The 121896-nt window shown below is 41.0% G+C and overlaps 4 protein-coding genes across 8 annotated transcripts; 2 read left to right on the top strand and 2 right to left on the bottom strand.

Moving 5' to 3' along the window:
• The first annotated feature begins 4559 nt into the window (after window positions 1-4559).
• lmnb1 (lamin B1) lies at window positions 4560-20088 on the top strand. 3 transcript variants are annotated; one of them, XM_067258083.1, is made up of 12 exons: window positions 4560-4574; window positions 4874-5263; window positions 10492-10648; window positions 11070-11195; window positions 12279-12449; window positions 12869-12994; window positions 14013-14233; window positions 14544-14772; window positions 16544-16648; window positions 16756-16875; window positions 17645-17755; window positions 18565-20088. In XM_067258083.1, the coding sequence occupies exons 2-12, from the start codon at window positions 4899-4901 to the stop codon at window positions 18604-18606; spliced, it is 1773 nt and encodes a 590-aa protein (XP_067114184.1). In that variant the 5' UTR covers window positions 4560-4574; window positions 4874-4898; the 3' UTR covers window positions 18607-20088. The 3 variants fall into 3 exon arrangements, with proteins under 3 accessions (XP_067114184.1, XP_067114182.1, XP_067114183.1); XM_067258081.1 differs by lacking the exon at window positions 4560-4574 and adding an exon at window positions 4603-4731; XM_067258082.1 differs by lacking the exon at window positions 4560-4574 and adding an exon at window positions 4648-4699.
• A 136-nt stretch (window positions 20089-20224) lies between these two features.
• On the bottom strand, window positions 20225-38190 carry LOC136964130 (E3 ubiquitin-protein ligase MARCHF3-like). Of its 2 annotated transcripts, XM_067258103.1 has the most exons (6): window positions 38003-38190; window positions 32188-32303; window positions 31451-31761; window positions 25027-25231; window positions 22436-22645; window positions 20225-21623 (listed from the first exon to the last, which is right to left on the bottom strand). In XM_067258103.1, the coding sequence occupies exons 3-6, from the start codon at window positions 31702-31704 to the stop codon at window positions 21465-21467; spliced, it is 828 nt and encodes a 275-aa protein (XP_067114204.1). In that variant the 5' UTR covers window positions 31705-31761; window positions 32188-32303; window positions 38003-38190; the 3' UTR covers window positions 20225-21464. The 2 variants fall into 2 exon arrangements, with proteins under 2 accessions (XP_067114204.1, XP_067114203.1); XM_067258102.1 differs by lacking the exon at window positions 32188-32303.
• Window positions 38191-38330: 140 nt separating this feature from the next.
• c20h5orf63 (chromosome 20 C5orf63 homolog) lies at window positions 38331-40123 on the bottom strand. Of its 2 annotated transcripts, XM_067258106.1 has the most exons (4): window positions 40062-40123; window positions 39049-39157; window positions 38850-38906; window positions 38331-38741 (listed from the first exon to the last, which is right to left on the bottom strand). In XM_067258106.1, exons 2-4 carry the CDS (start codon window positions 39148-39150, stop codon window positions 38556-38558), a joined length of 345 nt encoding a protein of 114 aa, XP_067114207.1. In that variant the 5' UTR covers window positions 39151-39157; window positions 40062-40123; the 3' UTR covers window positions 38331-38555. The 2 variants fall into 2 exon arrangements, with proteins under 2 accessions (XP_067114207.1, XP_067114205.1); XM_067258104.1 differs by lacking the exon at window positions 40062-40123 and having other exon boundaries at window positions 39049-40041.
• Window positions 40124-47575: 7452 nt separating this feature from the next.
• Window positions 47576-98891, top strand: megf10 (multiple EGF-like-domains 10). Its single transcript, XM_067258279.1, has 25 exons — window positions 47576-47610; window positions 64427-64562; window positions 65967-66068; window positions 66227-66327; window positions 67724-67816; window positions 73077-73323; window positions 73440-73560; window positions 73767-73903; window positions 81495-81707; window positions 82473-82647; window positions 83119-83239; window positions 83464-83627; window positions 84696-84798; window positions 90641-90787; window positions 91149-91283; window positions 91433-91561; window positions 92599-92727; window positions 94115-94243; window positions 94464-94592; window positions 94956-95183; window positions 95395-95510; window positions 95762-95885; window positions 96177-96221; window positions 96324-96530; window positions 96725-98891. Exons 2-25 carry the CDS (start codon window positions 64444-64446, stop codon window positions 96889-96891), a joined length of 3381 nt encoding a protein of 1126 aa, XP_067114380.1. The 5' UTR covers window positions 47576-47610; window positions 64427-64443; the 3' UTR covers window positions 96892-98891.
• The last annotated feature ends 23005 nt before the right edge of the window (window positions 98892-121896 follow it).

Below are 121896 nucleotides of genomic sequence, written 5' to 3'. Positions count from 1 at the left end.
ATGCCAATGTGACACAAAATCTAGTTTGTTAGAATAAGCATTCATCAGCATGTATTTTTGTTTTTTAGATGTGTAATGAGGCTAGCCTGGTCCTAACCGGACTCTTGTACATTTCATTTGTACAGAGAGTCTGGCCTCGCTCCATTGACAAGCGTTGACTTCCTTGTAGACAAGTAGTCTGTTTAAGTTTAAAACTATTGGATCTGCCCAGAGCCACTCTGATCTGCCATAACCAATCGCTAGCGTTCGCCTTAGCCAATTCCTTCACCACTACTGTAACAGAGGTAGCTGCCGTAGCAGGAAAATCAAACTGTTCCCGAACCCGTGGGGAGGAGGGCCACAACATGATGGCCACCAACAAAACTCAGCAAAACTTGTTCTTGCTCTGGCTTTAGCTTATGGATATTCGGCAGCGTTGCCACAACGGACCCAATGGCTTTGCTCGCATCTTTCTCCGCCGCCATTACGGAACTACAACACAAACTAGCGCACGACAGCCACTCCCTCTGTTCGCTGATTGGCCGGTAGAAAATTAACCGGAGATCTGACTTACTTACCTCATGGCCAGACCTAGCACAGAAGCAAAATCAAAATTGAGCGGAAGTAGGAGGGCAGAGCCAGGCTATAATGAGGCACCATATTCATGTATTTAATCAAACTCACAATTAGATTTACATAAATATCTTGAGTATTCATTTCAATAATAATACAAAAGTATACAATAACAATAAGAACAGACACAATTAAACTAACAATTAAAAAGGTAAGTTTTAGGCCCATTTTTTTAATGGCCAAGCGAAGGAGCATTTTTGATGGAAACAGGTAGGTAGTGAGTATCACTCCTTAGGAGCATTGCATGAGAAAGCCCTTCCACCCATGGTTTTTTATTTACAGAGGCTGGTACAGAGTGATAGAGTCAGCTGTTGTTGTGCTTATGTGCTGAGGTTTTTGTCTGTTCCCACACTGTACTCCTCTAGGAGCATTGTCTGGGTGTTGCCTTTTTCTCTCCTCCTCTCTCCTCATGTTATGCTGTAACTTTCTAGTTGGTGCCGAAATTGGCTGCCTAGGTAGGCTCTCCTGCCAAAGTAAATTCCTTGTCTGTGCAAACTTTCATGGCGAATAAAAACCCATTCTGATTCTGATTCTGACCGAAAAGGGAGGGAGTATGAGGTGTATCCAGATCACAAATATAAACTGGGTCCAGCCCATGCACTGCTTTGAAAGTTCACGTCATCATTTTTTAAATCAATTTGAGATTAGACTGGCAGACAGTGTAATTTAGAGATAACAGGGGTAATGTACTGATGTGAAGATGAGTGGGTCAGGATGCAAGCAGCTGAATTCTGTGTGTACTGTAGTTGGCCGGCAGACCTACAAAAAGGGAATTACAATAATCAAGCCTGGATTAAATTAAGGCGTGAATTAGCCTTTCAGGCAGAGAGAGAAAAGGCCTGACACAGGTAAAATTTCTGAGATGGAAAGATTTTACTTTGGTAATGTTTTCTAAATTGGCAAAACAGAGTTGTGCATCATAGAGTACACAGAGGTTCCGCCCTTGGTTCGCAGGAGTAATTGGGCAGTCATCCACAGACAACGTTTCAAGTTATTACATTTGTTGACAGCAGTCGGAGTGCCAATTAAAACAGTTCCCGTTCCACATGATTCCTCCAGGTTTTGATTTCCAGCAAACAAGCAGAGAGTGTTGAGGATGCTAGTGAACAGTCCGGCAGAGTGCTGATATAAATCTGGGAATCATCAGCATAACTATTATAACCTAGCCCAAACCTCTGAATAATCTGTCCAAGAGGCAACATATAGATACTGAACGGGGTAGGACCCAGGACTGACCCCTGCAGAACACCCTGACGCATTTGAACAGTCTGGGATAATGAGGAATAAATGTATTGTTTAAACATAGCTAGGTCAGGAGGTCATCTCAGATATCTGTCATTCATCTCCCTGTCATCAGATTTGAAACCCAAGCTCAAATTTGACCATAACCTGTTCCACTGTAGCAAATACCAGTTGAGTATCATGGGAAAAACAATTAATCATTGGGATGAGACCAAGGTGAGAGAGGTTTGTTGTCATAAGTATGGGTGTTAAACTGTAAAACAAGCAACTTCAGGAAGGATAAATGCATTGTGATCCCATGCTAAGAAGGAAGTATACGTAACAACCAACTTCTTATGGAACACCAATTCTTAAGCCAATTACTGGTCCCAAAGGCAATGGTACCAGACACTCATCCGTTTTAATGCACTCTCAAACATGGCCATCTAGTGACAACTGCCTGTAACTGTTTCAAAGCATAACCTCCACATGTCAACATGACAATGGGCCTATAGAGACACTCCTGGGTAATATTTTTGTATATATAATTAGGTGTGCCCACATGTTTAGGGCAAACATTAAGTCAGATTATGTTAATGTTTAATCATACAATTGTATTACTGTATGTGCAAATATCTTACATATTTACACTGCTCATGCGCAGCAATTGCAATCTATGAAAACACATTTTACATTTAGCAGACGCTCTTATCCAGAGCGACTTACAGGTACAGGGACATTCCCCCCGAAGCATGTAGGGTGAAGTGCCTTGCCCAAAGACACAACATCATTTGGTTGGCATAGTTGGGAATCGAACTAGCAACCTTCTGATTACTAGCCCGATTCCCTAACCACTCAGCCATCTGACTCCCATACAAAAAGAACCCAAACAATTATCTCAGTCATATCTCTTTTATATATTCTGATTAACTTTTGTATTGTATTAATGTGCCTCTCATGCCTAGTTAACATCAACCTTTCAATGGCCTTAATGTTCAACTCAAAAACACTTTCAACTCTCAGTCATAAAGATCCAACAGATACTGGTAGAGGTAATGGCAATGTTAAAAAGAGAGTAACTTCAATTGTATTCATTATAATTAAATTATTTTACTTACTTACTTTCACTATTTACATATTACACATTTGGTTACATTTAAATTACATAGTTACATTACAATATTATCTTACCCTAATCACTTCAGTTAAATTCAACAGTAATGTTAACAGGCTCCCAGCACCAGGCTCCACCTGTGAATTCAACCCACAAACATTTAAGTGCTTGGAACTCATCTCAGAATAGATTTGACGGCAGAATTACATGGTGTATGGTATTCCCCTGATAGTAGTTCATGGTAATTATAGCGTAAGCTGCACCAGAGTGCCAGAATGGTGGGTTTAGGAGAACATGATGGCTTATCTGCAAATCACAAACTCCAAAGTGCAAGCTGACAGAACTGAGGTATTTGATTGTCAGACATGCTTAGCTGGCAAGTTGTAGCATTGATAGGATCACAGCCATAGTCAGAATTAATGGCTGCTACACATTTATTGTTGTTTATGAGTAAAGAATACACAGACATTTGTGAGCATTTGTTCCCTTTTTTTATTTATATTTTTATAACTTGGTTTGACTAAAAGTGACTGTAGAACTCCAACTCAACTCTTCCAAACAAGTAAATAAGGAGTCAACAAACAACAAGCAAACATTGCTTATAGGTGTAATGTGTAATTTATCTTTAACTCCTGTGTGAAAATCTGGTTGTCAGAAACACAAAGAAGAAAAAATAGCTTTGTGTGTAAATATCAGTTCTGTTCACAAGATAATTAGGGATTCAAGTTACTGTATGACCTCATGATGGTACTTGATAGATTGATGGTTGAGTGCTCTGTACAGCTTTAGCTTGAGGGCTAAGTAAACCAATAATGAAGTCACACTTAATAATATGTTTGTTTATCTGTTTTAGCTAATGTCGGTTTCTTTTACTTGTGGAAAACAGGTTTGACTGAATACCAGTGAGTTTGTACCTTTGCACTGGACAAAATGGAATGTACTGGAGCCTACTTATTCCTGGCAACAACCAGAATTCTTAACTACCGAGTACTGACAGGTATTTAACCCAACTTCAAATTTAGGGAAGACCCAAAGGGGGTTTGTCTTAGCATATACAGAAAACAAATAACCTCAAACTGAGATGTCTGAAATGTTCAGAGATATTCATGCATTTAAACAATATTGAAGAAATTCGTAAACCTCATGTCACAGATAAGTGATCACACGGCACCAACTTGGACATGTTACAGAAAAATTGGTGTGTTTGGTAATGTAAACAAAGCGTTTGAATCTTCTTTTCTACATTTCAATTTAATTTAAAAGCGTTTGAGATCGTTTCACTAAGTGTGGTCTATTCCATACCAAAATAATGTATATTTTTTCTTAACTAGCCTATTTATAGTATTACTGTCAATTTAAGATGACATCGGCTGTAAACAACGTAAACAAGACAGACTTAAACGTGCAAATGAAATTATAGGCATTGTCTATTGTAGCCTACCACATGTGGTTATTTGGCGCATCACAGAAAACGCATTCCAACTATTTTGAATTTTGTCTCGAATGCGAAAGTTGAAAGGACGTATTGCGTTGCAGCTCGCCATTGGTTTGGTCTGGTCACGTTGCTTATACATATTAATTAGCGGCCATATTAGTCAACCCCTCTCTTTCATTCGGTTGAGACAAAGTAAGATACATGCATGCGCTTTGTAGCTTTATTGCCTTTTTATCCTATTCCACTGCTTGGCATAATATTATTTTATGTTTACTTGCGCCTGTTGGAGACAGGCAGCTTTTGTAACCTCTGTCTAGGTTAGCTGAATCCTGATACGTGTATTTCACATGTAGGCTATCTTTCAGCTAACCAAATTTGGCGCATGTGTCGGTCATTTTTCGCACGTAAAAGGCCTATATATGCATTTTACAGGTTACCCGATTCTGTATATCATTTTAACCTCTATCTAAATTGTCCATTTGTTTTTCCAGTTTTAATTAGCCTTTCTGCTTTACAATGGCGACCGTAACTTCAACTCCGGCCGGCCAGAGAATAAGCACCCGCTCTACTGCCGGTAGCACTCCGTTGAGCCCCACGAGGATATCCAGGTTGCAAGAGAAAGAGGAATTATGCAATTTGAACGACCGTCTTGCAGTCTACATCGATAAAGTCCGGAGTCTCGAGTCAGAAAACAGTGTTCTTCACCTCCAAGTTTCTGAGAAGGAAGAAGTAAGAAGCAGGGAGCTTACTGGGTTAAAATCACTGTATGAAACCGAGCTCGCAGACGCCAGAAGATCTCTTGATGACACCGCTAAAGAACGCGCGAGGCTTCAGATTGAATTGGGAAAGATCAAATCCGAACATGAGCAGTTACTGCATAAGTAAGTCACTGCATAATTTATTTTAAAACACGTGTATTTGCCAGTTGATATTAGTGCCTTGATATAGGAATTGCAATATTTGTATCCGATTGATGCAACTTCGGAGTGACGGCGGTGTCGAATTGTATGTGATTAAATTGTAGTTTTTCGCGCAAGTCCAGTGACTAGTAACATTGTAAACGACCAAAGCGCCAAATCAAGTGTGTGGAGCAGAACATATATACATAGTAAATGTACAAAGAATGTTGGGATCTAGATGGGTTTTCGAGACATGTACTTTTTTCAAGTACATGTCAACTCTTCCATGTACATTTCAATTTAAATATTTAGATTCGGTCACAGAGTTGTTTATAGGTAGCGAAATAAAAGCTTTCGTGAGACTGACTTTTCCAAGAGCCACACCTATTTTGATAGTATGGGGGAGGGGCGCCCACCTTAATTCTTGACCGTTGAATGGATTTTATAACGTCACTGCAAGTTGAGCTAGTTTGAGTAGTAGACTCATCCATTGCTCATAGTCACTACTTTTATGCATAGCCGTTCTCATTCCAACTTTAGATTGTGCTTTCGATTAAAACATTTATAATTTAAGCAATATAAGAAATGGTAGTGATTACCAACCTCATGAGTTTTTTCTTTACAATGCGTTCTTTTTGTTTGAGGTAGCGCAATGTATTTGGGCTTGGTCAGTTAACTCCAAATTTCCTGTAAGTAAGTCAAGGAATTCTGTTTTTACTCGGCCCCAGAGCTGTCAAATATTTCAGTCATAGTCGGCAGCGGAAGACTGGAATGAAGTTAAGTTTATAAATGCTCTGCCGTTCCTAAAAGCCACTTACTAATCCCAAACTTTAGGACTCACTCTACCCTCCGACTCTTTATGTTTCAAATCAGAGATGGGTAGATTAATTGAATGAAACATTAGGTTTATGAAAGACTGCACTCAAGCTTCATTTAGCATTTTTACTTGAATTATACAATACAGATAAGGTGTTCATGGGACATCACCAAGCAGATGAATGGACTGTTTTAACTTCATTTTAGGTACATATTGTATTGGCCATTCACATGTCTTTTTCTGATTTAGATTTTAGCAGTAGTATCCATACATTTCTATCCTCATGTAGTGTCTGATACATACATGGTCAATAACATATTTTGAAGTTAAGTCTGTTTCTCGGCCAATGCCTCCTGCCTGCTTCAGATTTAAAGTTTCTAGTTGTATATATTAGTAGGCTGGTGAATGTTTACCAGTCATCGTGTAAAATGAACAGTTTTTTTACCTTTTGTCACCAAGATGTACGCAGTTGTTTCACACACAAAAGCACAAGGACAGAACATCTTGGTCTAATGGTGTCTCAAAACATCTGTTAAGTGGAATGATTTGCTCACATGCAAGTGATCTAGTGGCTTTGCACAGCTATGCATATGTTTATCTTTGGGACATGGAGTACTTCTAACTTTGAACTTACTTTAGGGTAACCACTTTCCTTGTGAGTTTCCTACATATTGGTAACTTACAAACATTTTCAATTGGCGTAGGTGAATGTTTTCTAATGGACCAGTTTATTTCCCCCCTCTACATGTTGCGGGCTAGTCTGTGAATAGTGGATTAGTGGATATTGCCTCTAATGTGAAGTACCTAACTTGACCAACATGATTGAGGAAGATTGTAGTAAGCAGTTTGATTGACTAAAGCACACACTCTACACCTGTTGTGAGATTCAACCAAACAGGTGGCTTTTTATTTGGAACTACTCCAGCCATTACCAAAACATGTGCTCCACTGACCCTAAATGGTTTCTTGTCGGACGACTAACTACTTCTAAGTCAATATTTTGGAGGCGGTTTTCTTAACAGATAGGAAAACCTCTTGAATGGCAGAATGCTTAAAACGATGAAAATTTGGGAAACCTGTTTGTTTGAATGAAATGTGAATGTAGAGTTGTTTACGAACCTCAGTAAATTGTAGGTCCATCATGGAATCTTTGAGTGACTCAGATACACCATTCTTTTTCAGTTCTTGTTAAGCAAGTTGACATGGGTGTTAATGCAATTGTTGCACATAGTTCAAGTGATATGGTGCTGCTAGGTTTGATATTGCTTGCTAGGCTGCCCTACTATGTTCACAGAAGAGTATCATGTATAGATTGATGAGTTGGGGACAGTTAGTAAGGCAAGTGGGAGTTGGGACGACCTGAAGCAAAGAGGCTTTTCACAGCAGAGTTACAAGGCAGCTGCAAGATGTCACTGTTGTGTACAGTTTTCTCAAGATGAGGCAGCTGTTCAACCAGTTTCCAACAGAAAATGGTCTTTTGTCTACAATGGGAGTTCGGCTAGTAGCTGCATGTGCCTAAAAACCTGTTGCATTGGTCGCCTTCTTTCTATACCGATTCCTTTTTGTTTGTCACTTTTTTCCTGGTGTTACATGATTCTCACCATCGGTATGTTTTGACTGTGACATAGTTTGAAATACTCTGCTAAGTAATTTAGATTCACCAAGGAAGTGAAGGTTGTGAAATATGTTACCATCCGAGTGTGCTTACAAGTAGGGCTGCAACTAACGATTATTTTAATAATCGATTAATCTGTCAATTCATTTTTCGATTAATAGATGAATCGGATAATTAAACAAAAAAGCATTAATTTCCAACCCTTTATTCAAAAGCAGAACGGAGAGTGCAAATTCACAGTGCAAAAAATCTTCAGAATGTGCACAAACAGGCACACAATTTTGAAAAAGTTATTAATATTAGCGTGGATTTAATGCTATTTTCCAAGATGAGCAATTTATTTGAGTTTTGTTTAAAATGTAATTGAAAGGTTGTGGATGTAGGCCAGACTTATTAGAATAATCTGGTGTATATTTAAGACTTTTTGACACAATTTTGAAAAAAGTTAAGATTTGCGAGGATTAAGCTATTTTCAAAGATTAGTGATTTTCTATCATTTTATTTGAAACTTCATTGAAAAAGTAAAGGCTGTGGAAGTATACCAGACATTGTTAAGATACTCTGGTGTCTGTTTGAGGTTTTATATTCCAAATGTTTTTTTTCAAAATTGTATGGGTTTTCACCCGGTCCCTAACGCGATGCTGCAAAGTAGCGTGTTCCGAATGTGAGACGAATGTCGAACATGAAACTAACTTCACCTCGGTCAATTAACACACTGTTTCGATGTATTTAGTGTGAAATGCTCCCACACCTTGGATGACTTGGGTCGTACTGATTTCTCTGCCTCCGCCATGTGTTTCAGAACAACGTTACTCAACAACGTCTCTCCGATGGCCTTTCCTCTACCTCCGCTCCGCGCTCAACGAAACTTTTTTTTTTTATACTCAAACATCTCCGCGACATATTGAGTGGCGTAATAATTGCGCGACACAACGAATCGATAATGAAATTCGTTGCCAACGCTTTTAATAATCGATTTTAATCGATTCGTTGTTGCAGCCCTACTTACAAGGAAACATGTTCTTGACACAGTATGATTTTCAACTCATGAAACTGAAAAGGTTGTCATTTTTTCCCATCATTAGAATTCTTGGACATGGCAGCTTGCAGGTTCAATACCTTTTCCTTCCCCCATGTTTCTTGCAACTGTGTGTGAAATAGAAGACATTCTCTATGCATTCCACACATACTGTGCTCGCCCTAGGCACCACTACAACTCAACCATACCTCGTGCTCCCAAGCAAATCTGAGGAGTCAGATGGCTGAGCGGTGAGGGAGTCGGGCTAGTAATCCGAAGGTTGCCAGTTCGATTCCCGGTCATGCCAACTGACGTTGTGTCCTTGGGCAAGGCACTTCACCCTACTTGCCTCGGGGGAATGTCCCTGTACTTACTGTAAGTCGCTCTGGATAAGAGTGTCTGCTAAATGACTAAATGTACAAATGTACATGTACAAATCTGGAAAAAAGTATTTGCTTTGCAGTCAAGAAGGGGCATCCCAATGAAGAACTTAAAAGCTATTCATTTCAAAAGCAGCGGCGGTGTACGTAAAGTTAACACAAAGTTGTGCAACATATATTAAAGTATTACTGTTCAGAGTGTGGTTGAAAATCAGGTGCGCTACTATATGAAATGAAGATACACTTGTAAAAAGTAAACTTTGTATATCTCCCAACACCAGCTATGTTACCAATGGTAACATTTTGCTCGCTCCATATGATGAGAACCACTGTTTTCAATTGCTCAATCATGCTTTCAGTCTTTTTGCACAGTTCCCATAACATAATATGCAGACATGCATGTATGATTGAACACGAACAAACTGAAATGGACACAGACCATACCAAGGCCATACCGGTTGACCCCCTGACCTGGCAGCATGAAAACACATTCTCACACAAATAAATTTATGATGAACTTTGACAGTTGCGGGAACCAGTTGTCTTTCATAAATATGCATTCAAATATGAATATATTATCTTAATTTCAATGTTCGTTGACTGATGAAATTAAACCTATAATTGCCACCTAAACCTTCTGAATGCACTCATTTTAATTGCATTGACAATGTTCACGCTTTTACTCTTCCTAGCCAGGGAAACGTATGGCATCACTGTGTTCTGTGTCGGCCATGGTACAGAGGAAAGTCTCATCTGGACCCTCACCAGGGATGAGCCTCTTCAAAACACCCAACAAAAAAGTCATATCCTGTTTCCCCCCCATACCCCACAGAGCAGTGACTTGAATTTATGGGAAATGCAGACTAATGACACTAGCTGTTAAATTATTACAGGGAATGTCCAGATGTTTAAAAGGACTTATGGTTGGTGATGTTGTTTTTTTTAAACTATGTATTGAAGGGATGTTAAACTTCTGGTCGGATTTTAGGTCTAAAAGCCAGTGGGAGGCATTTTTAAACAAACTATTACAATGTACATACTGAAAATAATTAGTTCTGTGGCATTACATCTTTACCATGTTACCAACAATGGCACAAACTTCACAAGTATGCATAAATGTTCCTTATTTGACTGGACTTCCTTTGTATAATAGTGTAGATCAGATATGATATCACTACACAAACACCCCCCTCCTACAAGTAGCAGGTGACTTCTCAGACGTTCACAACAGGCACCCCCACCACCCTTTAAAACCCCTTAAATCTCCAACCTAAGCCTTACCACCACCACCACCACATTCTACATCATAAATACACATATAAACAGCATGGCTTCTACAGTCAGTACCAAGTCCTGTTCCTTTGCCTCCTCTCCCTGTAGCTATGCAAAAAAGGACTCTGAGGCGGCTGGAGCCCAGGCCAGGCTGAAGGACCTGGAGGCCCAGGTCAACACCAAGGAGGCCGTGCTGGCCACTGCTCTTTCCGAGAAGAGGGCCCTGGAGGCCAGCCTGGCCGACCTGCAGGGACACATCCAGGAGGTGAGAATGGCAACATTATTGGACTGGCAGTTATCACCCGAGGCGCAGACTTTTAAAGACTTAATGACTGCTTAGAAAATATGTTGATCTGGGTGTTATGTGATTCCCATGCAGTAATGCTTAAAGATGTTTTCAGATTGTGTTGTGAAAAGCACATTTTCGAGCATGCATAGGTTTTGAGTTACCAGTAGAGGGCAATCTAGCTTCATCCATCCATTCACTAACTACATTCATATCTAAATCCTTAAATGATCATCTGTCTAAGGAGATGAAAATATGAAGATATTATAATATTGACTCACCGGTAGATTCATCTTCATAATAATCCAGATTAAAATAAACAAATGCTACCGTACCTTGGCTTCATCATGTAAAACCAGGGCTACGCATCTTCTGAGCTTGCCTTGTTTTGGTTCCACAGCTGGATGCTGGTCTGACCTCAGCAAAGAAGCAGCTGGGCGATGAGACGCTGCTCCGCGTGGACCTGGAGAACCGCTGCCAGAGCATGTCTGAGGAGCTTGAGTTCCGCAAGAATATGTTCCAGGAGGTACATTTCCCCGACCTTCACAAATTCACTTTGATTACTGTGATGTCAACGCAAACTAGTTTAATTCAGCCAGTCTAGCTTGTCATTTAGTATACTGTATAATATCAGTCAGTTGCGTAATACTACAAACATAATGTAGTGTTATTTACCTCAGCTAGTCCTTGCATGGCTCAGTACATCGGTAGCCCTCTAGTGTGTAAGGCTTACGATAGACTGGACAGATGCATCACCTTTTAGGTCCAGGACCTTCTCATGCTGACATTTACAGACTTCAGATTATGGGCTGCCTCCGTTGATATGATGGTGATGGGGTGACCTGTGCCCCTCCCCCGGGGGCAGACTCCCATTGTTCGTAGGGTAGCTTATCTGATTATGTCTATTGATGGGTGCCCTGACTGAATGACTGCACTTGCTGACCTGAAACCATCACCACCACAGTAGACTGTCTCGCTTCCTCCATCATGCTGTGACACTTGTCTGGCTGTGAGCCATTTGTTGTTGGGTCGTGTGACATTCCCATGCCAATAAGTCACATTTGTTGTTTTTGTGCAAGGTTGTGTGTTGTGATTGTATTCGATTTTTAGCTGTGACTAGCAGCTCTCTATTGCTCGGTTGATTGATTGGTCCACAATAATTGTATGCGTGAACGCAGTCACAACTATTGCGAATGTTAAGTATTTTCCAAATTATTAGGTCATTGTTATGTGAACATTTTATAAAGGGACTTACATCAAATCAGCTGAATTATTTATGATTTATTTGGCTAGGCCAAAAGTTGCCTTGGTGATGGTAAAACACACTTCCTGTGGTGTAGTCTGTAGACGCTGCCTTCATCACACAACTTAAATCCTAGCTAAAAGAAGTGTGTCGTTTCTGAAATGTGCACCTCATTCTCCAATAAATGTTTTGCCTTTTGTTCCGTCCTAAGCATGCATGCATCCTCATCAAATCACCTCCGTTCAACAGTGGACGTTCGTATTCAGGGATTTATACACCTTGCCATACGTTCTTTGTTCCAGTTCCTCAACTTTGTACCACTAGTGAGTGGTTTAACCCCAGACCCTTCTGTCTGCTGTGCTCCAGGAGATCAAGGACACGCGGCGTAGGCATGAGACTCGTCTGGTGGAGGTGGACTCCGGGCGCCAGATGGAGTTCGAGTTCAAGCTATCCCAGGCCCTCACCGAGATGAGAGCCCAACATGACGAGCAGGTCAAGCTCTACAAGGACGAGATGGAGAGCACCTACGTAGCCAAGGTGAGGGGACCGATGTTATCAAAACCGCACACCCAAGCTGTGAAAAGCCTGTGCACGTATACATGCAGCTTGAACAAACAAGTGCAGACGCCTGTCATTTTAAGTGTGGTAGACTGTTCTCTTTAGAAGTAACTTTAAGCCAACATTGAGTGGAAGAATTAACTTGACACTGTTGTCAATGGTTGCATTCATTGTGTGTGTGTATAGATTTGAGCAACTTAACAAAATGTTCAGCAAAAAATGAAGGAAGGCAATGTACAAACACTGTCTTTGAAGACTTCTCCTTTGTCTGGCCAGAAGCCGCCCTTCACCCATCAGAATCACTTCCTCATCGAAAGGTGTCGAAAATATCTTGTTTGACCCTGGTTTATATCTCTCCCAACTCCACCCATCTTTGTTTTTCTGTCTAAATGGATCAGTTGGAGAACGTGCGCCTGTCATCGGAGATGAACAGCTCGTCGGCCAGCATGGCCCGTGAGGAGCTGAGGGAGTCGTCCCTGCGCATGGAGAGCCTGGCTGCGCAGCTGGCTAGCCTGCAGAAAGAGGTAATGGCCTGCCGACATACACCACTGGGTAAATGTAGACACAAGTTTGGTAAAATGGTGACAATGACGGGGTTAGGAAATAAATTATGGTTTTCAAAGAATTCTGTATGAAGTCATGTGGAGCAGATATTCTCATTTGTGTGGTCACTGCTTTGAATGTTTCAGACTAATGTGTGTCAACCACAATGGGGGAGCTATTCCATGCTGATTGTCAGGAAAGTCAATCAAAACTGAGATTGGGGGCATTGCTTTGTAGCCTGTAATGGCATAATAACTAATGATACTACTAGGCCAGTTTGTCCGCGGATCCTTAGTCTTAAATTCCGTAATGTAAAAAAGTCCTTGCCTTAAAAATGCAACTGAGACGAATATTTTCACTCATTTCTTTTTTGAAATCGTCTTCTCAGGCTCTTTTGCAGAGATCGAGCCTTTTATGCACCCTTTTCGTAAGTCCACATTGCACAGCGTTGTGACGTGGGTTCCGGTGTAAACTTAGTTCCGAGTTTTACAATTTTCTTACAATGGGGATCAAAGCTTTCAGTGCAGTCACTGCCTAATGTTTAGTCAGCTACTCAGACTTGTATACAAAAATACATTTTCAAAATGGTCTTAAATTTCACTGCATGGTATTAAAGTCTTAAATCCAACTGTCCTAAACCTGCAGATACCCTGTAGACATTATACACGTTATTTTTATAGTTAACCATTTGTTAGCACCGTGTCACATTAACCAAAACGATATTATTTAAAATAATGGTTAATGTAATAACAGAACTGACTAGGTACTATTTACAAGTTGTGAGTGTCGTAAGTGGTCACCAGCAAGTTCTGACTTGCCCCAGGAGAGATACTAATGGGAAAGTAAAAAGAGTTCTTAGATGAATATACATTTGGATCAAAAGCAAATGCATATCTTCAAACTGTGTAGTTCTTTAGCATCAAAACATCCCATCCCAGTTCTAGAAGGAAGATTTAGAAGGCTGACGTCCCTCCCCCCCCCCCCAATCCTTTTTTATAGACACGTGGCTGGCAGGATCGCATTGGGGAGCTGGAGGCGGCGCTTGCTCAGGAGAAGGACGCTGGTCGCCGCATGCTGGGCGAGAAGGAACGGGAGATCGCAGAGATCCGCGCCAAGATGCAGCAGCAGCTGGATGACTACGAGCAGCTCCTGGATGTCAAGCTAGCGCTGGACATGGAGATAAACGCCTACCGCAAGCTATTGGAGGGCGAGGAGGAGAGGTGAGGAGATTGAACACACCCCACACGGGCCAATGCATATAGGAAGCAACTGGAGCAGGCGTGGATGGGAGGGAAATAAGACATGCACAATGCGTAGAAGAGGCTGCTTACGAAAGGTTGGAGTTTGTAGAGGCAGGAGCAGGCACATAGACATAACCCATTGCCTACAGGAAGTTACAGAGTAGGGATGGAGGCACTGTGGACAGACTTGGAAACACGCACACACAACTTTGCAGAGTGACTGATTGAGAACATCCCAATGTGTATCTAACATCCACTTGACCTTCACCACCCCCTCCCAACTCCCCAGACTGCAGTTGTCCCCCAGCCCATCGTCCCGGGTGACCGTCTCCCGGGCATCCTCCAGCAGCCGCAGCATACGCACGGCACGGGGCAAGAGAAAGCGTGTGGACGTGGAGGAGCGCGAGGCAAGCAGCTCAGTTTCCATCTCCCACTCAGCCTCTGCCACTGGGGCTGTGTGTGTGGACGAGCTAGACACTGATGGGAAGTTCATCAGGCTGCATAACACCGGCGATGAGGTGAGGCACACCAGGGCACTTGTGAGGGGTCTGGCTTGGGCGTAACTGTCGATTGGCAGTGGCCAAATGTCTGGGTTGAGTTTTTAGTGTATCTTGTACAGATTGTGTTGTACATGAGCATGTTGTGCTTACGTGACTTTTTTTTGTACTGTCGAACGATCGTGTGGGGACTCGAGGGCGCTGACCAGGGTGCTGATCCCCCGCAATTCTATCTATATATAGATGTATATATTGTTACGCCTCGCTACGCCACCCAACTCACGCCCGGGGTCTCACGAATTTGCATAGGCTACGTGTGCGGAGAACACACGCTTGGCTACGAGTTAGTCGGAGGCTCCCTCTTGGGAAGGAATCTCCGCACCCAACCAAACCACGATGTCAGACGTTCACCGGGCCTCCAAACACAACCTCGAGATCTTTTTTAGCAGCAAATGTTTATAGGCCCTTTTTTGGGCAACACATCATAGTTTATCGATCACTTATTCCTTGGCTACGTTTCCCTCCCGGTTAACGCCCTTCCCACCCGATAACAAAAAAACGTTCAAGGGCTCTCGCCCGCCCTTATTCCCCCCGTTAGTTTATCTGTGAGACGCAACACTGCACCTATTGAGAGAGTATATGTGTCTGAACAGACGAACACTTCAAGACCCTGTTTTGCGTAAACACCAGCTGGGTAGTATCCATGCCTAAATGACTGGTCGCGATTCCCGGGGAACTCACCTTAGTCTAGGCGTGGGGCGCTGAGTGGATCTCTTGGTCTCGAGCGAGGGGCGCACAAATGGGCGGTAGGGCAACGACTGTCTTTTCAAATTTTTATTGGAACAGAAACAAAAGTGTAAAAATAAAATAAAAAAGGAAGCTAACCTCCCTTACTAAGGCCGACAAAGAAAATAAGAAAACACGGACCCTGGGTCACTAGTAAAACAGCAAGTAACAGATGGTCAGTACAACTGACAAAAAGAAGCTCTTTGCTAAATCAGGCACAGGTGGACACAACAAAAAAAACAGGCTCAGAAAAAACCTTGACTGCTCGACTCAAGAAGTACAGAGAAAGTATTTTCACCCCCAACTTTCATTCTTATATCTTTCAATACGGGATGGCCCTGTCTAGACTTTGGGCCATACATGACGCAGGTATCTGTCTATTACACACGTTTCCTGTATTCTCCAAAAGGTCAAATGTGGTTTTATCTATGCAAGCATTTCCTAACTACATCCTCTGCATCTGTCATACTGAAACATTCTGCCTTAAACTTCTACACATTAGCAATTCCACATATCCATTTTAAGATGCACATCTACAATGTATTTAAAATTCAAAAAAGGTTAAAAAAAAGGTTCCAAAACATTTGCAAGCTATTTCTTAATATTCTTTAAAACATCATGCAAGCACTTTCTTAAAAAACATTTGCCAATGCATATTCTTTCTAATAAAACACATGCGTATGCTAGAGATCAAAACTTCTCTTAAACACCAATCTTGGTATATGTATGCACGGAAAAATGCTAAACCTTTATATATGTATGCAAGCATCTACAACTTTTTAATGCACAACTTGGATATACGTATGCACAAAGTCAAACACATTTGCCAAATGCACACTTCATTAATAAGCATTATTCTTATTTATTTTTTTCTCTAAAAATTGTTTCTCCAAAGTCCATCAAAACGAAGGCTCCTTTAGGGGCGTTCGACAGTACTTAGTTGCTAAAATAATGATGCATGATGTATATACTGTTCCTATAATACCATGTACTGTTTTCTTTCCAGGACCAAGCCATGGCGGGTTATGAGTTGACCAGGACCATTGGAGAGGCCTCTGCCACCTACAAGTTCACCCCGAAATATGTTTTGAAGGCTGGCCTGAAAGTCACGGTGAGACTACATGCAATGTACAAGGCACAATATTGTGTCACAATTGTCTTTTCCCATTTTGCTCAAATAGTTTTTCCTAACACTTGTCTCCTTTGGCCTTGTCTCAGCTGTGGGCATCCAATGCCGGGGTGAGCTCTAGCCCCCCCTCAGACCTGGTGTGGAAGGCCCAGCCGTCCTGGGGGACTGGGGAGGATGTCCAGGTGGTGCTGATCAACCCTCAGGGAGAGGTAGGAGCCTCAACACACAGAACCTCTTCCTACTTGCATACATAGTCTTACACACACCGCAGAAACCTAAACTATCAATTGGCTGGTTGATATTTTGCCTATTCACCAATGTATGACCTTTTGAATGAAACCCTGATATTTAAGGTTATGCATAGAAATGGGGAAACCCCTTCAAAGCTGATGCCAAGACTATTACAAAAGTGTGACAGATGCACAGTGACAATCACACAGTCAGAGAGTGGGCACCATGTTGCTAGGTTGGGGCTGCTACTAAAAGTACAGTAGTTCACTGACTGGGAGAGGGGAAAAAAGCTGCAGTGTCTTCCATGAGGCACCAGAGGGTGTCTGGGTTCTACTTTTCATACCTCCTGAACTCTCATAAACTGAGCATCTCAACTACATTTCACATCAGTGATTGTGAAGGAATGGAACACCTTAACCCTTGTGTTATCTTCGGGTCATTCTGACCCATCAGTCATTGTGACCCACCGTCGTATTGCGACAACTTTACCGCATACAAAAACAAAGTGAAGCATTTTCTTTTAACCGTTGGGCTGTCTCAGACCCCCCACATTGCGAAGGTTAAAATAAAATTATTTTTATTTGTTTTTGTATTGGGTAAACACAACGATGGTTTGTTATGAACCTTTGGGTCATGTGACCCGAAGGCAGCACAAGGGTTAAGAGAGCTTGAGGTTCAATTAAAGAGCTCCAGCAAGTTTGTAGAAGTAATATAATCCACCAACACAGCATATTGTACTATCCACAGGAAGTAGCTAGGAGAAGCACCACATACAACACAGCTATGGAGGAAGAGCCGGGCGAGGAAGAGGATGACGAGGGAGTGGAGGTCATTGAGGAAGACCTCTTCCATCAGCAGGTAAGCGGGCCAGGGAGGACAACCTGCTGCAAACTGCATTGATTTCTCAAAGCGATAAGCTAGAGTTGGTGAACCAGTAGAACCTTGCTCCATACAGCTAGCTCCAAGTTAGCTTTGCTTGCTGTGACGGACAACTCATCCGCACAGTGATACACTTTCCTGTTGCTTGTTTCCTTGTTACAGTTTTACCCATGTTAACATCCAGTTGCACCTTACACATTTCTTCATGTTATAACATTACAAATGACATGTACTCTTGTTTTATCATAACACATAACATTGCTTTATTAACTTTGGATTTCAGCAGTAGTTCTACCCTAGTTACCTAGGTTTTTATTTATAGGAAATGTCTTTTGAGAGGTGAATTCCTGACGCATTGTTATTCAGTGTTACATTATTGGATAATAGAAAAGTAGTTGAAGTGTTAAAATAATGTTCTTTTTTGGTATGGGGTGGTGTTGTGACGCCTCCTGTTTGCAGAGTGGGCTAGGTCAGCCATATCTGTTTGGGGGGGGGGAGCAGTTTCAGACATCCTAGTAGGTTGACATGCTGATGAGACTTAGGACTGTCTGTGCTTTGTTTCCTTTTTTTACTTTGTCTTTATCATTATGTTGAGTACTAAATCCTTATCTGCGCATCCTGCCTGAGTTGTCATCGTGCCTCCTTGGTTATCCCTTACAATTGGCCAACAAACCAATGAGAATGGAAAAAAGTTATTGTTGTATTTGTACAAGTGGCAGGCCAGTTGTAAACTAAATGTGTTGCTGTATCCCATAATAAATCTCAACTGTGTTGATTCCTGTTTTCAGGGAGACCCGCGTGCCACCAAGAGGGGCTGCTCCATCATGTAATCACACACCAGCAACACACTCAGCCAGCTTCCCACTCCTTCTAAACCAGTTCTAGCTGCCAACAAAACTACCACAGTACTATTTTTGTACCTTTTTAGTGTATTATAAGAACCGTAAGAATCTTTTTTTCTGATCTTAGTTTTTATGACTCCAAGATTGTAAAACTGCTTTTTTGGTACATTTTATTTTTGTGACATCACAATGTCATGATTTGCTTTTTTCGAAACCAAATTGTTTTACAGTCTAGAATGTTTTTTTGTTTTTGGCTTAACTTTTTACAGCTCTGTGAAGAAAGGCAGCTCGCAAAATAGTCTTTTCCTCAAGGTGCTGTGACTGTTTGTTTTACATGTGTACTCTTTTTAAAGATGAAACATTTTAAAAGCCTCTTTATAGGATGTACCGTTTTTAATATTGTAGTGTCTTGTCTCATGTAGTTACAGTCAATTTGCTCAAATTGTTGTGGTTTACTCTTCATATTGTGGGGGTATCAGTATTCAACTGAGAACTAGTTGCCATGTGCCTACATTTGTGTTTCCTTACAAGATGAAGGTTCAATTCATTGATTCAATAGTTCCGATACCTCCCCGCCTCCACACACAGAGAACAGTAATTTCTAACCTCTTGATTACCACTTTCTGGTCAGTACACCATGGCCATTCACTATTGCTAGTGCATTGTCTTGATTTGTCAAGATAAGGAATGTAATAAAACACTCAATTGAGACTAAACCAAGATGGCTTTTTGCTTAAATCTATTAAAACTCATTGGCTCCGATAACTTTTCTGAAAGAGTACAAACTATTTTGGTGGATACTTTTGTCTCAATTGGAAACAAATTCAAAGTGGACTTCGAGGAACTCAACATAAATAAATGTGTTTTCATGCTGGGTAAATACCAAGTACCTCTGCAGAAACAATACTCCATTGAACCTTTTTGTAGTCATTGGTGTTGGTCATAAGCATAGATTACTTAATTTCTTCAGATCATGGTTTTGAAAATTACCATTATTTACATATGGTAAAGGTGGCATGCATGCATTTTCTTCTGTAACCTCAATATTTTAATGACAAAATAAACAACAAATGTTGTTCTTTTGAGGTTTTAGAGTTTCAATGCTGTATTTTGTCTTCAACTTACTGACAGTACTGGTGGCACTTATTTCTCAGACTTGTGCCAAGGCCCATCTCTGAAGTTCACAAAATCAGAGATCATCTGCTATTGGAACTGGGAAGATGACAGACCATTTATAATCATAAAGTGGTTGGCACTGCCCTCTACACTGCTATAACATGAAAATAAGAGAGTAATTGGGTAGAAATAATTTCTGTTTAAGCCATGGTGTGTGTCCTGAGTTAAGTCTGGCAAAAATGTTGTGGACTTAAGACTTGTAATTGTAAAAAATATAACACGAGGCAATGTTAGGGTTTGGAAGTGTTTGATGATATTGCTTATACGATAGCCGTACAATAATTGAAGAGGTAGAAGGAAGGGATAATCACCAAAACTTTAATCAAACTGTCAAAAAAGTAATATTTAAACAAAATATGGTGAAAAACATAAATATGAATTGTCTTAAGTGCTCCAACAGTCATAAAATAAAAACAAAAAAATCTGAGTTATAGAGATCTGGTAGAATACAATTTCTTGAATTTGGTTGCTTCAACAGTAACAGTGTGTCTTTACATTTACATTTAGTCATTTAGCAGACGCTCTTATCCAGAGCGACTTACCTTAGTACAGGGACATTCCCCTGAGGCAAGTAGGGTGAAGTTCCTTGCCCAAGGACACAACGTCTTTTTGACACGTCTTTTTTTTCGGCAACCTTCTGATTACTAGCCTGATTCCCTAACCGCTCAGCCACCTGACTTTAAAAGGTAGTAGAAGCTAAGTTACAGTAGTTTGGCCCGTTATGAACATTGTCTGAAGAGTTTGCTAAGCTACACAATGACCTTTTCTAGAACAAAACAAATGAAGTGCACATCCACTCTGTAAAGCAGTAAGTATTCAGTCCATGAACAAAGAGACTACACGCAACAACAGACAAATTAGAAGACTGTCATGTCAAGACAACTATAATGCTTATTTGTGATTACATTTATGATGTACCTTTGTTGGTCATCATAAATTGATTGAAAATGTGTTAATGCATTTTCCGAACTATTAAACGCTTTCTTAACTTTGCTTTAAAATCCAACTGTTAGTGTACATCTGCCTATCCATGCAGCAACCGCAGGGGCCCTTTTTTCAAACTAGTTTGAGGCACAAAGACCCACATAAATGTTTGGTTTAGGTAAGAGTGCAAAATATTTCAAAGTACCGGAGCAAAGGGCTTTATATCAAATGTTTAAACACTTCAAGTACAATGTGTTTTTATTTAATCTGTTATGAATTATCGAGTACGTAATAATTAAATGCCCTTTTAACATTGAGAACAACAATGTTGATATCATGGATGTCTGAAGATGTCACAATAACAGGACTAACTGTTCTGCACATTGCAGGAATCGAGAGTTACAGCACTTGATCGCACTAGCATTCATATTTCAGTCCAAATGATCACTGTAAGGAAAGTTGTCCACCTCCTTGGTTTGGTGATTCTAAGATGGGTTGCAACCTAGAAAAGCGAATGAATCTTGGGGGTGAGGGGGTTCTTCAAAATAAACAGAAAACAGTCGGATCCATAGGTGTGCTACTGAAATTATCAGTTCTTCATGGCTCAATGCCAATTAGACAGGAAATGTGGCACATTTCATTGTGGCACTTTTTGAAGTATGCCCTCTTCTAGGGTGAAAGGAACCAACATCTTTCCATACAGTTTCTCCATTAACTTTTCTGAGGAGACAGAATGTTGGGGACCATCAGACTATTGTCTCTTTAGATGGACGTTTCTCACGGGGCGGGCCCCGTAAAGACAGCGGGGCCATGGCTTCACCGTTCGACTTAGGGAGGAGGAGGACAACACGTTGATTGGTCTGTCGCCACTCGTTATACAGCCGACAGTGATACCTGAGAGACACCTGTGAGAGACGGGATGAGAGGTTTGAAGCAATGACTCTATTTATCTGTGGATTTATTTCAAAATCCAAATATTTTGAGGTATTCAGGTTTACTTTTCACAATGACTCACTCACCAATAAACACAAACAGGAAACATGAACAATATATCTGAACAAACTACAAAACCAAGGGACACCCTCTGGTTCTATCAGCCAGTACCTTCTACATTTAGTCATTTAGCTGACATTTAGTCATTTAGCAGATGCTCTTACCCAGAGCGACTTACAGTAAGTACAGGGACATTCTCCCCGAGGCAAGTAGGGTGAAGGGTACCTTCTCATAGTAGAAAAGTGTAGAGAGAGAAGCCAGTCTTGATTCACCTAGTTCCAGAAGAGGTCAATGGTAAACGGGGTTTACCTTACCCGCCTCTATCACTCCCTCTCTACATTCCTCCTTTCATCAGTTTCCAGAGAAAATACTTTTTGAGTATTGCTTCCTTTCCTTCCCTCTACCTTACCATTGTCATCCCTCCTTCCATCCAACCGTCATCTTTGTCCCATACATTTTTCTCCTCCACTTAACGAGAGGTCAATAGTAAAAGAGCTATCACCTCCACCTTCGCTCCATTTTTCTCTCAATCCCTTTCACTTCCAACACCCCACTCCAGATGGTGAAGAGACAACAGCCATCTCTACTCACCCCTGAACCATCCATCCGACCCCACTTTCTTTTCTCCACTCCACGATCCATCCATGTAAATGGTGACCAGGACCACCTTGCCTCTTTCACTCTATTCTCTCTATCAACCCCCTCCCTCATGTCCTATACTCACCAGTGTCCAGAATAGGTAAATTGTGAAAAGGGCCACAGTGAGAGCAATGAGACCCACGGCCTCTAGGCGGCTGGCAAAGTGCAGGTGATCCACTGCTCCCCGCAGACACAGCCAGCCAGAGATGGTGGCCAGGGGTGTGATGAGCAGGAAGCACACCATATCCCCAAAGAGGGTCCGTTTCTCCTGACGTAGGCCTGGGTTACGCATCCACTACAGTGGAAAAGAGCCAATGAGAGGAAGGGAAGTGTGAGTTCAGGGGATAAAGTACAAGGAGGATGGAAGGGAAATAGGGAACACAGGAATGCAAATTTCAAAAGAAATGTACAAATAAGGTCCTCTTTGTAACAATGAGAGAAGGCGGGTCAACTTGGTCATTTTAGCTGGAGGAATTAGGTTTGGCAAGCAGACACGCCAGTTATGTAAACAGTAACTTATTTTAACAGATGTTTTAGGTTTTGCTTCAAGTTTAACAGGATATTACCTCTCTCTGAACAGGGACTCACCTGTTGCAGACGGACCATTTCCCTATTTGGTCTGTGTAAGTTCACAAAATGTTTATTTGTGTGTGCAAAACACAATCATTGAGAACATGAAGTTGAGGTGAAAAATATATATATATAATGTGAGCATAAAATGTATAATGCTGAAAGAAGATTTCATTTTAATAGACTGGTGATAGCATTTGGAGATATATAGTCCATAAACGGGTTAGACTTCAAACAGGATTTTGTCTGTGGGGAGCTCAAGTTCCAGACAATCAAATTACCACCCAGTCAGCTATGTTGCTAGACAGCTGTTAGATTTCACCAGAACATTACAGTATGTCTTATAATGGCTCTGTACAGATCCAAATGTTGTTGAACACAGAAAGATTTTTTTTAGATGGCATAAAAGTTCAATACATATAGACTACTTATACATCAATCCCTTTTTGGCAAATATCCTAATATTTATGGTGTTGGCAAAGCATGTGATGCATGTTACATAAAGGCAAACAATATTCTTCGATAAAGTACAAAGAAAAACTATACTTCATTCATCATTTACAGATATATTTACAGATACAAAAACCATCTTAATAAACTGTTCATAAACTAGCCTGTTCAAAAAGGCAACAAATAACTATTACATTTTTTTAATGTTAGCTATTAAAAAGTTACAACAGTGACTCAGCACACATCGTTTTGGTACCATCCCGTGAACACTTCCTGCAAATACAATGTATTGTGCTGTCTGTGGCAGTTCTGTGACACATGAGCAAACAAGTGGATGCAAGCAGGGTGAATTTTTTTTACTATATTGGTTTGGAGGACTCATTTTGTGGACGGTGAATTTCAGGACATTAAATGTTGTGGTCTGGTAGATTTATGTGGTGATTTCTATGCTTTAGCATGTCAATTCCCCAATAGCTTTGTCATAATTAGTCTCATAAACTCCACTCCATTTATTTTAGTGGAAACCAATTATTTCTCTCATCACCAAAAAGGTATTTATGTTTTAAAAGGGGGATGGTTAGTGACGAGTAAGAGGATATAAAGACCATGTTAGGGTTGGGGTTGAATATTGATTAGTGACTATGTAATAACCTATTTGAAGTTCAGTATGTATTGACGAAGGAGTGCTTGCTGTGTGTGATTTAAAATGTGTTTTCCTTACATACTGCCCTTGAACTTGTTTTCTGCATAAGGGGCATGGAGGCACAGGACATTGTTGTTACATGTGTCGCTGTGGGACCCATTTTCTTCTTTACTTTCTGAGGGGTGGTTCTCTGCAAATGATGCACATGTGTTCATAAGTGAGTCATTTTGTATCATTTTGTATTTATTTTTAGGGTACAGAAAGCCAACTTCTGTTCTCCAGTCTGCTGGAATGCAATACACATCCAATCAACATAGTGACTCCTTAATCGGACTGCTAGGCTGTGAAGTTTAAGAGGAACCAAAGTGTGAGAGAACAGTTATGGAATGTCTTTAGCCGCAGCCTAAAGTGTCTTCAGCTCCCTTCAACCCCCATCACATTCCATCTGTGCATATAGGCCAGCCGTCACACACACAAAAACACACACATGCAGCTGCCTACTAGGTCCAGTACTGTACAAGAGTGATTTGCTAAAAGATATTAAAGACCAAACATGTTTTGATGTTACATGCCAGGGCAGACACGTCAAAGCTCTGATTTTAAGCCAAGGCTGGATAAACATATGTGTTATTGGGGATTAAGTGGACAGATGGGGTGTGATGTGGTGGACAATGCAGATGTCTGCAACCCTGTGTCCAGTGTAAACATATTTGATTGCATATTGATATCATGTATCAATACAATATAGTGTTCAATTAAAACATTATTATTCATGTTTAGGTGAATGTTAATATTCACAGTTTTTTTTAATCTATACAATCATAAAAAAATCAAGAAGGCATGTGTTGTGAGTTCTAAATGTAAGTTTAGGACTGGGAGAGTGTGATCTTGTACCCCCTTTATTGTGTTTTCTTATGTGTGGACATTTACAATATGCTTGCCTGTGATTGTAAGTCTGCATGTCTCATAGTCCATACATTTGTTTGTGTGTGTGCATCGGGCATATCTGGTACCTCCAGCAGTGGCCGAGACTTCCTCTGGACATTGAACTGGTAGTGGCAGAGCTCACAGAAGCTGGTGCCGGAGGACGAGAGCCAGTGCTCCAGGCAGCTCCGGTGGATCGTCCCCAGGGTGCCTGAACACTCGCAGGGGGAGATCAGCTCTTCCTGGCCCCCTCCGTCATGGCAGATACGACACATGGGCCTCTCAGAGAGAAGACTGGTGGGAGAGAGGAAGGAAGAAAAGGGTGGAAAGGCCAGACAGAAAAGGGGAAAGGGAAGGGTGGTGTAGATGTAACCAGTTGGAAATTGCAGGAGGGAAACATACATGAAGCAGTGGATAGAAGTAAGGGCAGAGAAAGTAAGTATTAGAGAAGAATGTAGGTGTGAAGACAGGGAGGTAGATCAGGATGAAAGAAGCAGGAGAGTGCAAACAAAAATAGGAAACCATTAGAAAACTATTTTAAAGGAATGTTTTTTTTGAACACACATATCTCTAAGCCATCTCTTACTCTAGGACAGCACAATTCAACTCATCCTCACACCCACCGTTATTCATTTAGTTTTTTTCAACTGCTTACACACATTTTTTTAAATGGTCATTTACTCACATTTTTCAAAACTTAACACACAAATCCAAGAATTTCACACACAAAATGCCTCGCTTCTCTTGCAAAATGAAGCACTGCATTCAAAATATCACAAACACGTCCCAAAAGCAATCATTTGTCTCATGTTGCAAACACTTTTACCTTTATATTACATTTTTGGATATATCATTTACACACAGTTATTCAAAACCTAAAGCTCTTCTTTCATGAGCTCCTATGCACATTTCTGTACAAGATTGAAAGTAAATGGCAGAGATGATTAAAGATTCATGGTAAACACGAAAACAAGATTGAAACCAAACTTATTTTTTTACTATAAGCATTTGTGGTTGTGAATACAGTATTACACAGTGACAGTACGAAAGAAAGAGTTTAGTAGGACAGAAACCAAACCTAATTTTGAAAAAGGTGATTAGGGAATGGTGTGTGTGTGTGCCATGAGCTGTAGAATACAATAATATATACTATTTTCTATAGTATCTATCAATGTTGTCAGAATATCTTCTTGCAGTCACTGTACTGTTGCAGAGTATGATACAGTAATCCACCAGACTGTGACCAATCATGAAGTGCACTGCAGTCAATGGATGCATGGGTGCTAAAATATACAGTACAGTACCAGTCAAAAGTTTGGACACAGTACCAGTCAAGAGTTTTTTTCCCATGTGTCCAAACTTTTGACTGGTACTGTATGTTTGTGTATAGTATACCATGTGTTGTGCTGAAACAGCTATTATGTGTACATTAGAACATGTGTACATTACAGTAGATTGTTACATACCTGTTGTCATTTCTACAGTAAAGGTTCAAATTATACCCACCACTGTAAATCGACTCAAATTAGGCTATTTATAGGCCTATTCTAAAGCCATGATTGGTTGGTGTTGAGTAAAGCAATGAGTGTTTGCACATGTGAGGAGTTAGTGTGAGGCACTGATGAATTAGTGTGCCATTGTGATTGGTTGTGTTTGAAAAAGGAAATCAAGATGCTTCCTGTTAGAATTTTGTGTGTTACGTGGAGAATTATGTGTTGTGTTTTGCAAAAAGTGTTTTATGAAATTGAAAATGGAGTCAAAGGCCCAAAATGTGCGTATGGTTTTGCAGATTTGAGGTGTGGTTCTGGTGTTTGAGTGTCAGGTTTCAGAAATTGTGTGAAAAGTAAGGAATTTGTGTGTAAGCATTTGAAAAAAACTGTAATGGAATTACAGAATAAACAATAGCTCAGCAAAACTAAATTCTGGGTCAGCTGCAAGGCTACAGTTTACTGCCAAGAACATTTGGTCAGTCTATACTTTACATCAGGGTTCTCCAATCCTGGTCCTCGAGGGCCGCTGTCCTGCATGTTTTAGATGTTTCCCTGCTCCAGCACACCTGATTCAAATGAATGGTTATTACCCGGCTTCCACAGAGCTTGATAACAACCCATTCATTTGGATCAGGTGTGCTGGAGCAGGGAAACATCTAAAACATGCAGGACAGAGGCCCTCGAGGACCAGGATTGGAGAACCCTGCTTTCCATTATCCATATCAAGGCCATCACAAAATATTAGTCTGGATACAACGGTAATACATTATTCATGGTCTAACAGCGCACTGAGTATCCTAACTCAGCATTCAACTGACTTATTCCTAAGGGAATCTAGAAATAAAAAACGTACAGTTTCTGCAGCAATGATGGTCATTTGCCATTACCTGTAGTTTGTGCCAGTTAGACTATTCAAAATAGGATACAAATGTATATACAGTACACTGTTAAGACAAAACATGATGACCACCTGCCTAACATTCTGTTGGTCAAAGTTAGAGTCACATTTATCTATAAAGCATATTCCAAAACAACACAGTTGACCAAATTGCTATACAATCAAAATAGCAAAAGCCATAAAACAACACAATACAAAAACAAAGACCAGTGTCAACAGACAATAAGACAAATAAAGGCAACTCTCATACTAAGTTAAAAGCCCAGGAATTTAGATGTGTTTTACTGGATTAAAAAAACAAGCAGTATAGTGGTCAGTCTAAGATGCAATAGCTCCTAAATTTGGGGGCTACAACTGCAAAGGCACAATCACCCCTTAATCTTTGGGCTTCAACGTTGATCTTGGGCCAACCAGAAGCAACTGGTCAGTGGACCGGAGTGACCTGGATGGGAGGTGTGGTAGTAAAAGATCATAGAGATAGGTTGGAGCTAGCCCATAAATGTATTTGTGTGCAAACAATGAAACGTGTCCTCTGTGTGCCAGGTTCTACAGGATTTGAAGGATGTGCTGTTAATTGTTTTGGTCCATGATCCCACAGGACACCTCTGAGGGTCTTGTAGAATCCATGCCTCGGTGGCTCAGTGCTGTTTTGGAGGCACACGGAGTACCAACATCATATTAGGCAGGTGGTCATAATGCTTTGGCTCATCGGTGTATGCACATTGAAGACTTAATTTAGATATAATTTATATATTATTACAGAATCATTTACTGTAGGCATGTACAATAGGTCATGCAGATTATAAACAAAATGTCAAAATGTGCTTGCTTTTAACAGGTTAGCATCCATGATAGCTGCAGGCATCCATGGCATTCTTATTCGTATTTTAGAGTTTCTCTTCCCTGGAACAGATTTCATGTTCCAACCGAGGGGGCCTGGCGCTATCTTAGTGTCTAGGGCTGCATCAAATACCCTTTTTGGTCTGCTAAATTGCTGCACTAGTCCACACTTGACTGGTGGGGACCTCGTTCTCATATTACTGTAACTGTTAGTTGCTCCTTGCATTCTCTAATTCCTGTTCTCCTCTCTCTGTCCCCCCTCCACACCTCCCTTTGGTGTGGGGGGTTTGAGCTGTCAGCATCTGCGTTGTCGTCGGTCTGCCAACGCTGGACCTGGTCGCCAGTGGACATCGATCTGTGATAGTCTGCCAAAACTGGATCTAGTCGCCAAGTGGACATCGGTCTCCCTGACAGACAACAGCGAGTTCCCGGTCCCTTTCCTCATCCCCCTGCCTGTGATGCTACGCCGATCACAGTCCCCAGCCCAAAATGCAAAAAGGGCAAATTCTGCACAATTTGCACAACCTTCACTTCATGTACCAATCGCTCAACCCAATTTGGCACTACTTCACACTCTCTTATCTGCATTAGACTCTGACTTTCCTTCTTTACACTCTGATGTCAATTACACATCACCTTGTTTTCAAAACACTACACACAAGGTTCAGTTGTTGCACACACTTCTCAAATAAAATGTCAAAGCATCAACCTACGACACACAAATATTCAAATCTCTACACTTTCAGGTCTGTTCAGCAATTTGCAATCAGGACTGCAGCATAAAAGTGCCTTGAGCCTCTGTTTTGTTTGGTGAACAATGGAGAACTTTGAAGAGATCGACAACCAGTGAAGGAGAGGGGTGAGAGTGAGAGGAGGAAGAGGAGGACAAGAAGGAGCTTGACAAGGGGGAGGAGGAGTAGCAGGTAGAGGAGTAGGAGGACAGAGAGAAGGAAGAGGAGGAGGAAGAGTAGGAGGAAGAGGACAAGGAGGAAGAGGAGGACAAGAAGGAGAAGAAGAAGGTGGAGGAAGAGAAAGAAGGAGAACCGTCGTCTCTAATGAGATTCGGGCCATCGTGGTTGACCATGTGCTCAACCATGGTTTGAGCATGAGGGAGGCTGGCCAGAGGGTCCAACCAAATCTCGTCCGCTTCACAGTTGCTGCAATCATTGGAACCTTCAGGATGGAGAACAGGTACGAAATCTATTTGCCTTGTGTACACTAATACTGCATATCAATAGAATACAGTGTGCTCACAGTATTTGAATTTTGAAGGACTGAAAGGGAACCACACCGTGGAGGAAGAACACACACTTTCACAGTCGAATAGGAGACTGAAATTGTAAATATGGTTTGTGAGAACAACGCTATCACACTCCGACAAAAATACAAACTAGGATCCTGGCTGACCATGCTACATTCAGGAACGTCCAGACCGTCAGCCTCTCTACATTGGACCGTATTCTTTGCAGGAATGCCATGCGGATAAAACAGGTGTACAGGGTCCCATTCAACCGGAACACAGACCGCATCAAGGAGTGTGGATGAGGCCCGCTGGCCAGACAGGAACCAGAGGCATGATGCCTAATTCATTTTTGTGAAGGGGGGGGGGGGTTGAGCAGGCTGGTTTACAGTACTGTACTGTTCTCTGTGTGTACCGAAATAAAACTTTTTTTGCTGCATATTTGTGTGCTGTTTTATTTTTGACTATGAAAAAAAATTGTCCTACACTGAGACATTTTACAAAAGGAGAAATGGCTCATTCTCCAGAGTCATTGTCATTCATATGGTGTGTTCCATTTCTATAATTGTGTTTTCAATTTTGCACTTCAGTGTGCTGTAAATGCTTGGTAGTGTGCAGACAAATGCTTAGTTGTGTGTACTCAATGAATGGTATGTGTGTGTCATTTGAAAATATGTCTGTGTGTACCAAATGAAAACAAGAGTTCCATTTTGTGAACAGTTACAGTAAGAGATTTGATGGCAAAGAGTCATCTTGCAAAGGGAGTGTCAGGTTTGTCATTTTGGGTGTGAGGTTTTCAGTTTTGGGTGTGCAGTTTTGAGAAAGCCGTTATTGTTTTGAGAAACGTGTGTCAACAATTGTGAAAAACTGTAAACTGACATTTACCAACTCTGACCCAAGTTGAACACTGGATTTTGGTGTTTCAACACCCATGGACACTTCCCTGCTGTATAACTATGTTTAGCCTGTGTTCTGCACCTCTCTTTCACCAACCGTCTCTGGAGGAGGGGATCCCTCACTGAATTGCTCCTCCCAAGGTTTCTTCCATTTTTTCTACTCTAGTGAGTTTGTCCTGGAGTTTTTCCTTGTCTTCCTTGAGGGTATAGGTTGGTTGAGGGGCAGTTCTGTGGGCATATGTGAAGCCCTCTGTGACATTGCTTGTAAAAAGGGCTATACAAATAAATGTTGATTTGATCCATGCTACTGGCAGGTGACTCGGGCTGGCCGTGGTATGGCTAACAGTTGTGCCCCAGTCTGCATGATTGCAGCTGTGGCAGCTGCTCCTGCTAAAGCCCTCTTTTGTTTCTGTGAATGTTTTGTGTGTGTGTCACTGTGTGTATTTGTTAATCATTGTGTAGATGTGGGCATGTGTGTATTTTGAGTGTCAGTGTCTGTGAGTGTTTTGGGAGTTGTTGTAGGTGTATTTTTATGTGTCCATGTGTGGATTTGATCGAAATGGGTGGCCAGAGATGTTGTCTGGACTTTGATACACAGGATCAGTCTGGCATGTGTGTGACTGAGACCAAACATCCTGTCACACATACTGCACATACTAACTGAGGTACTAAAATTAGACTTTCCATAACCGCTTGGTCTAAAACGGCACGTTTGCTGTGTCTCAAACGTACGGGCTAGGTACATTTTAGTGATATGTGTGTCTCGTATTGTATTGTGGACTTCCAGTTCTTTATCCCGATTAACTTTAATTAAAAAACGACACAAATTAAGTTTGTTAGCATTGAAATATCTTCTTAGTTTGAGGCTTTTTCCATAACCCCTTGGCCAATGACACACTAATAACTAATGATTTATTTTACAGTGTTTTATCATGGTAATTCTAACCTACTAACTAACAACAATAATAATAATAATAATAGATTTTATTTCTAACGCACTTTACATTTGAAAACAAATCTCAAAGTGCTACAGTTAAGATTATAAAACAAGGTAAAACATCAATTTAAAATACAATTAGATAATTTAAACTCATAAGATCTGCAAAAATTAAATGTTTTTAGACGACAACAGCCCCAACCCAAGAGTACCTCTGTTTGGCGAATACCTCCACTACAGGTGGGAGCAGCTGACCATCCTTGGCAGGCACTTGCATGTAATACTCCGGCTGTCTGATTGCTGGACTGCTCATTTCCTCCATTGCTTTTCCTGGTAGGGTGGGCTCTACTAAGAAATCCAAATCACACATTGGATTACAGTCCTTGTCATGCAAGTATCCTGAGGGGCCACTGTCCAAGTGCTCCTGTAGCACCTCCGGCAACAAAGAGCAGCGGCTGGTTGTCATGGTAGCAGACAGTTGTCTCTGAGGCAAAGGCCTATGATCTCACTGAGGATTTCCCATCTGGAGGGAGGGGGGAGGGGGGGGGGAGAGAGAGATACATAAGCTAGCCAAATTAGAATTGTGTATAATGATGCAAGATCCAATGATCCAATTCAGTATTGAATAAAGTCACAGCCAGTGTTTGACCTTATATGCTGGGCCTCCCTGCTGTATTCCCGTTTAAATAACTCAGAAGGTCAACTCTCATGTGGGTCTGGAGATCAATGTCGGAATGAGCCGATAACAAACAGCATACACTACAGTATGTATTTTCCTAATGTGGGTAATTGTGAAAACAGATCATTCTGTTTATAATTACTCAAGCTCACTCTGAGAGAAAGCATGAAGTCAGAGACCACACAGTTCGGGAAAGCTCGGAGGATCATGGGAATTGAATACTATTTAACATGATTAAAATGTGTTATCCTCTGCCGCTTTTGTTTTTACCTCTTGAATGAATCGTGGCCATGGGGGATGAATCTCCATTCCAACTGCCATAAACTGAACACAGATGTCTAGCCCGCCGTCATTGTCATGGTTCAACTATGCCATACTGTGTGGTTCTGAACGAAAGGGGAAGGGAAAACACAGAGTGGGCGTCGAAGACAACACAAACTAAGCTGTCAACATAACAGTAATTTCCCGCAGTGTGGCTAAGGAATACGTCTGTATTCGGTGTAAACATTCTGTCAATGTTTGTTGTACTGATTTCGGTGACCTATCGAAAACTGTGACCAGGGGGGTTGCTGTTCTAATGACTGGCCACACTGTTCAGCAAATGTTCGAGCCCTAACACTAACACTTACCCTAACTCCAAAATTGTCCGGCTTTCAAAACAAAGATGGTCTAATTGAGGGATGATGCAAATTTTAGCTCACAACATTTGTCGTTAGCTAGCTCTGTAAACAGATCCCCCAAATGACCACAGCATAGAAATTCATTGATACGAAACAAGACAATAACAGTACAAGGGTTTAATTGTGGACTAGCACACTGACACTCTTGTCTTCAGATTTTTAACAGTACAAGCCCTTCAGCTAGTTTACGCGAGAGCTCTAGGGAAAAATAGATTTTACTAGCTGCTTTGTTTCCCATCCACAGAGGACTTTCAGAAAGAGATCTTTGGCGGTGCCCTATGGCCCTGGAAAGTCCCCTTACAAGTGCAGCTAAGTTAAGGCTAGAATCCACCAAAAGAGCTCTCACAGTATGGTAGGCCTATATTGCAGCCATGCCAATTAACTACTCACAACACACCATGGTGTGAAAAGGGTTGTTGGCTCATTGACAATGCAATATTGGGTTTCATGGCGCGCTGTGGTGTAAAATATTACAGGTGAGGGAAATTGTGTAAGAGAAACATTTTAAGTTGAAAGGCGGAGGGAACCGTCACCCACGTTCACCCTTCACCGCATGCTTGGATTTGAGAGGAAGCGGAACCTCCTCCTAGTGCGCCGAGGATGGAACGCTGTATTTGTTCATCAGTTTGAGAAATGTCAAACCACTTCCTCTTTCTGTGTTTTTGCAACGAGCCTATGAGATCATGATATGGGCTGAGTGTCTGGGGAAGGAGCTCATGTGTGGAAAATGTCTACGCTTTTGAGTAGGTGTAGATCTAAACGAGTGGTGGTTATGACGTTACTGTATACAGCTGTAAACTTAAAAAACGTAGTCGTTTTCTGGGTTTGTGGTTCCCACTGATCTGGCTTCAGTTGTAACAAAACACAGAGCTAGAGAATGTGCACTCACATATACAAACTCAATCTCACTCACACATGCACTCGTCCTTGATACTACAATCCATACCAATCCATCATCTCTTTTCATTAATGTGACCTTATTGTTAGTGCTGAATCCCAGTACCTTGGTCTCACTTGTCTGCTGACTCAAGAAGCACATACCATCCAGGGCCACCCACAGTTGCCTCCACTAGTGCAATAAAGCACAGAATGTGCCTAGTGTGAAGGTGGGTAACAACATTACACTGTTGACAAAAGAGAGACATGTGCCAAGCTATGACCCCCAAGGACACCACAGTGAAGCACTTTAAATGCCATGTTGATTTGAGACATTTCACAGCAATACGCATAGTAGCAGCCATCTCTTTTGAACCTTGAATACTTGTGTGTAAAAAGTCTTAAGTTTGATGTGATGTCAAATGGCCTGACATGCATGCTTAAAGAAAGCTTTGAATGTGACTTGACCCTAATCAGAGTACAAATACAGTCGAGGAGTAGAATTCTAAGACTGCTCTGACCTGATAAGCCCTTCAGAATGCCTGTGAGGAGATTCTACAGAACTTTAGTAAGTCTTAAACCTAGTTTTCCACAACTATTGTCTATTTACTGATCAACTTTACATTTGAAAATATTTTGTTAATAAACCTTTCACTGGATGCGTTTAATTGATGTTTAAATCCAGAAGGGAAGACAAAGTGAAGCCAAGTGACCCTAACTGTTATAACATAGAATAGTGTGAGAAAACCACATCCTGTGTTCAGTTTTCAGAGAAAGGCTCTAGTTTTCTTATTATCTGGAATGTTTGATATTACAGAGGTAAATAAAGGTGACTCACATTTAGATTACCCTATAATATAGTGGAAGCATTTAACGACACAGTTAAAAATATTGTTCCATTCTAATCAAAAAAACATATTTTGACTATGACCACAATGAGAGGTAAACCATCTTATCTTGACACCTAAAAAGCCACGGATCATCATCATTTTTGTGTTAACGCTTTTGTCAGTTTGCACATTCAGCGAACTACAGCTTAAAAAACATATCTCTTTCAAGATAAGCTAACCGTGTTATTTACAGTGGGTGGTCAGAGAGTGAAATGAGATTTAGGATCTTGAGTGTTGAGTGTGCCAACTAAGCATTCGGACAGAATTTGACCGACACCATCAAATGACAAGTTGTTCAGGGATGCCTCTCCTGCCTTCTAGTCACAGCTGTGCTTCTGTGACAGTTGACATAGTAGTCCCTTCTGCTCAGCTCAACCCGCTAGTCGAACATGTCTCTCTGATCAGCACTTTACAAGTAAAGTTGTATTTGCAGTGTGACCTTTTGAACTTTAGTTTGAATTAGTATTTAATCAAATGTTTTTGAGGTACAACTTCAACGTGTAAAAGTTGTAGTAAGCATTCTGTGTTAAAATGTCTGTCCATAAAGTTTACTATTGGCGGTCTATTGCTACCTCCCCTAAATGGTTGTCAGTTGTCGCTAGTTTATTTTCTATGTATACTCAAGTATAATCAAGTTGTGGTTCCCTACCATAAGGCTTGATTCCATTATCTCCATGCCATTACAAAAACATCCACATGTTGGATCCCCCAGAAAACTGAAATAAAGTCAGTAAGGATTTTATGCAAACTACCAAAATGCTCTGGATAAGAGCGTCTGCTAAATGACTAAATGTACCAAAAGGCAAGAGTGACCAGCTGAGTTGGGATAACATGCTGGCTTGTTAGCATTGTCTGCTAACAAGTCCTGTTGACCTTTTGTATCATCTTGAGGTCTACCCCCTTGAGGTCATACAATCCTCAGGCCTAAGCACTGTGGGAAAGGGACTAGTGGAGCTTAAAAATAGCATCTCCCACACCCATATGACAGGCGGTTTTCCACAACCCTTACCCTGCTGACCACAGCTAGTATCCAGCCAGTCTTAATTCCATCCATAAGGACCCGCCACTTAGAAAACTCCTTGGGGAAATTGAAGTTCATTCAGACAGTCTGTAAGAACTAGGGCATTTTGATGGGAACTGGGAAATACATTTTCTAAATTTCACTGTACCTCAAATTCCCACAATTCATGAGTAGGCAAGGTTCGCAGTTGAAGATGTATGTTCTCAGTCTACTAGATGCAAACTATTATTTAGTTTTGGTGCAACTCATATGCTTCATGCTTTCTTAGCACAATGTGATGTTGATTTCCACAACATATGCTTTAATTGTTTTCCATAATTAGGTGTCAATAAGAGAAAGAAAATTATAAGTTAAGTAGGCTAAAATAATTTCACACACTTTTGATACGTCAGCCAACAAGAACATTTTTGTGAAAATGTCTTGCAGCACACACGGTTAACGTACCTGCGTTTCAAAGCAATTAACTTGGTTGCATTGAAAACATCTAAATGTGTCCTTGGCCTTCTCTATTTTCACTGACTGCAGGGCCTACACAATTATCTCAACCGTTCTCACACTATAACAAGCCTCTGGGTGCATTGCTAACTGCATAGCTAACATTCCCCTTCAGTATTCCAAGCAAACCAAAGTGGATTCCAAAACATGGTTTCTGTTTATTTCTGATATAAATCCCATAGTGGCTGCACTGTAGGGGAGAGTACAAATGTAAATAGCTGTATGCCAGGACCAGTGCCCACCCAGGCATGCTGCCAACCAACCAATGTGTGATGAGGACCCCATGCTGCCCTGATGGCAGCTGCAGGGTCACACATTAGATAGTCTCTTTACCCTTTTGTTTGTAAGTCCTTTAATCACAACTTCCTCACATAACTGCCAACTACCTTAGTACCTTACTATCATGCCACAGTCATAATCAAACATAATATATATTTAGGTTAAGTATTATTGTAGTAACTACATAATACTTGTGTTTTCAATCACAGAGTATGGGTAGGGCAAAGTATGTTGCTGTAAGGACTGTTATTTACTTTTGTGGAGCCTATTACTCTGACAGAATCGCAAAAGTTACACAACATGATAGTTTACCAGGAACAATAAATCACACTAAACAGGGCTGGAAGCTAACTATTAAACTAGATAACTTTTAAAAGTCAAGCCTCTGTGTAAAGTCACTCAATCTTGTCAACTGCCTTAGTGAGACATCCCCCATAGTTTAGCATGTGTGTATTCAGCTCAGACTGGCATACCACTGGAATTAAGAGCTGACTATCTATGAAAGCTCTAGCGATGTCATGCTTTGTCCAATTAATAGAGGGACTTTAACTGTCATGGCTCTGAACAGACAAAGCCCTCTTAGAAAGGAGGTAAAGAAACTGACATGGATGAAGTCCACAGCTTGTGGATTACGGTTCTCAATTTGTTTGTATTTTAGCTACGGCTGCTTAACTACACGTAATAACTCCTGTCATAGCTTTGTCCATTAATGCTAAACTGGATTAGTTTGGCCCAGGGCCAACTGGACCACAATATGTCTTTACTGAAGTGTTGTGCTGTTTATCAACAACATACAACTACGTCATGACTGTTTACGTGGATGGTAGCTGGGTGAGGCTTCTGTACCAATGCTTAGTAACAAGCTGTTTTAGGAGCAAGGATTTTGATGGTTAAATCTGGGAATTAGTGGGGTAGCATTCAATCTAAACCTGAATGAGGATTTAAATCAAAGGGAAATAACAACTATCCTTGTACCAGTGTTAGGACATGAGATTCAAATCAAGCATAAACACATATTAGGGGACAACAAAGGCAGATAAATCGTTACAGGTACTGGTACTGATAAGGGACTTGCCTTATAAGTATAAATTTAACATATAAATATGTTCAATTTAGCCATAACCCCATTAGATGCCAAGTACACATGAGAGCACTCCAGATCAACCTTGGCTAGATTGACCTCTGGAGAGCCTCCACCTCATCTTGAAACAAGCCCTTTTTAAGAGAGCCAAACGACAGGGGTCAACCAGGCAGCACTGTAATGTGTGATACCTAGTTAACCACTTGGTGATTTATTTAATTTTGTAGTTTGACATTAAAGGCCATATAAAACCCTTAATACGACAATACCACTTTTTCACCATATACGGTTATTCAAAAGGAGATCCAGATATTACCATGTCAATAGCCTAAATCAATTTATCCATGTTTAAGACTGCAATTAGCCAATGCAACAGATGAACACACTGACAATTGTACAAGAAATGCACTTACTAATGAAGTTTTGTTGAGCTAATGTGTCCAAGCTGTGTTGTTGCCATGACTGCCATGAGTTACATAGGTCACTATATACTTCTACAAATTTTAAAGAGATTGTATATTTACAGGAATAAATAAATATTGTATATAACAACGAACATAACTATGTCTGGTCAATGACAGTGGTACCGTTTTTAGGTGAATTTTGAAAGTGACATTCGATGCCAGCCCAAACACTTGCAATCAAACAAACTACAATTTAACCAAAGCAATGCGAAAATAAAACGCATTGTTTTGACAGTTGGGTGTGCAGGACAGAACGACAAATGTGTAACACTATTTACGTATATAAAATAACAGCTTACCTTTATTGCATGGTATTAATTTAAGATAACACATAGCCTAGTTGCGATAACGTAGTCTATAATTGATCTCTCCTTCTGTTGTGATATCAGGGATGCAAACTTCACGGTCAGCTGTTGAGTACAGTGGTCGGTCTAGCCAGTCAGACGTAACGGTTTCCACAAACCAATCAGATTATCTCAATGGCAAAATGTAACCTATGGGAGGGTCTTTGGGAATGTAATATTATACCCTAGCGCATCCTAGTGGTATGAATCAAATCTCGCATTTTCTTCATGCCTTTCAATATAAAATCACATTTGATATGCCTATTGACTACCTTCGATCATGAACAGATAGGACAAAAATATTGTTATTACATTCATTCACAAAAAATACATGTGGTTACATATGTATATATATTTTAATTTTTACAATTGGTTAGAGGCATTTCTCAATACTCAGTTCATGTTTTTCAAAACTCTTCACTAACAACCATCTTGACACAAATTTAAGTTAATCTTGACATCTAAAATGCATCCCCCCCCCCCCCACCCCCATACACACACACACACTTCATACATGTATTGAATGTCGTAGTTTGTCCTCTTCTTTTTCCAACTGTCTTTCCAAAACAGAAATGTTAACTCTATGCATCATCAGAAACTGCCCATTAAGATGGAACACCGGGATGTCATACTTGTATCTGTCATACCAAACTTTGTTTTCCGGCAGGGTGATATCCACCTGCTGAAAAATGTACTGCTCAAAATCGGGGGAAACAGAACAAAAGGGAGAGAGAAAATTAATTTATGACCACTAATATCCCTAAAGTCTGTGTAAAACAACATGATTACAAGCCACACTCACCCTGTGTTTATATGCTTCAAGGACTTCTTTTGCTTCTTCACATAATGGACATGGGTCCTGAACATTTTAAGAATGATTGAGGTCATTACATGTTTTTGAAGACATCCATACTCATATTGAATTACTAAGGGACCCCCATTTGGGAAATTATCAACTCAACCTAAAATGTAATCTGTTCGGCTCAACAATTATGCTTTACCTTGGTAAACAGTGTAAGAGAGGGTAATTCCTTTTGAGAGAAAAATCTTTGAGGCAGATAAGCAGAGGTCCTTATCCGATGTAAAGTTCTTGATATTAGCATTCTCTTCCTGCAAAATAATTTACCAGTCACTGACATAACATAACACATTTTAAACAGTATATTGGAGAAATAAGAATCAAACATATTTTAGATCTTTGTGTGGACCAAGGGGGACTATCAGTACCCATTTTCAGTTGCAAATGTCTATACAGTATAGCACAAGTAGAACCCGTCGTACAGGGATATGCATGCTTGTCGCCGAAATGATCTTATGGTTGGCTTCCTATAGATTTTACCCTCATACATTTGGCTTGTAGCTGAAATTAATTTTGAACACTGCACATTGAAAATATTTGTAGAATAAAGATTATATTTGTGGTTCAACCATCTGCACGTCATAACACGACCAGGGGAGAAAATGTCATAGGGAGGACAATTAGCCGACATTAAATTTTCTCAACAGTAATTTTTTAGGGGGGACACCAAAAGTAGTCCTGTGTTGTAACACATTAGCTACGTTGTAATGTATATTGGGGAGGACCAATCGTATTTCACTTTCACTCCACCTAAATGTGATTTTATTTTTACTCAATAGCCCACAAGTTAAATCTATGGATATTTCCTATAGGCCACAATAACTGACGTGCGAAGAGACGCATGTGAGAGGCTATTGATGTTTGAAGAAGCCAGTAAATTTAACAGTGACTGTTGAAATTATACACATGAAAGGCAACGTACTAAATTAATCGCACAGAAATTAGATCATGTGTAAAAACAGTAACACCGTTTGCGTAGGCGGAAGCTTTCATCAAGTATATTTAGCGTTGTCTTGCGTCTTTTGGTTGTTATAGGTCTATATATCATCGATGTACACATTCTTTGAGACATTCCGTCAACATGTAGGCTACATGCAGACTTTAGCCCTGGGTAATATGGATATAGTTTACCAGGTTATTCGCCTAAAACCTCACCTTAAAGTAGCCTATGTCCTCAAGCCTCAACGAAACCAATCGTTGTTTTTCCTTCCTGTTCCCAGCAAATATTCGGATTGGTCGGCTAGATGTCAATCATAAAGGCCCACAGTTCAAAGTGTACGCCTGATTGGTGTTGGATGGGCATTATTGTATTATAAAATCCACACATCAGATGGTTAACCCATATTTTTTATAATAGTGAATGTTTATCCTGCTTTTCTGATTTTAATCAAATTAATAATAATAATAATAATAAAAAATAATAGAGGTCATAACGTACGCAAGCAAAAACATATGCATTTGTAAAACTTGTAAACTTAAATGAATACATTATGGAAGCAAATCGTTACCAAAATTCAAATGCAAATGCATTTCCAGAAATGCATTAGCATTTTAAGAATGTGGCTGCATTATTTGACTCATTATTTTCACTCTCACGCAGAGTACTTTATTAATACTTTATTAACAAGCCTCATTCAATGAAATGTAACGTTAACTCTATTCTTACATGCATTATTTGCAGTTATACAGACGACGAGTAACAAGGTATAGCCTAGTATTTTAGAAAAGGTATGTTGGGATACTAACATACATTGTCACTGTACAAGTGCAGAATCTTTTGTGCATGAGGTAAATCCATCAATGTTTCAAGTTTTAAAGATCCTGTAAAGTGGACCTGGAAACGAGTTTTAAGTTCGCCACACCACAGAATAATGTGTTATTAACTACCCATCCAAATTCGAATGAAAAAATAACAACGACAAGTATGTTAAATTATGCTTTGAAATCGTGAAAAAATCAGCAGTCTTCTCTGCTTGAGACTGGGGGGGGGGGGGAGCTGAAGCTCCGCCCCTCGCTGCCTAGTGCCTACCTCCGACCCAGATAATGGACGCTATGTCAAGCCGAACAAAACCGTATAGAATTATAATTTATTTGTTCAATGAGTGAAACATACAGATGCATATAAATGAAATGTTCCCCTGAGCTGTAACAGTAAAAATGGACACCAGAGACAGCAGACAGTGAGCTCTCCAACTAGGCTACTTCTAACACATTAGCTACCATTTCACCAAAATACCATCATTCTACACCGAGTAGCCTAATATCAATTTAGCGGTTTGCACTAACTCATAGCAGAGATACCTCTGGAAAAGTTATCTAGTATAATTATAACAAGCACACAGAACTGAGTGATGAACTGCTGGCGGCGGTGGATGGTCAAGGTGCGACCGGAGGATGAACGGCCGGAGGGGCGATGCTCGGTACGGCTCCGCGCTGCAAGAGAAGCCGTGTGTTGGTGAACCCCGTCTGTCTCTGGTCCATGTTAAAACTGTCCGCCGTGAAATGGTCAGTGCAGAGGCGGCTGTTGGAGTTTATCCGAAGCTTTCCATGAGCGTGGCGTTGCAGCGCAGCTGGAGTTCTTGCATCCAGGGAAGATGCAGTTGCGGGTGGTGGTAGACATCCTGAAGCTAGCTGATGTAGGCTACAATAACAGTACAGCAGGAGGAGCCATTCAGAGATCTGACGTAGATAGGGCGAAATGACGTAGATAGGGCATTTTTTGGCTCCGCCCATTAAAACCTGATCTGAAAACGGAAGAGAAACTGTTCTTCGGTTTAACTCCACATTTCAGTGTGACAAAGTTTTAGCGCTTTGCACATGCTTTCAGGAACTCATTTCACACGTATATAATGTACTTAGAAGCAAAACATGGAATTTACTTTAAAGGATCTTTAATTGACATAGCCTATGCTAATTACTACTCTATCGCTCGCTGTGAACCGTCTCAAGTTCTTTCCAATTAATTGATAACAGTAATTAAAAGGAATGTGCAATCCAGCAGAACAATACCACATCACGATTCCTCCTCGTTATGAAGATGAGGAATGCTTTCAACCTTTTCCACCTCCAATGTCCCCGGAGGCCACCCGGTTACCAGGACAACGGACACAAACTTTGAAATCAGCAGGTGATAGGCCTATAGCCTCCAAAGCGAAAGAGGAGGTAAATATGAAAGCTTGTAATTATTTATTATTTATGAAAGGAAATCTTGCAGCTGCCCAGCAGTTTACAGTAGGCATTTTGGTTTTGCTTATTCTCTGCACCTATATGGCCTACCATATATTTTATTATATTGATTGGTAGCCTACTTCACACATAACACTATATATCTGACTTTTACTACCCTATACTACCCAAAATGTGAGTAGCGGTATCTAAAGTATCTCTCAACAAGCCATGTACATTTATGTTATGAGTGATTGTGTTTTGTCTGTATAGAGCTAAAGGTTGGAGGTTTGCTCCTCACACAGATGGAAGAAGAGCCAATGGTTAAGCTGACGGAACAGCCCACTGCGCTGGATATTGAAAAGTCAGTATTATTTTTAGTAGGTGGTTTATTGATCTGTTTCTTGTTTTGCTGTTTCAGGAACTGTTTGCAGGTTGCAATGCATTTCATTCTTGCCAGTGTTGAACAAGTTTTATAAGGATAAAGTGTTATACTATGTTTATTGTTGGCCTACTTTTGACTGAATGTAATGCACATCATCAAAATTGTATGTTGAGTACTTGATTGGGGTTTGTTTAAAATAGAATGAACACAGAAAATGTGTTGTTTGCCTAAATTACGCATCAAACAACCTACCAACACAAACACAATACTGGATGTAAATTACTGGTAGTTCACATGATGTTGTTTAATATTTAGCACATAAGGATCTTGGACAAAGTCTTACTGTAAGATTGCATGCGCTCCTAGTTCTGCAGATTAACGGTATAATATCACCATCTACAGGATTTTAATAGCAACTGCTTCCATACAAAAATTATGTTTGTACATGTTTGTACTCATTTTTTTTTCATAATTTCTCCCCAAATAGTGCAGTGTTAATTAGCACCTTTATCATGTTTATGCATGTATTACACAAATATTTTGCATATTCAAACTTTCATAAAATATTTCCATTACTCATAAAACATTTGTGTTATATACAGCATATTAAAATAACACTGTAGGAATGTTATCAATATGTGTATGACAATGACTGAAATCTAGACAATGACTGAAATCTAAACTTCACCTGTCACATATACAGCAGTTTAATAATGAATGTGTGTCAACCCTTAGAATAGGGTGGTTAATCTGCCTGTATTAAAACTATGCACCAAAACGGAAGTCCATATGGTGCTTAGTGTAAGATGCGCTTATTATTATTACTCAACTTCCCTTTATGGCCAAGTGAATGTGGTCCCATTCACAAACTGTCATAGTATGTTATTGTTCTGCTAGATAGACTACAGTGATGTTATTATGTCATAGGAATATTTAGCAGATATGCTGTTTTTGTGTGAAACCAGTGGTTCAGGTATATGATTGAACCTTTATTTTTATGCACAAAGAGCGAAATCATGAGGTGTACATTTAAGCTTTTGCTTAAATGTGTGCAAAACGTTGCTTTGAAAACCAGGGCCGAGTTCTTCCCTCAAGAACAGATGAGATTTGGCACTGGATTCTTTGGGTTCCAATTTGAAATACCTTTTTGAAAAAAAAAATCTTCTTTTAGATTCCTGTCAGAAAATCCGGCCAATTAGTGGTCGGTCAATTCACATTGTGTGTAAACTTGATTTGAATAACTTTAAATGCTTCCTCAGCTCTCATGCAGTACACTCTACCTGTAGTTGATAGTAACGTAGGTTGTAACATTATGCACACATAAGGACAGACTACAATGTCCACACACACTAGAATACAATCCACTTTTACTTTGCTCTAATTCCTCAAGTTCGTAAGCAAAAAGGGACACTTGAACGGCACTACGTAGGGCCATTCTGACAACCTGTGTGTTTTACTTAATCCCAAACCATGATGCCGGATGTTTCCAGTGTCTTCCCATCACTCGCTGTCAAACAGAGAAACCTGCTGCTCTAGACAGAACCTAAACTGTCCCGTCAGATGAGGATTACACTAAAGCCCCTAGACTGACCTTCCAAAATAGCTCCCCGGCCATTAGTAGTGTGTCAGTCGACCGATCCCTTCGCACTGTGGCAAATTTAGGGAATTATTCTGTGATTGGTCAGAACAGTAGGTTAGGCTTTGTTGACATACACCTTGTCTGTGCCAACCATTGGAAATCTGTAGTACATGTGTCACAATGTTTTTGTAGGGTTGGCAGCTTTAACTCTTGAAAGTTGAGTTTAGATGTTTAGACTACAAAATTGGTTGAGGATCTATATGTTTTATTTGACTTTGGGTTCAGTTTATTTCTACAATACAGACTCAAAACACAATGCTGCAATTAAAACAATATTTTCATCTTTATGTAAATAACATTTGTGCTAAATTTGGTTGAACCCCTTTTGAATTATATCTCAAACACATACTATAAGTGACACCTCTTATGAACAGTGTTTAGACAGTCAGACTAAACACTGTCTGGTTACACACTATGGCTGCTCTGTATTTTGGGGAGTTTATTTTGAACAGATTAAATTACTACACTACAGTGCCACAGAAAAGTTCATACACATTGTCAGCAGCTTTGGCATTTTTATAAATCCTAGCATTTTTTGGAATGGACACTACAGAACGAACAAATGGACCATCAGTAGATACAAATGAAAAGTTGATTTAATATTTTTTATAAAATAATTACAAATGGTACTTGGCATTGTGGTAGCTCAGACTTCTTAAGCATGCCATACTGTTTTTTACCAGGTAGATGATCTACAATGTACAACGCAATGTACGCAATGTACAACTCGATTTACAGTTTTAATTCACATATCACAGTACATTTGTTGTAATGTCAAGCACATCAGCACTTCAGTCATCACATGATTGTGTGAAGGTTGAATTGTGGATGATAATGGATAGTTTATAATGAGTGATTTTCAGAGCTGCGATTACAGCATAGCATCAAAGCTACTCAAAGTACATCACCTCAGTACATAGACTGTGAAGACACAGGTAAGCAGCTGCCTATGCAAAACAAATGTGATTGAAACCTTGCTTAAGAACAAAAATGACTTTCCAAGTCAGTCATAGATGGGACTGCACCACATTAAAATGTGGTTTAACCTCAAATGTTTAGGGCCTAGTAAACCTAGTAAATCTTAGCATGGTCAGCAAGGGCTTTTGAATAAAATCACAATCTCTTGCCTGCTTACATTATATTTACATGTATTAATTTAGCAGATGCTTTTATCCAAAGCGACTTGTGAGAGAGCTTTACAAAAGTGCATAGGTCAATGATCATGAAGAACGAGAAAGCCCCAAAACATTGTGGGTTGCCAAAACATGAAGCAAACATTGTGAAAAGCAAATAAGTGCCAATGGGAAGAAACATAAGAGCATGTAGTTAAACAATTTACAATTAAACAACATCAACCTCAAAAGTGCAATAGTGTACCTGTGGGAAAGCAAGCAACAATAATATAATTCGCAATAATATAATTCATGCTTACACAATGCTTACAACTCAATAAGCACTTTGTCTCAAATGCTCAATACATTTAGCCTACATAAAGAAAAACAGGACTGTTTTGTCCTGAGTCCAGGGGGAAGGAGCCTGATTCTATGCAAGTTCCTACCTTTTGCTTGGTTTTAACAAACATGGCATCCCTCTCTTTCAGACCTTAGCTCTCAAACTTGTCTTTCACAGATGAGACAGAGCTGTTCGTGAGCAGAGAGGGAGAAGATTCTGGAATCCTCATTCTGCTCCATACAAAGCATGACACAAGAAAGAAGACAGAAAGCTTCTGTGAGACATCACCCTAAGAGAGACGAAAACCTTGAGAAATTATGTAATAAAGATTGATTTGTAATGTATTGCAAAGTCACATCCTTCATGATTTAAAAAAGGTCCATCAACTAAGATGACGTTGCACTGAAGTCTTATTCATAATAGGAAGTTTCAAGAGTGACCACTAGATGACTCCAACTCTTGGGTTTTGTAAAAAGAAGACTTGGTTCTTGTCTCACATTTGCAGATACATTAGCCAGTGAAAATGATTTATATATTATGCTACTGTTTTGCAAGTAATTTAATGGTTTAACCTGTTGAATATTATTCGCACAGTGCTAACAATGTTTTGATAAACGAAAACTCCATACTGCACACAATTATTAAACGAAAACAAAAGTTAGGCACAAGGACTGAACAAAGCTTCATTTTTAGCAATGCACAAGTCTCCTTGCATCCATCGAACTATCGCCGCCCTCATTGGCTGAGACTTCGATGAAGTCATGACAAGGGTCGTGCCAGTGGTTTTAGAGAATCTGGAAAACTTCACTCTCCAATTGACTGCTGTTGAGATGTATTGGTGCCAACCTTTTTTTTTTTTTTTTGCTTACCGCTATTAATGACAGGCTCACAATCTAAAGTCAAGTTACGTTTTTATTTAATTTCATCACTCTTTTCTTATGAAACCAGTAACGTTGATCCAACGGAGAAACCTTTTTTTCATGAACCTGCTATTTGTTCATCAATTAAGAGGACAATTTAAATCCGAAAAGAGTGTTCTTGAAAGGATCCATGAGACTGAATAGGACAAAAGACTTGGCCATAGAATAGGTAAGTTAATCTATAATACTACATTCTGATTGTCTCGTTTCGAAAATTGACATCATTTCAATCTACTAACTAATTGTATTGAATTCGGCGATTCCCCCCCCCCCCCCCCCATTGGCATTGTATCTCATGCCTCGTATACTATCATGCTATTGTGGAGTTATATGCACTTAAGGTATGTTAAGATGAAGGGGTATCGTTAATGTAGGCTATTTCGTAGTTTTTTTGTTTAGCAGCAAAGAGATAAGACGCATGATGCGTTCTAGTGCGCTGCTGAGACGAGATCCACTTAAAAACATTGTCACATGTCTTCTCTTCATTCACAAAAGTAAACTGATCCAGGTTGAAACACTAGCGCATTGTACCAATGCAGATCATTTACAAAAACTTTGTAAATTGTGTGATCATGTGCCATTCCATCCAATTTGAGCAGTAAAAAAGTAGGCTACGGCTGCGCACCTTATGCTGCCAAGGCTGACAGTAATGCCATTTTATAGTTTTAAAATATTGCTCAAGATAAAATTATACTCTGGTTTTGTGGATTTCATAGATGTCATGGTTCTGCATCACACTTCTAAAATAGCACTGTTATGCTTGTGTGTGTTTTGACGTGTTTGAGCAATAATTTTGTGCTATTGTGCTATTCCCCATCTATGTGTGTGTGTGTAGCTAAGTGTGTTCGCGTTTGTGTCTAAAAATCCCTTTCTACCCAACCAATCGTTGTCTTTTAAAGACACACACTCTGAATAGAAAAATTGTCCATGGAGTTAACAAAAAGAATGTCTAACACACCATTAAATGGATTCCGGTCCAGAATGTGCCACAGGGCGAGGACTATTTTAGTTGAGGGAAACGTCGCTGCCAGTGTCCTGGGGCAGTGGCAAGCGTTAGACTCTTGCAGTGGCGCTCATTGTTCCCCCACATCATCACATGACTAACCCATTGGAAGGAAGAAAGACGACACAGCAGACCACACGGTAAATGGTCTTGTATTTTGTATGTAAGTGAAAATAAACATTTGACAGCCCTAAACAAAAGTTTAGGGCTGTCAGCAGGGTGATGCGGGGAAAGGTGGATATGATTCACGGGGCCCATGGCTTGGAGGGGGCCCATTACTGGTTTTCATGTCTGTAGTAATTGTTTGTCAATCAAATCAATATTTCAAACCAAAACAATACACTTGCGGACACTTTCTAAATGAAATATTTTGAAATCTCTAGGGTCCCCCTCCTTCCCGCTCGAATAAATGATCTGCTCCAACTGCACGTTCCCAATTCCCAAGTATTGTGCAGTGCAACTCAGTGCTACAGTTGGATTGCGTTTGCAACGGGTGGCAGGAAAATGTCGTCGCAACATAAATCTGGGGCAGAAAAAATAAAAGAAAGAATGCATAGTGAAAAGAGAGTCAATTCTGGGAAATTGTTCAGAATTCTTTTTTTCACCACAACAACAAAATATTTGAGAGGTGAGGTGACCAACATAACCTTAGTACCTATCATGATGTAGGCTACACGGCACGCAGGTTAGCTAGCACTTCTCATGCTCCTGAAACTCATAGCATAGTCATCTGACATTGCTCGCGGTGTAAACCAGTAACAGAATATGGGCTGATATCTCTGTAATTCATTACTTACTGAATTACCATTCCACTAAAATTATTCAGAAATTCATGAAATACTTGGTGTAGAGATATACGTTATGAAACATGCACAGCGGAATCGCTAGCTTTTCGTTGGCGTAGTTGGTAGTGGTCAGGCTTGAGATATTGAGGTGGCGGGATAGATTCCTGGTTGTGGGCCAACGGAGGCCAACGGAGGCGTGACCACGTCAGTTACAAATGTTATATTTTTTGTCAGTAGACCTTCATAAATTTGACTGACTTCCATGGACTGTAAAAAGGGGGGGAAGGGGGGGCCGGGCATATATTTTGTCACAGGGCCCAGGATTCCTAGCAACGGCCCTGGCTGTCAGTTGAGCAGGCTAATAGAAAGCATGAGGCAATAAAGGCAACTGTTGACATGTTGTCTGAATTTTCATCCAAGTTCTTTGTGAAGCAAAAAGTCTAGGGTGGCAGGGTCTTGTTGAGCCTCTCCATGGCAGACATGCCGCCAATCAAATAAACTTATCATCAAGCTCTTGAGCAGACATAAGATTGATCAATTTAGTCAAGATAGTTCAAAAAGTCATAATCATCTTAACAACTAATGTAATGGAGTAACAATGTCAAGAGAATAACCACTGTTGTAGACTTATACTTTCAACCTTATTGTCTAATGGTTTAGTTTTGAGAGTGGCCATCTGGCAGCAACAAAACAGCATTATCTTTATGTATAATTACAGGGTTACAGAGATTAACAAAGACTGGGGTATAAATAATAACTAAGGCTGTCTCAAATGCTTCCGTGTGTTGCCTCTTTTTGTAGAACTTTTGCAGCTGTATTGTCTTCTATTGAGATGAATAAGAAAAAGGCTAATTGTGCTCTGACAACTTACTTTCAATGGGTAGTCAATTCAAGTTCTGCTGAATTACACAGTGCCCACGACTGAGACTGGTATTTAATAAATAAATACACTTTTTGATACAGGTTTACAAATGATCAATGATCAGGTATTTAATACCAGCTCTTTTGGTTAATAGATACAATAGTGATAATAAAACAATACCATACCAACAATTAAAATACATTGTCTTGACTTATGAGAGAAAAGGGGCAAATGGATTGTTACTGTGATTGACAGGGACACATGTCTATGTTTACTGGGAAGCCCAAGGAAAATGGTAAGAGCTTTGTGTCTCTTTGCAAGGAAGTAATCCTGTTCTCCAACTACAAGTGAATGAGCCCACAATACTGTAGGACACTCCCATTCCAACAGCATTTTGACTTTTGCGATTTTTGATGGCAATACAACTTTCAGTGTGCAGAGTGCTTGATATTTTGCTCATTATTATCAAAATCCTTGTTTAAGTTAACTCATATTTAGTTGAAAATTCCACATAGCCTTTCTTTTTTCAATTAATCATTGTCAAGGCACCTTTCCAGTGAATTGCATAGACATCAGTGTCACAAGATATACTCTACACTTAATTCTTAATCACATGACAATTCTTAGTTGTCACACACGTTTGTATCTAAAGATGACCATATTCAGTATAACCCCAATATTTCACATTCATTCTTGTTAGTTCCCATACATTTCCAGAAATGGCCATGGTCATCAGCTAAGTTTTGTACTGAGTCAGTTTCACAAACATAGAATGTTGTTGATCATTGTAAGCGTTCAAACAAGAGCACTCTAGATCGTATCCCACAACCACCTTTTAGATTATTTCCCATAGTGATATGTAATCTTTTTTGAGCACAATAGGATCAATTACATTTCTTCACTGACGGCAGATCTTTTTTTGCCTTTTTTTTTTTTTTTTTTACTCTGAAAGGACAATTCATAGCATGGTGGCTGTGGGGTAGATAACCCAGGTGTAAAGCTTCTAATTAAATGTCTATCTAGTGGTGTCTGCTAAAATCGAATTCTATGCTCAAGGCTCCAAATCTTTTTGGCAGCTCTCCGGGAATCACAGAGATGGAAGGGTAATTGTGAATAGTGAATAGTACAGTAGATACTATACTATTCAGTAGTAGTAGTTTTTGCTCATTACATTAATAACCTAGACATTATACTTCATAACTTCATCTATACCAATGGCAGATCTCAGAAAAAGTTATCTATGTTGATACCAGATTTGACAACAATCATCCTTGTCAATTTTACTTTCATTGAAGAATCAAATTAATATTCTATTAAAAAAAGATTTCTTATGCTTTCAGTTATTACAAATTACAGGATAAAAATGGGATATTATCCTAGTTTAATTCACTCTATACCTCACCCTGCCAAACAGCAGTCTTGCATGCTGTACATGTATGAGTGACATACGATTCCCTATAATACTTTTTAAAGATGAGATAATGTTCAGATTTATGTCTGAAGCCTTTGCAGTTGGCGCCTCAACACATACAAAACCGTCACTGTTTAGGTATGGCTGGTTGTTGAGTTTTAGCACATGTAACATTATATTCCAACACCAGACTCTTTCTCAACCATAGAGTAAAAAGCATTTAGACATAACTGTAATTTCCTGGGTTCTAGTGTCTGGTCACACTTTAACTCTGTTCTTGTACCTCCTTTTTCTTTTGAAGTTGTTGCCCATCTGTGTGGCCTTGAATAAGCTCATGTGTTGTGGAATCATGTTCTCTTTGCTGGTATAAATACCATAAATAATAAGAATACCAGAATAAAATGCCCTTTGTTTCAGATCAGTATCCTGAGCAGAAACATTGTATTGTACACTATCAGTGGGTTGACAAGAAGGTGGTTAATGGTTTTACAAGTAATTCTTAATGTTTCTTTAAACCTCAAGTGTGTAGTTTTACTAGGCTGCATGGGTATGTGGTTTATGCCTGAATTGCCTGAGTCCCAGTTAAATGTACCAAATTTCTGAATGTAAGGTACCACCTGTCCCTATAAATGGGGGCTAGGTGCTGCTAAGAAAGAGAATCGTTAAACAAACAATGCATGGGAGACTTTTATGAGGCTGATAATTGACTTTCACAAAGACCCCCCCCCCCAGACCAACTGCTTGCTTGCTGTAGGATAAAAGCTAGTGTCAGCATGCTTCTGCTTTTGCCTAGCACTTTACCAGGTGAAGCAAGAGGTCAAGAGATAAGGAAAACATTGTCTAGATGTTAAGAAGCTTTTATTTTAGGTGATGATCAGGTATCACCACCTAAAGTATCACCTAAGGTTTACAAAGCCTTTTTGTCTTCAATGCCTGTCTTGAAGTGTTGATGTATGGTGCACATCATGACAACACTTTAGTGTGATTTGAATGTCAGTCCATTTATATTAGGACCCCTATTATTTAACCAAATCCACCTTATTTATCAATTCAGAATAGAGTGTTGTGAGTGTAGGTCAATGTGCATGTGTAGTATGTGATGGTGGTGTTGGTGACTCTTTCCCCAGTGAAAGTATGTTTCGGAAGAAAGGCAGATCACCCTGGAAGAGACAAACCGACACAGCTGAGCATGTTAGGTGCCCAGAAGACACAACACAAGACTCAACACAAGGCAGCTGTGTTTACTCACTGTGCACCTCTCAATCTCACCCGTATGCCCAGTTTAACAAAACAACAACTCACTAACCACTATGAGATTAAAACACCGCCCCAGTAAAGTTGAGTGCAAAAGTTCAAAGTAATGCTCTTTCTACAGTTTAAAGGATTCCCCATCCAGCATTCTTAACAATAGACTGTCATAAATTCTCTGTGGTAAAATACAATGCTGACAGTTGTCTAAAATGATAATGTTCCTTTGTAGTGGCCATGGTCCAAAACTCCATTGTGCAGTGAAATCAAATCCGTTGGATATTTGAAATTGGATATGCCTTGAAGTATGGTCTGAAAGAGCATTAACTTCAGGACCCTTCAAATTAGAGTTCATCTTGATTTGGACGTCAACCATGAAGGACACATGTATCCAACATGTATTATAGTAATATACATGCAATATAGTATTGCATGAAAAAATATTTTGAGGACTTTGGGTTTGAAGAGAGAGAGAAATCTTTGCTTATTTGATTACCTTGTGAAGGAAATGGTAGGTAGTCCAATGAATGACTTACATTACATTTACATTTATGCATTTAGCAGACGCTTTTATCCAAAGCGACTTCCAAGAGAGAGTTTTACAAAAGTGCATAGGTCACTTATCATAACAACGCAACCCAAACATTGCGGGTAGCCAAACAAGATGCATACATTGTGAAAACCAAATAAGTCCCAAATGGAAGAATAATAAGAGCATGTAGTTAGACAAGTTACAATTAAACAGCAAGAACCTCAAAAGTGCAAGAGTGTACCTGTGGAAAAAAGCAAGCAACAATAATATATTTCTTGGTGAGTACAATAATTTTAAGACAGTTACAACAAACGAACAAAAGCAACAAGTCTCTCAATAAGAGACATTGTGATCCTGGAGGAAACTAACATCAGGTCCAGCCAATCATTCCTAAGTGCTGTTGTACTCCCGGAACAAGTGCGTCTTGAGCCTTTTCTTGAAGGTGGGGAGACAGTCAGTGTCCCTGATGGAGGTGGGGAGTTGATTCCACCATTGGGGGGCCAGACAGGAGAAGAGCTTGTGTTGGGACCGGGCGCTCTTGAGCGGTGGGACCACCAGACGGTTGTCAGAAGAAGACCATAGGTGGCGGGTGGGGGACTTGACTCCTAAAGCAGATGTCATAGGAGGGGGTCAAAGCACAGAATTGTGCTTTGAAATTGGGCAGACATGGGCATTGGGCATACATATAATACATAGGTATTTACAGGCCTACTGCAAAAGGTGGGTGTTAGAAGAACAAAGAAGATTATGGAAGATTTAATTGAAAATCACAATTTAGAGTGCTAGTACTTTACTGTATATATTGTTATTTAGTGAAAGCAAAACTGTCCTAAGCACAAAGTAACTACAGTATTACTTGGTAATTAATGTGTTGCACAGTCAGGGCAGGACTTAGGGGGGTGGGGGCCCCTGGGCTTGAGTCATTTTCGGGCCCTCCCTTCTATACATGACTTTAAATAGAACAAAATGATACATACACAAGCTATGTATGTTCTGGATAAATTGAGAATACAATAAGAGATCACAATTCTGAACAAACAACTAAACAAAATAACATTATTTATGTTAATTGCTGAAGTCTATTTAAAATGTTAAAATAATCTGAATTATTAAAAAAAACGTGGTTTGAATGAATGATTCAATTACTCACTCAAATACTTCATTTGTTTCAGGACGAATCAGCATTTTTGAACGAATCTCCTGAATGAACGATTCAATGACAAATATTTTAAGTCATTATATCTGGTGAATGTCTGGGTGAATACTCGATTCTGATTGGCTGCAGGGGTGTCCATTATCATCTGATAATGTACACCTACTAAGTAGTTCCAGCAAAACTGTCTTTTCACCATTCTAAATTATTGCGCTGGCTACATAGTATGAGAAAAGAACTATACTCTTTGGTATGAGCCTGTACAAAGTGTCTGAAATAACTAGCTAACCATAACAACAGGGACGCAGTTTACAATTTTGAAAGACTAACAAGCTAACATGTAATTACAACAATGAGTGACTTTAATATTTCTTTTCACCTATTTGGAAAATGTTACCTTTCTGAATTTACTGTGTCTGTGTCACGTAACCGCTAATCTCACATTCCATTCGCTAATTCGCTATTCACCTCGTTAGTCAGACAGGCTGCGGCCAACACGACATGCCGATTATTTTGTTCGTAGAGATCTTGATTTGATTTGGGGACAATGACATGGCTTGACAGCTGTCTAGTATTGTTGTTAAACATACGGTCAAATTATAATTACTGTTTGGAGAATATGTCAACTTTGATACGATCATCTCACATCCATTTGCTATTCAACTCGCTACAGTACACAGGCTGCAGCCGTACTGTAGTTTAGTACTAGTGGTATATGTCCGATACCTTGTTCGTGAAAATCTTCATATGGATTTGGGGACAATAACATGGCTGTTTAGCTAGCTGGTCTTCTTGTCCAACATATTGTCAAATTATGTTTACTGTTTGTCAACCGTACACAATGTTATTGCCTATGAATCTAGCTAGCATAATTTAGCTTTCTGGCTAATAAATAGCTCAGTCCTCCACTGCGCGTAAATGTAAACGGGCGGGGCACCCTACAGGGCGGGGCCCCTGGACTGGAGCCCAGTCAAGCCCAATGGTAAATCCGGCCTTGTGCACAGTGTAATTTAACAGGTTCTCAAATGTTTTCACTCATTACGGTGGTTATTTCTTATTAGTTTAAGAGCGTGATATAAACTGTCATGTCGTCATCCCAAATAAAATCCCAAATACTTTTCTCCTTAGCTAACTATGTATGGCAAATGTCAATGTTGGTCAGAGCCTTGAAAGAAGCCTGAGTGTCGGCATATGCATATTTATGTAATGTGGCCTCAGTTTGGCCTTTGTTTGAGCTTGGAGCAACTTCAGACACTGTTCTCGTGCTTCCAGCCCCAACCTTATGAAAAGACCTCTATAAGCATCCGATACTGGCCAGACACTGGCCAGAGCTGAGCAGAGCAGAGTATCAAAGCCCCCCCCCCCCCCCCCCCCCCCCCCCTCAGGAGTGGTGTGTGTAGGGCTCTTTTACACGTACAGCATCGCCCTTGTTTGTGCGCAAGGCAAAGTTGTCCCGGGGTGTGGGGGGCTTAGCCAGGGAGGGTGCAGCTGTGCCCCGTTAGCTCAGTGAAACTGGAGAATGCTAGCCCTGGTGCCCCCATTAACCACCTCTGCAGACACATCGTCAACAGACAGACAGGCAGAGAGCCCCTAAGAGTCCTCTTAGAGGCTTCCTTCCCTGTCTCATGTTTCTGGAGGAGGTCAGCCTCATTAAATGCAGGCAGGCAGACCTGGTGGGGTGGTTAGACTTAATTTGTTTAACCAGCTAGCTATCTAGCATCAAATATGTACTGAACAGCTGGCAAATCAAAATGTGTCATAGTAACCCACTGGCAGTGTCCTATCACTACCGAGAGCCGTACTGCTTGAATGATGACAGAAAAAGTCAGATGACCAGCTGCTGTGCTACACAATACAAGTGTTCAAACGTGTCACTTAGTATAACATTATGAATAAACTTTGGGAAGGTTGAAGGGACTCTCCCTTTAAGCTGTAAAACAATAATGAAACAATCAAGGACTCTGAGTACAATAAGTTAACGTTTGAAATATCATAGCCTCTTGAATCACAAACAATAGATACATTTTGATAACTTTTTAAGTTGATTTGTTTGTTTAAACTGCTTACACAGACTTGGACTGTTCTTGGTGGACTAGGATGTGACTAGATTGTTGATGCTAAGGATGCTTTGTAGAGGCAGCATCAGACAAACAGGAGGAATCCAAACGGAGACAAGTGGGTCAGGATGGATAACCAACAGAGGGGTAGACAGAAACAAAAACAATCAAAGCTGCATTCAGCATTGTGCCGGGATCCAGGCAGTCAGAGTGTTTGTGGTTTTGGGTGATCTCAGTGTCTTAAGTGGTCTTACTTTTAAAACAGTGGTTTCCTAACTTTTGGTATTGGCTTTATTTAATATATTTTTTAGTTAAGTAAAAGTTGTGAGTATATATTCAATTATATTATTATTTAAATCTACCAAATTATAAAGATTAGCATGATGAGGACCATTATCAAAACAATCTAAAGCAATGGCTACTGCTTTGAAAAACATGTATTGTCTTGACTGTCCAAATGATTTGTTTACACTAAGTAAAACAATTTATTTCCTGGGTATCTTAATACCTTAATACCTTATGCATCAAAAGTATAGAAAATAGCTATAATTCCTCACAAACTTTACTTTTGTGACCAGGACAGTGATATTTTGAATGTACACTTCCAATGAGAAAACAGACAAATTTGTGCCTTTTCATTCACATAAAGTCAGACAAAACAACATAAATCGGGAGTCAGGTGGCTGAGCGGGCTAGTAATCCGAAGGTTGCCAGTTCGATTCCCGGCCGTGCCAACTGACGTGTCCTTGGGCAAGGCACTTCACCCTACTTGCCTCGGGGGAATGTCCCTGTACTTACTGTAAGTCGCTCTGGATAAGAGCGTCTGCTAAATGACTAAATGTAAATCAAAATTACCTTGTACATTTATTCATTTAGCAGACGCTTTTATCCAAAACGACTTCCAAGAGAATATAGTATACAAAAGTAATACAAAAATGACTACAAAAGAAAAGAAAGTGAGCAAATGAGCATCAAGGATATGGACTTAGCAAAGTAGGGTTGTAGCCGGTATGACTTTAGCCTGGGGAGAAAGGGAGAACAGGTAAGGAGACCACCTAAAGCCTATACTTGTAGGACCCTGGGGACCAAGAAAGAAAACAAAAAGGGTTGGGAAGACGGGGCCCTTTCTTTATACACCCAGCTTGATTTGGAGTGTTTGGACATCCACCAAGGGAGAGAGATTTGTGTGGACCCAGGTAACAAAAAGAGGTGAATATCAACATTGCTTTGATGTATGATGTAGGTATGTTATGCAATCAAACAAACAATGTTGTGTAATCCAATGTACTGTTTTTTAAACTGTCCTCCTGTGCATTCACAGGAGGACGTATTGACTATGTGCAATAGTCTATCATTGTTTTTCCCACCTTTGTTTTAGTGCTAGTTTTGTATGTTAGTTGAGGGGGGGCCTTGTGGACTTTCTGTGGGCATTTTACAGTATCCAAAGAGGAGAACCAGCAGGTCTCAGTGCAGTGCTTGGGTCTTAGTTTCTGGTGGAGTGATGTGTTCTGGGTAATCTGATTGATTCTTAAATGTTATATGTTGTGCCATGATCAGTTGGCTGTGACATGGTTTTCATTGATTTAGTATTGCTGTGCATACTGTGGTTCATACTGGCCCCATCATAGGCCATTTTTATTCCCTTGCCTTGGGCCCAGAGCCCCCAACACATGATCATGGACTGCCACAGAAAACACTGATTGGTCTAAATCTCTTTGATGATTCTGCAGACCTTACTTGTATGAACCATCATTGACCCTGTGGGGATTTTATATTGTTTATGTCAACAAAAATGTTGTATTTTTGCTTCATCAGCCTCTTCTCCTGCTTATTCTGGACTCACAATGTGCGGACCCTTGCCTAGTTTACAGGATTAGGAATGTTGAGGAGCCTCTATGGCATCAGATTTGTGTCAAAAGTCACAAGCGCATAGATTATTTCACACATGCTGATACTAACTTTTCAGTCGCAAAATAGAATTACTTGTGCACAAATTCAACAACTCAGTTGTACAGGTAGCTGCGAGCAAGCACCTCATAGGTTAACTCTGCTCGTGAAGTGAGGTCAGGTCAGGTTAGCAGTGCTGACTGCTGACATAATATAGAATCAGCTGCTTTTAATGGGTTTTCTTTGGATGAAATGTTGTCTAGCTAACAGAATAAAGTAAGTAAGTAAGTAAGACTTTATTTATATAGCACATTTCATACAAGAATTGTAGCTCAAGGTGCTTTACATAAAATCAATAAAAACAATAATACAAGTGATAAAAGTAATAATTAAAATAGCAAATTATAAAAACAATAATATAACTAATAAAAGTAGTAAAACCCTTCTGAGATAAAATTACTTAAATGCTTCGGTAAAAAGGTAGGTTTTAAGATGTCTTTTAAAAATGTCTAGCATATTTGCTTCCCTAATATTTATGGGTAACTTGTTCCATAGTTTTGGGGCGTAATTATCTTCTTATCTTCCAATCTTCTTATGATTGCTTCTGGTGACCTCAGTGTTCTAGCTGGTGTGTAGTTTATAAGGGAGTTAGGAATGTAGCTAGGTCCTTGTCCGTGTAGAGCTTTGTATGTGAGGAAAAGGACCTTAAAGTAAATTCTGAAGGTAACGGGGAGCCAGTGTAAAGTAGCTAGGACAGGACTAATGTGTTCTCTCCTTTTAGTTTGGGTTAATAATCTAGCTGCAGAATTTTGAATGAGCTGTAGTCTGTCAGTGGTTTTCTTGGGAAGACCAGTGAAAAGTGCGTTACAGTAGTCCAGCCGGCTGGATATAAAAGCATAAATTAACTTCTCTGCATCATTTTGGTTTATGAATGGTCATACCTTTGCTATATTCCTCAGGTGAAAGAAAGCTGTTTTGGTCACTTTATTAATGTGAGAGTTGAAATTCAAATCTGAGTCCAGGATTACACAGAGACTTGTCGCCTCTGGTTTAAGACAGGGGGTTAAGCCTCCTAGATTCTTAGTAAGCATCTCTCTTTTGGATTTGGGGCCACATAGTAGGACTTCGGTTTTGTCTTGATTTAATTTAAGAAAGTTATCATTCATCCATTTGTTTATTGCCAACAGGCAGTTAGTAATGGAATTGATGGCCGTTGCATCGTTGGGTTCAGTGGATATATATAGTTGTGTGTCAAGTACATTTTGTTAGATGAATGAATGCGTTACTGATGCAAAAACCCCAATCAAACTTACACCAAATCAACTAGATAGATTGATTCAACTAGATGGGAAGTAACGAAGTACAAATGCTTTGTTACTGTACTTAATAAGACTTTATATATATTTATTTATATATAAATAACAATTGCAGCTCAAGGTGCTTTACATAAAATCAATAAAAACAATAATACAAGTAATAAAAGTAATAAAACCCTTCTGAACACAGGCCGCGGTCTTTGCGGTATCTCGAGCCACAGTCTTTGAGGTTTCCCAATACAAATAAAAATGGATCTCAACAAAATAAAGCCGCAGTCTTCGCGAGAATCCAAAACACACAAGCCGCAGTCTTTGCGGTATCTCGAACTTAAGTAGATTTTTCTGGTACCAGTACTTATTTTTCTAAAAACATTTTACTTTCATTCCTTACATTTTTTACACAAATATTTTTACTTTCTGCTTCTAAAATGTTCAAGCCAAGCTCGTTAGTTTAGATTTAATCTGTATTTGGTGGCATGATCAATATTATTTCTTGTCATTGCGCGCCTTTTTTCATTTCCTGGTAATCATGCACAACAAATGTAAGCTAGTCAATGAAGCTACCATGGAGCAAGGCAGAAGGCAACAAGAAGAATATTTTCCCCAAAAAAGTTTCAAAACAAAAGTTTGCATCATTGATGATGACTCTACGATACTCTACTGTAATTTACTACTCTGCTCTGCTTTAATGTTAAAAACATTGAATTTTTCGAAAGGTTTAACAATCATTGATGCAATTATTGAATGGTACGTTATGGATGAGACAGAGGGAGTTAGTGATGTTGACATGATCGAGAATAGAGAAATTCCTGATCACCCATGGCCATATATGAGGGAGATGTTTGAAATTGTCTGCATCAAAAAGGATTCCTGGCGAATGCGCTGCGTGTCTATAATGTTTATCATTTATAATCAGCTGCATCACGGGCATGGGCACTGCACTATCTATAATTCCAGGAATCTGTTTGTGTGTCTGTGCCACCATCAAGCAACATCTTTATCATTGGCTGCATCACAGGCACTTCCCGGGGTCTGTAACTTGATGATTCAGGTCTGCTCGTCGGTCAGTTGTCGGTGTCGACACGAGCCGCAATGGGTATTGGACCCACTATTCCTACCACTTTAGCATCCTTGGTCGGTTTCTTGAGGCATGGATATAGCAAGCCGCAAACGGGCATAGGACAGAAACAGCGTTCTTATGAATTTAGCCTCCTTGGTCGGTTGTTGATGTCTTGTTTATGTGAAACAAAAATCCCTTTGGCAGAATTGTGCATCGCTGTATGGTGAATTAGGCCTACAATTATGACAACTGCCTCAACCATTGTGCTTATGTAATTAACTAAATGTCTAGATGTTTGTGGTGGTCAATTTAACTGACAACCAATACATTTTGATCAACATGACATGAGTAATTGATAATGTAGGAAACAGCAGTCAATTGTAGGCTACATAATTATTTGCATTGGCAATTTATGTGCAAAAATGACTAGATGATATGAAGGTTGAACAAGTACTTTTGAGAATTGCAATTGTGATCTGAGAAATGTAGGTACCAAAGCAAGTAAAAATAACTAGAAAAAAGGGGCGGCTGTGGCTCATGGGGTAGAGAGTAGGGATGCACCGATCCAACTTTTTCAGTCCTGATACCGATGCCTAGGCTTTGTGTATCTGTCGATACCCGATACCGATCCGATACCGTTGTTGAATTAATAATAAACTGTATACCTGCACCTTATACCTTCCTTCCACCATGTGGAAGAGACTAAAGGAACCAGACTTTCCTAACTAAACATTACTTTCCTAACTAAGACAAAAACAGAAGTACAAAGTCCTTGTAAACATTTTCAATTATAAATGTTGCTAAAAGTTTTTAGCATGAGTACAATGCCAGAACAGATAAACCACTGTCTCTGGGTGCTCGTCACAGAAGGTACAATTAAAAAGTAAATCCTTTTTAAACTTCCTCATGTAATGACTTGCAGGATAGTAGGCTATCTATGGATAATCTTCTTTAACTTCAACAAACAGTTCCAATAGGGAACTAGAGAGGGTACGATTTCTGGGGAAATTGTGGGGTGTGCTTGCGTCGGTTGCAGATGGGGATGTTTCCAGGCTGTGAATATCAACACCCTGTATTTTTGTACGCCCTTCGACTTGTTAGCTCCTGCGATTCCCACACAGCAGAAGTCTAGTAGTTAGCTAGCTCTACAATTTACCGGGGCTAGGTCTGAAGCTATGCAAAGCAAAATGGAGCACAGCTGCCAGCTGTAGGTATATGCAGGTAGCAACGCTAGTGCTAAATAACTATTTAGCTGGTCGGCTCCATGACGCCAGGTAAGTAGGGCTCGTGAGACTGCTCACCAAAAGAACGAAGGGGAACCCACTTATCTAGCAGATTAAGACATGTTCGTAGGTATCTAGCAAAAAGTAGTCTACGGTACTAATGCTGTGGGCTCGCTGATATCGCTGTCTGTCTTACTAGAAAGCTCCCCTGTGCGACACAAGGCACTTTTTGCCACAAAAACATAGTTCAATCCTAAATTGTGCAACGGAACGTGAATAAAAATACAAGCAACTTAATCGGGACCAATACAAACATTTTGACACCTACGTTGTCTATGTAGTCCAAATATTGAGGGATCCTTAAGGCCGCAATATGCTTCTGCGTCTCCGTTTACGGATGGGCGGGCGCACGGATACGCACGGATACGGACGGATAGACTTCGTTTATGGTTCTCCGTAGGCTGTGGGTGCTGAAAACAATTCACCGCCAGAAGAGTAGGTGGCGAAACGGTTTTTTGTAAGTCGTCGTGGAGTGTTTATTTAGCCAGGTTATCGAGAAGTCGGAGCAAATTTACAAATGAGCCGTTTCATCAATAAAATAAGCAAATTGTCAGCAACTACACTGCCCATTTCTCGTCACATTTTAATTCAGATGCTGATTTACATGTACTGTTTAGCTGAAATATGAATTGTAAAAACTTACAGCAATGGCGGTCAAAGGATTCTGTTCGTCCTGTTTATCACGGCAACCCCGCCCCTGACGCAAGCGGTTCTTAATACTGACCAATCACAGCCAAGGGGGTCTCCGTAACTCTCCGTCGCTCACGACGGAAAATTCAGGAGGTGCACGTCGAGCTCTCCGGGGCTCTCCGAGGGCTGACGGAGAGCTCGTAGAGGGCAATCCTCGGAGAAGAGGGCGTTCCCATGTGTCCGTTTTTCGAAAAACGCAGAAGCATATATAGGCCTTTACGGGTGGGAAAATAATAATAAATATATATGAGAGAGAACAATGGTTTGTGCTCGCTGAAGGCAAGCACACCCCAATGACACTGGGAGAAGATACAACATCATACAACTCTTCCAGCATCCGACACACGTGCTGCTGACGAATGACGTAGGATGTGCTGCAACGGAAAAAAATTGATAATTTTTCCGATCCCTATCCAGCTATTTTGTCAATATCGAGGCCGATATCCGATCTTAATATCGGATCGGTGCACCCCTAGTAGAGAGTGTCATCTGTTAATCACAAGGTTGGGAGTAAGATACCCGACTCCTCCAGGCCATGTGCCGAAGTGTCCTTGAGCAAGACTCTAAACCTCAAATTGCTCCTGATGGGCAGGCCAGCGTCTTGCGGGCAGCTCCGTTGCCTTTGGTGTGTGAATGGATGAATGAGAAATGAGGGGCACAAAATATAAAGCCTTTGACTGCTGCTAAGGAAGAAAAGCGCGATATAAATGCAGTCCATTTAACTATGTATTGCCATGGAGTATGATAGAGAATAAAAGTTAGAGTTTTCTGTATAATATACAGAGCAATAAAATGTAATGAAGCTAACTTACTGGTCTCATTTACCCCAAAAATGATAAAGCAAGCCTAAGCGCCTCAAAATAGCAATCGAAATATTGTTAAATTGACATCAAACACAGCCCTCCACAGCCATTGTATACAACCCGTCTCTCCTGCAGCAGTTTCACTTTTGAAAACTAAAGTATAGAGCCAAGTTTTGCCCAAGTTAAAGAACTGACATAGCTGGGATTTTACCTTCCTGATGGAAGAATCTTATTAGCATGTCTTTCTGGCAGAATCCTAAAACGAAAATTATGTCTTTGGGTAGATTTAAACCTCTGCACTTTCACTTACCAGCACAACAACTTAGCCAAGTTAGCTATTCAGAGCTGATAGTTTCTGCGTTCGGTTTCTGTATAAAAAGAACCAGCCTGTTAGGTTTGAAACACCATCAGTCAAAATGACATTGGATTTATTGACATATATATTGAGGCAATGTGGACATTTACATAAATATGCACAGACAATCAATTCTACACAAGTATACCAAATTTCAGGTCCATTGAACCTATGGTTCAAGAGAAGAATATTTTTTGTAGATTTTCCCACATTTTCTCTGTACAGAAAAATCCATCATGGTGGACCTTATGGGTCCTTGAGGCTTTATTCTTCCCCATGAAAAATGTGCCATTACTTTGAAAATTGAACTTTTGGGCGTGGCCTGTAGAGTCCCCTAAGGGCGAATGTGGGCCATTGACTAACCCCCTTGGTGTGGGGGTTAGTCATGGTCTGTTGAATCAATGTGGCAACATTTTTTACGAAGGAGATCTTGAGTTATTAGCAATAATAGGTTATCAGAATAGCATAGAATTGCCAATTGTGTGTTGTTATATTAAAATAACATTGTAATGATGTAAGCAAGGCTTATGGTTTCTTGGGATAAAAGGCCTAACCTTTTAAGACAGCTTTGCGAGATCACGACCATGCGAGAATCAATCTTACCAAGCTTCAAGTTATTCGTTTCTGCCCGGACCAAACGGTGTCCTATGAGGAACTACTGGCAGCTGTTCTCTCTCATATATATGTATTTCTTTATTCATTATTATTTTCCTACCCTAACTAGTCCCTACATTTTTGCACTACATAGACAGTGTCTGTGTCTAAATGTTCGTTGTCATCCCAACTGCGTTGCTTGTATTTCTGCAAATGTTTTGTTGCACGGTTTAGGCAGAATTTAAGTTTTTGTAGCAAAAAGCTAATGGTAGCTAAGTAGCTAGCCACAGTCAGAATCGTCACAATGACACACGACGCATGCGTTTGTACAAAGGCCTGTACAATATATTCAAGCTGGTATGTTCACTGTGTTCCGAGGAGACTGACTCAGTGAACGACAAGTAATTTTGCTACTTGCATAGCTATTATCTGACAAAAAATACAGCCCAGGGTGGTGTTATTGCAGAAAACATAGCTGGCTACATCCACGGTGTCATCCTGTGTGTTTTGCAGATATTTCTCAGTTTTTGTTAGCTATAGCTTTTTAGCTTCCGGGAGGTACTGCAGATGGCTATTTGCTAACTGGTAGAACTGTAAATCAACTAGGCTACTTAAGAACAAAAGGGCTAGGCACAGGACAGGGTGATAATGTATCATATGTAGCCGGATTTGAGTAGGTAGTCTTATGGAACGCCATATGTGCCAAAACATGCAATTTTGCGTTCAGGTTAAGACGACACATTTGTCCGTCTTAACACGAGAAGAGTAAATGAGCAGCAACAAATTTATGTTGTAGGCTTTTTAATCAATGCTAACTTATTAAATAATACGTACAAATACTTAATTAAAATATACAGAAATATCAGTTGTAAAATGTAAGTACTAACTTAAATACAACTCAATTTTCTCCCTCCTCCTAGGTGTAGCTTTGACCAAGATGGCCCGCTTCCTGTGGCATTCCTTGAACATCCTACTGGCGGCGACCTGCTGCTTTCTGCCGAGGTCCACCTCTTCCCTCAACCTGGAGGACCCCAATGTCTGCAGCCACTGGGAGAGGTGAGCCACAACCACTGGACCCACTTTTACACAAGGGCTGAGAATAATCTATTCTAATGTATACTTGCATAGAGTACTAGGCCTGTGTTATACACCATGGTGATTCCGGTCATCATTGAAGTAACATTAAAAGGTTATGCATTGCACTGCTAGACAAAACTGCATTAGCTGTAGCTCATTTGAATCCTGCACCTACATTTTTGTCAGACAGATTTGCAGGACAAAATTAATAGGAGGATGAGAAATCCATTAAAGCAGATTGAAAAGAACAAACGTGGAGGCAGCTTTCCCAGCTAGATTTACTTTCACTGCGTAATCTGGGGAAACAGCTGCACCCTTTCAGACAACTAAGAAGCAATACAGTCATGGAACAGCTCCCTCAGACTGTGTGCATGTTTGTAAGAGGGACAAGTAGAGAGACGGGGTACACAGTATGTGTGTGGTTTTGAGAGGGAGTGTGAGAGGGAATGGGGGTAAGCTTTCCTGTTGTTTATGATTACAGATTGAATTATACACTTAAATTTTTCCGAAACACATTCATCACTTGAAACAAATGTATTGTATGTTCAATTACTTGAATTTCCTGCTCAAAGGAAATTCCATAAAGTTCTAAATGGGTCACTGTAAATATGTACTAACTAGTCTGTTGCACACAAATTACACCAGTTGACTGATTCCTCCCAACATGAAAGCTTGCATTACAACATGTGACCTTAATAGAGCACTTACTGACAGTGTCCCTCAAATTTGTGCACTTTTACGATGAAACCAAACTAGAAATGTGTCTTTTAAAGGTCTACAAGCACTTGAAGTATCTTGCGCCTATCTACCTACCAGCCACTCCCTTTTCATATGAGGCTGCTTTCCTCTGCAAAAGACTCTGTTGTCACAACTGTCGCCTGCATGTTACAAGGGAGCGATTGTTGCAGCTAACCATCTTGAATTGCAAAGGAAACTTAATTGTTGGCGTATTTATAAATTTGTTATAAACACGCACGCTCTACTGATGAGTTGAAAGGCAGGGCCACACACAATGAATTAAGCTATTTCACTCACTACCAACCATGTAGGGACAACTAGGGGGGTCAGGATAAAGCCACTGGCCTAATCCAATCCCACTTGGATATATACCAACAAGCACCTTAATAGTGGCCTTATTAATCCACTTAAGGGTTAACACAGCCCTAGCCTTAGCCTAGCCTAGCCTTAGCTAGAAGTTAGCCTTTTAGAGAGAAAGAAGGTATTAGACCACACATCGGCTATATTGTATAAACAGTGGGGAGCAAGAGATGTCATGAGTATCTCACTGCCCTATCCTATCGCCCCCTTTCATTCAGCCTCCCCGTTGTCTTCTCTCCTAAAACCATTCCCATATTTCCCTATTTTGTTTTTTCTCTCCATTAGCTACTCTGTCACTGTCCAGGAGTCGTATGCACACCCCTTTGATCAGATTTATTACACCAGCTGCGCTGACATCCTTAACTGGTTCAAGTGCACAAGACACAGGTAAGGAGCCTATGTGTGTTAAAGGCATGAAAGTCATAGAAACCTTATTGAATATTTATCTCCTTGCATTGCTTGAAATGTATTTTGAATAATTTCTTGATTGCATCCTTCTTGCCAATCTCTCAATTACTTATCTTGCCATTTCTCTTGGTTTAAAGGGTAAGCTACAGGACTGCCTACCGCCGGGGAGAAAAAACCATGTACCGCCGCAAGTCCCAGTGCTGCCCAGGCTTTTATGAGAGTAGGGAGATGTGTATCCGTGAGTATCAGCTGGTCTAGTATCCCTAAAGCCTGTTCCAATTCTTTTGACTGTGCTTTTCCTTTGTTTCTTTCTTTTACGAAAATACATTTGTCATCCAATAAAATTGGCCCAGGTCTTCAGCAACAACACCATATTATACTGCCACGGGCATATCAATGGTTTGAGTGTATGCATTTTTGTGCATATTTTCTAAACGTGCAGTAGATCTGTGATAAATTGTACAGTACAGTATCACATTACTCTGTATACATATAGTGCTGTAAGCATTTATGATTGAGTAACTTGAGTATTCTTTTAGGTGGAATGTAGTATGTAGTCATTTAAAGATCTGAGTTTTGGGGAATAGGGGGTTTGCTGACTGTTCCACTTGGAAAATGAATTAGTCAGGCTAAACCCTAATGACTGTTGTCAACATGTGGCAAGACAGCCAATCAGGTGCCAGGAACCAAGAACAGGTGTTCGGCAGACAGAGAAACAGGGAAAGCCCAATGACAAAAACAACAACTGACTCTGCAACAGGGGCAAGCAGTAAAAAAAATAATAATACAACACTCAATTTATCAACCATATCATAGCTAAAAGAATCTTGTCTCTGATCCTGTTTAGAGACATTCATTCCATTGGTTTGTTTTACGGGTTACAAAGATAGACATTTCAGTTTGATTTCTCATCCCATTAATTTGAATTGAGATTAGAGCCAATGGAGTTAAAATATCTAAACTAGCCAACAACATGAAAGATGGAGCGATAGCCACTTTCTTTATCTGCAGTGAATCAGCATTTTTATTTACTTGAGGGATGGGGTATAATGTGACTTAAGGCTCAAAGGGGACTTTATCTTCATTCTGAAAGAGATCTGTTGTAAACAGGATACAGTGTGCAACTATCACATGCTGCCCTTTGCTGCCCCTCAGTTTCCTCCTTTATCAATAGGCTTACTGTACAGTGTGTCTGAAGGGCAGACATATTGTGTCAAACTGAGATGGCTGAATTACTTTGTACGTGATGAAAGCAACATAGTGTCTATTAATGCAGACACACACTTAAAGATTCTGATTTGTATCAAAGCTGGATTATCAAATCTTATTAAGAAGCATAGTTAACGACATGGACATATTTAGGGAGTTACAATACTCAATAACCTAACCATCAGGTTAAGAATTCGAGCAAAAAAGGTTTTAGTTTTTTACTATTTAGCTTCTCAATTGCTTGTTACTTTTCCATTTTTTGAAAGGTTTATGACTATAAAACAAATGACATCATTGACATATATATATAAAAAAAAAAAAAAAAAAAACACCCTATGTATTTCTTGTATGACAAATTTCTTAACATTTTCATGTCCCTTTCTCTCCTTCTTTATTTGTATCCTCCTCCTCTTCCCTCTCTCCAGCCCACTGTGTGGATAAGTGTGTTCATGGCCGTTGCGTGGCCCCCAACACCTGCCAGTGTGAGCCTGGGTGGGGGGGCTCCAACTGCTCAAGCGGTAAGGCTCCTCAGCTGTGCCTGTCTGTCTGCCTCTGTCTGTCTTTTTCTGTCTCTGTCTCTTTTCGTGTCTCTCTGTTTCTCTCTCTCACACACAAGCAAACACACACAGTCTCACTCATACGCTTCACGGCACACAAACTTTCACTCATAAAAACCTTAACAGGCATATCGGCTCTCTTAGAAACAATTATTCTTCACTCACCACACACATACCCCCTATCACCACCTCATCCCTTCCATATGGTCAACTAACTTACTTAACTAAAATTTGGTTTGTAAATGTTGTTGCAGGTCTTCTTTTATCCCAAACTAAACTCCTTTTACTAATACAATTCCCACCCCCCCAGTAGTTTTTTTTACGTGGAACCTCTTTGAAGGATGAAGGACATGATACCAGTTACTGTAAGCCCCCCTTCCTTTGTAGCATTACAGAGAAGACAGCTGTGGGTAAAGTGGGGGGCATCCTCCCTATTCTTGTGTGAGCCATCTCTTCGCTGGGGTTTGCTTGAATTGGGACATCTCTGCCAACCCCTCTATGCCAACCGCCTCCCCTACCCCCCACTCGAATGTTGGGAGAGTCACTTTTAATGAAGAATGAGAAGGAAGTCTGGGTTATTTAATATTTAGGTGAAAAGGATTATTTTGTGGGTGTATTACGTGATTTAAGGGATTGCGGGGTGTTTGTGTTACCACTGCAAATGGAAGTGTATGTGAGTGTGTGTGTGTTTGTGTAAGCGTAAGTTCCTGCCGGCGTGTTTTTACTCATGCACACACATGGGTGTATGTGAGTTCTAAGCATGTGTGCAACTGCATCTCCATACTTCTGTGTCTATATGAGGGGCCGTGTGCCCCACTGTCTTCTATTTAAGATTTTTAATAAAGAAGACTTGTTGTGTCTGGAACTGAAGACTCCCTGTGGACCTGAACAGGCTGCACTAGTCTGTCTGGCAAGGAGTCTGGTCCGCATTGATACTGTCAAGCTAGAATGCTACCTAATTAACTGTCTTCCTTAAATAGATAAACTTGAAAAAAATGGCTATCAAGTAGATACAGTTTTTCTGTTGAAAGATGCATAGCACCACAGTAAAGAAATGTGGATAACTGGTGTGTCTTAGCTACATACATTTTCTTGCATAGCGACTGAAAAGATTGTGATATGAAGGTGAAAGTAAATAAGTTAAGGTCCACTTTCACATTGTGGTATGTAAGCATTGTTAACTGAAAGTAAGAAAAAAACTATCTAAGAATTGTCCCATACTTATGGTATCATTTGCACACAGACACATGCACACACACACACACAAGGTTCAGTGTCTGTTTTCTGCCTATGGCCCATTTGTGCGTCAGTCTACAGTAGGTAGGGGCACATGTGGCATGGGATGTATTAACATATGTATTATGTATTAACATATTAACAAAATAACTGATCATGGATGGATAGCAATATACTACCATTGTGCTACATGTAATCTTCACATGTGGCCCTTCTTTATTGCCCTTTGAAAAGATTAGAGTCAGGTCACTGACTGGAAGAGCCAAAGATGACCATGTTTTGAATATTCTTTTCCTTTTAAACCAAGTAGCCTTAGCTCATACAGTCTCTGTTTCGGTGGCCTCTCAAAACGAATGCATTCAACATTACCAAAGTAATGTGACTTTCATTTCCTCAAGAGGCCAAAAAGACCAGACCTATTGTTGCATCCATTTAACGGGTCAAGAGACCCCAACAATATGTCTGAGGATGGTTTTAGGGTTCACGAACAAGAAAAAAAGGGAGGACATTTATTTTTTTGAAGAGAAAAAGAAGAGAAAGGAGAATAAGAAAGAGATAGTAATGCAGGAAATCACCTCAGGGCCTAGGACTTGTGATTTAGAAGTAGGCCGGACACATGACAGCAAGAACACAAGGAACTCTGGAGGACTATTCTTATTATATTTCAGGAGAGTCATTGGCCATAAACTGTTCCAAAGAAAGAATCATGTTCTCAAACTCATCACCTCTTAATTGTATTAAACTCTTAGTTTATTCGGTATTTAGCCATACTATTTAGCTATTATACAGTATAATGTCGAACTGTAACTTTTCAGTCATTCATACAATCACTTAAAAAGAAACACTGCAACCAGCTGTTGAGAATAATTTTGAGGTGGCGGATCCAATTTCAATCCCAGTCTGCAGCCGTAAAACTGCTTTACTGTGTTCACTTTTTTGTTTACAAGTAGGTTTACATGTATGGTTATCTAGTTAGCTTGGAGCCTGGTAAATTTGAGTGAATTATATGCCAAATTAGGAGGGTTTGTGTTCCCTGCAATGACAAACTCTCACACACAAACCAGCTAAGACCATTTGTCCAAAAGCAAAGTGACAAGCAAAAGTGTGTCTAGTGTTAGGTCTATGTGTGTGCCTGACACAGAGATATGTGAGATTTTGTCTCCATTGAGACACACTGAATTTCTGAATTTCACTGAAAGCTGACCGATGTCCCTTTGTGCTTCTTAGATAATTAATATACATGTTTGGCTTCAGCAAATGGTTAAAGTACTTGTACTGTTGTCCAGTTACAGTAAAATGGCAGAAAATTGTTGTTGTCGGTCATAGGCCATGCATTCAGAAAACTATGAGAAATAACCTCACAAACTACATTTCAGCAGGCCAGCTTGAATATCTCAATCTAGTATCACGCAAAAGTTAATCACCATCGTTGATTCCTTAGAAACACACACGCATGCACGCACACACACACACACAAAGATAGTAAATATGAGCAGTGGTCCACACAATACTGTGGAAAACATGAGGAATCGTACAGATGTTTTTTGTCATCTGGAATCCTACGGATCCCTGTGAAGAAAAATGACTGTTCCCAGGAGCTTGCTGGACTGACGCACTGTGCATAGCTTTGCATGGCAGAGTGGGCGATCAGAAACAAATGGAAAAACACTCCCTCTCACTGTCCCTACATCCTTACTTCCATCACTCTTTGGTCTGGGGCAAGGTCTGGGCCAACATTCAAATGGAAGGTCAAATTACTCAATGTTTTTCAATTTATTTTTCTTTCTATGACGAAAAACTAGTTTTTTTCAGTAGTGGTCCAATGAACAAAGAAGTGAATACATGACACATGAAAACCTGGCGTGTATTATAAACTTACACAGCTTGTTAGTCATAAATTATTCATCATTTTAGTTTTCCTTATTAAGTTATTGAAAAAAATCTACTTTCAAAACAGGACATATTGACCCAAATCGTGATATAAACAACCACATGGTAAAATCCCTCTCTCCTTCCTCCCTTTCCTTCCTTCTCTCCCTTTTACTTATTTTCAGTGCGTATGAGTGGATGTGTGTGTTTAGGGGGGTTGCTGGGTCTTGAATAGGGCGACAAAGCAGAACAAGCTGTCCCAAGGCTGCAGTGTGAGAATCCCTCCAGGTCAGGTTGTGGTGGGTCCTCTTTATCTAGGTCAGCTTTCATAAAGGTAGTAGAGTCTCAGTGTTGAATGTAAGTGTTTTTTATCTCTCTCTCTCTCTCTCTCTCTCTCTCTCTCTCTCTCTCTCTCTCTCTCTCTCTGGGTCTTTCTTTATTCCTTCCTTTCATTCCTGCTTTCTTTCTTTTGTTGCTTTCTTTTTTGTATCTTTCCCCCTCTGTGTATTTTTCTCTCTCCCTACTTATTTATTTGCTCTCTAACTCTATGTTGAGTTCAGTTCCCCATTTTCTTCTTTCTTTTTCTTTCCCTCCCCCCCTCTCTCACTGCCTATCTCTCCCTATAGTACTTCTTCTTTCTACCTTCACTACTCTGATTTGGTCTTGCTTTCCCTCTTCCTCACACCCCCGGCTTGCACCGCTCACACAGACACTTTCTTCTTTCTCTTGGGCCATCCTGTGTGATATGCGAGGTGCTCAGGCCCGAGATGAGACAGGGCGCTTCTCTCTGGACTAATGCAGGAGACATAATAGACCTGTTAAGTCCCTCTGCATAGTGGTCTCAGCTCCATGAGAATGGAATGGCACACACGCATCCGTCCATGGACCACAGTGTCACTCAGGCTAGACATCCATAGATTTATGGCCTCTATGACAACATGTGGCATCCACATGCATCCTCTCATCCAAGGGTGTTTCAATAAGATCAATTTAACCTACCTTTTGTAGTGTTCATTTGTAGATATACTGTCGGTGCATAGGTGCACTGCATGATGGAGTTGCACCTTCAAGCCAATGAAGCAAGCCAAAGACACTTTGGAAAGTGGGGTCCCTATTAAAAAGTTACTCAAGGTGTTAAATATGTTTAAGAATCATCATGAAATTCTAGATTCTGTAGATTTCTTCAGAATTCCCCTTACTGCATATTCTACAACTCCATCTAAAGAGTTAGAGTCTATAGTTGTCCTTCCAGCACTGAGAAAGCAGTGATATAGACTCATTCTTCATAACTTATTGGTATAATGTTGGACTAACTCTTTTAATACAGAGTTTGGCAGTGAAATAACTGCAGACCTTTTCGGTCTTGTAATTTCCCAAACCCATTCAACTAATAATTAACTTTTTACATGAAGATGTGTTTGGAAGATTAAAGCCTTCTAGAATAAACATGCAGTAAAAGGCACTCTGGGGTGGCTCAAGTTTACAACCTTTAAAGTATTGTATGCTGTAACTGCAGTCCCTCCCATCCTCTGTGAATTTGATGATAGGACTGTTGGATCCATTGGAATAATGCAGGAAATCCTCACTGAACATTTGGGTTGTTCTCTAATTGTGGTTGAAACCCCTCTGCAAAAGGTTTACAGGGTGGGTATAAGGTCATGTTCAACGTGTCCTAAACTCAACTTTCATTTGGGTATTGGATGTTTGGAGAAGTTGAACAAACGTACGTCTATGTTGGTTTTTGCTGAGGTGATGGTAGGGTAGTGTAGACAGCAGATTTGTTGCAATTCAAAGCAGGTCAGGGACAAAAATATATCCTGGTGACTCCACAACTGGCCATGAAAGATGATAGACGTAAGAGAAGGTTGTGGCTATGTGGTATTTTCTGACCTGATTTTATGTGGCCTCATAATCCATTCTATTTCAATATGATCTATGAAGCTTTGGCCAGGATGTGGGATTTTTGGGGTAAAACACTTGTGTCGACATTTATGAGTCTAACAACTCGTACAGTATTCTGTATTAACTTAACAGACTCACACAATGAATTTATGACCAAAATCTAATGGAATAGAATGAACAATCTTTTTGTCTTTTCTTTTCCCCCCTTTCCTAGCTTGTGACAACAACCATTGGGGCCCCCACTGTAGTAACCGCTGCCAGTGTCAGAACAGGGCATTATGTAACCCCATCACCGGGGCGTGTATCTGCAACCCTGGGTACCGGGGCTGGCGCTGCGAGGAACACTGCGATGCTGGCACCTATGGAAATGGGTGCCAACAGAAATGCCAGTGCCAGAATGGTGCCACTTGCCACCACGTGACTGGGGAGTGCAACTGTTCGCCGGGATACACCGGCGCTTTGTAAGTCATCACACCTATACACACACACACACGTATATAGAGGCAGGTGAAGATGAGGGCGCAATACACCAAGTAAACATCAATCATCAACCTGTCTCTCTCTTTGATTCCCACAGCTGTGAGGACCTGTGCCCACCAGGAAAGCATGGTCAGCAGTGTGAGGAGAGATGCCCATGCCAGAATGGTGGGGTGTGCCACCACATCACTGGACAGTGCTACTGTCCAGCTGGATGGATGGTAATTCATCCTCAACACATACACACATACACACACACACACACACACACACACACTGACAACAGTTCACTGAATTTACAGTTCATGCATCCACTCATGCAAACATTCAATGACACCAAAAACTACTATTCTCCTAATGCTTACAGGATAACATCTATCAGTACATTGATTATATATGATCCTTATGTACATGCCTTTGTATTAAGGGTACGGTGTGCGGCCAGCCATGTCCAGAGGGTCGCTTTGGCAGGAACTGCTCTCAGGAGTGCCAGTGTCACAATGGGGGCAAGTGCGAATCGTCCACAGGCCAGTGTCTTTGCAACCCGGGCTACACTGGAGAACGGTAAGAAAGCCTTAAGGGTGTCTGTTCTATACATTTAATAGTAATACATTATTCTTTGTTTATTCATATATTCAACAAAATGAAATGTGGGAAAAACTTTACATTAAGGTAACATTAACTATCATGTAACTACATAGCAATAGCTAACACTTAATATTATTTAATTACATTTAACCTAGGTACCTATTTTTACAATAGGCATTAATATATAATTGTATAGTAGTTAATGTAACCTTAATAGAAAATGTTTTCCAAATTGAGTTAACAGTCTACTGCTTACTGATAGAGGCACAAGAATAACTGCTAATATTTTGACTATCTTAAGCTGGTCTTCATTTACAAGTCCCTGTCAAGAACGATTGGCTGTGTGGGTTAATTGCTTGCTAACTCCTGCCCTCTACTTACTGACCTTGTTTTTGGACAGTGGTTTGATCTGGCCACAGTAGTCCTGGTAATTTACTCAAACAGATTATCTACATCACTATGGAGTTACACTAGTTCATAATTCACAAACAAACGTAACATGATTCACAAATGTATTTCATTATTCACAAATAAATGTAACGCGATTCACAAATGTGTTTCGTGATTCACAAATGTAACGCGATTCACAAATAAATTACCCCATTACATTTGTTTGCAACCTGACAAACACGAGTTACAAATCGGAGAACAGGAGTTACAAATCGGAGAACACGAGTTAGAGATCCCTGCATTTGTGTGTGTGGATTTTTGGAACTTTCCTGACGCGCTTAGATTCACAAATGCATTTTTTCTAAAAGGAAGTCAGGTGGATGAGCGGTGAGGGAGTCGGGCTAGTAATCCGAAGGTTGCCAGTTCAATTCCCGGTCATGCAAACTGACGTTGTGTCCTTGGGCAAGGCACTTCACCCTACTTGCCTCGGGGGAATGTCCCTGTACTTACTGTAAGTCGCTCTGGATAAGAGCGTCTGCTAAATGACTAAATGTAATGTAAATGTAAAAGATATTCTCTGCAGCCTATCAGATGTCTTTTCCAATTTTAGCCAATCACAGCTATCTTGCTAAACGTTAGCCTAGGAAACACTTAAAATGACTAAACATGGATCCTGCCATTCTCAAGAATATTCAATCACGTATGATAATCGGTTTAATAAGATTAACAAGCAGTATTTCACCTACATGCTACCAGACGACATTGCCCGTGATCTGAAGGAGACATTTTGTCCGTTATTATGGCAGGTTGTTGAAGTCCACATAGACACGTTAATGTGATTGGCAAAAATTTGAAGAGATGATCTGATAGGCTGCAGAGAATATGTTTTTGAAAAAAATGCATTTGTGAATCTAAGCGCGTCAGGAAAGTTCCAAAAATCCACACACACAAATGCAGGGATTTTTAACTCGTGTTCTCCGATTTGTAACTCGTGTTCGTCAGGTTGCAAACAAATGTAAGGGGGTCATTTATTTGTGAATCGCGTTACATTTATTTGTGAATCATGAAATACATTTGTGAATCGTGTTACGTTTGTTTGTTTGAATTATGAAACTAATCTAACTCCATACATCACTTCCAGGGACATGTACAGTCTGATATTCGGTTTGCGTTCATTGTCAACCATGCCACACTTTGACGCAAATGAAGTCACTTTGATGGGATATCACAAATGTGGAAAACCTCATAAGAACGTGAGAGGATCTCTAGTTAGTTAATTAAGTTTCAAATCAGAAAAGTATGGTGACATTTAGCGTATTTTCCTTATTATATATTTATATAATACTATTTTCCTTAAAACATATTTATCAGACAAATCCAGACACTTTTTCCAGGTCTCAGGATAATATTACTTCTTCACTTTACATCAAAGTACATGAACTACCATGTAACTACATCACAATACCTATAGTAAAAACATTGTAAGTACATAGGAATTGCTATGTATGGTATTACATGGTGTTAGCGGTAGTAGGTTATTACAAAATTAAAAGAAGGCACAGTATGGGGAGAGGTATGATAAGCAAGTGGATATTGTAAAAAGGCAGTTAACATCTACTTACCTATGGAAAGTCCAACCTTCTCCAAACTAAGTTTCACTTGTGTAATAACTTGCAGTTCCTGTGTAACTACAATGTTGTTACCATAGGTAGTGCTCTGTTACCTTAATGTGTAAAATGTTGCTGAAAGTTTATATGAACTCATATATCATACCCTCTAAAAAAGCAAGTACATAAAACATTTACTATTTTGTCCTTGCAATCTATTATTCCTGTCTTACGTCCCTATGTGGTATCTAGCCACAGTCCTGTCATTACTTTCGTAGGGGAGTTAACTTACAGTGACACAGTAAACACACTACAGAAGATGCTAGGCTAATGCTAAACTTAGCAATGTTATTGTTTTCCCTCCACAACTCCTCCACATTTGTGTCCAACCAACCGAGAATGGCTCAGTGAACAAAGGGCTTTCGAGGTGAAGTTATTGATGTTTTTCTATGTAGACAAGTCTGGTACATACTTGCTTGTATGTTGAATGGAATTCCTATATTAATATGTGTTTACAATTATGTGTGTTCACTTTTCAAGGCTTCAGATGCCAAGGACAAGTTTCTGTTCCCACACTCCACTCAAGTCCACTCAAACATTCCAACCACATTGATAGGCATAAAGAACACTCTTAGTCGTCCTTTAAACTTGGTGCCATTTTGCTCTGTAGCAGCTGTGTTTGTGTGTGTGTGCACATTTTTGTGTGTGTGTTTTTTGGTTACAGATAGAGAAAAAAGGGAGCGAACGGAAGTGAATAGAATTTTGTGTGTGTACACTGCTATCCACCTGTGTTTGTATGTGAGTGTGTGCAAGGATGAATGTGTGTTTGTGTGTGTGTTTGTGTGTGTGCGTGTCTGCTGCTGTGTGTGTGTTTGACCACAGGAGTGTGGATCAGGTCCATACCACTAGGGTTACAGTAGGATGCATGATGTCTCTGTGGATAGAACTCTGTCTACTGTATGTCAGCCTGGAGAGTCATGGGATGCCCGAGTTGTAGGCTAGGCTACATCTTACACTTATATGGACTCTCCCATGGCACACTGGACCTGGGCTTGATTCCAACAATTGTAAATAACCTTCTCTTGTCAGTTTTCCTGAAAGCATGATATAAAACTTAAAGAATGCATTAAAAGGCTTACAGGTATACTCTCTACAATATAACATAATCTAGTACAACACATTGCGTTAATTTGACTAAGATTTAATGTGCCTCTTTAAACAAATTAAAATTAAAATTCACAACAAATAAACACAGTTATTTGCTTCTGGGTCCCACAGAGTAGCAACTAGATGGTGTTACAAATAGTAATGTCTTGGCCCAGTGGTGGCAGACATTGAGACAGTGTAAAAATACATGCAGAAACATTGAATGTATTCGAAATCCACGAGTAGAAAATAATTTGATCCTTTGGGAAAATGCTTCTGAGAATGCATCTGGCATCATAGAAAGAGTAGTGCCAAATGATGAGATAATAATTCATATTTGCGTATGTAAGACCTATCCCGAGTCATGGTTTTATATACGAAAATGGATGCCCAAAATTGAATCTGCATTACACGCACATATATCAAGCAATTCCCAAAAGGCTTGAAAAGTAACTAAACACCAAACCCTTTTTTTGTAAAACACAGATGGTTAATACTCAGGCATGGGTAAACTGATCGATCCTGTTCTGTATTCACAACAAATATTTGCAAAATGTTATTATTATTTGGTGGTAAATTGCAGACCTTTCAACCTCTTGCATTACATTTACATTTATTCATTTAGCAGACGCTTTTATCCAAAGTTACTTCCAAGAGAGAGCTTTACAAAGTGCATAGGTCACTGATCATAACAACGAGATAGCCACAAAACATTGCGAGTAGCCAAAACATGAAGCACACATTGTGAACAACCAAAGTAAGTGCCAAAGGGAAGAACCATAAGAGCATGTAGTTAAACAAGTTACAATAAAGTAAAAAAAAACAACAACAATAATACAAACAATATATCACAGTGAGTACAAACAATTTTAAATCAGTTACCACTAACCACAAGAGCAACAAGTCTCTGAGCAAGAGTCATTGTGATCCTTGAGGAAACTGACATCGGGTCAAGCGAACCATTCCTAAGTACCGTTGTACTCCCGGAACAAGTGCGTCTTGAGCCTTTTCTTGAAGGTGGAGAGACAGTCAGTGTCTCTGATGGAGGTGGGGAGTTGATTCCACCACTGGGGGGCCAGACAGGAGAAGAGCTTGTGTTGGGACCGGGCGGTCTTGAGCGGTGGGACCACCAGGTGGTTGTCTGAAGAAGACCGTAGGTGACGGGTGGGGGTGTAAGGCTGCAGGAGAGACTTGATGTAGACGGGTGCAGTCCCGTTCACTGCTCGGAAGGTCAATACCAGGGTCTTGAATCTGATACGGGCCATGATAGGTAGCCAGTGGAGAGAGATGAGGAGCGGGGTAACATGGGAGCGTCTGGGAAGATTGTAGACCAGGCGGGCCGCTGCGTTCTGAATCCTCTGAAGAGGGCGGGTTGCACATGCTGGGAGACCAGCGAGCAGCGAGTTGCAATAGTCCAACTTGAAAATGTTAAAACATTTTAAGAAATTTGTGATGAATGTGTACCTTTTTGAGGTAATCTGACATGTCACAGGAGTGGGTGGTGTGTGATAATTGGCCGTGTTCATGGACCACGTTTCAGGAAGCCCCAAAAAGAATATTAATGAAATGTCTCCAACCCAGTGGGGATTTTAGATCCTTTTTAGGGGGCTCAAGCACCCCTAGATTTCATCTCAGCACCCCTAAAAATCTAAATGTTCTCTTAATTTAGCTCTCAAAGTGCACCACATTCATGTGTTTAACTTTAAAATGTAATGTTTTCTTCCGGGGGAACATGCCCCCGGAACCTCCTAGAGGGTCGGGGGTTCGCCGTATCCTTCTCACCTTTTTTACCCCTGACCTTTTTCGCATGCCGGTTATTAGGGGGGGGGGTTAGCACTTTTGCAAGGCACTGTATTCATGTCACATTCTCATTGGGGGCTGAGCACCCCTTAAGGTCTGATCCTAGAATAGCCCACATTTTTTCAAAATAAAGCATTGTTTTTAATATAGAGTGAAGGCGCTAAGGGAGAAATAAGAATGCTCAGTTACTCTTGAAAAAGTGATAAATAAATGGAAAAATAACACTGAGATCTTAGTGTTTGCTAGAGAGAATGTTCACAACTGTAAACATAGCTTCCCCAATCAGTGTTCTCATGCACTCAGCCATGCCAGGCAGTAGAGTAGAGCTTTAAGTCCATATAATTAGCAGTATCAGAGAAAACGCACCATATACTTAGCCTGCCCAGTGAATGTACAGGAATAGCACTGCAAGTGCACTTTTATGAGTTAATAAGGGCTTGAGGGAAGCCAAATGTCAAAGCAAAAAACCTCTGGTGCCCTACCGCTGGGCTAGTAACTGGGCCCAACTATGACACACCCTACTGTAGACCAGGACTGGAAACTAGAACCAGACCAGGGTAACGGGTTTGTTGAAGGAAATAGGGATGGGATGTGTGTGCGTGTGTGTGTTTATGAGGTGGGAGGTACAGTAGGGTGGTGTTTGGGTATCTGTGTGCATGTGTGGAGGTTTAGGAGTGAGTTTGAGTTGGTGTTTTTGTGTGTTGTCGGAGTGGGTGTTGCTTTGTGTCTTGGGAGGGGGGCATCTGTTTTCCTGGAATAATACATCTATTTAGATATACACAAAGAGGCTACAATATTATTACATTTGAATTAACATTTACATTTATGCATTTAGCAGACGCTTTTATCCAAAGCGACTTCCAAGAGAGAGCTTTACAAAAGAGCATAGGTCACTGATCATAACAACGAGATAGCTCCAAACATTGCGAGCAGCCAAAACATGAAGCATACATTGTGGAAAACCAAATAAGTGCCAAAGGGAAGAACCATAAGAGCATGCAGTTAAACAAGTTACAATTGAACAACATGAAACTCCCCACAAGAGTGCAAGAGTGTACCTGTAGAAAAAACAATCAACAGTAAAATATTTCACAGCGAGTACAAGAATTTGAAACCGTTACAACTAACCAACAAGAGCAACAAGTCTCTCGATACAAGTCATTGTGATCCTGGAGGAAACTAACATCAGGTCCAGCCAAGCATTCCTAAGTGCCGTTGTACTCCCGGAACAAGTGCGTCTTGAGCCTTTTCTTGAAGGTGGGGAGACAGTCAGTGTCCCTGATGGAGGTGGGGAGTTGATTCCCCCATTGGGGGGCCAGACAGGAGAAGAGCTTGTGTTGGGACCGGGCGCTCTTGAGCGGTGGGACCACCAGACGGTTGTGAGAAGAAGACCGTAGGTGGCGGAGGGTGTAAGGCTGGAGGAGGAATTTAGTAGCAGTACTGCTTACACTTCTTGTAAAGACTGCAAGTCTCAGCCCCCATGTGTATGTTCACACCCAGCTGTCTCTGTACTTTACTTGTAGTTTTTTGACCAACTGACCTTGACAAATGCCATCTGCTGAAGCAAAATAATGAGTGTGATAAGTGCGGTCCCATTGGCATGCTTTGAATCCTAAGAGTTTGACAGCTTCATTCATTTTATGTAGGCAATCACTAACAGTGCTAATGCTGGAGAATGCTAAGAGCGCCTCTTTGCTCCAGTGAGAGAGATAGGGGCTAAGAAGCGTTGTAGCACTGAGTCCTGAGAGAGACTGGACTATCAACAAGTAGGAAATATAGTCTAGTGGTCACTTAAAAGATGGAAATGGAATGTAGTGCAAATGAGTTGTGGTGAGGAATTTAAGAGTGTTGTTTTATAAAGCTAAACCCTCAATATTCTGAAGGTATATATTGGTACTGTCTGCCAGAAGGACTGAAACAGTGTCTAAAATTGTAGATTTATAAATCACTTGAGAGATTAACAGGTATGTGAATGACAGACAGTAATACAGCACAGTTGACTAATGATAACCAATAGATACATATCGAGGGACACTGAAAAGCCTGGGAAAACGCATAATTCTAACGGAAAAACTTACTGATACAATCTTGTAAGAATCTTGTCCATCTTTTTCCTCAACCCAATCATTGTGGGATTGCTGAACGTTTTCATTATAACGGCAAAAGTTTTCCAAGTCATAAACAGAGCTTGATTTTGTGGTGAAAATCACCTTGAAAAGATCAGCTTTTGGTTGTACAGTATCTGTAATCAAGGAAAAGATACTTTGGTTGAGATGTATTGTTTATTTACAAAACGTTTAAGCACCCTAGCTATTAGACTTTTAAGGGTTTGGTTTATTTGAAAAAAGTATGATTCTTGTGAAAAAGAGTGTCAACCGCATGTCCCTCAGACTTTCAGGTGCCACATACCCCTGAACGTTGAAATATATAACTTTGTGGTGCATATGCTTTTTTACAATGATTAGAATCATAAGAAAGGTAGAACAGGGGATTGTGATGAAACAGAAGTCAACTTAAAAGTGCTGCATGTGTAGAACCTAGCCCACGGGACCATGTGGCCCGCAACAATCAACTTTGAATCTGAGTAGTTCACCCCAGACCTCTATTTCATCCCCTGTCTGCAGTTGCCAGGACGAATGCCCGGTTGGCACGTATGGCATGGGCTGCAGCCAGACGTGCCGCTGCGTAAACGGTGCCAAGTGCTACCACATCAGCGGGGCGTGTCTGTGCGAGCCGGGTTACACGGGAAAGATGTGTGAGGTCCGCCTGTGTCCGGAGGGCCACTACGGCCTCAAATGTGACAAGAGGTGTCCTTGCCACGCGCACAACACACGCAGGTAAATCAAGTCCTAAGTCAATGTAGCCCTACTGTCAGTTTGACAGCTGTGAGTTGTTCCCTAATGTTTGAGTGTGACTGTGGGAAGCAGATGTGTATTGGGGCCAGGGCCCAGGCCACCTATTCAGTCTGTATGTGTTTGTGTGTGTTTGTGTGTGGTTAACAATGTTTATATGCACATAAACTGCATGCTTAAACCTTCCCATGTCTGTTTGCGTGTGCCAGACAGTTTGACAGTTAGACAGATCTCTATTGTACCAGTGCCTGTATTTCAGATAGGCTGGCACAGCTGCTAGGGTCCATGTGTCGTGGATGAGGACAGCTGCTCTGCTCTGTCTCAATAGGGCTACTGTTTCAGGTGGAAGGGGGTAGCTGAAACTTAAACAGGTACAACAGCAACAAGCCCATTGTGCATTTAGACCCGACAGATCCCGCCTCTGTCCTCATTAATCCTTTCCCCCCTATCTGCGCAACAGCCGAAAATTCTTAGGATCGTTTTTTACAAGGGGTGTACTATCTGAATGGGTTAAGTGGTTGACAGGCAAAGTGTGGACATCCCAAACTGCTCTTAGAACTGAGGGGATGTTAGCTAATACTTCATCATCCTGAACATGCTGTCTTACCTTTTGCATACTTGTTCTCAGGGATGTTCCATAAGAGAGAACATTTTCAATTGACCTCTGTAACAATTTGATTGCTGCCCAACAGTGTTATTAGATGGACTCTGTCACTTACTTAACAGGTTCTTTTCTTTTTGCCCCTTTAGCTGCCACCCAATGTCCGGTGAATGTACATGCCAACCTGGCTGGTCAGGGCTCTACTGTAACGAAACATGCACCCCTGGGTTTTTCGGAGAAGCTTGCCATCAGGTGTGTCAGTGCCAGAATGGTGCCGACTGCCACAGTGTATTGGGCGAGTGCATCTGTGCCCCGGGCTTTAAGGTAATGGAACGTCTGACTTACAGATGCTGAAGCAAAATCGTAGGAATGGTTTGCAAGGATAACATAATAATAAGAGATAATAAAATAACTATCCGATTGGAGGTACTGACCTCTTTAAAGGAAATGTCCAGTATAAACTTAGTCAATATTCGTACATTCCCATATTCCCCTATAATTTAAAAGCATGTTAACCTTTTTTAGTGTACAGTACCGAAAAGGTAGCATTAGAATCATGCAAATATGAATACTAAACACTGGAAGTTAACTTACATTTACATTTAGTAATTTAGCAGACGCTCTTATCCAGAGCGACTTACAGTAAGTACAGGGACATTCCCCCAAGGCAAGTAGGGTGAAGTGCCTTGCCCAAGGACACAACTGTCATTTTGCACGGCCGGGAATCGACTTTCTGATTATTAGCCCGATCCCCTAACCGCTCAGCCATCTGACCCCCCATCTAACTTCTTCCAGGGGCCCAACTGTTCCACACCCTGCCCTGCTGGCACCCACGGAATCAACTGCTCATCTAGCTGCAGCTGCAAGAACGGAGCACTGTGCTCATCGGTAGACGGAGCTTGCTCCTGCAAAGCAGGTAGGTTTCATGCCAACAAACACTCAAAGTACTCATCTTGTTGAGTTTATTGATTTTAGTTCATGTATGCTGGATCATTTGTGACATCAACTAAATCCTTACTATGTATATATTTCCCTTGAACACTAATTTCACATCATTCTTATTTCCATGTGTTCTATGTGTAAATATGAGCCTACTTTCTCATTATAACAATGTCTGTGATGGTGATTGTTTCTCCATAGGGTGGCATGGAGTAGAGTGCTCCATCAACTGCCCAAGTGGAACATGGGGGCTGGGTTGCAACCGTACCTGTAAGTGTGGAAACGGTGGTGCTTGCAACGCCCTCAATGGTCACTGTACCTGTGCCCCTGGGTGGAGGGGTGAGCGGTGCGACTTCCCCTGTCAGGTGAGTCACTTAAAAATGATGTCATTTGTTGCGCAACTATGCATCATGACAGAGTGTATACCATTACTATTTTTTATTATTAATTAAATAAAATTCTAATAAATTAATTACAATTAATACAATGAAAATGAAGTAACATTGTTGAATGTCATGAATATACATAATATTAAAAACATATTTAAACAACAATGAATGTGTTCTACATTTGAATAACATATTGCTGAATATGAATTGCATCAAGCAAATGTGCAGAAAAGCATATTTTTTTAGGATCTAATCTTTTTTAAATCTTTAAGCAAATTTAATTTAAATCTAGCACGAAACAACGTTTAAACTGCATGGAAATCCTTGAACTATAGCTGGAAACTTTTTGTACCAAGTGTTGAGTAGTCACATGCTATGCCAGGCACTACAGTTCTTTCATCCAGAGCTTGCCATAATTACAAATCCACTCTCTCCAAGAGCACCAGGATTCAGGAAGTCAGGAGTTAGTGGATTAAGTCAGGTTCTGTTTCCAATAGCCTCAGCATTGGGAAGCCAATAAGCCAAATGATTTGTTGGGATAGTATCCAAGTAATACGTTTTATGGTTTGAACATTCTTTTTCTTGATTTCAGTACTGAAGAGATTTGCAGGGTGAGATACATCAATGTCATATTCACATTGACCGACTAAATAACTTTAAATACAGCTTTATAATTTTTTTAAGTTACAAACAATAAAATGAGTCTTGTCAGTTTACCTTCCAAAATGTTTAAATTAAACATGTTTCCTATTGTACATTATAAAGATGTGAACAGACTATAAACAAAAATAAAATAAGGACATAAAATATAGTATGGAGAACATCTGCCTGAGGATGTAAACTTAGATTTCTGATTCTAGTAATGCATATGCCCTTTTACTATTTAACAATTTCCCTGCCCTGAGGTTAGTATCAGATTCAAGATAGTTACAGTACATTTATGTTTGTGAAAATATAGGGAACATATACCTGGAAACCCGTATACACTTTGCAGATCGTGATTATATGAATTATTCAGACTGGTATCTTCTGTGATCTTCTCAGGATGGCACCTATGGTGTAGACTGTAGGGAGCGCTGTGACTGTAGCCACGCTGATGGTTGCCACCCTTCAACCGGGCACTGTCGATGTCTGGCGGGATGGACTGGTAAGTGTGGATCCAAACCTAAGGAAAAAGAACTGTCGACTCTGACATAAAAGATCCCAATACAATAGTGGCACCCCCTCATACTTACTTGCAGACTCAAAAGAGAGCCAAGTGAGAGGACTGAGTGCTGCACGCCTTCATAGTATACTGTATACAGTCTCTTTAATTTGCTGCTTCTGGGTAGATTTTGGTTACACGCTGTTTTGGTTACACGCTGCCTTTGTTACCTGGTACTGTGTACACAACCTGTTCAAATTGTGCAACTCATACTTATGGAAAAGGGGATGTGTTGTGACATGTCTGGACAAAATAATTAGCAAATTCTGAGACAATCAATGGGCTGAGAATGAAAATTCTCTCCTGCTCTGCTCTCCTCTCCTATAGTGCTCAGGTTGAGATGCAGGCAGCATAGTAATTCCACTACCTTGTCTTACTGCATCAAGCATTTAATACGAAGGCATTTCTTCCTAGCTACTTAACCGGAGTTTATCGCCAGCATTCCGGCATTGCCTAGCAACATGAGAACAGTTCCCCTCAAAGAGGCCTTTGTACCCCGGACTTGGTTCCTCGCTCACTCTCACTGTAGCCTATCGGCCCCACGACTGCAACAGCCTGGTGGGAAGCAGAGAGAGCAAGGGAGAGAAACAGAGAAAAGACAGAGAGAAAGGGAAGAGAGAGAGAGTGAGATTCGCAGACAAAGAGGGAGAGAGGCGACCTAGAGACGGGGAAGGTGGGAGGGATAGAAAGATAGAGGAATGGATACAGGGTTGAAGGGAGGTGTGCATGTATCAGACAGGAAAAAAGCAAGTAGGTTTGAAAGAGAAACGTTGGTTGGAAAGAGAGATGGAAACAAGATGGAAAAACAAGGCAGTGAGTAAGGACATGCTTGTGGAGATAGTGAGAGAATGAGTGGAATGGAGAAATGACAGGGTTCTGGGATAATAAAGAAAAAGAATGAGAAAGAGTTAATGAAAGACTTAGTGAGCCTGAGTAAGAGAAAGACAGACAAAAAAGAAAAAGAACAGTCAGTTTTCATAAGAAAATTACTATACCAAGTCTAGTTATGTTTTTAAACAAAATCCCTAGTTTTTTCTTGGTAAACAAGCTTGACATGATTCTCCCTTACCTTTGTTATGGTAGCTCAGGGGGAGCTGTGTAATTGAGAAACTCAATAGCCTCTAATCTCCTCATTGAATTAGTCATCCTCCATTCTTCCTCTCTATTCTTTCTCTCTTCTCTCTCCATTTTCTCCCACCCACCAAGATCCCCGTTTTTTAGGCAGCGCTGGTAGAGCCATGTTTACACCTCCATTGTAACATCCTGAAATCCTCATATTCTGAAAACAATATTGAACTGTAAATGTTCTTGTTTTACTGTCTTTCATATTCCTTTTTAAAGGACAATTAGTTGTTGTTTTCTTTGCTGCTTAGAAATAGCTGGCTTAATGGTGGAGGGAGGATTCTGATGAGAGTGTATTCTGGTTCTCTTGTGGTTCTTGGTAACTGATTCACATTATTCTCAATCTGACTGTGTGCACAAGCTTGCGTTTGACCTTGTCTTGCTTTGAAATTGCGAAAGATGGAAAGAGTTTGAGGCGCAATATGACACCAAAGCCTTTTTTTGATTAATTGTTGTCTGTGCAACTCACACATGCTTTGTTCTGATGTGGTTCTTCTGGCAAATAATAACAATGCCACAAACATCAGACAGTCATACTTCTACAATATGAACATACTTCAAATTACTGTAGGGTGTTCCTACAGTTTTTGTGGCGTCATGCCAGACAGTATTAACTGTGGGCTTAGATTCTTGAAGGCTGGCGTCCGGCCTAAAGGCCGATTTATACTTCTCCGTTTTTACGGAGACGGACACAGGGAACGCCCTCTCCGACGAGGAATTCCCTCTCCGAGCCCCTCGGAGAGCTCTACGTGCACCTCCTGATTTTCCTGACTATCCGTCTGTCCGTCCGTCATTTTACGGATACCCCTTGGCTGTGATTGGTCCGTATTAAAGGCCGCAATATGCTTCTGCGTCTCCGTTTACGGATGGGCGGGCGCACGGATACGCACGGATACGGACAGATAGACTGCGTTTATGGTTCTCCGTAGGCTGTGGGTGCTGAAAACAATTCACCGCCAGAAGAGTAGGTGGCGCAACGGTTTTTTGTAAATCGTCGTGGAGTGTTTATTTACCTAGGTTATCGAGAAGTCGGAGCAAATTTACAAATAAGCCGTTTCATCAATAAAATACGCACATTTTCAGCAACTACACTGCCCATTTCTCGTCACATTTTAATTCAGATGCTGATTTACATGTACTGTTTAGCTGAAATATTAATTGTGAAAACTTACAGCAATGGCGGTCAAAGGATTCTGTTCGTCCTGTTTATCCCGGCAACCCCGCCCCTGACGCAAGCGATTCTTAATACTGACCAATCACAGCCAAGTAGCTCCGTAGCTCTCCGTCGCTCACGACGGATAGTTAGAAAATTCAGGAGGTGCACGTCGAGCTCTCCGGGGCTCTCCGAGGGCTGACGGAGAGCTCGTAGAGGGCGTTCCTCGGAGAAGAGGGCGTTCCCATGTGTCCGTTTTTCGAAAAACGCAGAAGCATATAGACAAGTTTATGAGCCGTTTCCGCTCTACTTCCTAAGCTCCTCCCTTCGATGCAATTCACTTCCGTTCTGGCGGGCTGGGTTTGTTTTGCTAGCTAGCTCCGTTGTGCCGACAAAGCACTGATATCGCAGTGACAAAGAGGATATACAATTTACAACATGAAGAAAAGTGGTTCGGGAACGACGTGTGCGGTAGTTGGTTGCAAACACTCGAGAAAGCACCTGAACGAGTGGTTAGCTAGAGTGCTACGACCACCAGTTTTAAAACCTAGAATCGCCTCTAGCCTGTTACAGTTATACTACAGTAGTATGCTTATTGTTTGTAGGCTATTCACATTTTGTTGGTGTTCCTTTGTCCTATTGTTGCAGTGGATTTAATAATTATACATTGATATGTGGATATAATAATTCAAACCTTTCAAAGTGCCAATACACACATCTGTAAAAGCCCGGCATGAGGTGTGTAGCCAACCGGTGCTTGTTTAAAGCAGTCACAACCGGGTTCATAGGAAGAATAGATAGATAAGTAGGCACTTCAGGCAGTGACAAGCCACTTAAATAAGGATAACAGTGTACTGCCTGTCTTGTCCTTCTGAAGTTGTTAAATTGAATAGGCTGAACATCAACATGTAACATCAATAGCCTAGAAATTCCAAACGAATTAGCTTTCAATGTTATGTATACCTAGGCTACTTGGACCGTGTCCTGGCAATAAATAAATAACATTATGCTACATGTTTTGCCAGGATAACTGGCAAGACCATTGAATGTTCATGATGTTCCTGTGTGTTTATTCCTTTGACTGGGTACAACAACGCGATCAGTCAACCGACTATAAATGTTTTTAATGTCGGGCTACGAATTTATAGAACAACTTCTGTCTGATACGTGTGGCAACCTTTAGCCAAATAATTAGCCTACATTTTGCTGAGAGATTGAAGAGACAACAAATGTTCTAATTAATCACCGACTAAAGTCATCTTCTGACATTGCCTTTGCTCCATGTTAAAAGCTACAAAATGATGGACTGGCAAAAGCTTTATAACTATAAATCTACTCTAAAATGTACTTAAAAGTATGGCGACGTATGAGGTGTGTAGCCAACCGGTGCTTGTTTAAAGCAGTCATAACCGGGTTCCCCCTGGGATTTGGCGCGTACAGTTTACGCGCCAAATCCCAGGGGGGCGCCATAACTCTACACAAATGCATTTCATTTCCGCCGGAAGTGGTTTGCAAAGCGTCTGCCGGTGTAAACACAGCGATGTTGATGCTAGCTTGGGATCACGATTCTACTACTTTGACATACTTGTCGTTTGACATTTACTACTGGATAAGTTGCCAACGTCGTCGCCATACACTGCAACAATCGGACAAAGGAACACCAACAAAATGTGAATAGCCTACAAACAATAAGCATACTACTGTAGTATAACTGTAACAAGCTAGAGGCGATTCTAGGTTTTAAAACTGGTGGTCATAGCACTCTTATCTAACCACTCGTTCAGGTGCTTTACAATGTACATTGTGCCCACGCCAAAAACACCTCTCCACCGCCGCGAACACAACCTCTAATCTTTCAAAGCATCTTCAACGGCAACATGCTAACTCAAGAATATAGCTAAGGATCCCCGAACCCTGAGTGACACTGACGCCGATAAAAGGTTGCCGTTGCCATTGTTGCTGACACCAGCCAAGCAGCCACGACTTGACTTTCAACATCAGCAGGTTACCAAAGCAGAGATAAATAGGCTTGTAGCAGCATACATAGTAGAGGAAATGTTGCCATTTAAAGTTTTAAGCATTATTTTATTTTGAGACATTTTGCTTACTGCCATACTGTAGCCTTGTTATGCTTGACAACTTTTAGGTTGATGTTCACAACTTTTTTGTCAGCTTTATGGTATTAAAAAGCATAAAAGAGAGATCTGTCCTCATTATAATAAGTATGAGTTGATTTGGGCATATATATTGTTATTTGGCAAGTGCATCTCAGGTGATGTCACAGAGTAATCCAAAAGTAATGTAACTAGTAGTGTAACTAGTTACTTTCAGCAGTGAGTAATCTAGTAAAGTAAATTATTACCTTTTTTAAGTAACTAATAATGTGTAATCTATTGCTTTTTTTGAGTAACTACCCCAACACTGGTGATAGGAAAGCGATTCTGTAATTAGCTCCCCAACAACACCAAGTATTTATCTCTTAGACTGGAGGCTAGGGTGAGGCTTACCCAAGTGTGTGCTGATGATACAGTGCACACAATAATAATTACAATAGGGTTTAGCATCTGTTGGTTACAGCATCTTTGTCTAGCAGATCAGGGTTAGTGGTCAAACAATGGTGGGTCAGGTTCTCTGGTTAGAGTTGCACTTCAAGTATAGGGTTCAGGAAATATCTCTATCTCTCCATCTTTCTTACTCTAGCTCATGGGCGTTGTTAGACCCCTTTTACTGGGGCATGTGCCCAATATATATCTGCTGTGCCCCAGTAAAATCTAAAGTTTGAGTTTTAACAATTTACTTTATTAGTCAAAGCATTAATTTAGATAGATAATCCTGGAAAAAATAAACGCAGTATCCCAATTAACGCTTGTAAAAGTGTTTAACCAAAAACACAAACCGATGCATGCAGAATTCATGTCAATGTCAGCTCGCTCTTCTGAGCTTGCCAAATAGCCACTGCAGCACGCACACAGAAGTCTAGGTGTCAGACTTGGCATACAAGTCAGAATTGAGGTAGGCAAGAAAACATTACAAAACTAAAGATAAGTGAGACCTACCGATCATCTTATTTTGACTAAAACATAAAAACGTTATTACATGAAGCTAAAAAAAAAACACTATTTGCGCTCAAATGAATTAACATGAATGAATTAATGAATCGCATTAACTATTGATGTCCCTGCCAAAGCTGATATCAAACTTGTGTCCCTGAACTGTTGTATAGTGGGTTAAGCGAGGGGAGTTTCTATAGCCTAGTAGTGCATTGTGCGCAGCAAGCTTGAAAGAAAAAAAAGGGATATGGGGCCTGTGCCCCAGTACAGTTTTATCTCTAACAACGCCTCTGCTCTAGCTTTAGTATCAGCTTTTTCAAGCAACAAAGAATTTATGAATGGTACTAGAATAGAGTGTTGTTTAAAGTCTATGTTCAGGCTGAAGCTCCATTCAAATTACGGAGCTCCTTGCATGATCTACAGGATTGATTAAGAACCCTGTTTGTGTGTGTGTTTCCAGGTATCCACTGTGACAGTGTGTGCAAGGAGGGCCGCTGGGGTCCCAACTGCTCCCTGCCCTGTAACTGTAAGAACGGGGCCTCCTGCTCCCCTGACGAGGGCACCTGTGAATGTGCCCCAGGCTACCGAGGGACCACCTGTCAGATAAGTAAGTGTCCCATACTTAAAGAATACTTTTTTTTTTTGGCCATCATCCCATTTTAAAGGTATTTCTCTAGTCTATAGTCTTTCTCTATTTGCAGTGAAAGTGAAAGAATGTTGAAGATGAATTTAGCCTAAATCAAAGGTATACTTAAGCAATCTATGTTTATATCAATGTGCTTTATCTCAAACTAGCAATGTGTATTATCTCAAATGAAAACACTTAAAACCGACAGTGCTGTAACATTTGTCATCACTGTTCATTGAAAATGTGTTGTTACACATTTTACAAATGTGTTTTGTAAGAAACAGGAAATTATCCTTTTTAATTGGTCGTAGCTAATTCCTTACTTTATGTTCCTGGCTAGTCTGTTCCCCTGGCTACTTTGGCCATCGCTGCAGCCAAGCCTGTCCCCAGTGTGTCCATAACAATGGGCCATGCCATCATGTCTCGGGCCAGTGTAACTGCTTCCCGGGTTTCAAAGGGGCCCTGTGCAACGAAGGTGGGTTGACACTTTACCCTTGCATGACATCAAAATGGCAAGTAACAGTAAACAGAGTACAGGAACAATTTTTTTCTTTATTTTAAACTATATTGTACTAAACTTCACTTTGCTCCACTTATTGCTCCCTCACCCCCAAACACACACAGTTTGTCCCAGTGGCAGGTTTGGGAAAAACTGTGCGTGGGGCTGCACCTGTACCAACAACGGCACCTGTAACCCTGCTGATGGCTCATGCCAGTGTTACCCTGGCTGGATTGGAAGTGACTGCTCCCAACGTGAGTGTGGTTTGTCTGTTACTTTTAGATACTTTTGCCTTGATAGACAACTATAAAAAGTTTCATAATGACAGTTAGAGAGAGACAGGAAGGGCAAGGAGAGAGAATGACCTGCAATGGCCCAGGCAAGAATTGAACCTGAGCCCCTGTGGTTAGGCCTCAGGCCATGTTGCACTTGCTTTACCCAGTGAGTCACTGGGGTACCCCCTAAAAGCATTCAGTTTTGTTGACATGAGTTCAACTGGGCTTTGAAAAAAGACATGATCAGACATAGTCAGTGAATTATTACTATTATTATTAATGTTCCTGTTAGTTACAATTATTACTTCCTCTGACAAAATCCCCTCAAAGACCATAGAGCATGTAGCATACTGTCTCTGTTTACCACTCCTCTCGCTCATCCTGCTTCGTAATGTCTTTTGAAATGAACGACAGGTGTTACTCATCCTAAACTTTGACCTGGACGTGTTTTTAAGCTGTTGCTCCCAAATGTGATTTATCCATCACTTAGTCTATTAGCTGTACCACTGACATGGACCATCCTTCTCGGGTCAACTCATGTTTCTGCCGAGCAAGGAATCTGCCCTGACCCCTAGCAACCTTCAGCGATCTCTAAGACCCCCTTTACTCATCATAAGCTCAAAGGATCCTGGGATATGCAGGGAGCCATAGATGAAGACAGCATGCTTTGCATACTGGCTCTCATGCTGAACAAGTCTAAGTCTCAAGTTCTCTTCAGCTTTTTGTGAGAGTCTGCTGTTGTGTGAAGTCAGCAAAGTTTGGTTGTAGACTTTACACTATAAATTCCAGAGATGTCCATCAGAAAGAATTTAGTGTTTAGACAGACACTTCTCATTCGTGAAGTAAGGTCGACGTTAGGAATTTAAGTTGGGCTGTGGCACCCCCTGTTGACATCTCCTAACAGAGCATTTCTAACCCCATTTCGCTGGTATCACCCGTCTGAATACTTCACCTAAATGATTTTACCCTTATAATTCCCTACAAAAGTGTTGATTGTTTTGTCTGTTGTGTTACAGCCTGCCCACCTGGTCAGTGGGGCCCCAACTGTGGCCACACTTGTAATTGCCACAATGGAGCATACTGCAGTGCCTATGATGGGGAGTGCAAGTGTACACCTGGCTGGACGGGCCTCTATTGCACACAACGTGAGTCACACAAACATGCGCAATTATGCACACAAGCATGCATGTATACACACTCGCCCTACTTAAATGCTGATCCATTTACATTTACATTTATTCATTTAGCAGACGCTTTTATCCAAAGCGACTTCCAAGAGAGAGCTTTGCAAAGTGCATAGGTCACTGATCATAACAACAAGATAGCCACAAAACATTGCGAGTAGCCAAAACATGAAGCACACATTGTGTCCAACCAAAATAAGTGCCAAAGGGAAGAACCATAAGAGCATGTAGTTAAACAAGTTACAATTAAACAACATGAACCGCTATAAGTGCAAGTGTACCTGTGGAAAAAGCAAGCAACAATAATAAAAACAATATATCACAGCGAGTACAAAAACTTAAGTCAGTTACCACTAACCACAAGAGCAACAAGTCTCTAAGCAAGAGTCATTGTGATCCTTGAGGAAACTAACATCGGGTCAAGCGAACCGTTCCTAAGTACCGTTGTACTCCCGGAACAGGTGCGTCTTGAGCCTTTTCTTGAAGGTGGACAGATCCACAGACACATGCATGCTTACTTCTCAGCAAAAAGGCCCTGGGTTCAATTCCTGCATGGGGTCTATTTTGTGCTCATGTGGGCTCTCTGGTTTTTCTGTGTGGAGTTTGCATGTTGGGGCCGAACAGGCTCTTTAATGAAAAGTTTCACCCCGTCAGCGATTGGTTGTAGAAGGCCGTATGGCCCTACAATGTTGGGGCCCTTCCGGAGTTGCATATACCAAAGAACTTTTCGTTCTAGAAGGGTAAGGAAGGCAACAGCAAGAAGCACAGGGACGATATAGGCGAGGGGGTTAATAATGTGGGTTAAAAGGGCTGTGATCATAGCCGGGGAGAGGATTTGAACCTCTGATGAAAGGGCTTAGACCTTTAGCACTTTCCAGACTTTGCTACCTCGGGCGAGCATGTGGGGGTCTACTTTCCAGATCCTGCCACACTAGGATTCCATACTCTTTGGCATCCTCATGTTCACATGGGTTTCCTACACAAAAACCCATGTATAAAAACATGCAGAACAGATTGCTCCCTTACCCATGTCCCTGGCTAGGACATCGGTGAAGCACTTGGCCTTGGCCCCTGGTCACCGTTGATTTGGTTGACCGCTACTCCTGGCTGCCTTTGAGGAAGGACAGCAGGATTAGAAAATGCTGAGGAAAAATTTAATTTGTGGACATGTTGAATGTGTGTGTTTCCCGGTGTAGTCACTCACGGCACGTGCATTTGTGTCCCACTGTAAAAGAACGTTGAACGTTTCTTCTACTTACATACACACTCAAACCTACATTAATGCATTTAAGCACATAGTATGTCCTTCCTTGTACCAAAATAGACTAACTGTATTTGACTATTACAGGCTGTCCACTGGGCTTTTACGGTAAGGGCTGTTCACAGATCTGCCAGTGTCGTAATGGAGCTGACTGCGACCACATCTCCGGGCAGTGCACCTGTCGCACAGGCTTCATGGGACGACACTGTGAACAAAGTGAGTTCACACAGGTTTATTGCTAGCATTATCTGCACCAGAGTTGGTGTTGTTTTCTGTTTACATATGAATTCATTGGTCATACAGTAGCGTAGAAACTGATGCATTCTATAAAATGTACTGTTTATATGCTTGCCTCAAGAATCAGATTATCTGAGTAATCTACTCCATGTGTTTCTCAGTATACAAATGTAACTGTCCCTCCATCTCTGCTTCCAAGAATGCCCTTCTGGTTCCTATGGTTATGGCTGTCGTCAGGTGTGCGATTGTCTCAACAACTCCACCTGTGACCACATGACCGGTACCTGTTACTGCAACCCTGGATGGAAGGGAGCCCGTTGTGACCAAGGTGAGAAGTACAGTATCCTGTCTGTATATCTGAATGACATAGTGTAACACATTTACCTCGACCCCTACCTGCAGTACTGTGCCCCTCACAAGTCTCCTTTACAAACAGTAAAATCATGTAACTCAATGAAACACTTATTTTTGTGAGACCAAGTCATAATTAATGTCCTTTGCGTCTTTTAAAAATTGATTTATGGGAAACGCTGCCTCTCTTAATACAATCATTCATCACCAACCACAAACACATTTAACAATGTATGCGTTTCAGAGCAGTTTGACAAATCCAAATCCTCCAGTCCAAATCCTCAAGCTTTTGGCCACATGAATATACTGTACCTTCTCTTTTCTTGACCCACCCCCATAGCTGGCATCATCATCGTGGGCAACCCCAACAGTCTGACCAGCACTGCAGTGCCTGTCGACTCCTACCAGATTGGTGCCATTGCTGGCATCATTGTCCTGGTGCTGCTGGTGCTCTTCCTTCTCCTTCTCTTCATCATCTACAGGAAGAAACAGAAGGGCAAGGAGCCAACCATGCCCGCCGTCACATACAGCCCCGCTGTGCGTGTCACAGCTGACTATGCCATTGCAGGTAAGTCTCTGACAGTTTTTCCGAACATCAGTGGAAAAAAAAGTGTTTTGTGAGAAATGTTTAATTTTGGTGTTTTTTAAACTATAGAATATGAATACTATACCTGTATCACGTATATACGTATAATGATATTTTACACAAACCGCTTTACAATACAGTACTCTGCTGTGATTTCTGAGACGTTGAGGAATTCTTGTTGTCTCTTTTCCAGAAGCACTCCCACCACCAGGTGATGTCCATCCAAGCAACTACTTCTCCAATCCCAGTTACCACACGCTGACCCAGTGCACAAGCCCTCCACATGTCAGCAACCTATCTTATGGAAAAGTAAGACCACAGCAAAAGACAATTTGTGCTGCTGTTTTACTGTTATATGGAGTTGTTGCTTCCAGCTGGGCATTTGTGGTTTGACAACAACATACAAGGTCAAGCAGTAGCAACTCATAATATTATGGCTCGACTGATCCTGCAGTCATTATTTTATTTAAATTCTTGTTTTGCCATTCTTGTAGGCAAAGTTTGGAATTTATTTATATACAACAAACAGTGTTTTACTGTACACACGGTCTTGTTTCTAGGCTAAGAATAACCAGTTGTTTGTAAACTTGAAGAATGTGGAGCAGAGGAAGAGACCTCCCATAGCGGATCACACTGGCACCCTTCCAGCAGACTGGAAACACGGAGGCTGCTTCAATGAGCTAGGTAAGAATACTTAACTTCCCATGTTGGTAAACCACATGTGTACACACACTGAAGCTTCACGCACCTGCACACAAACGTACATGCATACTCACAAACATACTCATTGGTATGTTTTGGTAAGCATTATTAATCACATTTACGGAAAGCTGTACAAAGCACAGATGCTTAAATGTGCACACACACAGACACACACAATCACTTCTCTAATAATAATACTTCTCTCTGGCATACTGTTGATGAGCTGACATTTCCTGCTATTCGTGTGTCTTCCTTTCCTCTTTCATTCACTAGGAGCATATGGCCTTGACCGACGATACATGGGGAAATCCCTAAGAGGTAGGTTTTGTTTCTGTACAACTGTTAAAACACTCACTACCAAAACAAGTTCACAATTGAGCCAAATGTTGTGCTCCTTCCTGATTGCTCTTCTATCTGCAGACCTGGCAAAAGGAATGCCCTATCATGCCAGCTCCAGCTCCCTCAATAGCTCGGAGAATCCCTACGCCACCATTAAGGATTCTCCGCTTCTCCTTCCCAAGAACGTTGAGTGTGGCTACGTGGAGATGAAGTCACCCGCGCGACGGGACCCGCCATATGCCGAGATCAATAACTGCAGCCCCACCAACAAGAATGTCTATGAAGTTGGTGAGGACCCTAAAATCTCCTTTCAACTTTTTTAAATTTGAGAAATGCAGGATATTTGGTACTATTGTTGAATATAGTTTGAACCCACTGTTTGTCCTCCCCTTCAGGCATTGTAAAAATGGGATATGGGTAGGCAAAGGCGAAAATTGGTGTGTTTTGTAACTAGGTAACAGTCAAAACACCTTTTTTTCCAGAACCCACCATCAATGCCATCCACTCACCCAGCAACAACAATGGTCATGGACCTTTTGGCCAGGACCCATATGACTTACCCAAAAACAGCCACATCCCCTGTCACTACGACCTTCTGCCCATGCGGGACAGCCCCCCCTCCTCGTTCAAGGAGCTCGATAGCGAATGAGCTCCCAGAGACTCAAAAGAGACCATGCCCCTCCCACCTCCCAAGTTCAGTCAATGGATGGCCCATTGGTGACATACTGAATGCTCACTCGTTGCATATCTTCTCACAAACCTATTAAATCTGTATATTTTCTTAGCTTTTTTCACTGTCACTATAATCATTCTTAACCCTGGTTTTTGGCAAGGATGCTTTCACATTCACACAAGTGTCAAAAGAGTTTATTTGCTATCACCTTAGCATGACTGTTATTTACATTTACATTTAGTCATTTAGCAGACGCTCTTATCCAGAGCGACTTACAGTAAGTACAGGGACATTCCCCCGAGGCAAGTAGGGTGAAGTGCCTTGCCCAAGGACACAACGTCATTTTGCAGAGCCGGGGATCGAAACGGCAACCTTCTGATTAATATCCCGATTCCCTAACCGCTCAGCCATCTGACTCTCTTATTTGCAAGCATTTGGTGTTCAAAGGTGTGGTTTTAGCTATGTGCAGCTTTGACATATTTCTTATCGATATGTGTTAGATAAGTCATTCCACTCATTGGGTATTGATGTAAATTGCCTTCGAAAACATTATGTAAAAAAAAAAACTGATAAACCTCAAATTATTTTTTTAATAATTAAATGAATGCTAACAGTATTAGAAATTGCCTAACTTGCTGGAGGACCAGTGTATTAGTCGAATATTTTAAGACTCTTTTCTGTTTGTTCACTGTTTCCTTTGTGACTGAGAGTAGTTATAAGTGTTGTATATCAATAATTTGTGGATGTTTGACAATGTATCTGTTCTTGTTCACACATCTTAATGTTGAATAGTCAGACCATGTTAAGTCAATATTGAAATTAACCAAAGGTTCAAGTATTGCTACATCTCCTTAAGCCTTTTAGGAATGGAAATGCATTTTTGTGTCGGATCCTGGAAAAATAACAGGATGCAGATACTGTTACCAACATCTTTGTGACATACCATGCAAAATTATCTTCAATGCATCATTACCAGAACACCGGAGATGATTGTGATACAATAGGGATGATACTAGAGCAAGAGGTATGATACTGAAACATTTTGTACTGACAACTAATGTGTCAAATTTTTTCTGTTATTATGACACAGTAACAGTGTTTATAAATCTCTTTTTTAAATGAATTAAATGTGACCACACGAACAATAACTGTAACATCTATGTACTGTAGCTACACATTTACTCAAGTGGCTTAGAGCAGTAAAGACAACGTTTTTACTGTATGAACAAATTCACTGAACTTTTTGCAGTGCAATTTCAAAACATAACTTAAGAAAAATTACTTGTTTGTTATGCTTAAGCTGGACTTTTGCATGGTAATAAAAGAACAAACCTACAAAATAAATACAATTAGACAGATTTAAATTTACCTGAAATATATATATTTCAAGAAACAAGTATAGATTTTCTCCACTTCTTTTTTTTTTTATATCGTGAATGACCTAAATTAGCCTCAAGTCTTAAACCATTCTGAGCCTAATATGAAATATATTTGTACAAAGCTGTTGTGTATAGCTGTAATCACTTCTGAATGAGGTGATGTGTGTTTTCATGTCCTGCATAAAGCGTTAGTAGCGTTTTGATGGTCTTTTTTGAAGGGCTATATTGTATAATTACCGGAACATATATGAGTAAGTACAATCCTCAGTTTCATTCACCATAGAGTGAAAACCTTCCATTTTTTATATTATTGTAAAATTTTAATTTTAAGACATCCATTTTGGCATGTAAGACTAGTTTTTTTTAGCATAATTCTTTTATTTTATTTGAAACAGTTTGTTTTGTTTCTTCTGTATAAAATTACAAGGTATTTATGCCGTACAAATGACATTTAAATGTAGGCCTACGTCCTGAAAATGTTAAATCAAAGTTTCATAAAGTGTAATATTCTGTCACTATGTATTTATAAATTGGTCATGTTTGGGTGGGATTTGTAATTTCCCAAATGGCAAACATTATTAAAAAGGATGGAATGAGGTTACACACTTATTTTTCTTCCCTCAAGAAATGTAACGATAAGGATTTGTTATTCTTTGTTTTTTTCTTTTTAGATTTTCTTTTTATATTTTTTTTATATTTAAATGTGCAACAGTGGCGCCCCCAGAAATATTTCATAGTGTTGACAAGATTGGGATGGCATACCAAAATCAAAAGCCATTATGTAGTTGTAGAATAGGCTAGTTGAAAACAACAGCAGGCCCAGGGAGGGGTACAGTGGCGGTCCTTACCCCTATCTTCGTGGCGCCCAGGGCGGCTGCCTGGTCAGCCCGTGCCTAAAACCCCGTGCCTAACGACTCTCTCTACACACCAACATATTTCATGCAGCTAATGCTGGACCTTAGCCTACCTTCGATTCCATAAAAGGCCTCCTTAATGGGTCTCCTACTGTACACAGAAATGTGCCACTGGCAAAAAAAACTAAATGCTATGCACACAGTCTGTGGGACTGAGAGCTTTATTGTGGCGGGTGGAATAGGCAAGATATGGGTTTAGCAACCTACAAATATATCGCATCCCTGGAGAACCTGTACCGCTCATGGAGGTAATTGTCAGTATATGCCAACGGGTCTATCCGTCCCTGAATGTACGCTCTCTTTGAAGAGCCCTTCGTATAATGACAGCTCCCTCGTTTACCACCTCGTCAATGAAAGGACACGCCATGATTGCCAGTGAACAGCACGTTGATGTCCTCAGCCTATTTATAAACCTTTAGTTAGGCTAATTAATAAAATCAGTTTGGTGGAAAATAGGCTATCTGTGTTTTATGGCCTGTCTGTCAGGGTGTGAGGAGGGGTAGGACCCAAATGCACGAGAGATGCGAGGCATGGTCGAAACAAGGGTTTTAATTCTCAAAAACGGGGAACAGATCACAGGGACAGGTATTGTAAGGACAAGACAAAGACTGGACACAAAACAGAAACCTAAATACACAGAACCAAACGACACAGGTGGACACAATAACGCTAACGAGAACAGGTGAAGACAATGACAGGGAAACACTAGGGCAGGACAAAAAACTGAAACCGGGGGGGGCACGGCTGTGGCTGTGACATTAAAACCCTTGTTTCGACCATGCCTCGCATCTCTCGTGCATTTGGGACCTACCCCTCCTCACACCCTGACACTGTCATTGTACTATGCTTTATAAAATGTTTATTTTTTCAAAGTATATTTTATACAAATGTACATTTTTGGACTGATATAAATTCAAATTTAGCGTCATGTCAGAAACCACTCTGGAGTTGCCCTTGGTGAGAGGCGTCGAGCTGGGGTGGGAATACTTGTTTCCCCTCGGTTCGGCACCTGTACGTTGGGGAGGGTAGCCTCCCTCCGCCTTCGGGTGGGGGGACGGGTCCTCATTGTTGTTTGTGCTTACGCACCAAACGGCAGCTCAGAGTACCCACCCTTTTTGGAATCTCTGGGGGGAGTGCTGGAAAGCGCTCCTCCCGGAGATGCCCTCGTCCTCCTGGGGGACTTCAATGCTCATGTGGGCAACGACAGTTAGACCTGGAGGGGCGTGATTGGGAGGAACGGCCCCCCCGATCTGAACCCGAGCGGTGTTTTGTTGTTGGACTTCTGTGCTAGACACGGCTTGTCCATAACGAACCCCATGTTCAAGCATAAGGGTGTCCATATGTGCACTTGGCACCAGGACACCCGAGGTCTCAGTTCGATGATCGATTTTGTAGTCGTGTCGTCGAACCTGAGGCCAAATGTCTTGGACACTCGGGTGAGGAGAGGGGCGGAGCTGTCAACTGATCACCACCTGGTGGTGAGTTGGCTACGATGGTGGGGGAGGACTTCGGTCAGACCTGGCAGGCTCAAACTTAATGTGAGGGTCTTCTGGGAACGGCTGTCAGAATCCCCTGTCAGAAGGAGCTTTAACTCTCACCTCCGGGAGAGCTTCGATCATGTCTCGGGGGGGGGCTGGGGACATTGAGTCCGAATGGGCCATGTTCCGGGTGGGTGGTGGAAGTGGCCGGGGAGAGGGAAGTCTGGGCTTCCCTGCTTAAGTTGCTGAATTTGATTGTGGTTGGATGAGAAGTATAAAAATATACCATTCCGACACCCTATTGGTTTGTGCCCGATCCATCGCACCTGCACATGACACAAATCACGTCACACTCCAGCAAGGAAATAGCAGAAATATGTAGCCTAGTACGAATATGTCCGTGGCAGAGACTCAAGAGAACTCGAGCGAAATGTCCCAACCAAGTACCAGCGAGGAGGATGGTAGCCAGGAAGACCAGCCAACCCTTCTACATCCCTGGCCGTACCTGGAAGAATATTTTGAAATGGTTGGATGCAAAAACAACTCCTTTCGAATGCGCTGCAAGCTCTGCGCACCCAAGTACTACAAGCTAATGCAGGGGTGGGCAATTAATTTTCTTGAAGGGCCACATGAGAAATTGGGGCCGTTGTGGCGGGACGAACCAATAGGCTGAACTTAATTCTGATCAATATTTATTTTATTACTTTATAGAAAAACAGTAAATTATATGGTTTTGAGCTGCTACTGGTAATACATGTTACAACTAGAGAGAGTACAATTTCTGGGGAAATTGTAGGGTGTGCTTGCTTGCGTTGGTTGCAGGTGGGTCCGTCCCCATAAGTTTTCCCTTCTAGTAATATTTTTAAGCATTTAGCCTACTCATATTGCATAATTCATTAAGAACACCCTTTGAAACAAGCGAACCCCCTTTGAAACAAGCTACTGTAACAACTTTGTCACTGGCAGTATTTCAGATGGAATCGCGATTCAAACAGTACCGTCTGCTAACTGAAAATATGCCCCCCCAAAACGTAAATAAGTTTGACAGGGGGAAATGGCTAATTCAAAAGAAGTTTGCTAGAGGCAAGATAGCTGTTGGGGGGGCTCTACCAAATCAAACGCAAAGGTTTTTGGAAAGGTTGGCAGCCCTGCAGAATTGACCGAATTATAGACCAATTATTTATTTGTAAACATTCGGGATGCGCGCGCAATGTGGCAGCAGAAAACCGGGAAAGGATAGCCTTTATAATGGCTAGAGAAGTACACGGATTATACAAATTGTTCGATTTAAAAAGACCAAAAAGGTCGGACAGCCAGATTCCCCATTGTATGGAAGCAAATCGTTACCAAAATTCAAATGCAAATGCATTTAAGAATGTGGCTGCATTATTTGACTCATAAATAAAATTAGCAATCAATCATCCTATTTGCATTTTTATTTTCTTCTTCAAGAGTGCTCAATCTTTCACTTAATTAAAATGAAAAAGAAATAGACATTTGAGATTTAATAAAATGTAAAATTTGAAAATTAAAATGCATTTCCAGAAATGCATTTTCATTTTAAGAACGTGGCTGCAAAATCGTGACCACAATTCAAATTCAAATGCATTTGCAGAAATGCAAAATGAACAAAAAAGCATTCTGAGCGGCGCAGCAGAGTGACGTCAGTAGCCGCTCTTCTTCAGCTCCCTGTTGACCGAGCTACCCATCTTGTTCGGTAGGGGGCGGTGTGCACATCTGCATTGCAATGTATTGCAAATGTGCCGGAAATTGATTGAATTGCCGGGTCTTTAGAGCAGCGTTCCCCAACCGGTGCCCACCGGTCCGTGGACCGGTACCGGTCCGTGGGTCATTTCGTACCGGGCCGCACAAAAGAGAATTAATAACATTATTTCCTTTTAATTGATTATCAGAGTCTGAAAGACGTTTTATTCAGTAAAACTGTCCTTTTCCCCTGAGCAAAAAAGCTCTGCAAAGACGTGTGTTTACTCATTTTTTAGCAAGTTTGTGGGCTTTATTGAGCGGTATCATGCGCGTCTCTTCCTCTTGACACATGACAAGTGATAGTTACCACTCAATGAAGCCTGTTTGAGACAACAACTCTATCGGTGTTTTGGATGAAGGCTATCCTGAGATCGCCACTAAAGCACTGAAAACCCTGCTTCCATTTCCAACATCAAATGGGATTTTCTGCCATGACAGCCATCAAACAAAATTATGGAATAGGCCTAAACTGGATATAAGGAAAGCACTTCGGGTGTCACTGTCGTAGCTAGTCACACACAACAGTGGGACTGACACATCGAAAGCTAGCTAGTAACAATATAACGATGGAAAACCAGGCTAAAAAACTGAAAGATGGGGCTGAAAAATTAAGAGACAAAAATACATCACATTCACTAGACATGGTTTTGTAAATTGAAAAAACGGCTGTTTATTTTACATAAAACTCCAAAAACAATTTTTCGCTCAAATCAGCTAAACTATTTTTCTCGCGCGCTCGCATTATGTGTGGAAGTCACTAACTAGGATCACATCAAACCCAGAATGTGCATGCATTAGCAGCGCAGCTGTCCAGGGCCTATCTTTCCTCCCACTCCGTCCCTGCCGGTCCGTGAAAATATGTCTTACATGAAAGTCCGTGGCGCAAAAAAGGTTGGGGACCGCTGCTTTAGAGGACGCATCACAGATCATGGCGCTCACTCAAATTGTGCAAACACTGTTAGAATTAGCTGAGCAGGTAGAATCTAATAATATATCTGAGTCTGATGCCCGTGACCGAGTAGAACAAATCATAGAAAGCTTGGCTGCATACTCTGCCGTCACAGATTTACATGTTAAAAGTAGCTCTGCCACTGTTTTATTCATTGTTTGACATCAAGTTGCTCAGTCTGTGATACGTCCTCTAAAGACCCGGCAATTCAATCAATTTCCCGGCACATTTGCAATGTAATGCAATGCAGATGTGCACACCGCCCCCTACCGAACAAGATGGGTAGCTCGGTCAACAGGGAGCTGAAGAAGTGCGGCTACTGACGTCACTCTGCTGCGCCGCTCAGAATGCTTTTTCGTTCATTTTGCATTTCTGCAAATGCATTTGAATTTGAATTGTGTTCACAATTTTGCAGCCATGTTCTTAAAATGAAAATGCATTTCTGGAAATGCATTTGAATTTGAATTGTGGTCACGATTTTGCAGCCACGTTCTTAAAATGAAAATGCATTTCTGGAAATGCAATTTAATTTTCAAATGTTACATTTCAAATTGAATTTTGGTATCTATTTGCTGGGGCATGTTTTGAAAATTAAATCTCAAATGTCTATTTCTTTTTCATTTTAATTAAGTGAAAGATTGAGCACTCTTGAAGAAGAAAATAAAAATGCAAATACGATGATTGATTACTACTTTCATTTATGAGTCAAATAATGCAGCCACATTCTTAAAATGCAAATGCATTTCTGGAAATGCATTTGCATTTTTGTCATTTAGCAGACGCTCTTATCCAGAGCGACTTACAAGTACAGGGACATTTCCCCGAGGCATGTAGGGTGAAGTGCCTTGCCCAAGGACACAACGTCATTTTGCACGGCCAGGAATCGAACTGGCAACCTTCAGATCACTAGCCCGATTCCCTAACCGCTCAGCCACCTGACTCCCAATGTCCTGTCTTCACGTCATGTCACTAAATACATAATTTTACAGTTTTACAGTCAATTCTACACCTAAAAAGTCGAGCAGGGCAGCTTTCAAGAGATATGGGAATTCTGCTTTTAGCAAGGTGGTCCGATTATTTTTGTGATTTGTGTAAAACTGGCAATCTGAGTGAGACTGCCTCCCTGTTACACTGTTTTGACGTTGTTAGCCTCAGTCAGACTCGGGTCGCTCACTGGCAGTGTGCACAATGTTGTATTTCACTCCATTCTACACTATAAACGTCAGGGAGGACTGCCTTTCGTAAATACAAGCCTGCTGAAGATAGCCAGCATCTCGGATTTCTTTAACCAAGCCTGCCAAGGAGCCAACCATGCCCGCCATCACATACAGCCCTGCTGTGCGTGTCACAGCTGACTATGCCATCGCAGGTAAGTCTCTGACTAGGCTCTATGTCTCTTTTTCCGAACATGAGGGGAAAAAAAAGTGTTTCGTGAGAAATGTTTAATTTTGGTGTTTTATAAACTATAGAATATGAATACTATACCTGTATCACGTATAATGATATTTTACACACAAACAGCTTTAGAATACAGTACTCTGCTGTGATTTCTGAGACGTTGAGGAATTCTTGTTGTCTCTTTTCCAGAAGCACTCCCACCACCAGGTGACGTCCATCCAAGCAACTACTTCTCCAATCCCAGTTACCACACGCTGACCCAGTGCACAAGCCCTCCACATGTCAGCAACCTATCTTATGGAAAAGTAAGACCACAGCAAAAGACAATTTGTGCTGCTGTTTTACTGTTATATGGAGTTGTTGCTTCCATGCAGATGGGCATTTGTGGTTTGACAACAACATACAAGGTCAAGCAGTAGCAACTCATAATATTATGGCTCGACTGATCCTGCAGTCATTATTTCATTTAAATTCTTGTTTTGCCATTCTCACACTGAAGCTTCACGCACCTGCACACAAACGTACATGCATACTCACAAACATACTCATTGGTATGTTTTGGTAAGCATTATTAATCACATTTACGGAAAACTGTACAAAGCACAGATGCTTAAATGTGCACACACACAGACACACACGCAATCACTTCTCTAATAATAATACGTCTCTCTGGCATACTGTTGATGAGCTGACATTTCCTCAGAAGTCAGAATTCGGTTTATTCGCCATGTATGTTATACAAACACAGAATTTACTGTGGCAGGGAGGTGCAAAACACTAAACATATACAGATGTTAAATTAAGTAAAAGTTCAAAAGTTTAACTATTTCTAAGAACTAAATAATTTAAATATAAAATAAAATATATATAAAAATAAGAATAGAATGAGCAGCGTGAATGGTCAACATTGTGCAATCGGATACTGAGATAAAGTGGCTTATGCATACTGAATTGCCATTAGATGGACTTATAATAGTTAAATAAGTGAATGAATGTCAATGGGAGTCCTTGGCCTTATTGAAGAGGCCAGTAGCAGATGGAAAGAAACTGTTCTTACGGCGTGAGGTTTTGGTCCTGATGGACCGCAGCCTTCTGCCAGAGGGGAGTAGCTGGAACAGGGAGTGACCAGGGTGGGAGGGGTCGGCCACAATCTTCCTCGCACGCCTCAGGGTCCTCGAGGTGTGCGGGTCCTCGAAGGTAGGCAGATTGCAGCCGATCACCTTCTCAGCAGTGCGGATGATACGCTGCAGTCTGCTCTTGTCCTTGGCAGTGGCAGCAGCGTACCAGATGGTGATGGAAGACGTGAGGATGGACTCAATGATGGCTGTGTAGAAGTGCACCATCATTATCTTTGGCAGGTTGAATTTCTTCAGCTGCCATAGGAAGTACATCCTCTGTTGTGCTTTTTTGGTGAGGGAGCTGATGTTCAGTTCCCACTTGAGGTCCTGGGAGAGGATGGTGCCCAGGAAGTGGAAGGACTCCACAGTGTTGACTGGGGAGTCGCACAGGGTGATGGGGGTGAGTGGGGCTGTATTCTTCCTGAAGTCCACAACCATCTCCACTGTCTTAAGAGCATTGAGCTCTAAGTTGTTCTGGCTACACCAGGTCACCAGGTTGTCAGCTTCTCACCTATAGTCAGACTCATCCCCGTCAGAGATGAGCCAAATGAGGGTGGTGTCGTCCGCAAACTTCAGAAGTTTGACAGACGGATGAGTGGAGGTGCAGCTGTTGGTGTACAGGGAGAAGAGCAGAGGGGAAAGGACGCAGCCCTGAGGAGATCCGGTGCTGATGGACCGGGAATCAGAGACTTGTGTTCCCAGCTTAACGCACTGCTTCCTGTCAGACAGGAAGTCTGTGATCCATCTGCAGGTGGAGTCAGGCACGTTCAGCTGGGAGAGCTTGTCCTGAAGCAGGGCAGGGATGATGGTGTTGAAGGCAGAGCTGAAGTCCACAAACAGGATCCTGGCATAGGATGCTGGGGAGTCCAGGTGCTGTAGGGTGAAGTGGAGGGCCATGTTAACGGCGTCATCCACAGATCTGTTGGCTCTGTAGGCAAACTGCAGTGGGTCCAGGAAAGGGTTTGTGATGGCTTTGAGGTGTGCCAGCACCAAGGCGCTCAAAAGACTTCATTACCACAGAGGTCAGGGCGACGGGTCTGTAGTCATTGAGTCCTGTTGGCCTTGGCTTTTTGGGCACAGGGATGATGGTGGAGGACTTGAGACAGGCTGGCACATGGCATGTCTCCAGGGAGGTGTTAAAGATGTAGGTGAACACCGGAGACAGCTGGTCAGCGCAGTGCTTGAGGGTGGCAGGAGAGACAGAGTCCGGCCCAGCTGCTTTGCGGGGGTTCTGCCTCTTGAAAAGTCTGTTAACTTCACCCTCCTGAATGGAGAGAGTTGTCACTGTAGAGGGGGTGAGGGAGGAGGCCTTGTGGGTGGGAAGGGGTAGTTCAGGACAGTCCAATTGTCTTTCAAATCTACAGTCCTAAATCCTGCTATTCGTGTGTCTTCCTTTCCTCTTTCATTCACTAGGAGCATATGGCCTTGACCGACGATACATGGGGAAATCCCTAAGAGGTAGGTTTTGTTTCTGTACAACTGTTAAAACACTCACTACCAAAACAAGTTCACAATTGAGCCAAATGTTTTGCTCTTTCCTGGTTGCTCTTCTATCTGCAGACCTGGCAAAAAGAATGCCCTATCATGCCAGCTCCAGCTCCCTCAATAGCTCGGAGAATCTGGCAATCTGTTTTGACATCGTTAGCCTCAGTCAGACTCGGGTCGCTCACTGGCAGTGTGCAAAATGTTGTATTTCACTCCATTCTACACTATAAACGTCAGGGAGGACTGCCTTTTGTAGATACAAGCCTGCTGAAGATAGCCAGCATCTCGTATTTCTTTAACCAAGCCTGTTTCATTCATCATTTGCCTGAGAAAGCGACCTCCGTTAGCCAGGCTAGTTTTGCCCGAGCCAGCCTAGTTTTGCCTGTTCACTCCATTCTACACTAAAAACGTCAGGGAGGACTGCCTTTTGTAGATACGAGCCTGCTGAAGATAGCCAGCATCTCGGATTTCTTTAACCGAGCCGGTTTCATTCGTCATTTGCCTGAGAAAGTGACCTCCGTTAGCCACACTAGTTTTGCCCGATCACTTGGTCAGGCTATTTAAAGGTATCGGGGTCAAGTGACTTTTGTGCATGGACAAATGAAACGTAAATGTACTTGTCCAAAGGACAAATGCCTCAAAAAGTTAATGTCATGCCCTGAAATCCAGTGGCCAGAGATATAGGATGACCTGATCGACACTCCAAGTGTATTATCCACTTTATTCTCAGGGGGTCTACTGTAGAAATTATCATGGGTGCAACTTCCGGTAAGATAGCGGAAGTTGCGGTTTGCTATACGTTAGTCCCAGCCAGCCGTCAACAGTGATTCTTTCTAAAGTAATTTAAACTAGAATTTCACTAAAACTGATTTGTTTTTAAACATATGTTGTCATTTATATTGTTATTATTATGTTATAAAATGTAATTGCGGGACTCTGGTAGGCTACCTGTTGCGCTGTTTGCGGCTGTACTAACAACCAGACTTAGCTAAATCTGTGGCTTCAACGACAGTGTGTTGAACACACACCCACAACAAAAAGGGATAGTTCTTGTGACAAACGGTAGTTTCCATCAACTGCCAACAGATGAGGAATACAAAATAATGTAGATGAAAAACCTAGCCTTGAAGAGACCACCCAAAACACTGTATCGTATGTGTACTCATTTCATTTTGTGGAAAAAAAGCCGATGGGGGAAATCCGCATCCTACTTTGTGTTTGGGCTACAAAAGACCTCCACAGATTTAGCTAGTTGCAGTACTGCCAGTAAAGGTCTGTGGGTTAGTAGTGCCCTGGTCTAGAAACACATGAGCACCCAGCCGTTTGTATTTCACTCTGACGATGAAACTAAAACCCAGGGCCGGTGATGTGGGACTTTAAGGCTCTGACTAGGCTCTATGTCTGCTTTAAGGTAGACAAGGTTGTGTCCCACCTCCTTAATTAACACGCGACCAACTTTATTGCTGTGGAGGTACTGATAAGACTCAGAGCTTTTCAGGTTATTCATCATTATTCGCTTCACCGTCCGTAGCAACAGAGTTAATAAAGTAGATAAATATGCTAGTGTACGTTATTTGAGGCCACTTTTTCAGGTCGTCCTCCCATCCCTCGATAGTAGAAGGCAGAGGTATGATCAAATTGTCCCGTTTTAGATGTAACAGGCTGTGTTCCCACATGTTTTATTTCGCATCAGAATTAGCTTACCGCAATGACTGTTTATGAGCGTTACCATGACAATCGCCGGCTCCGGAAGTCACGCCCATAATTCAGGAAATGGATCATGGGAGCCATAGATATACAGGGTTTTTCCTGGGTAAAAATGGGTCTTCGGTGCTCAAAAAAAAAAGGGTATATATATTTTCCTTTTTTTCCTTCTTCTTTCTAATCAATGTATTTATTCCCAGGTGTTTTGCACCCCCCATCACACCCGCTTCCCCCCCCCCCCCGAAACTACACCTATATTTCGGAACAGGTTAATGTAATAGTCTAATGTAATATTGCACATATTTTCGTCCTATTTCCCCTAAAGCAATCAAGTTTGGCTACTTAAGGACACCTTACACTCATGAAGTATGTTCTAAATGGCATAAATGCTGCCAATTAATAATTGACGTAACAACTTATTGTAAATGGTCAGTAGCCTAGCCTATCGATTAAGGTAGGCCACTCTAAAGCATGTACACTTGATTTACATTTGCAAGAACTATAGACTTATACAATAACAGGCTTAAATGAACTGAAAACTTAAGTTAAATGACTTACAGTTCTCAAGGACGCACACACGCAATCTCAACTGCGGTGTGACGCGCGTGTCCGTGCAATTCTCCGACATGCACTCTAACAATCACTGCTGATAGACGGCCTAAAATTTTGTACAGCCTGATTTCTGATACCGTGGCGGCAGAAATGTAGCCATAGAGGAAACACTGCACTATATATTATCATTCCAGGTTAAGAATACCAATGGAGGCTGCGTTGGAAATCGTAAATCAAACTTTTGTCAGCATTTTGAGTGGAAATTTCATTTGCATTTGTACAGGTGTATTCGTGCACGTCGGGCTGGCCCTCGCAGCGGAACGACAGTTTACTGGCCGCTCTGTCCATTCGCGCACTTCACAGTTGCGTATTGATCAGACAGAAGACACGCTTATCAACTCAATTACTATTTATCAAAACAGAACGAGGGTTCGGCTGTAGCCTACTTGAAACATACTATTGAGAACATATTCGCTGACATGCATTGCACGCGTGATGAAGACAGCTTTGTTTTTTGTTTTTCATCGCAGACTTTTTTTTGCCTTTGGCGCTCGGGATTTGTCATTGGCGCTCGGGAAAACAGCTTTGGCGCGCGCCAAAATTTTCTCTATGCAGGCAAAACCCTGGATATATATAAAGACTAGATCAGAGCCTGTTTAATCAGACCAGGCCCGCCCGCGGGCCCGAAACACTGCCCCCTCCTCCCCCAGTTACTACGCACTAAATGTTAATAGATATATTTTTTGGACTACTATACATGTTATACATCATTGGAAAGCTACGATTCTTGTGCTTGTAGATATGGAAACCATTTCAAGATCGAGTCACAACAACAAGTTTAGTCAACGTCTTTGTCCAGTCACCACTTTGGTGTTGTTTACAAAGCCAAACGTCTCTACTTACCCTCAAAGGTTCCGTGTCGTCCAGGGCCCCGTTTGTCGTAAGGGTTGAAGCTAAGTTAATCAACTGCGCTTATATCATGTAGGCCTACTATATATGTGCATGTAGGCCTATGTGTAAATCCCTCTTTGATTTAATTGACTGGGACATGGCCAGGGAATATGATGAATTGATTCATCAGCTGGTTAAGCGCCAAGTACACTTTTCTTACAGCAACGCATGCTGCGGCTTTGCCAATGTTTTCTGCATCACCTATACTGTATAAAAATGTAGCCTATAGCCTACCTGATGCAAAAAACCTCAAGGCTATGCAGTCTGAAGAACAGTTAAAGTTTCAAGTAGCTTTATTGTCAATTTCTTCACATGTCAAGACATAAAAAGGAATCGATATGACGTTTCCCACTCTCCCACAGTGAAACATAAAAAGCACAGGCACAACAGATAAGACAAGACATTTTGTAAAACATAGCGTTACATATTCACATACAGCAGCATAACCTCATAATAAAGCATAAAGCTGAATCGATATCGCTCAAACAAGAACTCATCCGTGTGAAATAAAGGATCTTGGCAATCGTGAAGAACTCTATTGGTATGGAAAGCTAATCGAACTAAAATATAGCTCCTTGGTCAACTGGGTCTCTCAAAAAGGGAGCTTCCATGTTATTTTCCGGGGGTGTGGCAAGCTTATCCAGCTACACTTACGTTAGCCTGCTCTGGAGCAGGTTAGTGCTAATTGATATGTTACTATGGTGATTTATCGAAAGTTGCTTCCACGAACCAAAAAGAGGGGCGTTTTTTATCTTAGCTTGAAAATTAGCTCGCTGAACCGCTTAGCGAGCTACGACGAATTGATGTACATTCCCAAGGGTTCAAAGTATCTAACCATGTAAAGTAATTCGTCCAAATGCAATGTTTTACGTTCATGAATAGCCATTATCCTTTGTTTCATTATGCAAGTTAGCCGACGGAAGAAACAACTTGTTCACATGAAAGTGTTCTTTTCTCCGGTTAGCAACGGAGTATTTACGATATGAAGGCATCAAAATGTCCGTTGAACCCTCCCCATTCGATTGACAGCTTCCATGCCCCGTTGACATCCCTCTAAAGCCAACTAGGTCTGTGCGTCCTGCCCCCCCCCCCTGCCCCCCCCCCCCCCCCCCTGCCCCCCCCCCCCCCCACACACACACACACACCCACACAAATTTCTCGAACTGGCTTCGACGGGCTCTGAAATTAGCTCGTTAGCCTTGTAGCTGACAGCTAGCTGAAAATGCTAATCCCTCATTTGTATGTGTCTGTGGAGCCTTCAAAATAAAAGTCGATTGCGCAATATGGTTGACAGAATCAGTGTTCTTTGTGCACCAATCCTGGGTATCAGATAAAGCACTCCAATGTGTTCATGCTTCAGTTTTTGTTTTTCAGTAATACTAATTAGGGATTTAGCTATTATATATGATAGTTCTAAATACCACCTTTCATTAAAGATAACAATTATGAAAAATAATACCTTTTTATCCTAAGTATTTGACCTTGGTTACAAAGGGTCATTTTGGAGTCTCCAAATGGCCCTTTTAGAAAACGCCTGGATGTACTCTTATAAAAACATGTGTCAAATATGAATATATTGTGGTATTATGTTTGACTTTTGATTTGAATTGGGTAAGGCTTCAACCTGTGGTCCAATTTATTGGACCACAGGTTGAAAACAGAGGCCTCTTCAGGCCTCTGTTTTCAAAACAAAATCTTAAGCTATCTATTAAGCCACATTGTTCCAAATTTGGTTGCAGTTCCACCAGAGTTCCACTTGGGGTGATCGCGAGCGAGTGCTTGTTGAATGGGAGTCTATGGAGCTAAACGGCTAAATTTGTCTCTTTCGCCTGATTGTCGTTGAGAAATCTCCGATTTGATTGTAGTTTTTGCATGTTCAACATGGATTATAGGTCGAAAGTTGAATGAACGACTACTTATGTGCTTTTGATTTCTTACAGGTTGAATCGTTGTTGCCCATAACATGCTAGCATTCTGCTAATGAATACTGATTGGTTAGTGAAGGACCTGACTACGACCAGAGCTCCCGCTTGACTGGCATCCGACGCGGAATCAGAATTAGTGATGGGAAGTTCGGATCATTTTACTGATTCGGTTCTTTGAATCTCGTTCAGTAAAATTAACTAATCTTTTTCAGAGTCATTCGTTCATTTCAACGGGGGGGGGGGGGGGGGGGGGGTGGCGTCCACTGCAAACACTTATCATATTCTCATGTAGGTTAGTGCAGGACATGTGCACCAGCAGATACTATTTTAAAATAAATTCCTGCATTAAAATAATGTATCATGACAGTTTGTATAATTTGGTCATTTATTATCACACTAGCATTTAATTATCACGGCAAACAATTACACTGCACTACAATGTAAGTGTAAATGTAAAGTGAAAATAACAAAACCGGTCAGTATGATAACTTGAGCGAATATCATTGACGTCTTACTAAAACGGCGGCCACGCGAAAGGGAATGAGGAAACTGTTTCCTCTACTAAAAAATACAATGCAGGTCACGTGAAAAATGATCCAAAGACTCGTAGAAAGACCTAGTTGGGAAATGAACGAATCGTTCCCTCTAGCGTTTCCTCTAGCTACCACTTCAGAGCTTATGCAGGTCACGTGAAAAATGATCCAAAGACTCGTACCCGAAGACCGAGTCGGGAAATGAACGAATCATTTATGTTTACTCGGACGAGCCTATGCAACAGTCCCGATGCGCGGCCACGAAAAATGAACGAATCACTCTTTGAGAGGACTTGTTACTCCCGAGTCCTTGTAAGGATTCGTTCAAAATGAACAAATCGTTCACGAACGACACATCACTAATCAGAATGTCAGGGTACTAGCAACATTAGCAACCACATTAGCAAGCCAAAACTCTTTCTAGCATGTGTATTGACAAGGAGAGCCTAACCTGGCTTATGTTTTGTTTTTTTTAAGAATAGAAGTATGTAGTGGCATAACGACACCTCTGACGTTGATAACAAACCAAACCGTTTCTAAATCGATTGAAAATTGAGCAAGTTATGGTCATTTAAAAAGTACATGTAGCACCAACAATGTTATGGGTGAGCGATTTGACTGTAGCTTTGTAGATTTGTCAGAATGGCTCTGTGAAATCGTCTTGATAAAGGATGATTTGCCTAACATAATAATACAAATATTTATATCATTACAAAGCCCTACTTCTTGTCTTCAAAATGGTATAAACAGTTCAGGTCTATTATTTGAAAAACTATCCATATTCAGGCATTCATATTTGTGTGATAGACAGACGAAAATGTCCAATGATATTAGACACAGAAATGGCTATATTTGATTGGCTTAGATGGTTTTGGGAGCAGTGTTCCCGCCTTCTTCTACGGAGACACAAAACGTTTTTTTACAAGTACACAAATCTTTTTCTTCTACGGAGACACAAAACTTTTTTTTACAAGTACACAAATCTTTTTCTTCTACGGAGACACAAAACTTTTTTTTACAAGTACACAAATCTTTTTTGCAAGTTACAAATCATTTTTGCAAGTACACAAATCTTGCCTTCTTCTACGGAGACACAACTTTTTTTGCAAGTACACGAATCATTTTCTACAGAGACACAAATCTTTTTTGCAAGTTACAAATCGTTTTTACAGAGCTCGCTCTCCTGGCACTAATTTCACGCCATAGAATAGGTCGTCCTTCGAAACAGTAGGCGTGAATAATGCATGCATCGTCATTGTCGTCCATCTGTAGCCGAAGCGAAGCTAGAGAGAGGATGCAATGGGAGACTTTCTACAGTAAGCTATATCTACTGCTTCAAATTGAAAACGGAGACCATCTTTTGATTAAAGACAAGTTCCTTAACCTCTGTTGTCAATATCGCCAATAAAAAGTAAATACTCTTCAGTTACGAAGCATTTGTTTGTAGCTAGGTAACGAATATTATGTCTGGAAAAACGTAACTAGCTATGTGACCTGGGGCCTGTACTACGAATCAAGATTTGGCGTTACCGAGGTAACTTCAGGTTCAACCCAGGGTTTTCTGTACTACGACGGAGGATCACTTCCCAGACAGCAAAATGTGTTTGGGCCAGATTTGGACCAGGTCTTCATTAGCATTTGGCGCAGATCCGCTAAATGGACCTGGACCGGGCTCATCCTTTCCAACGGCCCAATACCGGAACAGGTTCGAATTACGGATCAGAGACAGATCTGGGCCAGAAGTGGCCCAGTACAGTTATTAATGCCATGACGTGTGGTGCGGATCTGGCCCAGATCCACGACTCACATCAAGAGCTCATCTGGCCCTGGTCTGTGATTCATACTTAGGCTATTATGGGCCAAACAAATATCCACGCAATTTGTAATTTTCAAACGTTTTATTTTATTTTAAAACAGGCAAAAGAGAACATTACAGCATAAAAAAAACCGGTTCATTTAAATTTAATTTCATATATTTTCATTTCAATTGCTATAGAGGTCTGGCGCAAATTTGGTGCAGATCTGCATAGTGAGTGCGACTGCTGCGCGAATCTGCTGATTCGAAAACGGATCTGGCACAGATGTAAATGCTGTCTGGGTTGTTACCGGGGTAGATCGCCATGGTAACACATGCTGAACGGCTAACCTGGTCGGGAGCAGGTTAAGTTGGAGATCAGAGATCAACCGGTATAAAAGCCCCGCCCTCTAACTCATTCTTGAGGATAATGCCGTCACAGTTTGTAGAAGATCCTGTGCGCGGATAGTGAGAGGTGCGATCAGAAGAGCCAGAACATTTAGAGACCGACAAAACCCTTTCGCATTCCCTCATGAGTATCTTTATGAAAGATATAGATTCTCAGCAGAGGGAATTACGTATCTTTGCCAGCTTCTTGAGCCGTATGTTGCCAATGCGACACATCGAAGCCGTGCGCTCACAGTCCCACAGACTATATATAACGTTTCGTTATTTCGCTACCTACTTTTATAGTGTGGGTGATGTGGAGAACCTGAGCAAGAACACGGTCTGCCACGCAATTTGCAAAGGATTTTCTTCAATGGCTGTTGCCACCATATTCTGATTAATGGAGTGATGAAAAACATATATCCAAAGTGCCCTTTGTAAAAACTTTGGACTGTAATATGTTGACAAAATGAAACAAGGATTTTCATTCTGTCTTCATGCAATATTCTGATTTCCGTTCTAGAAATGTATGCACATTATATCATATTTTACAACTTAATGCATCATTTGCTAATTTAAACATACATTTACAGGAAACTAGTAATGAAAACTAGAAAGGTACATTTCCTGAAGAAAATGTGTGTGTTTGCTGAAAGCAGTTGAAACGATTGTTTTGATGGCTTGAATAGTGAAGGTTTTACAAACATTTTAAAAGAGGTATGTGCTTTAAAAACAAAATGGTGAGAAAAAGTGTTAAAAGTATATCTGTCATTGTTATGCATTGCGATATTTTCTTACTGTTGAAAATGGAGAAAAAACAGTGATGAAAAGAGTATCTTATTGACTTTCATACATTTTTAAGCGTTAAAAGTATTAAAGAATGAAAGATTGAGAAACAGAAAAAAGTTGGAAGTTAGAAAAATGAGCAAATATAGTGATGAAGAGTATATTGCATAACAGTTATCAATATCATAGCAGACAAAAGTATGTCAAAAGTATGATCTCTCAATCACCCTGGGATCTGCGACGGTGACCCCTTCATCCTCTGCCAGGAACCTTGGGGTTACCATGGACGACGAGCTCTCCCTCACGGCCCACATTGCTGCGGTCTCCCGGTCGTGTAGATTCACCCTCTACAACATCCGGAAGATCAGGAGATACCTGTCTGAGCACTCCACCCAGCTGCTAGTCCAAGCACTCGTCCTCTCCAAGTGGGACTATTGCAACTCGCTGCTCGCTGGTCTCCCAGCATGTGCAACCCGCCCTCTTCAGAGGATTCAGAACGCGGCGGCCCGCCTGGTCTACAATCTACCCAGACGCTCCCATGTTACCCCGCTCCTCATCTCTCTCCACTGGCTACCTATCATGGCCCGTATCAGATTCAAGACCCTGGTATTGACCTTCCGAGCAGTGAACGGGACTGCACCCATCTACATCAAGTCTCTCCTGCAGCCTTACACCCCCACCCGTCACCTACGGTCTTCTTCAGACAACCGCCTGGTGGTCCCACCGCTCAAGACCGCCCGGTCCCAACACAAGCTCTTCTCCTGTCTGGCCCCCCAGTGGTGGAATCAACTCCCCACCTCCATCAGAGACACTGACTGTCTCTCCACCTTCAAGAAAAGGCTCAAGACGCACTTGTTCCGGGAGTACAACGGTACTTAGGAACGGTTCGCTTGACCCGATGTTAGTTTCCTCAAGGATCACAATGACTCTTGCTTAGAGACTTGTTGCTCTTGTGGTTAGTGGTAACTGACTTAAATTTTTGTACTCGCTGTGATATATTGTTTTTATTATTGTTGCTTGCTTTTTCCACAGGTACACTTGCACTTATAGCGGTTCATGTTGTTTAATTGTAACTTGTTTAACTACATGCTCTTATGGTTCTTCCCTTTGGCACTTATTTTGGTTGGTCACAATGTGTGCTTCATGTTTTGGCTACTCGCAATGTTTTGTGGCTATCTTGTTGTTATGATCAGTGACCTATGCACTTTGTAAAGCTCTCTCTTGGAAGTCGCTTTGGATAAATGCGTCTGCTAAATGAATAAATGTAAATGTAATGTAAATGTCAGCAGTATGAAGGTGAAAAAAAGTGTTGCTTTGAAACCAAAATGGTGAGACAGTGTTAAAAGTATATCTGTCATTGTTATGCATTGCAATATTTTCTCACGGTTGAAAAAGGAGAAAAAAGAGTGATGAAAATGGTATCTTATTTAATTTCATAAATGTTAAAGCGTTATGTTAGAGCCATTTTATATTTTATTTCATTCTAAACCTTTTACATTTTTAAACCCTTAGTATTAGTTAGACTTGTACACTTCTTATTTAAGATTCTTATATGTTTAACTGTAGGGAACTTCTCCCTATTATTGGACCACCCATGCTTAGTATTATTAATGAATCTATTGTAATTGGCCAAGTCCCCATCGATTTCAAACAAGCTATTATTAAGCCCCTTCTTAAAAAAACTAACCTGGATCCAGGTTGTCTTAGCAACTACAGGCCAATTTCAAATTTGCCATTTCTCTCCAAAATTTTAGAGAAGGCTGTGGCACAACAGCTCACTGAGCACCTTTCCTCAAATCAGCTTTATGAACCTCTCCAGTCTGGATTTCGTCTCCACCACAGCACTGAAACTGCATTAGCCAGGGTAGTCAATTATCTACTGTTAGCCTCTGACGCGGGTTCTATCTCTGTCCGGGTTCTTTTAGACCTAAGTGCAGCTTTTGACACGGTGGATCATGAGATTCTCTTGGAACGTATGGAGAACTATGTTGGGATTTCTGGTACGTCACTTCAGTGGTTTAGATCGTATCTATCTGATAGATCACAATATGTCCACTATGATGGCTGCTCATCCAGGAGCTCCACTGTAAAATACGGAGTACCACAGGGTTCAGTTCTAGGCCCTCTGTTATTTTCTCTCTATATGCTGCCTTTAGGAAACATAATTAGAAGCTCTGGGGTAAATTTTCACTGTTATGCAGATGATACTCAGCTATATATGTCTATAAAGTCTGGAGAATTTCCACATGCTATGGAAAAATGTGTTTCTAGGTTGAGAGCTTGGATGACTGCAAATTTCCTTCTTCTAAATTCGGATAAAACCGAGGTTCAAATTTTCGGTCCTAAAAAATATAGAAATAATCTTCCCAATCTGACCTTAGACCTAGACGGCGTCAAAGTCTCTCAAAGCCAGCTAGTAAAAAATTTAGGAGTCACAATGGACCCAGACCTTTCGTTTGAGTACCATATTAAGCAAATTACCAGAACTGCATTTTTCCATCTACGTAATATTGCCAAAATACGAAAATTTCTCTCAAAGAATGATGCCGAAAAACTAATACATGCATTTGTTACGTCCCGATTGGACTATTGCAATGTGTTGTTCTCAGGCCTCCCAATTACCCACCTAAAAAATTTACAGCGGGTGCAAAATGCTGCTGCTAGACTATTGACCAGATCAAGAAAGTTTGATCACATAACATCTACTCTTGTCTCTCTACACTGGCTCCCTATCCAAGCCAGAGCTGACTTCAAAGTTCTACTACTAACATACAAATCTCTGCATGGATTGGCACCACTGTACCTCTCCGGTCTCCTTGCACCCTATTGCCCCGCAAGGACACTTAGATCTCAAGATGCCGGCTATCTGGTGGTTCCCAAAGTTAAGAAAAAAATAGCTGGAGGTAGGGCGTTCTCATATAGAGCACCTCTTCTCTGGAACAAATTACCCGTCTCAATTAAGGAGTCTGATACTGTTTCGACATTTAAAATTAGGTTAAAAACGTTATTGTTTAGTCAATTCTACGACTGTTAAAGGTAAGTATGTTACTAGTTGGAGGCAACGGGGGACGGGTTGCTTCCATCCTTATTCTATAAGTATAACTTATTTTAGAGTTCTCTTCCCCTGGAACAGATTTCATGTTCCAAATGGGGGGGGGCTGTCGCTGTCTTGGTGTGTGGGGTTGCATCAAATTCCCCTTTTTTGCTCTGTTAAATTGCTGCACCAGTCCACACTTGACCGGTGGGGATCTCATTCTATCATGACTGTAACTGTTAGCTGCTCCTGGCATTCTCTAATCCCTGCTCTCCTCTCTCTGTCCCCCCTCCCACACACATCCCTTGTGGTGTGGGGGGTTTGAGTTGTCAGCACCTGCCTGGTCGTCGGTCAGCCAACGCTGGACCTGGTCGCGAGTCTCCCGGTCCTGTCCTACATCTATAAAGTTGAACAATGGATTTTGGTGTTTTAAAAACCCACCGACACTGTATGACTATGTTTAGCCTGTGTTCTGCCCCTCTCTCTCACCAACCGTCTCTGGAGGAGGGGATCCCTCTCTGAATTGCTCCTCCCAAGGTTTCTTCCATTTTTTCTCCTGTTGAGAGTTTTTTGGGAGTTTTTCCTTGCCTTCCTTGAGGGTTTAGGTTGGTTGAGGGGCAGTTCTATGGGCATATGTGAAGCCCTCTGTGACATGCTTGCGTGTAAAAAGGGCTATACAAATAAATTTGATTTGATTTAACGTGTGCACCTTCCTGCCACAGTAAATTCCTTGTCTGTGTGATGTTTCTTGGCAAATAAAACCCATTCTGAAAAGTATTAATAATTGAAAGATGTAGAAACTGAAAAAAGTTGTAACAGTGGAACAGTGAAGAGCGTTGGCCAATCGGATTGGTTCCCTGTTTCTTGTAACGTAGCAACTGTTGGTCATTGTCAACATTTCTAACCTAGAATCTAGGTTTTAGGTTCAAGATGAAGGAGAAACTAATCATGTGTGCCTGCACAACCAGTCCTGTTCAGACACTTAATTTAAAGATGACATCAAAATAATAATCCATACAGTAAGCTAGATACTGCTTCAAATTGAAAACGGAGACGATCTTTTGATTAAAGACAAGTTCCTTAACCTCTGTTGTCAATATCGCAGATAAAAAGTAAATACTGTTACGAAGCATTTGTTTGTAGGTAACGAACGATAGACGTAGCCAGTTTCGTCGTTCTATGGCAGTATGATGACAGTCGTAGCTAGCGTTGTAAGCACTCGTCACTAGAATTGCCATAACTTTAAAACAAAAGATCATATTTCAAATCTGTCTGCTGTTCTACATTGCCCGTTGAAGGATTCTAAATCTTTGTGTCTATTCCAATAAGTAATGATGGTATTCTATGACACAAATCTGTGTTCTAGAAAGAGTGGTCTGGAGTCGCAGAGGTCCGATAATATCAGCTTTAATGCAGCAGTTGGAAATCAACAAGTACAGAGCTCTGGGGCTGTCTACGTTTCCCTACCCGCAACAGAGTTTGGGCTGGTTCACGAAGTCCAACTGGCTATCTTTCCCTGCCCCAGCATATCATATACAATGGAATTGAAAACACAAGTATCAAAAAAGGGTTGAGCTTGTTCTCTCGTGCATCAGGGAGTTGTTCTTGCCTCCGCGTCCCACCTGCTCGGGTGCCGTCTCCACCCGGTTTCAAGGTTGTTTCTGAAAATGAAGAGATAGAGACACAAAGAACAGCCTGCTTCCCACACTCAGTGTGAGACCCAATGTTTAAGCCTGGGCACACTTCTAAGTTCATAACTTTAATAAGCACAATGCATAACTTTAATAAGCACAATATATTCTTTAAGACATGCCTCCTTCATAAATCCTGTTGTTATATTCACTCGTGCACAGTGCCCGTGATGCATTCAGTGATTAAAATGCCACACATATTAATAACTGGGATCATAGTTAGTGTCGTGCCTGATATGCAGCTGGTGATTACAGTTCTAAAATATGTGTTGTAATGTATTATACATTCTTTAATCCCTCTTTTGATCTCTGAAAACACCAGAGATCAATCAACATAGCCCGGACCAACCACCGCCTCCTCGTCCTGGTCAGCCAGCCCCAGCAACGGCATTTGGAACCCCTTCGTCGGGTTATCCTCAGCCGAGACAATGATCCTGTTACACAGGGACCTGATACATGGGATACAGCAACAGTCATGTTGATATTGATATAGCACACTCTTAAGTAAAATAGCGGAAACCTTCTTAGTCCAGTACAATTCTAGTGTGGTCAAGCAGTATCACTCTTGGCCTAGTCGTAACCCTCTTTTCCGGACTCTCACATTCGTAGCAATAGCAAAAGGTTCACTGGCCCTTCTCCACCAACTCCTGCAACGTACAACTGGATTCTGGAGCAGCACAACACATGCTCCAGTGGTACCACGTACTTCCTTTCCCCAGCACCCTTAGGGCGTGCGAGGTTCTCTCGATGACCTTGAATGGTCCTGTCCATAAATGTACAACAGGCTTTCCCGAACATCTGATGATGTATTGGGGCAGGTGGGACAGGGTCTTCAAGGGTAAGGGGTAGATCATCCAGTGAGAAAGGGGGGGGGACAGGGTCTCCAGGGGAATGGGGCCTTAGAACAGGGGTTAGGTAGTCAGACCCGCCGGTCTGACTCATCCTGAAGCAGAAAAGAGTTACAGTCCCAGCATCACCTTATCTCCCATGATCAAGCAGTAACTGAGTCAAATGAGATGCGAACAGTCGAACACCAATGATTAAACACAGATATTGAAATCAAGAACCCATTTAAGGATTTAAAGTGGATATTTTTAAAGTTCAAATAAATCCCTCCTTTCACACCCTTTTAGGGTGT

The sequence above is a fragment of the Osmerus mordax genome, chromosome 20 (assembly GCF_038355195.1).
Source record: "Osmerus mordax isolate fOsmMor3 chromosome 20, fOsmMor3.pri, whole genome shotgun sequence".
Taxonomy (NCBI): Eukaryota; Metazoa; Chordata; class Actinopteri; order Osmeriformes; family Osmeridae; genus Osmerus; species Osmerus mordax.
This window is presented reverse-complemented; position numbering and strand designations above follow the sequence as displayed.

Coding starts and splice junctions, on each gene's coding strand:
- lmnb1 (XM_067258083.1), top strand. CDS start 4,899: ATGGCGACCGTAACTTCAACTCCGGCCGGCCAGAGAATAAGCACCCGC. Junction 5,264..10,491: donor CATGAGCAGTTACTGCATAA/GTAAGTCACTGC, acceptor CTCTCCCTGTAG/CTATGCAAAAAAGGACTCTG. Junction 12,450..12,868: donor AGAGCACCTACGTAGCCAAG/GTGAGGGGACCG, acceptor TAAATGGATCAG/TTGGAGAACGTGCGCCTGTC.
- LOC136964130 (XM_067258103.1), bottom strand. CDS start 31,704: ATGACAACCAGCCGCTGCTCTTTGTTGCCGGAGGTGCTACAGGAGCAC. Junction 25,232..31,450: donor GAGGTATTCGCCAAACAGAG/GTACTCTTGGGT, acceptor CTCTCCCACCAG/TCTTCTCTCTGAGAGGCCCA. Junction 22,646..25,026: donor AGTCTCGGCCACTGCTGGAG/GTACCAGATATG, acceptor TTTCCACTGTAG/TGGATGCGTAACCCAGGCCT.
- c20h5orf63 (XM_067258104.1), bottom strand. CDS start 39,234: ATGTTTGATTCTTATTTCTCCAATATACTGTTTAAAATGTGTTATGTT. Junction 38,907..39,048: donor CTCTTACACTGTTTACCAAG/GTAAAGCATAAT, acceptor TAAAATGTTCAG/GACCCATGTCCATTATGTGA. Junction 38,742..38,849: donor TTGAAGCATATAAACACAGG/GTGAGTGTGGCT, acceptor GATTTTGAGCAG/TACATTTTTCAGCAGGTGGA.
- megf10 (XM_067258279.1), top strand. CDS start 64,444: ATGGCCCGCTTCCTGTGGCATTCCTTGAACATCCTACTGGCGGCGACC. Junction 73,904..81,494: donor CCGGGCTACACTGGAGAACG/GTAAGAAAGCCT, acceptor CCCTGTCTGCAG/TTGCCAGGACGAATGCCCGG. Junction 95,886..96,176: donor AGGCTGCTTCAATGAGCTAG/GTAAGAATACTT, acceptor TTCATTCACTAG/GAGCATATGGCCTTGACCGA.